This window comes from Drosophila innubila, assembly GCF_004354385.1.
Source record: "Drosophila innubila isolate TH190305 chromosome 2R unlocalized genomic scaffold, UK_Dinn_1.0 1_C_2R, whole genome shotgun sequence".
NCBI lineage: Eukaryota > Metazoa > Arthropoda > Insecta > Diptera > Drosophilidae > Drosophila > Drosophila innubila.
The window spans coordinates 10,275,450-10,394,446 of NW_022995374.1; the positions used below are offsets into that span (position 1 = coordinate 10,275,450).

The following is a 118,997-nucleotide window of genomic DNA, read 5'->3' on the forward strand; positions in this document are numbered from 1 at the left end:
AATTATATTTTGTGCTGTGGAAATATGACAACTCTCTGATTTGTTTAACAACAACAATATATATGCATACTTTTCTGCGCAACAATTAATCGTTTAGCAGATTTTTGTTGCCTACTTTTGTGCGCTGTCTCTTATTAAAATTTTGGCCGATACCAACTGGAGGATTAATGTTTTTAACATATTTATTATTTTACTAATATATTGAATTTATTTTATTATTTTGTTTTTTTACTAATATATTGAATTGCGCTGTTAATGCACATTTCAAAATCGTATATAAACGTTTTTATTTTAAATTATACGCATTTGCCTCACAGGCGAAACAACAAAAGCAAAGAAAAAACAATTTGTCGCCGACGCAAAAGCGCACACAAAAAAATTCCAATGCTAAAATAAATTAACATAAAGCTGGGCAACAGCAGCGGCGTCACAGTCTGCGTCGACGCGTCGTCGTCGTCGTCGTCGTCGCCGTAGCTGTCAAATGCCGGCAGCAAAAATATAAAAAATATATGTGCATACTTTCGGGCGGCGTGTATAAAAAATGTGCTCATACTTTTTGGCAGCTTTTTGAGTTATAGACGGTGAGAGAGGAACCTTCTGCTGTAAGTGTGTATGTGTCTGTGTGTCAGCAGTTAGTTTGATTGTATGTGTGTGTGTGCGTGTGTATGTGTGTGCCTGTAATTGACACATGTTACGCGCACAAAAGCGGCAACTTGCGTCCTAACTGCGCCTCTGTGTGACCCCCCCTCTCCCGACCAGACCAATCGTTATTATCGACAATGGCGCCGCCAAAAACACACACATTCTCTTACACACACACACACACACATACGCACACGCACACGCACATGTTCTTCACTGCTGCTGCACAGCCTTCAAATGCAGGCAACCTCAGTCAACTTTGTTTGTAGCCGGCAAAAACAAAAACACACACACATACACATAGAAGGAGAGAGAGAGAGAGGGTGAGGGGAGAACAGCTTGCTTGCTGATAACGTTAACGTCAGCTGTGTGGTACTTTTGGTGTTCGGGGCCAAGGGGGCATGGGGCACGGGGCACGGACACACGTGAGAGTCCCCAGACTTAGAGTCGTGGCTGGAGTCGTGCGCAGGCAAGCGTCAAACGTTTGTACCTTGCCCCATAACCCCCCAGGCGACAGCATCATGTTATTTCGCCCTCTCTCTCTCTCTCCCCCTCTCTCACTCTATTTCTCTCTCTCTCTGTCTCGCTTATTGCTACTGCTGCTGTGTTTGGCATTTGTTTGTGTTGTCAACAAAAGTTTCTTTGAAATCAGTAACAGATGTCGATTGAAATGGCACAATTGCTGCCCGCGTCGCTGCCAGCGTCGTTGCCTGCCTCTATAAGCAGCTGCTGATTCTGGCTCTGGCTCTGGCTATGGCTTTGGGTCTGGCTTTGGTTCTGGTGGCTGCCACTTATGATGAATATTTTTATGCCAGACACAGGCCGAGGCAGCGGAAAGCTTCGATTTGCCAGACGGCCCACATTGTGCGCTAGTTGCCAGCATTTTAATTAAAATTTTCACTCAAGTTTAACATTATAATGTTAATGCAATTTACCCAATCGAACCTAAAGACAATACAAAGGCAATCACCAGTCATTTAGTACAGTTCATTACAGGGTATACTTAACATGAGAAAGGCATGACAGCATAGCTTAAGCCGGTACCCTTAGCATCGAAATCGAATCTTGGTCGAAAATAATAAAATTTTCTAAATAAACAAAATTTGAATGCAGATTGAATTAAAATGCCAAATCATGATCAAAATGACATTCCGCTTAAAAATCGGTTCAGTTTTGATCAAGTTATGACAGTTTGAAGTTGGTCAGACTTCGGGTTAGTCACTTTACAAGTCCAAATTTTGTTCATTTCCACATGATTTTTACAAAAAATGAAAGGTCTCAGAATCAAGTTTAAAATGTTGTTTTATACTAATTACGATATAAGGAGTTCATTAAAGGTGAAAACTTGAGATTTAAAATTTTGAATTTTCGAAATTTCAAAGGGGGGACCCTTAGCATCGAAATCGAATCTTGGTCGAAAATAATAAAATTTTCTAAATAAACAAAATTTGAATGCAGATTGAATTAAAATGCCAAATCATGATCAAAATGACATTCCGCTTAAAAATCGGTTCAGTTTTGATCAAGTTATGACAGTTTGAAGTTGGTCAGACTTCGGGGTTAGTCACTTTACAAGTCCAATTTTTTGTTCATTTCCACATGATTTTTTACAAAAAAATGAAAGGCTTCAGAATCAAGTTTAAAGTGTCGTTTTATACTAATTACGATATAAAAAGTTGATTAAAATGCCAAATCATGATCAAAATGACATTCCGCTTAAAAATCGGTTCAGTTTTGATCAAGTTATGACAGTTTGAAGTTGGTCAGACTTCGGGGTTAGTCACTTTACAAGTCCAAATTTTTGTTCATTTCCACATGATTTTTTACAAAAAAATGAAAGGTCTCAGAATCAAGTTTAAAGTGTTGTTTTATACTAATTACGATATAAGGAGTTCATTAAAGGTGAAAACTTGAGATTTAAAATTTTGAATTTTCGAAATTTCAAAGGGGGGACCCTTAGCATCGAAATCGAATCTTGGTCGAAAATAATAAAATTTTCTAAATAAACAAAATTTGAATGCAGATTGAATTAAAATGCCAAATCATGATCAAAATGACATTCCGCTTAAAATCGGTTCAGTTTTGATCAAGTTATGACAGTTTGAAGTTGGTCAGACTTCGGGGTTAGTCACTTTACAAGTCCAATTTTTTGTTCATTTCCATGATTTTTTTACAAAAAAATGAAAGGCTTCAGAATCAAGTTTAAAGTGTCGTTTTATACTAATTACGATATAAAAGTTGATTAAAATGCCAAATCATGATCAAAATGACATTCCGCTTAAAAATCGGTTCAGTTTTGATCAAGTTATGACAGTTTGAAGTTGGTCAGACTTCGGGGTTAGTCACTTTACAAGTCCAATTTTTTGTTCATTTCCACATGATTTTTTACAAAAAAATGAAAGGTCTCAGAATCAAGTTTAAAGTGTTGTTTTATACTAATTACGATATAAGGAGTTCATTAAAAGTGAAAACTTGAGATTTAAAATTTTGAATTTTCGAAATTTCAAAGGGGGGACCCTTAGCATCGAAATCGAATCTTGGTCGAAAATAATAAAATTTTCTAAATAAACAAAATTTGAATGCAGATTGAATTAAAATGCCAAATCATGATCAAAATGACATTCCGCTTAAAAATCGGTTCAGTTTTGATCAAGTTATGACAGTTTGAAGTTGGTCAGACTTCGGGTTAGTCACTTTACAAGTCCAATTTTTGTTCATTTCCACATGATTTTTTACAAAAAAATGAAAGGCTTCAGAATCAAGTTTAAAGTGTTGTTTTATACTAATTACGATATAAGGAGTTCATTAAAGGTGAAAACTTGAGATTTAAAATTTTGAATTTTCGAAATTTCAAAGGGGGGACCCTTAGCATCGAAATCGAATCTTGGTCGAAAATAATAAAATTTTCTAAATAAACAAAATTTGAATGCAGATTGAATTAAAATGCCAAATCATGATCAAAATGACATTCCGCTTAAAAATCGGTTCAGTTTTGATCAAGTTATGACAGTTTGAAGTTGGTCAGACTTCGGGGTTAGTCACTTTACAAGTCCAATTTTTGTTCATTTCACATGATTTTTTACAAAAAAATGAAAGGTCTCAGAATCAAGTTTAAAGTGTTGTTTTATACTAATTACGATATAAGGAGTTCATTAAAAGTGAAAACTTGAGATTTAAAATTTTGAATTTTCGAAATTTCAAAGGGGGGACCCTTAGCATCGAAATCGAATCTTGGTCGAAAATAATAAAATTTTCTAAATAAACAAAATTTGAATGCAGATTGAATTAAAATGCCAAATCATGATCAAAATGACATTCCGCTTAAAATCGGTTCAGTTTTGATCAAGTTATGACAGTTTGAAGTTGGTCAGACTTCGGGGTTAGTCACTTTACAAGTCCAAATTTTTGTTCATTTCACATGATTTTTTACAAAAAAATGAAAGGTCTCAGAATCAAGTTTAAAGTGTTGTTTTATACTAATTACGATATAAGGAGTTCATTAAAGTGAAAACTTGAGATTTAAAATTTTGAATTTTCGAAATTTCAAAGGGGACCCTTAGCATCGAAATCGAATCTTGGTCGAAAATAATAAAATTTTCTAAATAAACAAAATTTGAATGCAGATTGAATTAAAATGCCAAATCATGATCAAAATGACATTCCGCTTAAAAATCGGTTCAGTTTTGATCAAGTTATGACAGTTTGAAGTTGGTCAGACTTCGGGGTTAGTCACTTTACAAGTCCAATTTTTTGTTCATTTCCACATGATTTTTTACAAAAAAATGAAAGGCTTCAGAATCAAGTTTAAAGTGTCGTTTTATACTAATTACGATATAAAAAGTTGATTAAAAGTGATAACTTGAGATTTAAAATTTTGAATTTTCGAAATTTCAAAGGGGGGACCCTTAGCATCGAAATCGAATCTTGGTCGAAAATAATAAAATTTTCTAAATAAACAAAATTTGAATGCAGATTGAATTAAAATGCCAAATCATGATCAAAATGACATTCCGCTTAAAAATCGGTTCAGTTTTGATCAAGTTATGACAGTTTGAAGTTGGTCAGACTTCGTTAGTCACTTTACAAGTCCAAATTTTTGTTCATTTCACATGATTTTTTACAAAAAATGAAAGGTCTCAGAATCAAGTTTAAAGTGTTGTTTTATACTAATTACGATATAAGGAGTTCATTAAAGGTGAAAACTTGAGATTTAAAATTTTGAATTTTCGAAATTTCAAAGGGGGGACCCTTAGCATTGAAATCGAATCTTGGTCGAAAATAATAAAATTTTCTAAATAAACAAAATTTGAATGCAGATTGAATTAAAATGCCAAATCATGATCAAAATGACATTCCGCTTAAAAATCGGTTCAGTTTTGATCAAGTTATGACAGTTTGAAGTTGGTCAGACTTCGGGGTTAGTCACTTTACAAGTCCAAATTTTTGTTCATTTCCACATGATTTTTTACAAAAAAATGAAAGGTCTCAGAATCAAGTTTAAAGTGTTGTTTTATACTAATTACGATATAAGGAGTTCATTAAAGGTGAAAACTTGAGATTTAAAATTTTGAATTTTCGAAATTTCAAAGGGGGGACCCTTAGCATCTAAATCGAATCTTGGTCGAAAATAATAAAATTTTCTAAATAAACAAAATTTGAATGCAGATTGAATTAAAATGCCAAATCATGATCAAAATGACATTCCGCTTGAAAATCGGTAAAGTATTGCCAAAGTTATGAGAGTTCGAAGTTGCTTAAGCAACTATTTAATATTTATTTAAATTATTGAATAACAGAAAATGTTAGAATATGTGTTTCAAATTTTATACTCTTAAGAACTTAAATATTTTTTTAAAGGGCAATAATAAATATTGTTATTAAGAACCAAAATCAAAACGACCATCTTAAGCCTGTTTACAGGGTATGCACATGCAGCGAAGCCTTTGATAAGCGTCGCTTTTCTTTAGGGTCTGCTGTTATTGAAGTTGACAACATGTCCATGTCTGTGGCTGGTTGAGCTGAGCTGTGGCTGCTGGCGATAACAAACGATAACTGCATGTTAAATAGAAGCTAACGAACGGAGCAACAATGTGGCTGGGTGGCAGGGTTTAGTGGGGAGGGGGTGTGGGTGAAGCAGTCAAGTCAGGAACAAACAAAATGGCAGCATATGCTGGCCAGAGATGAAGGAGGAAGTTGAATCAGGAAGTTGCTGGACGTGCAGCTATTTGAATATAAGCCCGCCTGTCACTCCTCACCGGCCACAGAGGTGGCTTTAGAAAATCACTCAGGTAGCAAAATGCCATCATCATCATCATCATCATCGTCATCATCATCATCTTTTCTGTGCTCCACATTGTCCAGTGTAGGGTTGAAGGGGTTGCAAAAAAGCGCACAGCAATTTCAGACAAAAGCAAAGTTAAGGCAAGCTGATCCTGAAGTGTCTGCAAACGTGTGTATAAGTGTGTGTTGTGTGTGTGTGTGGCAGCCACAAGCCATGTGCGTTTGTGTGCAACAAATGTTGTGGACGCCCCAGGCGAGGCAAGGCACTAACGAGCTTTTGCTTGCTTGCAATGCGACAGCAGCAGGTGTGCCACACACACAGACACTCACACACACATACGACCACACACACACACACACACACGCACACACAAGTGCACACTCACATGGCACAGCTGAGTGACGATAATTGAAATTTCATCACAGTAGTTTGTGGTTTTGTAGCACAGACACCCACACACACACACACACATACACACACACACTCCCACACACACTAATGCGCAAATTATAGCAGCAGAGCTGCAACAGAGGCAACGGCTGCCTCATGTTGCCAGATTTTAGGCTGCATCCCATGAAAGTTGAATCGAATTGCAATCGTTTGGTTTAAAACACTTTATTTCTTGGTTTCTTTTAGCCTTTTTTGTAGTTGTAACATTTACTTTACTTTTGCTGTTGCTTTTGGTTTTCATTTTGTTGTTTATAGTTAAAGTACATTTAAGTATTGATTTAGAGATATAATAAATACTAATTAATAAATTAAATACGTATATATATATATATATTTATTTATATATATATAAACAATAAATTAGACATAATGATAGTATAATAATAATAGTAATAATATTTTGTTTATAATTATAATAATAAAAACTACTATGTTCAGTTTGTTTTCTTCTTCATTTTTGGGTTACCTATCGACTACTTACAGCTTTTCTTTAACTTTTCTTTCTTTTAAATAGTATTCTTTTCATGTAGACTTGAAGGGGTGCAAATATTTATATATTATTTTATTTTAATTAGCTTTCAAGTGCTCACACAGTATTTAATTGAATTATTTGAAGCTTGGAAGTGTGGAAAATGTTTTGTTTTTTTAAATTAACTAAAAACCTCATGCAAAATAATAGCTGGAATAATTTAATCGATTTTCCACACAACCAACTAATTTAACAGTATTTCGATTTTGTTTTCCATAAATGCAAATGGAATTTTTGCAAAAATGTTAAGAATGCAAATTACATTTCTATATCATTTACTTGAAGTATCTTTTAGAAAACTATTTGGAAAATTGTGGTAACTTGTCTTCCTTGCTTGCTATTTTTTTTTTTTTTTTTGGTTAAGGTTTACTTTAGTTGAACTGCATAGCTATATGTAGGTTTTGATATAATCGTTATTACTTATTCATATTTATTGGCGCCCAATCGCTTCGATTAATTTGACTAGCACAAATACTTCTTCTTGGGTTTCATCATGCGAATGCGTCATTTGGAGCCCAGCCCATTGGGCACCAGCGCACTGGGCGTGCCAGCACCCACAGTGGCGCCTCCTCCGGCGACTCCAACGCCTCCAACGCCTCCAGCTCCTACGCTGCCACCTGCTGCAGCTGCAGCCGCCTCCCGAACGCCGGCAACAGCTGCTGCCTGAAGATGTGCCGTTGCAGCGGCTGCAGCAGCTGCTGCCGTGGGAGTGGGTGGGGATCGGGTGGCCATCGCACTTCGAAGGCCGCTGGCATTGGCCGAGTGCAGATGCTTGGCGCTCAGCTCGCTGGCCCGTGAGTTGCCGCACACCTGTGAAAGGTAGACAGAGACGCAGGGAGAGAGAGAGGGGAGTGCCAAAAAGAAGCATAAGTTTCAAACTTGTGGCAGCTGGAAAAGTGCTAGGTTAACCCACCTGGTGATGGCTATCCCAGTCCCTGTATTGACACGAGGCACTGCAATAACGTGCCATGTTGCAGCCGGAGCAGGTTTCCGTGGCCTTGCGACCGCAGTTCCAGCATTGCTGTTGCAAGTTGCTGCCCTGCAAGTGAAAAGATATTGTACCAATTAGTTAAGCTTCAACTTTTACTTTCACCCTTTTGAAAATTCAATAAATTAAGTTCGAATTAAAAACCTTTGCTTTCAAATGCCTACAAAATTCTTAAGAGATTTGAGAAAATTAAATATTTATTAAATTGAATTAAAATATATTTTAATTGAATAAAAATGCAAAAAACAAATATGTTTAAAAAAAATAAACCTCTAACATTTAAGGAACACCAACATTTCGAACGGCTGTTTTCAAAACCATTTCTCTTCAAATTCTCTAGAGATTTCTGGAACAGACCTGAGTAAAAATATTGTCAGAAATAAATCTATAAATTGACCTTAAACAGAAAAGATTTCTTCTATACATATTCAATTAAATTTCTTAATATAAACATACAATTTTTAAGAAAAATCCATACCCAGAAATTAAATAAATAAATTAAAACTTATATTAAAAATAATGAAAATGCTCGATTTCTATCGTACTATTATATAACTTTTTTAAAAGAAAAAATAAATATTTTACATCAATTCAACATTTTTAAAATAAGATATTGATAAGATATTAAAATAAGATTTATATTGATACAAATGCTTAACTAATACGATTTCTTTCGTCTTCTAATTGAACGTTTTTAAATGACAAAAAATATACATCAATCGAAAATAGATTTCAAATTGTGTAAATATAAAATTAAAATTACTGTGGAAGTTAGTCAAGACTTGATTCAAAATCAAACCAAATATTTCTCTTATAATTCTAACTCTTAAAAAAAATTAATTTGATTGTACTTAATTATTATACAAAATAATGGTATTAAAATGGAAATTCTAACTCTTAAGAATAATTAATTTGAATGTACCTAGTTTTTATACAAAATAATGGTTTTAAAAATGGAAATTCTAACTCTTGAAAAGAATTAATTTAATTGTGCTTAATTTATATAAAAAATATTGTAATTATAAATGGAACTGTCACCTACATTCTGTGCACTGGTTATGGATGGCGACTTGTTGTCCAGATCGCGCTCTCCACTGGAATGACGGCTCATCTCCATGAAGAACTTCTCCATGCGCAGTCGCTCCTGGGTCATGATCTCAGCGGCGCGTGTCTCGGCGGCAACGACAGCCCGCTGGATTTCGATGACAGCCTGACGCTTGACCTGAAATCGATGCATAAGAAGTTGATTAATAGTAAAAAAATTGAGATTTAAAATTTTGAATTTTCAAAATTTCAAAGGGGGTACCCTTAGCATCGAAATCGAATATTGGTCGAAAATAATTAAATTTTCTAAATGAACAAATTTTGAATGCAGATGGAATTTAGAGGCCGAATTATGATCAAAATGACATTCCGCTTGAAAATCGGTTTAGTTTTGATTAAGTTATGACAGTTTGAAGTTGGTCAGACTTCAGAGTTAGTCACTTTACAAGTCAAAATTTCTATCCAATTCTTCATGATTTTTTACAAAAAAATGAAAGGCTTCAGAATCAAGTTTAAAGTGTCGTTTTATACTAATTACGATATAAAAAGTTGATTAAAAGTGAAAACTTGAGATTTAAAATTTTGAATTTCCATAATTTCAAAGGGGGTACCCTTAGCATCGAAATCGAATATTGGTCGAAAATAATTAAATTTTCTAAATGAACAAAATTTGAATACAGAATGAATTTAGAGGCCAAATCAAGATCAAAATGACATTCCACTTGAAAATCGGTTTAGTTTTGATTAAGTTATGACAGTTTGAAGTTGGTCAGACGGCAACGACAGCCCGTTGAATTTCGATGACAGCCTGACGCTTGACCTGAAATCGATGCATTGAGGAGCTGTGTGTGGAGGGAACGGTTCACAGTGATGAACTCACCTGGGTGACGGCATCTTCGGCATTCCGCTTGAACTCGGCGACCTTCTCTTCGGTCTGGCGACGCAGCTCGGCAAGTGCAGCGGGAGTTAGCTCCTGGTTGCTGCCACCGCCATGTTGCGGCTCGATGCCACGCTGCTGCAGGATGGTGATGGCCCGTTTGGTCTTGTCCACCATCGCCGAGATGCAGTTGAGCATGGTGTGTATGTTCTTCCACTCTTCCTCGCCGCCACCGCCAACAACACCAACACCAGCAATAACGGGGGCAACTGCATTGCTGGCAGCAGCAGCATTGTTGTTGGCGCGTGCCACTTGGGGTGGTGCATGTCGCAGGTCGCGCTCATCGCGTTGCATGAAACCTGCTGCCACTGCCACATCGCCAGCGGCAGCTGCAGCGGCAGCGCTGTAGTCAAAGGCGAGCACGGGGTGGGAGGCAGCCGGATGCATGGCCATGCGTTTGCTGGGTGGGGCATAGTTGGTGGCAGTGTTGGCTGTGGCGCCACCGCTGGCCATGTACTCGCTCCACTCCTGCAGGCCGTTGTGTGCCCCATGCTCCATCATGGAGTCCGACGAGCGACGCTTGAACAGTGCCCCACCGTTGGCATTGGCTGACGCCGCCTGTGGCGCCTCCAGTTGCACGAATATGTCGGCAAACTCGGCGCTTGCCACACCGTGTGGCGTCAGCTCCATCACCGCCTGCTCGTTGCTGGTCACATATTGCAGCGTCGACTGATTTGTGGCACGTGCCAGGGCCATAATCTCGCGTTGCATCAACGCGACGCTGTTCTTCAGCAGCGGCATCACATACGGTCGCAGTGGCAGGTTGATCGCCTCCTGCAACGCCAGCCGGAACTCCTCCAGCGATATCGCACCGCTGCACAGCGACAACACCAATGCCCTCACCCTCTCACTCACCTCCGGCTGGCCCAGCTCCTGCGAGAATTGCACCAAGGCGCCGAGGAACTTGCGCAGCTTGGACAGCAGACGCGCCTGCTCCACATGTGCAGCGGCCGCAGCTGCTGCCGCGGCGGCCAAGGAGGCGGCATGTTGCGACCCCGGCGTGGGCGATGTGGCAGAGGTGGCGCCTCCGTTCACAACGGGCGAGGCGCTGGCGTTGCGCTGTGGACGCTGATGTGGATGCAACTGTTGTGGAGGTGAGTGCGGTGAGCGCGGTGCAAGGCTGCGCGAGAGATCTGGCGGTGAATCCGGCGGTGTGCGGCAAAGGCGATCCCTCTCCCGCTCACGCTCCCGCTCCCTTTCTCTCTCTCGACTGCCATTGGCTGTGCTGACTGTGTTGTTGTTGCTGTTGTTGTTGCTGGCGGAGATGGACATGTCTTTGCTGCTGCTGGAGCCAACCGAGGAGGAGGTGGAGGAGCTCTTGTCGCCGTTGCTGCTGCTGCTGTTGCTGCTGCTGCTGCCGCTGCTGTTGGCTGCAAAAGGAAGAAGGAAACAGACTTGGCTCGTTAGTTAACTCGCAATAAACAACCAAGAGAAACAAGTCTCACATAGAGACAGAGACAGAGAGAGAGAGGAAGAGGGAGATAGGAAGACAGGGAGACAGGATGTGCAGGCGAAGCGCATTACAAATGCATTAGAAGCTGTTGTAGCAGCTCAAACTCGGAAACTGCAACATCAGCCATGCCACAAATATATTTCTCTCTCTTGACCACAACAAGCTACAGCACTTGTCTCGTCCAGTCCGGTCATGTCCCATCCTGTACGGTCCTGTTCTCGGCACAGTAGGTTGCAACATTAACAAATTTGTTTGAACATGGGAAATAAATTAGCAAACATTTTTGGGTGCCATTTGCCAGGGAACAAGCACCAAAAGCCCAGCCAAGCAAGCAAATCAAGCGCCACGCACTAATAGCATGCTAAGGACACCGAATGCAGGGATGAAGAGAGTAGGGAATGAGGAGAAGGGAGGGCAACATGCCTAGCCATGATCCTGCCAAAGCAACAGCAACAACAACAGCAACGCACTCGACTGTAGCTCAAAAATGAAAAGCTTAACGGAAAAGCCGCAGTGCGCAGATGGACGAGAATCGAGTTGATGATGACAAAGGGCGGATGGGCGGGAGGAGGAGAGGGGAATGCACAGCAGTTGCCGGCCAGGCGACAAATGACAAAGGAAACGTTTACGCTAATGAAATGAAACAACTTTGCACCTTAAAACAGACATAAGCAAGGTTGCTCCGTTTCTATCGTTTCTTTGGCAGCTATATGATATAGTAGTCCGATCCAAAAATAAAAACAAACTTGTTCTGCCTATGGTATCCAGGAAGCTACATACCAAGTTTTAAGTCTCTAGCTAACAGACGGACAAACAGACGGACAGACGGACAGACAGACGGACATGGCTCAATCGACTCGGCTGTTGATCCTGATCAAGAGAATATATACTTTGGGGGTCTGCCACGCCCCCTTCTGCCAGTTACATTCATTCTGCCAAACACATTATACCATTTTCAATGGGCTCAGGGTATAAAAAGAGATACAGGCCTGTTTAGGTTATCACTGCCACTTTAAGAGGATTTCTAAAAATGTATTTTCTGACTTTGCATTTATTCGAAGTACTTTAAAAATATTTTTTTTTCACTTTATAATACTTAAATTCACCAGCTCAAGGGGAATTCAGTATGCATAACATTTCCAATGAAATAAGAACAGGTTAAAGATCGTCACTTTCGATAAAGCTTGCCAAAATTTAAAACCGGAATAGCAATGATAATTTCAATAAAAATTTAGATTTACAACAAAAATCAGTGCTTTGATCTTATGAATCTAAAACAGAAATAGTCCTGTTAAATCCTATATAAATCCTATATATACATCAAAATATCTGTCCGATAGTTATCAGAGACCTTATAAAATGGGTATAATAATATTTTAACTTAGATTCGTTTAAAAAAATACTTATAATAATAAAAAATTGTCCATAATACTAAACTATACTATCCTATTGATAAGAAAAATATTTTATGTTCATAAATTCTAAATTAATTTATTTGTATTATTCGAGCAATTATTGAAAGAATTATTTTATATCAAATAAAACAGAATAGTTTTACCATATTTATTTAAAATATACTTTATATTATATAATTTAAAATTAAATATACGTATTTTTGCTAGTCTAATGACAACCGCATCTTAATTTAATTCTGTCTCTATCACTTCCTTTTGTTCTTATGTCTTTCTCTATCATTTTGACTTGCTGTGAATTTTGCAACGGAAATTCGGTTTGCAAATGTTTTGTCGCCTGTTTTGCATTGGCGACCAAACACACACACACACACACACACACACCACACACATACAAACTTTGTTTGCACAAGCTAATGGAAATTGTTTATATGTGTGTGTGAATTTGTTGGTTGGTGTGGGGTGCAAATGTTGCCACTGCTGCTGCTGCTGCTGTTGTTGCTGTTGCTGCTGCTGCTGATGACGATGGCGTTGGCGAAGTTGATGGCAACCAGTCGATGCTGCTGTTGCCGCTGTGGCTGCTGCACAGTTTGCTTTTGTGATAATGATTGTGGATACAGCTGCAACTGGCTGTGTTTTCACAGCCATTCAGGCACGCCAATCGAAGGACGCACACACACACACACACACATACAGTTGGAGAGTGAGTGAGAGTGAGAGGGAGTTGAAGGCATCACTCAACTGAGTTGGCGGCGGCTTATCAAACGCCAAACATAGACAATGATGGATCACATGATGCCGCCTGCCCTGTAATTGGCTGCTATGCAAAAAAAAAAAAAACACAAGCAGATGAAGAAGAAGAAGAAGAGGCAGAAGCAGAAGAAGAAACAGGCTAACTAAGTACAACAGATAGTGTATCTGTCGTCCACTCTGTAAATGTATCTGTCTATGTATCTATCTATCTAACTGAGTATCTAACCGACTGTGTACAATTGTAAAATATTGCATTTGGTCTGGGGCTTAAAACTTTTGTTCGGCCCCCGCAAAAACCACAACTGACCCAAAGTTGTACCCCTGGGAGCCTGCGGACCAGCTGTGACGCTGTGACTGCGCACGAAAAATGTTTCGGCCACGAAAAACTATTTACGAAAATTTTGTGTTGACAATTCACATATTTTCTAAAACATAATGTTGGCCATTTGTGTGAGTTTCTCTGCTCTGTGCTGCTGTGTGTGTGTGTGTGTGTGTGCGTGGGAGGCTTAAGGGGGCGTGGCAATGCGGCACTGTGGGAGCCTCAACGGCTGGCGCAACATCAGCATCAGCAGCAGCAGCAACAGCAGCAACAGCCATCGATTTAAGGTTACGTATACGCAGCATGGGCCAGTGGCAGTCTATATGTGTGTGAGTGTGTTTGTATATGTGTTCGTATGTGTGTGTGTGTGTGTGCGGGCAACAGAAATTTGCACAGCTGCGTCTCATAGATTGCAGTCGAGCGCACAAAACGAAACGTTGGCAAGTTTAGTTTCTGTTGTTGCTGTTATCGTTGTTGTTGTTGTTGTTGCTGTTGTTGCTGGCATAGTCATTTGGGAAAACAATCATTTTGGCAAATATTCATCATGCGCTGTTTGTGATTATCATCATCATCATCATCATTGGCAACAGCAGCAGGCGGCCATAATGAAGTTTGAATTGTTATAGTTGTTGCTGTTGCTGTTGCTGTTGTGGGCGTCTCTGCAACACACAGCAAACATTTGTTAAACAAAACTTCTACTTCTTCTTCTTTTTTTTCAAGTGTTTCAGTTTTGAATGTTAATTAGAGACAAACATTTGATAGAATTTAAGCGCCTTAAATGCAGAAAGAGCACACACACATCAATGGCCTGGGAATTGACACAGGTACGCACAGCAGCAACACAACCACAAAAGCAGCAACAACAATCAAAGCAAAGCACACAAAACATCAGCCCCTAAAAGCAGGCAACGTTTTTTCCTAGATGCGGGTTGGCATTGTTGTTGTTTTTATTGCTGTTGCTGCTGCTGCTGCTGCTGGGAATACCAACAGCGGCTGTTGTTTTCTGGGCTAGCGTACAAAAAGAAGATGGAAGTAGAAAAACCTTGTAGCACACACACTCACACACACACACTCACACACAAAGTTTTGCTGTGGGTTCTGCGGTGCCAGCAAACAGTTGAATCAAACAATTTGTAGTTTTACTTTGAGTCTGAGGCGTTCAGGAAGCATTTAAAAAACAGAAAATTAACTGGCTATATACTCTCAATGTGAGCGGGTTTCTCTCGGGAACGATGTTAGATTAAGATGAAATCTCTAATTTTATTTCATTAATATTAAATCAATTGTTCAAGTTTTTATTAGATCTTGAAATAACATGCGATCATGGTTATTATCAGTTCGTTTTAAACTATAATAATGAGTATTGTATCCACTTCAAATGAACTATCGAACATGTAATTAAAATATTTAATACAATTTATTTAACAATTAAATTTATTGTTGAATTATTTGATTTCTGCTGTGCTATTTCAGGTATTTTTGAATTAATATAAAATTAAAAAAAATATATATATATTTATTCTATTTAGAACTCTTTTATTTAAATAATACTGGGATCATTTATAATATTTCTTTACGAATATTTCGATTATATTATATCTGATTAGGTTATCTATAACGGGTTGTCACCATAAATAAACTCATGACTAAAAATGTTTTTACTACTGCTTTCTGGTCGTCCTTAAATCTTTTTTATTTATACAATGAATTTAGAAGTTTGCTTAGTTTTTGACTTTTCGTAATAATTGAAATATATTTTAAATTAAACAAAAAATAGCAGACAAATATGAAAATGTTAGACACAGTATTTTAAAGCGACACAAGAAAAATAAAATATTTTAACAAAAGTTCTCCCTGGTAACAGGATATCTAATAAATAGCAACTCAAACCAATCTCTAACTCTCTCTTTCTCTGTCTCTCTGTATCGCAACATTTTGGTTTGTTGTTGTTTCGTGCTCTTTTTCCCCGTCACAATACAAGCAAAAGAAACACACACGCACACACACACACTCACACACACACAGAGACAGACAGGAGGAGAAAGCTACACGCACACAGCTGTTGGCATTCACACCATCAATCGTCGTGCCTGTCGCTTGGCTGCACTTGTGCTTCCAATTCCAATCCCAATCCCAATCCCAGCTCGCAAGTCCCCAATTAAACGCCTTAATGTATGCCAGGCATATCTCCATTCACACTGCCACACATACAATCACAATTCTCCCACTTGCCACTTGCCACATGCCACTTGCCACATGCCACATACCCCTTGCCCAGCTCTCATTAACAGCTCTCATTTCGAATTCCCATGTGCTGTCCATGCCACTCACCTTTAAGCCGTCGACTAATTGCAGCCGCAGTCGCTGCTGTGTTCGCTGCCGCTGCCGCTGCCACGGCTGCTGCTGATGAGGCCGCTGACGATGACGCGGATGAGGCAGCTGTTGATGTTGCCACTGCGACCGCTGCCGCTGCTGCTGCTGCTGCTGCCGCTGTGGCCGCGTCATATGCGTCCTTGTCGGTAATCTCCTCCTTAATTATCGCTTTACCATCGAGCGCCATCTGCAAATAGTCGCAAATTAGTTGAGGAATTTAAACAACAACAACAACGCCCCAACAAAATGTAATTAGAAGCAGGCGGCCAATACAGCCAGTACAACCTGTACAGGTTCCCATGCATCGATCAAAACAGAAAACATCAAGTGACAAAGTTCTCACATTATGATTTCAAATTATTTGATTTCAATTTGATTAAATTGTTGTCTGACATGCAAATTGGGCGTACAAACAACAAAGACCTTGCACTTCCCTCCATTCCTCCCCTTCCCTACCACCCTGCGGTTGGGGGCTTGGGGGTCCGTGATTGGGCCTGTGACTGCGCCACATTATGGGCAGCTGTAGCCCGGCCTTAAATGCAATACTGTTTAGTTGTCCCAACAGCAATGTGGTACCAACAATGGGAATTGTTAATGCCGAGCTTTATTTCAATTGTTTTGATTTAATCGGGAGCTAGTTGCTACACCCTTTTAGATTGTCCAAGGATATCAATAGAATATATTAATAATTGAATTGCACGCTATTAACAAAGTTAGAAACATAATAAAAAGAGTAAGCAGCTGAACAAATAAAAACATTTTACAGCGGAAATGTCTGTAATTTCTTAATAGTTTAATTTATTTTGCTTTTAGGTAATACAAAATATTACAAGTTCTTAATTGAAGATTATATTTAATAAATATTTCTAAATATCCTTAAAATATTACAAGACCTCTTTATAAATTCTGTGGATATTTAAATAATGTGTTTATGTATTTGTTTACTGAGAGTTGGTTAAAGGGTATTTCGTATATATGCAATCCATGATTTTTCAAATAAATATAATATAAATATTGTTTTTTTTAAATATCCTTAACAAAAAGTATTTAAAAATTAATGAAATGGACAGTGATGGAAAAATATTACAAGTTCTGAATTGAAGATCCCATTTAATAAATATTTCAAAATATCCTTAAAATATAATAAAATCTCTTTATAAATTCTGTGGGCTTTTAAATAATATGTTTATGTATTTGTTTACTGAGAGTTGGTTAAAGGGTTTTTCGTATATATGCAATCCATGATTTTTTAAATAAATAAAAATTTTTGTTTTTTTTTAAATATCCTTAACAAAATTATTTAAAAATTAAAGAAATGGACAGTGATATTTTTCCATCACTGTCCATTTACCAATTTAGTGGCCAAATATTGATAACTGATATGCCGTAAGGAATATTGACGGATTGAAGTTGTTGAATTAATTTAAATTTGTTGTAGTTCCTTAAATATTGCTCATTAATATCAGATAAAAAAATAAAAAAAATATTTAATAAAATTATTTTACATAAATACATTTTTTAAATTAAAGAAGTAAATATAAATATTGTATTTGTTGCTATAATTCGTGTGGAAATTGCAACACTTTAATTGAGTCAATTGACGTGCATGGGTGTGTGTGTGTGGTTGAGTGTGTTTAGGTGAGTGTGTGCATTGTCTTTCAACGCAATTGATGTACCACAATCACCCTTACTCATTTGAGGCAACTGCGTGCCTTTCAACAAGGCAACAAGGCACTCAGTGTGCACTTACCACCTATTGAATGAATCTCATGCCTCCCACCCAACCGCACAATTGTACAACCACCCAGCCACCCAGCCACCCAACCACTCAGATACAGCACCCTTTGGCACGCACCTGCTCATGTTCATGTCCGGTTCGGACCCATGTCGAGTGAGCATGGGGAAAATTTGTTGATTTTTATCACTAAAATATGTAAATACCTGGGCTGGAACTGTGGGAGTTTGTGCAGCTTGCCGACTGCATAAACAAAAGCGCAAAGGAATAAAAAGCCAAAAAAAAAGAAAGAACAAGAAGCGGAAGGGGAAAATCTGCTCATTTTCATTCATGTTTTGGATCTACAGTCACCTCAGCCCTGTTGGCCCCCTTTTGGCCACAATTCAATTGGCCGTTTGAGGTGTAAAAACAGTTTTTGGCGCAATGTTTAAAGTCAATCGTCGCACTTGGCCCGAAAGGGGGATACTACGAGTATTACAAATATGTGAGAGAGACATAGATGATGAGAGGGCGAGAGAGAGACAGAAAGAGAGAGAGTCAGATGTTGAGCAGCTGTTTCGCATCACGCAAATTACTAAAAATGCTGCGAATGAAATTCTATTAAAAATAAACACTTGACACGGCAGCTGCCGTTTGCCAAAGTGGCAAGACCAAGAGACACATGGCGGGGGCAAGGCAACTAATGACGGATCAAGCCAGCATATGGCGTCTATAACACTTGTCAACTGTTTATTGGGGCGAAGGGGATGAAGGGGAACGATGGCAAATAACTAACAAAGCGAAACATGCGTGACAGGCGGCAACAACAAGTGTTTTGTGTGTGCGCCAGGTGAGTGGGCGGCCATGTGGGCGGTTGCCCTGAATCAGTTAATAGCTTTGGCTGTCTGGCTGTCTGGCTGGCTGGCTGGTAGCAGCTGCTTGGCAAAGGCAAAGCCATAGACCGTAGACCAACGCTATGACGAATGAATCAAATGTCAGAAGCAGTCGTGTTGTCGTCGCTCAAGCAGCTGTCGTCCTGTCGGCGGCAGCAGGCAACAACAGCAGCAACAACAGCAACAGCAGAAGTAGCAGGCTTCAACTTGAGTTGTTTCCTGCCAGTGCCCTGCCCCTCTCACGCCTGTCCCCTTGCCTGCCCCTTGGGGGCAGCCACTTCAAAGCTGCCTCAGCTTGAGCTTCAGCTTCAGCTAAAATGGAAAATGTCGCCCGCAGAACTTTTGCCACAAAACTTGGGGCAGCTGCCAAGCTGGCACAACGTTGGCAACGGCTGCTGGCGAAATTGCTAAAAGAAAAAGTAATTATTTAAACGGAGTGGAGTAGAGTGGAGTGAAGGCGGTGGAGGCGGTGCGGGCGTGCCAACTATTAGGCAAGCCGTTAGCAAAGCAATGACAAATTAAAAGCAACAATAACAACAATAACAACAACAGCAACAGCAACAACAACAGCAAGACAAAGACAAAACAAGTCGCGCATAATTTTCAATAAGGCCTCTGCACAAATCATAAAAAATTCAACGACATTCATTTAATTCGTGTGTAAAAAAGGCCAAAACCCAAAAAAAGGCCAAAACCCAAAAGTCTGCACTCGCCTGCCATTGTACTATGGGCCGAGCGGCCACTTTTGTGAACCAAAATTCTTAAAAATAGACAATGTTGTTTAATTTGATAGTACACAGAAAAAAATCATTAATCAAGTATGAAATACTTAAATAAAGCCCAGTTTTTCTAAAAAATATTTTCATTTTTTGGGGCTCTGTAGTATTTGTTTTCAGTTAGATGAAATAATTTTGGTTTCTTAGTCTTTTTTAATGTCGATTTTTAAATATCTGTGACATTTTATTTACGTATTATCTTAATTTAGGAATTATATCTTGAACACACTTATACTTAAAAAATTCAAGCTAAAATCAAGCTTTTTAAACTTGATATTTAGAATGTATTTTTTTTCTTCGTACCAACACTTATTTTTAAATATTTCTTTACAAGTTGTTTTAATTAAAAAATAATTTATTTATAGCATATATACTTAATTTGAGAAACTGTTCGTCATAAAATTTGTATTCTTAAGAGAATTTATAAAATTGCATTAATATATTCATGTTCCTATAAATACAATGGGAGCGAAGATTTGAGTATACGTCTAGTACATTTATAGATAACGTATTTTCATATAGAATTTACTTTCTCTCACGATCTTCCATAATACGTGATTCTCTCTCCTAGTTTTTTCAGTCTATATCAGCAGCTTGTTTGCGGTGGTTGTTTTAAGGCGGTGAGCAGATTTATTTTGAGAACTACTGTGTACCGATAAAGTTTTTGTGTTATTTTCAGAAAATTAATTATATTTAAACAAATTCAAAATAATGCATAAAAGAAAAACTTAGACTTGGTTGACATTATGTCACGTCAAAGATACATTCCAAAAATTAACATTTTAACAGCAAGTGTTTTTTTTAGTAACAGCTGTTAATGTAACAGTTTGATGATCAAGCACATTTATAATAATAAAGCCCTAGGACCACTAATACTGCTGATCAACTCATTGTTATTAACATAGTTAAAGCTGATTAGAGCTTTGAACCTTTTTTTAGCTGGAAGCCAAGTATGGAAAAGTTTGAAATATTGCCTGGTAATAATGAAAGACCTGCGGATGGAAATTCTTTCGCCTCTTTGGAGGACATTGAAAGGCCCCCTCTCAGAAAGATCGATAAGATCTGTAAGACTTCTTGTATGCGGAAGCGTTACACAATCGCCAGCATGGCCTTTGTGGGATTCCTGATTGCCTTCGGTATGCGATGCAATATGCAGGTTGCGAAGAACACATTTACACAAGATGGGGTAAGTAAATGAGCATCCAAAATTGCTGAAGATCTTAAGCCATCTCTTCTCCAAGAATCATAGAGGAGTCCTTAAAGATCTGATTTTTCTCGACCTTTCAGACCATCTTTATGAACTGGACCGTTTCGATGGAAAGTCATGTGGACTCAGCCTTCTTCTGGGGATATCTGGCTGCTCAAATACCTGGTGGTTTTATTGCATTCAAATTTCCGGCGAATAAAGTCTTTGGTCTATCGATTGTCAGCTCCGCCTCATTGAATTTGTTGTTGCCACTTATCATGACGCTGTTGCATGGTCATGTGCTGATTTGGTTGCGTGTGTTGCAAGGACTTGTTGAGGTAAGTCAATCATAAGATCGAAATTTAGTTTAGCGTCAGACACAAATTTAATTTTGATAAGATAAGCACGTAAGTAGAAGTATATAGTACATATATACAATTTATTTATTCATCTATTAGAGTTTTTATTTTGCTTGATTTTTTTTATGTATTTCAAGGGTGTTTTGAATTCGGCTTGTCTTGGTATTTGGCGCTTCTGGGCGCCACCCATGGAACGCACTCGCCTTGCCACATTGTCCTTCTCGGGATCGTATGCAGGCGTTTTTCTGGGTCTGCCTCTATCTGGACTCCTGGCTAATGCTTTTGGTTATAGAGCGCCATTTTATGTCTATGGCTTCCTTGGAATTATTTGGTATTTCTTCTGGATCTGGCTGAGCTTTGAGAAGCCGCGGAAGCACCCAGCAATTAGCACAGCCGAGTTGAACTTTATTGAGAATTCGTTGGAGGAATCGTCGACATCTAGAATAAGAGAGAGATCGATTGATGCTACAATACCCTGGATTAAAATCTGTAGCTCAATGCCCTTTTATGCCATCATTGTGGCAAATTTCTGTCGTCAGTGGAACTTTTATTTGCTGGTTCTGTATCAGTCTTCGTTTTTGAGGCACAGATTCAGTTTCAAGCTTGATGAGACCGGTTTGGCGAATGCTCTGCCCTTTTTAATCTTGTTGGCGATTGTGCCCCTTGGCGGCATGTTGGCGGATCTTTTACGGAAGAAGAGCATCCTTTCCCCTACAAACGTAAGAAAGCTTTTCAGCTGTTGCGCTTTTGTCCTAGAGGGACTCTGCTTTCTCCGTCTGGCACATTCCTCAACTGTAGTAAGTGGAATTTACTCTTCTCTGATTATCCTACTTATGTTTTCATTCTTGCAGAATGAAGTCATGATCGCTTTGCTTTGCGGTGTGGCATTTAATGGTCTAGCCGTTTCAGGTTACTATGTGAATTATTTGGATATTGCGCCACGTTATGCGAGTTTATTGATGGGTCTCTCCAATGGCATTGGCATTCTGACTGGCTTCATTGTGCCCCTCGTGATGGACGCACTTATTCAGGAAAATGTAAGTTAAATAGTAGTTTATTTTATTAACTGGCCTTAAGTTCATGTTACTTTCAAATCAGCCCACTGGTTGCTGGACGACCATCTTTACATTGGCCGCTTGTGTTCATTTGATTGGTTGCATCTTCTACGGCGTATTTGCCTCGGGTGAACTGCAGCCCTGGGCTGAGCCAACTGCGGAGTTGAATAACGATTGCACTCGAACCAAACTCTAGGGTCGTGAAATATGAAGGATCCATTCAATATAATGGGTTGAAAATAGAATTTTTTGATGACAAAACTTTATTCTTTGTTTATTTTATTAATATCATAAATTTGAATACTAATTTTAAATTGATTGCTGTCAAAAGTTTTACTTTATCAACTTAAAAAATCAATGTTGGTTCAGAAAAACTGACTAATAGGCCCATAGTACATTGGCCATGTGGCTGGACACCAAAGCATTTTATACTTTTATCCCTTTTGCCAACAAAAACACTCACACAGACCACACACTCACAGCTGTAAAAGGAGCAAGTGGTGAAGATGGAGGAGAAGGAGGAGGAGGAGAAGAAAGAGGAACAGTTGTGGCAGAGTTAACAAAAAGGCGCGCCAACTGTAATAACAACAACAGAAACACACACACACACACACACACACTCACAGCTATGAAGGGTTGCTAACTATAAGGGAGAGGGAGAACTGGAAGTTTTGGGGATGGCTGAAATCACAGCACAGCTGCATGTGCTTTAGCTGTAAGCTGCCAGTTCACGTACTCACTGGGAACAGATGTGTGTCTGTGTGTGTGTGTGTGTAAATGACAGCCGCGTGGACGAGTCCAGTTAACACACACACACACACACACACACACACACACATGATCCCATAGTCCCATAGTCCGGCTTTGTACAATTGTAGTTGTAGTTGTGTGTGGACTGCGTCATTATGCACAAGTGGCGCTCGCAGCCAACGCCGCCTGAAAGAGATTACTGGCGACGACACCTGTGCAACAGCAACAGCAACAGCAACAGCAGCAACAGCAACATCAACAACAGCAGCAACAATAACAACAGCAACAATAACAATCCATGTTTGTACATTTCAACAAAAGGACGTACTTATTTCAATGCGAGTTGATGTGTGTGTGTGGGTGCGGTTTGTGTGCGTGTGTGTGTGTGTATTTTACAGTAAAAAGTTTATTTTTTTTTGCAACTGGCTGCGTCAGCTGCTTCATTACACATGAAGTCTTAAATGTGAGTCTGTGTGCTGCCCAAGAAGTTATTGGAACTTCAAATGTGTAACCGTTGAATATCCTAACAAAAATTTTGAAATATTGCGAAACATTTTAAAGAATTTTACACATTTTTGTCTATTTGAATATGTCTGAAAATTATGATAGAATTATCTAAGCATTGGCCTTTTTTAATTATGTTAGGAACACATTTCGTGACTTTTTTGCCGAGCACAAAAAAATGAATATTTTAATAATATAAAATAATGTCTTAAATTTTTTAAATCGTTTACAAATCTGTTTCTATTTTATGTATACTCTAGATATAACTTAGTACAGATACTACACAAAAATTTATATTAAATTTGCTTAAACGTTTTTTTTTACAGTTTAAGTAATACAATCTTGTCAATTCCATCTATTTTTCCATCATATATCATTAATTATTCTGTTATATTTAGGTAGTATTTTATTAAGATAGATTGTTTGAATAAAATGATGATAATATAATAATTCGTGAAAGGGTTTTTTTAAATATTTATAGCTCTTCAGTTCTATATGTAAGTGTGAAAGCAACCCTCGCTAGTTGCTGATGTATGTCTCCTTGCCACAAGTGTAGATGGTGTGTGTGTCTGCAACGTGCCGCAGCATCAGCGTCATTTTAAATTACACATAACACAAACACAAACACAAAAAGCAGCAGCAACAACAATTTAACACTAGTTACCGCACGTGTGTGTGTGAATGTGTGTGAGTGTGAGTGTGTGTGTGTGTGTGAGTGTGTCAGGCATAATAAGATAATGTCATGTCACATCGACCAACAGCAGCAACAACAACAATTGTAGTAACAACAAAGAGTTGCAGCAACAGAGGAAGCAGCTCAACAGCAACAATAGCAGCAACGACAGCAACAACAGCAACAACAACATCATCAGCAAACAGAGTTGAGCGAGTGTCGCTTTTAATCGGCTTTATGGTCTGTTTTATTTTCGATATGAACTGTTTTATGCCTCGCCTGGACATTAAGCGGCCATTCAGCGAGTCAACGTTGGCGTTGCAGCTGCAACAGCAATTGTTGTTGTTGTTGTTGTCGTTGTTGCTGTTGCAACGTCGCGACGGCTAGAACATTTTACCGACTGTTGCTGCATGTTGCCAGAATTTCAATTATGCAGCTGATGCCTTGCAGCTGCAGCTGTTGCTGCTGTGTCTGTGTCGGTGTCTGTTGTTGCAACACCAAATGCAATTTTCAAACGAAACGAGGCCGGATTCTTGCCAATTGAAGATAATCCAGCTGCTTTGGCTCTTGTACTTATTGTTGTTGTTGTTGTTGTGTCTGATTGGAAAATGATTTTCAGTTAGTGCAGCACGTGCCGTTGTCCATTGTTGTTGCTGTTGCTGTTGTTGATTACTTGCGCAGCCAAGTTGTCTGCAACAGTCGTGTCGGCAAGCAGGCAGCTAAGCAGAAAGGACGTGGGGTGGCAACACATGTTGCCACGTGCCATTGACGGTGACGGTGACGTTGATGTTGTGGCCAGGGCTGCACTCGACAGTTGCTGCGGTGTCGTGTTGCTGTCGTTTTCAATTAAAAATTGCGACTGACAGCAGCTGCTGCTGATGGCAATGCTAGCACCTGTGCAATTGTTGTGCATCCAAAAGTGGCAACAACACTTGACTCTCTTCGTTTTGGGGCAGCCATTAGTGACACATGCTCGAATCGATGGTTGATGTTGCTGCGACGTCAGCAACACATGCCGGCAGCAGCAGCAGCAACATTCTTTACTCTTTTTTTTTTTTTTGTCGGACAACTAACAGCAAAAATCTGTTGCCGGCACTTGAGTTGCAGCTCAAACAACTGTGCCACATGACAACTTACAAGACGCAAGCGGAGAAAGAGATGCAAGATATGCGCGTTGTACTTCAAGCTGGCAGCTGTTGCCACTTGGCGGGCGCAGTTTTTCAGTTGCTGCTGCTGCTGTTGCTGCTGCTGTTTCCCTTGCCACTTGCAACTTGCCACTTGCCCCTTGTCCGTTCGTTGTTCAATGTTCAATGTTCGTTGTTGCCTGGCATCATCTGCGTTTCATCTGGCGCAAGAAATATTGCGGCAGCTGCGTCGATGTCGCTGTCGTTGTCGACGCCCCTTTTGCCCAAAGTATCTCTCTGTGTTTGTGTGTGTGTGTATCTGTGTGTCTATATGTGTGACAAGGTCAGCGCTGTGTCTGGAGATTGAGGCAGTGGCTGCTGCAAATTCAATTCAAATGTTTTTGGCCCAAAGCAGCAGCAGGAAATCCAACCAGACAATTTGGGCGCTTGCCAGCAAACCGGCAAGGCAAAGACAAAGGTTAGGGAATGTGAGGGGGCTGTGAGGTCTGAGAGCTTGTGGGGGTAGAAGAGGGCGCTCTGTATCTGCGCTGGACATGCCGTTAGTCGTGGCGTATGTCTTTCTTTATTTTCGCTCTTCTTTTTTTCAACTTGTGCGCACTATTTAGAAAATGTTTAAAACATAAGAGGCGACAGTTGGGGCTAAAGGATTGCCAGATAGACTGAAGGCGGAGGGGAGGCAGAGGCGAAAGGGGAGGAAAAAGTAAGGGACTATAAAGTAACACAATGAAGAGTCTGTTGAAAATGGCAGCAACACTTTGAAGAAGATGAATGAAATGTACAGCACTTAGTGCTCCTCGTACTTTACTCAATAGAATGACAGCAAATAGACAACATGACGCATGCCAGAACTGCACAACTTCTTTGCTGGTTAGCAAGTGTTAACTTAACTAGCCTGCATACGTTTTAACCCATTTCATTTGTCTCGAAACATGCTTATAATCTAAGACAGCTAAAAACAACTACCAACTACTTATTATTAATCAAAACACCAATCTCAAGAACATAACAATAATAATAACCATAAATCATTGGCTAAGCAACTCGTAAATATACAAAAAATTATAACTTTAATCCATACCAAACTTGCTTTAGACCATATCTTCTATAGCTATAGTTACGCGAAACTTACAATATTGTTGCAATTTGTTGATAATAATAGCCATAGTATGAAAAAAAAAAAACAATAAATTATTGCGATTACACTAGAGCAAACAGATTTTTAAAATAAAGAATCTTTGTCTGAAATGTTTTTTTTGTTTTAAACATTCAAAACGATTTTATTTTTTATGCATTTTAATTTATAAATTATTTTAAAGCAGTCTGTAAATCGTTTCAAAATTTAACCCAAAAAATTCCATTCATTTGGGTCTAATATTATTTTTTTCGAATCCAAGCCGTACGAAAATCTTTATCAAAGTTTTAGTTTACCTACAGAATTTAGTTTGATTTCTATTTATTTTTATATATGAGGACTTTTATATACAATATGTATTTTTAATATTCTCAAAAAACATACAAATACATGCTAAAGTATTTACGCTTAGACTGTGAATTGTTTTCAACACAATGCGAAATAATTTCAACTTTTTCTATGACATTTTTGTGTTAGCCCGAAAACATTTTCTGGCTTCTTTCTGTGCGCTGTGGCCACGTCTTTTTAATAAGCTGCCACTTGCAGCGACAACAATTTTGCAGTGCCACAACAGCAACACACACACACACACACACACACACACGAAAGAAGCTTGAAACAGGTTCAGGATGAGAATGAAAATAAAAAGTAGAAACCAAAAAAATTGTTTTTGACTTTTCGATTAAGCGTATATAAAAATACTAACATTGCGTGTGTATGTATGTGTGTGTGTGTGTTAGTTGTTGTGCTGTGCGTGACACTTTTGGCGTTTTGTTTGGCTTTGTGCTTTGAGCTTAGTTACAAATTGTTTTGTTCCTGTTGCTGTTGTTGTTGTTGTTGTTGTTAATAAGCAAATTGACTTATTTCCGGTCGCCATTGTCATTGGTTGCTGTTGTTGTTGTTGTTATTGTGCTGTGGCTCAGCTGTTTGGTGGCCAAACAAAATGGCGTCTCATTATTCAATGTCATCTAGGCGTCGTGTCGCCAGGGGGCGTGTCTCTTAATTGCCAAGGTGTGAAAATGTTGCCTCAACTTTATTTCGTCTGCTGGGGAGTTGCTGAGGGGGCAGGGGTATGGAGTTTACAGCGCTAATGATTGATTGAGCGCTTGATGGATGGCTGGGCAGGGATTTTTGGGGTTGCCACATGCCACTTGCCACTTGCCACATGCGGCATGGCACCCACTAAGCAGCAAACAACAGCTGCAATTGTCATGTGCATTTCACCTGTGCCTCTCAATGCACTTATAACGGTAATAACTTTGCCCTTTTCACAGCTATGTCTGTCAATTCCAAATGCATTCAGTGATTTTTGCTTTCAGCTAATGGTCAATATGTCAATCCAACAAACTGACAATACGCCAATCAGGAAATGTCCATCTAATGCAATATTCAATGTGCTTATTAGCCGATACCCTCAGCTCTTATTTATTAATAGCCAATTGTTAGTGGTAACAAAGTTCGCAGACTGCTAATTACTGAGTCCTTATTTAGGTAAAGCAAATTGTTGTTACTTCATTAGCCTATTGGCTTAATTTATTAGCCCTGCTCTTGCTTACAGCGCATTTTATTGTTTATTCAACTGCAAGCTGATCAAATAGATCATTTGCTATGCTGAGCCGAAACTTAAATACCCTTACAGATCGAATAGTTTGTGCATATTTCATTTAATTGCTTAATGATTGATAAAACAGTTTCGTAGTCTGAGCTTAATATTATGTAAATAAAGTACACAAAAATTATGATAATTAATATTATTTCAAAAAGGGAAATAATAATAAAAGTGATAATATTGATAATGATAATTTAACTAATTTAATATCAACTATGTACGGACCGTTAAGTAAAATAAAAGTAATAATAACTAGATAGGTCAGCGAATAACAAAAATATAAATAATTGATAATTAAATGTAATATTTAAAATTAAGAATAAAGTGTACAGTTTTAATGGACAAACCAAGTCTAAATTAGTAAAAATAAGTTGCCAGCACAAAAAAAAATAAAATAAAATATGTTTAAAGCAATTTATTATACTTAGGGCCGGTTTTTCAATGTCTCCTTAAATTTTATAAAATAGATAAGTTCAAATTTGACATTGATTTCTATACATTTTACGTCAAAATATCTGTTGTATAGTCATCAAACCCCTTAAATAGATATTGAAAAAACGGCCCTAAGTAACACTATTATAGTAAATAGTAAAACTACAACAAATAGGATATATTGACTAGCTTAAACTGTTCTTTAGATCGAATTAAATTGCACAAACTTTCTTAAAAGACATACACTTTTCAGTTTTCATTCGCATATACTAATATTTAAAAGTTAGGGTATATAGTTGTAGCTAAAAGAGCTCGCGTTGAGCCCACAAGATGTTATAATGTTTATGCAGGTGTTTTGCCACAGACGGCAGCAAAAAGGTGAAACAGCAGCTGGCTGAGGCACTTGCCACTTCCCACTTGCCACTTGCCCCTTACCGCTCTCTTCCGCTCTGCGGCAAGAGCAGATCATTCAGCAGGCGCTTCACAACAGCTGCCAGTTAGTCAAGGTTAGGCTGGTTAGGCACGCAGGGCCAATCCAGGCCAGGTAACTCACCTGGGCTCTGACTCATGCAGCTGGCGGCAGGCAGCAGCTGTTAATGCAGATGGCCCGAAGAGTGGTTAACTGCCAGCTGCAGATATTTGGCACGTGTGAGCTTAAATTGTGCTCCATTCAGGCCAAGTAGCAAACTATCTATAATTGTTGCAATTAACTGATATAATTTAAATTCTATAAGATTGCAGGATTCGTTATACATTTACATTTGTCAATTGTTTGGTTAGTAGAAGTTTTGCTTTTTGGCTGTTTGAGATACAGATACTGAGAGCAGCGGCAATTGAAATGGCAGCTAGCTGCAATTATTTGCAGTTGGGATGGCCATCAGAAACAGACGGCGGCTAAAGGCTAAAGGCATTGCTTGGCAGCAACTTCCGCATACACCACACACACAAACACACACTCAAACACACACATTCCACGGTGAATTCACTGGGGAAATACTCGTAATTTATAATTTCACACGTGAAACTGACAAAATGAATTCGCTGCAAAATATTTCGACTGGCAATGCAAAACATCCAGTTACTAGCCAAGTTTGTAGCGCTGTGTTTGGGCAAATAAAAAACAGATGCGTCGCATTTGAGATATATTTATATATATTTATCGATAGAGCAAACGTCGCAGCTGCCCAGATTCCAGATATACTATATATATATTTTTTTTTTGAGAGTGTCTGTTCTGTTTTGTTGGCTGGGACAGCTGTCGTTATCGCGGCATGAACAATCAACATGTGTTGCACACACAGCTAGCTGGAGGACAGACACACGCACACACACATACAGCCGTAACATTTGTGCATCTTTGAGATACTTTGACTTACCATTTTGAATGTTGTTACTGTAGTAGTACTTATTGTTTATCTGCAATGCTTCAATGTAGTTTGTAGTAATTGTTACTTTGGCTTAATTTACTGCATTGTTTGCGTATCTTTGAGATACATTTGCTGCGTTGACACCCACTAAAATCGCGCGCGCGCTCACTAAATGCAATGGGCGTAATTGACTAACAACCAATTGTGAATTGTGAATGAATCCAATTTACTTGCACATGATTTGTTGTTGTTGATCTATTTATTTGCTATTTATTTGTTGCTGTGAAAGCGACGCGACGCGAACAACAACAAACATTGACGGCAAGCGAAACAGAGACGCGACAAATGTACCGGCATGTCGGGCCACTGCCAAACGACTGAATGATGACTATGGAATTCCGAATCCCAAATATTTCACGCGGCACGAACTGAGAGAGCGAGAGACTGTGAGCAAAAGAGAGAGATGTTGCTGCTATTGAAATTGCTGCGGCTGTTGCTGCTGCTGCGGCGAGACGTCCGCTTAGCTGAAAGTTGAATTTGTTTGTGAGCGCCGTTTCGGTTTCAAATTGCTCAGGTAGTCGCACATGTTTCGTTTTCCTCATTCGTCTGCTGCGCTGCGGCTTCGGCTCTGGCTTCGGCTTTGGCTTCGGCTTGCTGTTTCGACTCGTGTGTTGATTCGATTGCGTTCGCCTGCATTTTGCAAGGCGCATGCGCAGTTGTTTGGTCGCGTCACAAACAGCTGTTCAGCTGCTCACACACACACAGAGACACACACACAGCCACAGCAAAGGAACTGAGGCAGGGGAAACAACAACTGCCTGCCCAGACATCGTCGTCGTCGTCGCAGTCTGCACTTCTTTTTCTTCTTCTACTTCTTCCACAGCTTCTTGTTGTTCTTCTCTTTTATTTCGCCTGGCAGCAGCCGGCATTTGGCCCCGCTGGGCTATTAACATCAGCTGCTGTCGCTGTCGTTGTCGCTGTAGCAATCGCAGCCTCCCTCTCTCCCCTCTCTCCCTCTCTGCCTCTCTCCATGCATTGCTTCGGCTCGACGGCAGCTGAAAAAATTCCTTTTTGGCAGCCGAAATTTCTCAGTTGTTGTTGTTGTTATTGTTGCTGCTGTTTCGTTTTATTTGCGCTGAAATGTGTTTCACTTGGCATAAAATTCCAGTTGGCATTGCGTTTCCAACTGCGTGCCGATATTTAAATAAATTGCCAACCAATTGTATACACACACACACACACACACACACACACACACACACACACATGAGACATGAGATGGAGTACACACCCCCGCCCTGGGGCAAGCCAGTACAACAACCCCCAGCCCAAACCAGTTGTTGTACATTTGAAAACCATTGAATTGGCCTTATGCGCGTGTTCACACCATGTCAAATGCTTAGACCCACACATAATACATATAAACCTAGGAACAACCCCCTACCCACATTCATTTCCACACTCCCACCCCCCTTTCTTTGGCTGTGTTAGCGTGTTGAAATGAGCGAGCAAATTAAAGGCGATTTTGTTTCTCGGATTGGGGATTTGGGATTCTTCTACAGCTGCGTGGGATTATGTGCGACATGGGAATGCGCTTACAATCAAGAATGGACCAACAAATGGAGGAGGTGGAGTTGGTGGTGAAGAAAGGGGGTGGATATGATGGAGTGCTTCTTGATACCCCAGAGAACAGTTGAACAAACGATAAGGATTACTTTTGAGCACAGTTTGCTGTAAATATAAAATAATATTTATATCACTATAAAAACTAACCAATTTCTATACAAACTTGTTCTGAAATTCTCTAGAGTTGACAATTTATTTTTATAATTTTAATTGTAAATTTAGATTGTATAAATAATTTTATTTTATTTAGCTGTTTATAACTAAATTTGCTAATTTAATTTTAAATTCTAAATTAATAGGAAAACTTTTACATTAGTCTATTAAAATTAAATGAAGTGTCAGTTAATACCAGTTAATAACAATGACACTAATAACACTATTCAATCAATAAACACTTAACTCTGCATCAATCCAAATTATGGCATAGTTGCAGTTACATTTCAATATCTCAACAATGGCCATCAGAGTTGACCATCTGAACTTGAGCACAAACAGCTTTGGCAATAAGTGGCCATTCATCTTTCGGCTGCTTGGCCACAATTTAGACCACCCCACAGTCCACAGTGCCACAATCCAGAGTTTCACAGTACTTGCCGCAAAGTAAAACCAATGCACCCTAACCACAAACTTTGGCGTAGCGCATTGCGAACTGAATAAGGGGCAAGAAGATGGGAAGCTGGCAAGTAGAGGAGTTGGAAAAGAGGCAGAAATCTATGTAGCCGGCAACTTCTGTTACAACAGTCTATGGCTCTTGTCCTGGTCTACGTCTCAGTCTCAGTATCGGTCTCGGTCTTGGTCTTCATCTCCATCTGCAGCTTCTTTCTCTCTCTCTACCTCTCTCTCTCTGTCTTTCTCTTGCTGTGGTAACAGTTGGTTCTGGCATCAGGCGGCAAATAATGTAAAACGCCATTAGGCGAGATTTTCTCATACAAACAACAATTGTGCATTGGCACACAGCAGGCAGATGACGTAGTCGATGGGCGTATGAGGGGGGATGAGGGATGAAGCGGGGCACAAAAGGTGTGCCACTTCGTATTGACGGAACAGCCGCTGTGGGCATTGGACACAGCAGCAGCAGCAGCATTTTTTTATGCGCATTTTGCACAAGCTGCGGAGAGCGGGGGTTTCAATCACCCCAACGAAAACAATTTGGGCAGCAAGTGGCAACATTTGTTGCTGCCTCTGCTGCTGCTGCTGCCGCTGCGACAAATTGAATGAAATCACGGCAATTTGGCTGCCATACAAACATACACACAGCTGTGACCAGGCCGAGACTCGGCATTCGGCAACTGAGAACCGAGCATGGAGACAAGAGAACTGGGAACTGGCAACTGAGAACTGTGAGACGAGTACTGAGCACTGAGTGAGACCGTTACCAAATGGCCAATTGCAAATGTTTGCCTTATTCTTGACGCATAATTGAATTATTAATTTTTATTTTAAATAAAAATTTATAGATGACAGTTGTAGCACATGCGAAATCTCTTTTAGCAGCTCCTGCCTCTTGCTACCTGCCACTTCAGCTTCCACCGTCCGCTGCTCGTATTTATCTGACTGCGGCGTGTATCGTGGCGATAAAGAAGTTGTTTACTCAGCGCCAATTTAGCAACTCAACTCCAGCCAAACCAACCCACCTCCAGCCTCACACACACACACACACACACACACCACCCCCTCTCGCAAGCCAACTCCCCTTTAGGGCAGCAGGTCAAAATGAAGCTGTTTGTATAGTATGTGTGTGTGTGTGTGTGTGCGAGTGTGTGTGACGCGGCATTGACTGACTTTTGATAATAAGCCCGCACTGTGGGTGGTGCTCGGGTGGTGTTCAGTTAGCCCAACAGACAACTGGCAACTGAGTGCGAGCAGATAACACATCCTCCAAATGCTTGGAAACGCCTCTTTGAATGTAGAGTGTTGAGCTTGGGTGTAAATTTGTTTATGTGCCTCACTGCCACAACCTAAACATTAGCCATGTTCTCCCCACACTCATCAATTGCCAAATGCGAAGTCATCTTATGTTGGCTTCCACCTGTGGCGTCCTTAAAATGGTTGGTCATCTATTTTAGAGTATCGAATTTTAGGAAGAATGAGAAAAGCATACCGAAAAGTCACTAAAGTTTGTATAAAAAAATACTCATATGAGTTGGATGTTCAGGCATGTCTAAAAAACCCAAAAGCAACAACAAACTTATTGTCAGCATTCTCAAAATTTGATATATTTATTGAACCACCGAAAATTAATTTTTATATTGAGTAAAAACACAAATTATACCTATATATATTTCAGATGCATTTATTTATTGCAATAAGTAAACAACATTTAAAAGTTTTCTTTAAATTTAAAATAGAATTATGCTAGCTCATTTTTTAAACTCCAAAAATATATACGACAAATTAAATCTTTTATAGGAAAACCGATAATATTTCGATAGATTTTTACGTAGTTGTCAAAAATCCGTAGAGACTTGTTTAACACACCTAAATAATAATTCTTTATTTCTTTTGAAAGATTAGATAAAGGCATGCGCCAGAACTTTACAACTAGTTGGACCGATAACAGTTATTTCCATTTATGAGCACGGAAACGATATTTGCTATATTGAAAGCAGATAAGCACATAAAAATATTATATTATTATATCGATTTTTTTTCTAATTAAATCATTTTTTTTTAAATTAAACTCAAACTTCATATTAAAAGTGGTTACTTTATACAAAAATATACTCTCCTCTCTCAGAAGTTTCTTTGGCGGATAAGTAGAACTAAAGCTAGAGCCACAATAAATCCACCAGCTGATCGCATTGCAGAGTTGCATTTTTCATCAGACTGCTCAATCCAGATCAATTGTTTATCAACAAAAGTGTTGAATTTCTGCTGCACCTTATTTTTCTCCTCCGTAATCAGCTCTCGCTTGCGTGTCAGAACCTTGAAAAGGGGCACGGGTGCGATGCCAATGTAGCCACAGAATAGTGCATATGATGTGGCATCGGTGTCGAGCAATTTGTAGGTGACAGACATCTGAACGGACTCGCCAATATTCCAATTGAAAATGCCATGCTGAGAGTTGGAATCCCAGGTAACAGACCTGACTCTTTCATGGGTTCCCGTTTATTGTCGTCGGTGCTTACGTACTCCGTCTGTATTTCGAGCTTATTATCCGCATTGGGGCTGGCCGGAAAGGTATAATTCTGGCATACACTCTCATCCAAATCGGGGGAACGTGCAACCTCGTACCAATAGCCCGAAAGCTAAATATTACAAATGGACTAGTAAGAATTCTGCTGTGGAATAGAACTCTCTTTTATTATACTCACAGCTTTCAGATCGACAGGCATTCCGCCGTATGTGGTACATGTTGAAAATGGAGCTTTCGTTGTCGGAGCTGTGCTAACTGTTGTCGGAGTTGCACTTGTCGGAGTCGGATCCTGTGAGGTAACTCTCTGGAGAGCAACCGACCAGCAGAAGCAACACAATTGACATTTTTTTGTTCATACTTAAATATTGAGTACTATACTTTCCGGAATCCGTTGAACAACTGACTCAGAACAGGAAATAAATCGACCTCAATAGTGCGATTATAGCTTATTGCTTATCTCTTATCGTTTTCACTTTTATTGCTCATTTTTTTTAGTAAGCAATAAAGATACACTTCTAGAAATTGTCAACGGATAGTCGTAATGTTCACTAATAATTCAAATTTCCTGTTATACTAATTTAGTACTTCAAAAATTATTAATTTTTGTTATATCTTTATTAATTCAAAATAAATAAAAATAACTAAAAGTTTATTTTAATTAAAAATTTAAACATTATACATATGTACAATTCTGAACTACGTATTATCCAATTCTCAAAGGCATCTAAAATTTTAGTTCTTTATTGTATTGGCGAAACACTGGAAATAGCTGATAAAATCAACTCAAAAATAAGTAGATTTGTGACACACAAAACTTAAATCCTTAAATGAAAATCGAAGACAAGTTTGAATTTTTCAATCTAAGGCAATCAGTTGCAACAGACAAAAGGAGTCAAATATCGATATTAGATTTTAAGCAATATAAACACTATTTGTTTAATTTCTTTAAGTTTTATTGAATTATGTATTACACAAACATCGTCTTATTTATAAATTTGTTACATTTCTTATATTGAAAACACAATATATTTTATAATTGACACTTAATATCTTGCTTCTTGAACTAATTTAATAATTTATTTATAATTTCATTTAAACTCAAAACTCCTTTATTAAAAAACATCCATTCCTATTTTAGTGGTTTCTTTGGCGGATAAGCAGAACCAAAGCTAGAGCCACAATGAATCCACCAGCTGATCGCATTGCAGAGTTGCATTTTTCATCAGACTGCTCAATCCAGATCAATTGTTTATCAACAAAAGTGTTGAATTTCTGCTGCACCTTATTTTTCTCCTCCGTAATCAGCTCTCGCTTGCGTGTCAGAACCTTGAAAAGGGGCACGGGTGCGATGCCAATGTAGCCACAGAATAGTGCATATGATGTGGCATCGGTGTCGAGCAATTTGTAGGTGACAGACATCTGAACGGACTCGCCAATATTCCAATTGAAAATGCCATGCTGAGAGTTGGAATCCCAGGGTAACAGACCTGACTCTTTCATGGGTTCCCGTTTATTGTCGTCGGTGCTTACGTACTCCGTCTGTATTTCGAGCTTATTATCCGCATTGGGGCTGGCCGGAAAGGTATAATTCTGGCATACACTCTCATCCAAATCGGGGGAACGTGCAACCTCGTACCAATAGCCCGAAAGCTAAATATTACAAATGGACTAGTAAGAATTCTGCTGTGGGAATAGAACTCTCTTTTTATTATACTCACAGCTTTCAGATCGACAGGCATTCCGCCGTATGTGGTACATGTTGAAAATGGAGCTTTCGTTGTCGGAGCTGTGCTAACTGTTGTCGGAGTTGCACTTGTCGGAGTCGGATCCTGTGAGGTAACTCTCTGGAGAGAGCAACCGACCAGCAGAAGCAACACAATTGACATTTTTTTGTTCATACTTAAATATTGAGTACTATACTTTCCGGAATCCGTTGAACAACTGACTCAGAACAGGAAATAAATCGACCTCAATAGTGCGATTATAGCTTATTGCTTATCTCTTATCGTTTTCACTTTTATTGCTCATTTTTTTTAGTAAGCAATAAAGATACACTTCTAGAAATTGTCAACGGATAGTCGTAATGTTCACTAATAATTCAAATTTCCTGTTATACTAATTTAGTACTTCAAAAATTATTAATTTTTGTTATATCTTTATTAATTCAAAATAAATAAAAATAACTAAAAGTTTATTTTAATTAAAAATTTAAACATTATACATATGTACAATTCTGAACTACGTATTATCCAATTCTCAAAGGCATCTAAAATTTTAGTTCTTTATTGTATTGGCGAAACACTGGAAATAGCTGATAAAATCAACTCAAAAATAAGTAGATTTGTGACACACAAAACTTAAATCCTTAAATGAAAAATCGAAGACAAGTTTGAATTTTTTCAATCTAAGGCAATCAGTTGCAACAGACAAAAGGAGTCAAATATCGATATTAGATTTTTAAGCAATATAAACACTATTTGTTTAATTTCTTTAAGTTTTATTGAATTATGTATTACACAAACATCGTCTTATTTATAAATTTGTTACATTTCTTATATTGAAAACACAATATATTTTATAATTGACACTTAATATCTTGCTTCTTGAACTAATTTAATAATTTATTTATAATTTCATTTAAACTCAAAACTCCTTTATTAAAAAACATCCATTCCTATTTTAGTGGTTTCTTTGGCGGATAAGCAGAACCAAAGCTAGAGCCACAATGAATCCACCAGCTGATCGCATTGCAGAGTTGCATTTTGCCTCTGACTGCTCAACCCAGATCAATTTTGTAACTGGTACAAAAGTATTGAATTGCTCCTGGACTTTATTCTTGTCCTCCGTGCTGAGTTCACGCTTGCGAGTCAGAACCTTGAAGATTGGCGTGGGCGCGACTCCTGTGTAGCCACAGACAAAGGCATATGATTTGGCATCGGTGTCCACCAATTTCAAAGTGACAGGTATCTGAACGGTCTCGCCAGCGTTCCAATTGAAGATGCCATTCTGGGCGTTGGCATCCCAAGGCAGCAGACCAGTCTCTTTCATGTGATCCCATTTATTGTCGGCGGTGTTCACGAACTCCAGCTGCACTTCGAGTTTACTGTTAGCATTGGGGGTGGAGGGAAGAGTATATTTCAGGCACTGGCTGACATCCACATCGGGGGCACGTCCAGCTTCATACCAATCACCAGAGATCTGAGCGTTGAAATGTGAAATGATTATGTGAATTCCGTGGTGAGGATTTAATTCGCTTTATACTTACAGCTTTCAGATCGACAGGTTTTCCGGCGAATGCGGGACATGTGGAAAATGGCGGAGTAACCGTTGTCGGAGCATCCGAAACCGTGGTATCTCCTGTCGGTTTCGTAGTCGGAGTCGGAGCCGGAGTCGTATCCTCTGAGTAAACCCGCTGAAGAGAGCAACCGACCAGCAGAAGCAACACAACTGATATTTTAGTGTTCATATTTTGTTTTTTGAGAACTTTACTTTTCGGAATCCGTTGAGCAACTGATTCAGAAGAGCAAATAAATCGACTTAAATACTGAAGATATCTGCGCTTATCTCTTATCGATTTTACCTTTATTATTTTTTTTGTAGTATACAATAAAAATACACTCGAAGAAAAAAATCAAAGAGAACTAATAGGAAGCCTTAAGTGCAATTATATTGATAATTTGAAGACTTCGTTTTGATTTGCTTTTATTAATTAAATTTATTTTTAAACTATTTTATAAACGTTCATTTAATGCACTATTCAAAAAGTTAAGCGAATTATTTGAAAAATCTTTCAGTGTACATGTGCCGTTAAATAAGTTTCAATAATGATTATCATATCTCACTGTAACTAGGGAGTGCACGGTGAACTGTATTGTTGAGTTATGAGTAACGAGCCTGTAAATCAATAAGCGGTTATCTAATTTAAGTATTTGTTCATACGAAATTCGATAAGAGGTTAATGCCAGATAGAATATGCGATTGGGTACTGGAAAAGGTAAAGTACAGTATAATGTTGATAATTTGTTGATTTGCGAACAGTTTAGACAGTCGTGAAAGTAGACATCCTACTCGAGCTTTATCAATCTTAATCAGCCAACAAATTTAGAAATGATTCATTATAAGATGGAATTTCCTGGGAATTGCCATTCAAATTTCAATTGTTAAATACAATAACGTTTTATCAAACCAAATGATAACAAATTATATGGTTATGATCATATCCGGTTATTCAATGAATTTGATTTGAAAAAGAATTATATAATATTCAACAATTATTTCAGTGAGAAATCCGACTTACAATTAATGTCCTGCTGGTCGTTCTGCTCAGCGGTCGTCCTGTCCAAGAAGACGCGTAAAAATTGTCACCGTCAGTGACAGGCGACCTGAGGATGCTTTAGTCCTTTAGTCAGGAGAGGAAAGGGGATCCTGCGTCGCTGCCACTGACGGCAATTGAAGTGTGGACAATGCAAAAGGATTTGACAAGGACAGTGGCAGGCAGATGTACCAAGAAGTTATTGTATTCCGCAAACTACTGAGTGAATCTATATTTATTTGTTTAATGAGCAAAACTGTTTTCAAATACATTTTAACATATTTTGTATACCCCAGACTTTTGAACATTTGTCCTCCCAGTTTTTAGTTTTAATTTATTTATAATTTATTTAAACAATTAATGAAATTATCAATGCCCAATTTTATTTTATCAACTTAAAATAAATGTATAAATTTTAAAAGAAAAATTCTTTATTGACTGATATAGATTTAGTAAGTTTCACTAAGTAATTAGTTAAAAATTGAGCATAGCTTAAATTAAAGGGTTGGCTACGTGGTGTTAAAGAAATGTCTTTTTGAAACTGTAAAATCATAGAAATAACCAAAGTTGCGAAAAGCTGTCACATAATTGCAATACTCAAAGGAAATTTGCCAGCTGATGTTGCTGCTGCCACTTGCAACATCTACTGCCGTTCTCTATAGACAGACAGACATTTGCTTAACCTACAGACAGTCACAGCAGCATGTTGGCCAAAACCCATCAGGCAAACTCTAAATGTGTGTGTATATGTGTGTGTGTGTGTGTGTTGCTGCGAGTTATGCCCCACAGACACAAAAACTTGTGGCAACATTAGCAACAACAACGAGCGCAGAAAAACCAAACTAAAATACAAGGACAACAAAAAAGCGTTTAAGAAAAACGCGTGTGTCTGTGTCTGAGCAACAGCTCGAGCTACAACAGCAACAACAGCAGCGACAGCAACGACAGCAGCAATGGCAACTGGCAGCAACAGAAGCAGCAGCAGCAGCAGCAAGAGTAACCGTTATTAAAGATTTTGAATACCTAATTATGAAAATGTCAGACGCAAACGTTTTTTTGGGGGGAAGTATACAGAGAAAGAGAGCGAGATAGAGAGAGTGAAAAGAGAGGGGGGAAGAGAGTAGAATCTGATGTTGCTGCTGTGTTCGCTGCGATTGTGTGTGAGTCGCCTGCTGCTGTGGCTGGTTCGCTAGCTGATTGTTGTTGTTTTTACTATTATTGCGGCTAACAGCAACGACAACAACAACAGCAACAGCAACAACAACAACAATAGAAGCAGCAGCAATTTGTGTTTGTGATGTGCCTGGCAGCCAAAACGTTTCGCTTCTCTTTGCCTCAACTCAGCAGCAGTTGCTGGCAACAACAACAACAACAGCAACGGGAACAACAACAGCAACAGGAACAACAACAACCGCAGTAGCAGCAAAATATGAAAAATTCCATTTTCATGTCACTCAATTGAATTTCCATTCAAGTTTTCTTTTATTTTTCGCCGCTTTTTTTTTGTGTTTTTTTTTTTTGCAAGTGACTGACGACGTTGGCAGCGACTGTGCCGCCATTTTATATTTCAGCCACGTGTGTGCATGACTATGTGTGTGTGTTTGGGTGTGTGTGTGTGTGAATATGTTTTGTATTTTTGGTTTTTCCAGCTAAATTAATTGCCTACGGAATTGTAGTTAGTTGCCATTGTCCATTGTGATTGTTGTTGTTGCTGCTGCTGTTGCTGCTGTTGGTGTTGAAAGCTCAAATACAAATACAACTACATATACAAAATGCCAGCAACACACACACACACACACACTCACACAGAGACTCACATGCGACTAGCCAACAATGGCAAAGCCAAAAGTCCTTTACGAGTTTATGGTAAAAATAAATAATTTTGGGTTTATCTCAATGGCATACAAGTCATTTGCAGCTGAGATTTTTTCTATCCTCTCTTTCTTTTTCTCAGTCTCTATCTCTATCTACTTCTTCTATGATTTCCTATTTTTTTTTTCTATTCTACTCTCTGTTCTATTGCCTTGCGGTTTTATACAAGTGACAGGCGGTGGGACAGGTGAGGTGTGTTGGAGAAGAGGGAGAAGAGGGGGAATAGTATGTGCCATGTGAACAATTGAAGTATGTCGATGAGATCTGAGAAACTGGACAACAACAGCAGAGAACTCAGCTGAGATTAGCATTGTATTCCTGCAAACTTATTTTGATGGATTCTCTAAAAAGGACCTTTGAATATGACAAAGCAATCAACTTCGAGTACATGTGTTTGATTGGAAAACATATGAAAACGAAGAAAAGAGTTGTAAGGTAATTAATAAATAACAAGCGTATAAAAATATTTAAAATAATTATCTGATTATAAGTGCTTACAAAATGATGACTTAAGAACAAATGTAATTGCTGTCAATAACACAACATTATCCAATTTTTCGACTTATCTTATCGCACAGTATGATCTCATTTTTCGACAATTAACAACAATAAATTGATAAGAATTGATTGACAACACAAGGCAACGCCAGCAAATATCAAACTATGGATACAGATATGATGTTATCTTATCCAGTGTAAGCACAAGCATACACTATAATTCAGTGCCAAAAAAATTCTACGATTCTCTCAGTCTTTCTCATTCTGCCCCCAAACAAATTGTACTTGTTTTTGTGGCTTTTGTTTAGTCGCTGACAGCGCTGCCAACTGCAGCGCCTGCTTGCAACGCCTATGAACTTTATACTCCAGCTCTCCTCCAGCTCTCCTCTCGCTCTTAAGCATATATATATTTATTTCAACAATTTAAATATATATTTTAAAGAATGCTGACCAGCTTGGCATTGGCGCCTGCTGCTGACAAGTTGACAGTACCCCGGGCAGACTGCATCCCTGCGAGCCACTGCTCCAGTCCCTGCCACGTCTCGATCCAATGTCCTGTTGTCTGACTGTCGACGTTTGCAGTTGTCATGCTTTTGCTTGAGTAATTAAATATAATTTTCTTTTGCGTTTTACACGGCAACAACAACAGCAGCAACAGCAGCAACAGCAGCGTGTCTCATTGTTGTTGCTGCTGCTCAGTCAGCTATCAAATGCAGCACGAGGTTCTCGAGTGCTTCTCTGCTGGGGCAGGGATTGGGGATTGATTGTTGCTGTTGCTGTTGCTGTTACTATTACTGTTGCTGTTGCTGCTGTGGCATTGACAACAACAAACGACTCTAAACGGCAGCGCTAGGGACATTGCGCATACGCCGTGTTAAACGAGTCGTCAATAAATTTTGGCAAATATTTGACAAGGTTTTTTACCAGCAATAAATAGTGTTGCTGTGTTGCTGTGTGCTGTGTTGCTGTGTGTGCAGCTGCAACGACAACAACAGTCGCATCAATTTTTTGTAACATGTTGCCAAACATGGTTAAGCTACATCGGCAACCAGCCACACCCACTGTCCACTGTCCACAGCTGTGGTGGCTACTTAAATGTCGTTATGTTGTCGGGTCACGCGCGGCACAATGTTCATGTCCGTGTCCGTGTCCGTGTCCATGTGCCAAGTTCGGAGCAACGACAACAACAGCAGCAACAGCAACGACAGCAACTTTATTGACGCAGCAATTATGCGTAGCTAATAAAAGCGTTTGGGCGTGTGTGTGTGTGTGTGTGTGTGTGTGTGTGTGGCAAGTGGGCGTGGCCATAAGAAGACAAAAAAAAAAAAAAATACATTGCAATCGACATCGACAGCTTAGCGATTTATGCGTGCTAAAATAATGAATGCGTTCATTTATTTAAAAACGTGTTACGGCATTCAAATGAGATCCTAAAATCAGTTTTATATCTGCGCTTTAACCCATTAACAACAAGATAATTAATTCAAGCACTCACAATTTTCATATCAATATCAATATTAATTTTATTATTAATATTCATTTAAGTGCGCGCTGGCCTTATAAGCATTTTTACAGTTTTGAGAGTGCGACCTTCGTTAAATTTCTTCCACCAAATTCCATGAGTATTGCTAATCTCAAAGTCAGAATAGCGTCCATTCAGATTGCTTGAATAAAAATAAATACAATTAATGTGATTTATGCAAATTTGGGCATTACTTACCAATTATTAGATTCCCACCAGCCTCCCCGGTTGCTGTCATAGGGAGTTATAAATCGTTTATCTAGTATATCTGACATTGCATTTCCCGCATTTCCAGTATATATCCCGAGACTCTGTATGCGACATTGATCCCTGGAGCTGCCTAAAACGAAGTAGCTATAGCGGGCAAATCCTGTCTGACCCTTAAAGCTTTCCAAGTGCACATATAGCTCGTAAGGCTGTGTTTTTGTCAGATAATAGATCTTTTCCAAACCCATAAAGTAATTGTCATTGACATCGCCAAAGCCGTTAGCGTAATCTTGCCAATTTCTATTGAAGTCGAGGTCTCTACTAACTCGTTTTTGAATGACTATCCAGGGGAAATCCATTGTTATATTATCGCATAGCACTTCGAATGGTTCGGAAATGCCCGAAACTTGAATCATTTGAATACCCGAAGAGTTTCCACAATTATCTAAATATTGTGCATTTTTCTCTGTGGATTCAAGTATTTTATAGTCTGGTTTATTCTGAACAGATCCTTGTTTGGTTTGCAAACCATTAATTTTCTGGTTTTGTGCTTTATTGATCGCATCGCCGGACTTCAGGGAGTTTTGAATATTGTTTATACTGAGATAAGCATTTATTTGGTCGGTTACTTGCTTTAAATTGTTGCTATCAACTTGTCTGTTTGATTGAAGATTGGCAACATTTGCCTTGATTTCTGCCATATCTGAAACCAGCTTCATCTGGTTTTCAAACTGCGATGCCTTCTCTTCCCAAACTGCATTCTGTTTCGCTAGCTTTGTCAACTGATCCTTGAGCTTAATTATCTCGGCATCCTTGCTATAACATTTGGGTGCCATTTGAAATAGAGGTTTACTGACCCTATAGCAATAGGAAGCACACACGGAATCCAGTTTCCTAGATTCATGACAAAACTGCATAAAAGAAATAATTTGAATGAATAAAATATTAGATTTGCATTTATTAAATTTCAAAAAAACAGTTAGATAAAAATTAGTTGTATAATATTCGAATTGGTATTAGTTTTCATAGAAATGAATGAATAAGCATATGATTTATTATACGAATTTAATGTGCTGGCCTTATAAGCATTTTCACAGATTTCAGAGTGTGACCCTCGCTAAAGTCTTTCCACCAAATGCCTTGAGCGTTATCAATTTCAAAGTCAGAATAACGTCCGTTCAGATTGCTAAGAGTTAAAGAATTACAGTTATTCATTTGTTCAACTGTTATCGTATGATAAAGAACCTACCTAGACGATGGACACGTGTTGAACCACCACGCACTCTCCTGCATTTTAGCGCAATGAAACCTATAATGCGTATCAAAATCCTTTTCATAATTGGAAAACCTAGCATTCAAATTCTCCGACATTGCATTAAATACAGTTCCCGAAAATGTTCCCAATTCCATTAATCGATAGTTGTTCTGTAAGCTGGCTATTTTGAAGTAACTATATCGGCCATAGCCAATAAAACCCTGAAAACTTTCCAAGTGTATATACAACTCATAGGGCTGCGTGCTTGTAAGTCTGTGGATTTTCTCCAAGCCGATAAAATAGTTGCCTTCGATATCCCCGAAGCCATTGGTAAAACTTATAAAGTTCTTATTGAAATCAACAGATCGGCTAACTCGTCTTTGCATGACAATCCAGGGGAAATCCGATGTTATATTTTCACAGAATACTTGGAAAGGTTCAGCTATGCCCTTGACTTGAATTCTTCGAATGCCCACTGAGTTTTCACAATTATCCGAATAAGAATATTCACCGTCTTGTTGTTCTTGTGTTTTCTCTACTACGTTGATTTTTGGATATTCTGTTTGTTTGCTTTGTATAGCAATTGGAGTTGCTTGAGTTATCTTCCCATCTATTTTTTTTAAATGAGTTGTTAGGCTTTCGATATTTGCCTTCATTTCTGTCATATCTGAAATCAGTTTAAGCTGGTCTTTACATTGTGATTGCTTTTCTAGCCAAACTGCCTTCTCTTTGTTTAGCTCTGCCAACTGATCCTTGAGTTTGATTATCTCTGCATCCTTGCCATAACACTCGGGTGCCATTTGGATCAGTGGCTTACTGACCCTATAGCAATAGGATGCACACTCCGAGTCCAGTTCTTTTGATTTTTGACAAAACTGTGTTGGAATTTATTAAAATTAGTAACAGTTCAATACGGAGCTCAAATTTAATAAAACCTGAATTTAATTCTCCTTTTAGAATTACAACGACTATATTATTCTTTTATTACCTTATAACGGTATCAAACATACATTTTATTATTGCGGAAATTAGCATAATATTTATGTTTATTATTTTTAAGTGAATCTCATTATTCAGTTGGAAAAAGTGTTTGTTAGTTATGGGTTAAGCTAAGAATAAACTCTTGCGCTTTGTCGATTGCAAATATATTTTTCAACGTGGCAGCAGCAACAGAACAAACAATGCTGACAACAATGACAACAAAAAGCAACAACAACAACAACAATTTATATATGTTTAGCACCATTTAAGCGGCATCGTCCTGTGCCTGCTGCATGAGATAATGCCCGATTCTCGACTCTCTGATGTGTTTGTATATTTTTCTAAAAATTTGCACGCATTTCATTGCTGTTATTGTTTGTTGTTGTTGCTGTTGTTGCTGTTGTTTGTTTGTTGTTTGTTTGTCGCACATGTGTGCGGTTCCCAGCAGCGACGCCCCCAAAAAGTATGCAAAGCAAAAAAGCGGCGCACGCCACACAAATGCGTGTATGTGTGTGTGTGTGTGTGTGGGTGTGAGGAATGTGGGAAATGTAAACGGAATTGTTTTGCTTGCTCAGCTTGTATATGTATGCGTGTGTGTGTGCCAAAGGGATAATGACAAGCTGCCGGGGCAGCACAGGGCATGCCGGTATTCACACACATCCTCACACACACACACACACATGTGCGTGATACGCCCACTCATGCATTGGCAGTCACAAGGTGATGACGTCGACGCCGACGTCGAATCTGATTGTGACGCTGACGCTGTCACTGACGTCGACGTCGACTTCGACGTTGACTGCGCTGCTTTGCGTGTCTTATCTACAATGCGGGAAAACACGCACGCAACTCAAGCAAAACCAAGCAGCGGGTTGACACAACAACTTGTGAATGTGCATGTGAATGTGAGTGTGAGTGTGAGTGTAAATGTGAATCCTGTCGGTCCTCTTTGCACTCTGCGCTTCCTGCCTGCCTAAATACATTGTTGGAGCAATCAAATTGGGTTTGCATTGTGGTTTAATAGTGTTGGCCCATTTGCCATTGTCCTTGCTCACAACAAAGGGGGCATCCTCCTAACGCAATCGCAAATTAACTAAAAGCCGAAAGTGTGTTTACCAAATGAGTCACATGAATGCCAGATAGTCTGCCTGATTATGGCCAGCTATGTCTGCGCTTATCAGCCTTCGATAATCACTAGGCAAATTATTGTAGAAACCCACAATCGAGTAAGTAATATTCGCAATGGTTTTTGTCAATGAAACACCTATGAAGTGCATTTTTTAATTAATTTTTGAACTTACCGTATCAGAAAAAGCTCCTTTAGTTGCAAAAACAACAATCATTATCGTCAAATATGATTTTAACAAAACGACTTGCATCTTTTTGGAATTTCCACTTCTAAATAATAGAACGACACGTCTTTGCAAATGCTGAAAGTGAACTAAATATAAGTAGCTGAATTGAGCTGAGCTGAAGTAAGATTAAAAAATATATTGTATAAATTCAAACTGATAAGACGTATTGAGATTTGTCTTAGCACTAAACCTACAAAAAAAATTTGTACATTTATATTATTTATTTTAATAGATAAGAAAAGTTGACGATATACAGATGTTATTTAATAAATATTATGTATATATATTAAATATTTTAAATTGATAGTCAATTTAAGATTACAGTATATAGCACAGTTAAGCATAACCGTAATTTTGCTAGATTAAAAGTTCCATAACTTTCTCAAAACTAAATCTTAATATTCAAAAATTTTTAAATTATAATCATCTCAATCTTTAGCCTTTAATCAACTTCTTATATCCGTGGCTCAATCATCTTTGATACAATCACCTATAAAATAATATAAATCAATGAAACTAACAGAATAATTAGCTCTTTTCCGTTAAAAGAAACTCACCACATCATTCAAATTTTGAAATCATACGTGTACTTACCGTATGGAATTCACCGCACCGCTCAATCGCTACAGCGAACTGCTGGTAACATAAACAGTTGCTGTTAATGTTAAAACTGCTGACGCTGTTAAATCTCTGTAACGCATGCGCTGCTAATAGCTTAAAGGCATTTCACAACACTATTTTGCCACAAAGCGAACGTTACGTTTGATTTGAAACTAACAAAGCTCAATTATAAATTTCGTTTACATAGAACGAGTAACAAAACAATACATATCTAATTTCATAAATTTAATTGCACTTTATTTACGAATTAATTTAACTTAAAATTAATAAAGTTGAATATAACATTTTGAATCGAAACAATATACATATAATCTCATTAAGTTAATTGCACTTTATTTATGAATAAAACTAACTTAAATCTAATTAATTATTTGTTTAAAGGACTACCAAATAATTTGTTCCATGGTTTCCATTGAGTTGCATGCAACAGGCGTCAGAGATGAGTACTTTTCAAGCAGCCTAATGGGCTGGCTACTGTCACACCTGCCTCGCCCACACCTATGATGATGACGATGACGCGACTAATTTAATGACTATTGTTCATTGACTCAGTGATTATGGAGGGCTGAAGAGTCTGGAGGCAGTCGGTTGCTGAGCCAGGGAGGTGGAATATGGGACACACATTTATATAAGTGTAGAGCGTAAATATAAACATAAACATAAACATAGAGTACATATACGTGTAGTTAACTTAGTTTAAGTACTAATTATCACATAGTAAACTTATTATGTAGGCGTTGAAATTTGCACTGATTCGATACGCTTTGACTTGCAGTTGACTCATTGACTTGGTCCAAATGGAGATGGATTTCAGCCATAGCCCAGCAGATACTTGGGCAGATAAGTTATAGATGAGAGCAGGCTATAGCTGTGAAAGAGAGTTGCAATATTTGGCGAGAGAAGTGTAAATGAATAATCATTTATTGTCAGATGCTTACAAAATTAAACAGAATTTATGGATAACACCTTGAACCAAGTATATCTTATATCTAAATATTTACAAAGTGCCACCTTAACCCAATGTACCAAACACCACATCCAATCCACCCCAGTTACTGTTGTCCTCCGTTGTGACCTCCTCCCCGCTGTTGCAAGTGTAAACCCAAATCAGGTAAAATAAAAGGTAATTGCATTATTTAAAAGGTATACAAAATAGTTATTTAAAGCCACAACAAAAACCAAAAACAGTTAGACAAGAACAATACAAATACAATGAACAAGGACCAAGCACATAGATGTCATTAGCTCAACGATACATACGAGTTGGTGAGTCCACGATAGAACCACGACTTCCACGACTTTGAAGATCCCTCATCGATCTTGGACTCGACATCTGCACAGAAATGCCGACGATCATGTGATCTTCCGCTCTTGCAATCGCACAGCATTCTCTTCTTGCACTCCGCATCGCAGGTGGGCCGAGCCGGTGAGTTCTTCCAGTAATTTCTAATCAATAAAGACTCTCGATTAAAAAACAAATATAAACAACTGATTAGAGTAACTCTCTCATACTTGTAGTAGGCCTCAAACAATTCCTGATTGTCGGTCAGCTCATTGAGCAATTTATCCCAATCGCTGGGACGCAACGCCTTCATATTGTAGGCAGCTCTGGCAGTGTATAGCTTATACCAGATCGGGTAACCATACAGATTCGCCTCCTTGAGATTCATGATCCAGGACTCGTGATCAATAACCAAACGCGTCGTCATATCATGATCACCATCCACCTAATACAATAAAAGAGCTTGTTATAAGAAAAAAAACTCATAGATCGTTAGTTAATATACTTACGTAGTAAATGCGATAGCCTGGATTCAGATCATAGTAGGGAGACACAGAGGGTCCAATGTAGGCTATGCTATTGGCATGTGCTGTCAAGAAACATAAGAAAACATTTATAATTAATCAAATGTCATTTAATGAGATTGTAGTTTCCCACATACTTAGATCATGCGGATCGTAGAACATTTCAAACTCATCAAAGTGCGTGTGGCCATAGAACTGGGCAGTGATAGTGCTCTCATATCGAGAGATGATCTTGTAAAAGTTACGCGACCAGACCTTCAAGCAATCCGAATGTCCTGGAGGTATGTGGCCAATGACATGGACCTTCTCATTTGAGAACTCCGCGCTTTGCAGCTCATAAATGAACCTAGAAAAATATAAGTAATATAGTTGTTAGTATATAGATTCTGTTGGGTCGGAATAATTTAAATAATTTTAAATCAGCGATGGACAGTGAGCGTTAAAACAACTTTATAGCAATTTTCACAAATGTGTTCAGCGCCTTGACTCGAAGCAGAGAATTTGCTGGACGAAAAAACCCGAATTTGATTTGTTTTCCCGTCGACAATGAAATTTTCTTTACTTATATGTGAAATTATAGACAAATTATCAAATATTAGATAGTATAATTTGTTTTTACCATTGCAGCTCCGTGGCGGGATCCGTGGAGTTGAGAAGTAGCCACCAGTTCTTGTTGTTGCAGTAGTTCATGTTGAGGGAAATGATGCGGAAGCCAGGACGCACCAGGACCGAGTAGAAGGCGCCACGTCGCACTGTGTGGGACACACTCTGTGGCAGCCAGCGACGCCACTGGACATCGAGCTCATCATAGAGCCAATTGATGGATATATCTACCTGGTTGACATAGGGCGGAGGATAGCTGTTCACCGGAGCACTCTCATGATTGCCCAGGGCCGGAAAGATGGGTATGCCGGGGAATTTCTCAGTCATTTGCTTGACCGTCTCCTTGATGATCTCCAGATTCTCCTGTTTCGTCTGATTCCAGACATCGTGCGGCGGCAGATCGCCCGTCCAGAGTATATAGTCAATGTCCTTGTGGGTCTCGGCAATGTGGGCGAGCATGTTATCCACCGTTCGCTTGGGTGTATCGCATTTACGGTAATCCCCCCACTTGCCAGCCGCTGCATTGGGATTGGCGGGACGACCGCTGCTCAGGCGGCAGCAGAGGGGCTCATTGCAGTCCGCATTGGAGCCCTCCACGTAGTGGGGATCGTAGTGAGTGTCGGAGATGTGGAGAACCTTGAAGAAGGGCGCCGCATCCAAGGGCATGGGCAGATCAGAGAGACGCGGAGGCTTCGGCACCGGCGGGAATATCACCTCCCATTCGTGATAGGGATTGTAGACATCGCCGCAGCCATCGCCAATGATGAAGCTGCAGAGTTCGTCCGGTCCCAGATTGACACGCTGCAGCACATAGATGACCTCGCTGCCAAAGAGCTGGGCGACGCCCTCACAGACCCGAGGACTCTGTATGCTTAAATTGGTGCAGTACTGGGCAATCATCTTCATGAGTTCCGCCTCCGTTTTGCCGGACTTGATGTAGTGCTGCAGCAGACCAGCTCCTGCCTTGCACGCCGTGCAGGACACCTTCGACAGGACACTGTTCTCAATCTCAAAGGCCACCTGCTTCAGATTAAACAACTTGAGCGCCTTGTCCACAAATGGAGGATACGTTAATCCATCGCCAGCTGCCGCATCATACCACAACATTCGTGCCGAGGTTCGATTTCTTTTCAGTGCCCGCAATCGCTCCAGGAACTCGGCATCGCTCTCGGAGGGCTCACTGTTGGTCCGATTCGGATGATACTTAAGCTCCACATGCGGCGTTATGCTGCGTGGCAGCTCCTCAATCGGCCAGTCGTCCAGCTCCGGCTGAGTCCAATTGATGGGCGCCCTGGCATTCGTATAGAGAAAGGGCAGAGCTGTTGGACAGACGCTTGAGATTAGAGCTGTTCTTGGTGCTGTTGAATCATTTGCTTCACTTACCATCGGTAACTGTTAGGCCCGCAATGACAACAAGTGCCGCAATGAGCCAGCAGATTTGCCGACTCTGGCTGTGCCACAGATGTTGTGGCATTGTCAGTGTCATAACTCCGACACTGCCCCCTACTCTTGTCCCGTCTCCGCCACAGGTTCACACAGGTAGCCCCACTTGACCTACATTTGGTTACACCAAAAAACGTAAAACGATATAAAAAAAAAGGAGCGATAAAATATGAACGATCATTATTATGATAAACTTGTTTATATACTATATAAATTAGTGTGTTTGTGTGTGTGTGTGTGTCCTCATTTACGATCGAATCACCAATCTTTCAACAACATTTAATGATATTCCAATCTGAAACTCCTTAAGACAAAAATACACAAAAACGCCCGAAAATTTATGCGAATTGTTGCCTTAAATGGAACGAGAGTAAAAGGTGGGATAAAACAAAAGATAAATATATAAAAATATACATAAAAACAGTATTAAACTCAAATTACTACAGTAATTCTCTAAATACCCACAAGGAATAATTTCATGATAAAAATGTCCATAAAATTGTCATTAAAATGTATTTAAATTAATTATCAAAGATATACATTTATATACATTTAACAGAGGTGAATCTATACGAATTTGAATGAAAATAATTGGCCAGAATGAATGACAATTTAAATTATGTGCAATTTCTATTAACATAATTTTCAAACCTTTAAATTTATATTTAATCTTTATTTTTACACGTTTCGGAATCGATTTATTAGCCAAAAAGTAAAGCATGATTTAATATATAGCAAACAAGGGCAATGAACTCGGAACAATATTTCAATTTTAGCTGAATTCACTTTGCATCTTTCCCTTATCATTTGGTCCATAAATTTACTTAACATTTCATTAAAAAATACTTATATTTCAATAATATGGTAGCCCAATCACATGTATTTTGCTGATAAGTACTTGAGTGTAAGCAAAACAAAAATTGTGAAAAAAGTTGAAATAAACAAGATTCAACAACTAGAAATAAACAACACAACACAGCATCAATATGTCAATTCAACATCAACTGAAAACAAGAGAACGAAGTAAAAGAACTGGCAATAGTTGGAATTTAAATTAAAACTCAACCTCAGTGATGCTGATAAAGCAGAAATTTTTATCTAAAAGCTGTAAATAAGGCGGGCAGTTTACTATCGTTTCGGGAAATTTGTTGACTCGTTTAAGTAAACAAATAAACAGGGTATAAGAACAACAACAACAACAACGCGAGAGAGAAATGCAAACGAATAGCGCATAAATCATTCGAGTTAAACAAAAGTGTTGCAGTTGCCCTATAACGGTCATTAACGGTTGATTGCAACCGCACACACACACATCTTCTGACATACCATACTGTGTGTGTGAATGGGTGTGTGTTGTGGGTGGCTTAAACACGCCTGACAGTTGCAGTTAACGAGTTTTTAAGTGCTGTCAAACTATGAATGCACGTACGCACTAAACAGAAATTGACAAATTGATTTTGCACCCCAAAAAGTGTAGAACAAAGACTCACAGAATAGCCAGGACAACGCGGCGTATGAGTAAAATATCAATACTACCAGCATAATTCAAATGTCAAAGAGTCGTCTTTTAGTCACATTTATTTGTAACAAAGAAAAGGGAATAATTGTTTATTAATAAATTGTTACTTAACACTCGCACTGTGTTTCATTTTACTATAATTATAAGCTCCCCCTTTGATTGCTGTAATTTCCCATATGTGCCAGTCAGTGTAAAGCTATTTTTATTGAAAATGAAACAATAATACAACATGCACATACGTGATATTCTTTTAAAATTATACATTAGAAATTTTCTAATAAGAATACAATTCAGAGCTGTCACTTTTGGACAAAAGAAATTAATATTTACATGATCCGTTTGCTTATTTATGTATTAATGTGTTGAATTATCTTTTCATAAAATTCGGATTAATTTAAATTTTTCCATAATCACAGAATTTAAATTTTTATTTATATTTCATTGATTTTTTCAAATTTTTAATTTAGTATATTATGTGATTCCTCCTTTGAATTTAAATAATTATTTAATTTTTTATTAATCAATTTTGTGTCGCATTTAAAGCTTGATCAGTAAATTAATTGCTTGAGTCTACTGCCTGAATTAAATAAGTGAACAAATAAAATAATAATGCTTTAACTAGATTTGATAGACACCCTTTTATCAATTGGAGGAAAAAACGAATTAATAAGTTGATTAACACACGCTTGACATACTAATATAGTCAAGTAGTTAATTCTGATTACTTTGAATTGAGAAAATATATAGATTGCTTAAAATCCAACTTTAACCGCTTGTAAACAACAACTTGTTGCTTTGATAATGCCATCTGGGAGAGTCACATGATAGTTCCGATCTTGGATCGGTATACAAATTGATTTGTTTGTGGCATCTGTCAGATAACCTTAAGACCATTTGTGTCTTTTTATTGTGCTCGTCCATTATGCATAATTTCAATGAACGCACGAGTCCAAGCACGAGCAGAGGCAGGGGCAGGGGCAGGGGCAGGGACAGGTGTTGGGGGCAGGGGCAGAGACGGGTGTCGCGGTGACTCGGTCGGGTCGGTTTGTCTCAATGCCGCGCAGCATTTGCTCACTCGCATGGTAATTGGTAATTGGCATTCCGTCCCGGTCAGACAGAAGACCCGTCGTGCTGTAAGGGGTAGGCGAATCGAGTGGAGGGGTGGGGAGATGGGGAGTGTGAGGAGCATGGGATGGTAGTACATTGGCCCCTCGGACATGGAGTGAAATCGTCAACGAGATGGTGTGTAATAAGAAATAAGTGTATAGTAGGGTCTGCAAAAAAATAAAAATAAAACCCGCGACTTTTTATTGTACATTTTTGTTTTGTGTTTCTGCAATTTGTGATTTCATTTTGTGCGAAAATCGAAAGTGTCTACGGCAAACAAATACTACAAAATCGAGTTCATTGGGCGCTGGGAAAACGTCAATTTTCCCAACAACACAAAAGAAACGAGTTTCGAATTTCAGTCAAGATGTTTGGCCAAGGTTAGCACGTAAATCTGAGAGCAAAAGGCAACTTTAACCTATGACAAAACCCAAACACATTTGACATACTCGTCATCTTATGCTCTGGGGTTCTCAAACTGGAGACCTTTTATTGTTTATTCAATCCACGCTCCCTGGGGGCGTAGCCAATTACTCAAAAGCCATATCCATTTGCCCAAAAAAGAGCCCAGCAACAACAACGGCAACAACAACAACAACAACAACAACAAACACGCACTAAAAGGCCGCACCGCAATCGCACCCAAAAAAAACTTTCACTTTCTTTAGAAAATATATTATTATTTTTTTTTCCAGTTGAAAATGTTTTTTTTTTTTGGAGAAATGTGCTAAATACCGAAAAGAGGCCCAGTTCCACAGTTACACTCGGTGACTCGATTATGCAGCTCTTGTTTTAGTTTTTTTGTCTGTTTTGTTGTTGCTTTTTTTATTGGTATTAAATAACGGTGCAGTCGTCACGCTGCATGTAATGTTTAAATGAACTTTTCTTGTTTTATAATAATTAAGAGTGAAAGAAAATGAAAGTGATTTTCTTTTCTTGATGATGCAAACGACAGACGCATAATTTTCCACTGATGACAAAAAATATGGACTCTACTACTATTAACTAATATTATGGAAATACATACATTATGAATAAATAAAGTAAATAAATCGAATAATTTTTCAAAGTATATTTCACACTGCTTCATCTTCTTGTTTATAGAAACGTGTTAAATTCTTTAAATAATTGTGAGACACACCCACACATGCAAATTAAATGCATAACCTGATTAAACGACTAAAGTTTCTTTTTTTTCAGAGAGAATTACTCAAATAGAATCACAATAATTCAAATGTCAGGCCAAATGTTTATAAGAAATTTCAGTCACGTGCCATTATAACAAGATTGCTTGCATTTTTAGATTGTAATTCTCTGAAATGTGGTCAAAATGTGTGAAACTGTCAACTGGAAGCTATGATAGTTGATGGCCATGACTGGAGACGGCCTATATTTATATAGTTAGCATTAGCTAATTAAGTATGCAGATAAGTAACTCACGATTGGTATAGAAGCAAAAACGGAAAACTAAAAACACAAGAAGACTGAAAACAACAGACCAAATGCCAAAGGCGGCTAAAACTAATGAAAGCGCTGCGTAACCAGGCCCAAAGAAGTCTTGCGCATGCCACACTGAATGACAAGCGTCAATCGAGTGAGAGAGTGAAAAATATAACGAAACACACTGAGCGAAAGAGAGAGAGAGAGAGAGGGAAATAGATAGCTTTAGAATGTCGTGTCGAAACTAAAAACAAACGGTTTCAGGAAAAGTGAAACAGCCGCAAGTTGACCAATTGACAACATGACCGGTTGATCAGTTGATCGGTTGAGCAACTGACAACTTGACGACATACCATAACTCAGATTTTGCAAGCTGCCTGTAAAAGCTAACTGAAAAGCTTTAGCCAGACTAACGACAGTTGCGCATGCGTAAATCTACAGCGACATCGACTTGGTCAAGTGAAAAGTATAAGGTATAAAGTTTTTTCCTGCACTGGCGAAATGTGTAACAAACGCAACTGGTTTAAATTTTGACTTGGTTATGGTTTTGGTTTACTTTTAAAGGTTTTTACCTGTCGTAAGTTCACAGATCTTAACACAATTAACACCGAAATACAGCGAGAACAATGAGAACAACGAAAATACTGTTAACTTGTGTTGTTCTTTTTATTTTGATTTTGGTTTGTCACTTTTTCTTTCCTTTGTGGCCGCTGCTATATTTATATACCATGTGCCATAATTCGCGACTCTCTTTTGTGGATTGGCCTCATTTATTTACATTTCGCTTTGTATGATTTACATTATTTATTTTACAATTTTCTCACTATATATTTTTCGTACACTTTTGGCGTGCGCTGAATTACCGTAACGACGAGCACTGATTAAAGAAGAGACCCGTTGTTGATGTTGCTGTTATTATTGCTGTAGTTGTTATTGCTGCTCTCGTCGTAGATTTCACCCGATTGGCTGTCTTTGTCGGTTCACACAAGCGCGCGTCGTCTCCTCCCACCGAAGCTACAATCCAACTGCTCAGCACGAAACGCAATCAACAACTGACTGAGCGACTGCAACGAAACCGACGCAGCTTTTGAGTCAAGCTTGCAAGCCCGCAAACAGCTGTTCAGAGAGCGCAAGAGTGTGAGCGCAAGAGAGTGAGCGCAAGAGAGTGAGCGCAAAAGAGCGTGAGCTTTCGATACGCTCATTTAATTAAATTCACAATAGGAGCGTGATGAATTGTTTGGCCTGTCTGTTCGCTTCAGCGATTCTTGACATTAATTAGGTTGATGCTTATCTTGGAACAAGTCCAGAACTATTGTTCGAAAACGGAAATTGTTTTAAATGATAGACATGCATTTTCAATGTGTCACTATTAGTCAACCTTAAATATATTTGTGCGAATTTAGCATTAAAATTAAATAATTCACTTGAATGATATAAAATTTAAAGTAATACGAAAATATTTATAAGTATATTCTTTATTTCATGATTTCATTTTTTGTATTAAAACGTTTGTTACAGTTACAATTCCCGATTTGAGCCTATCAGTTAATGTCTGAACTTTGCACCTTCCCATTAAAATAATCAACATATAATTACCACCAGGCCATGCATGATTAATGACGCACCTAATCAGCTGGAGGATTTGATTGACGCACTTGACAAAGTCGACAACGAGTTCTCATTGTAGATGGTGAAGATCTCGCTCGTTAGATCCCCAAAATGTGGCAGGTTGTTGTTGTCATTGGCAACTGTAAATGTGGATGTTGGCAGAGGTTGATCCGGCACAGCTGATTGACTTGAAGGTGTCATCTTTGCAGTCTTGGCATAGCATTGCCAGGTGACCTGCACACCACAGCAGAGACAACATTTTCCTAGGCTAGATGATTCCTTGGGCATCGCTGCATCCGTCTGCGATTCCGACTCCGACTTGTGAAGACAGCAAAGCAAACGATGTAATTTCAGCTTGATCCGCGAGAGACATCGAATGGTTTGGGTGAGAAAGGTGTAGAACAGGGGATTGAGAGCACTGCTGGTCAGATTAAGCAGTCCAAAGCTAAAGTAGAGCAGCCAATCAACTGGAGAGGAGAAGGTGCCATACAGTCGCAGGATGAGGAAGATCCAGGCGGGAAGACGCAAGCATATGAATGCGGCCATCATTAGAATCACCACATGCACCATGCGGCGATGACGTGCCACACGTGCCGCTGCCGCCGGACTCAGAAACTCTGTCTGTGGTTGTGGTGGTGATGGTGGTGGTGACGGTGTCAACTTGTTAATGCTCAAGTCCAACGAGGCAGCCACACTGAAGGCGGTCATCAAGGCGTGTGTTGTCTCCGGCTTGCTGAGAAGATACACAAAGCGTGGCTCCCCCCTGCGAGGCGCCCCCTTGTGCTGCCCCTCCTGCTGCCGCTGTTGCTGATGATGGTGATGACGACGTTGCCACAAGCGACGCGCAATTGTCGCATTGAGGAAGACGAAGCCAACAATGCAGGGCAGGAAGATGAGGCTAAGCAATATCACATTGTAGACCCCAATAACTCCCTGTATGTGTATAAATAGAAATGCAAATTGTTTAGCTGATAAGATATGAAACACATGTCAACAGCATGTAAAGGCTAGTACGCAACTCGTCACAACAAAACAAGTAAGAACGCTTTGGTCGAGTAGTCGACTCTTAGATGCTCATTACTTAGTACAAAATATGTGATTTTTATATATAAATATTATATTTCAACGGAAATTCGTTGTATAAAAAATTTACTGCATACATTTAGGCGCTCACATTGCTAAGAACTTAAAACAGCCATAACTACCGTTATATTGATCCGAACTTTATGCGCTTAAGTCGAAAGATTGATAATAAGAATAGGGATGTTTCACAAGAAATTTGAGAATTCTATCCTGAAGACTATACCTTGAGAATATGAATAAACTGTCTGGTTATCCTAGTGATAATACGAGATATATTATTGCTGATCACGATTTTATATTTTTTTGAATGGGGAGTCGTTTTTCGTGTTACAAACATTGCAACAAAAACAATATACCCTAGTACTCTACGACTAACGGGTATAAAATCCATTGATAAATACAGAAAGTAAGCAAGCTATGATCAGAATCTAATCGCTTTGTAAACAAAACGTTGTAATTTGCGTCTTATTGTCGCTTCTCTCGAGCTGCATACTAACCTCACAGTCTTAACTCACACTCATGCCCAGACACATGCTGGCCAATTGCAGTTCGCTGACCACCAGCTCGTCCGTTGGCTGCAGATAGACCTTTGTGAACTCTGAGATGATAAAGAGGGGCGCGGCGCAGATAACGGATGTGAGCCAAATACCAGCAATACACATGCCACAGTAGAGCCAACTTGGATTCCAAATGGTTAAGGCAGCACGTCTTATGGCCATATAGCGATCCAAGGCAATGGCCACCAGGATGAGACTGCTGAACATAATTGTCGCCGTATTGACAAAGGGCACAAAACTGCACATAAATCGTCCCAAGACCTAAATTAAAAGTACTTTTAACCACTTTTGCCCCACTGTCACTTACACATTTAGCTTACCCACAATTCCAGATATTTGGCATTAAAGTGCGCCACATAGGCTGTGGTGAAGCTCATGGAATAGAGTAGATCGCTGCAGGCTAAAGCAATGAGGCAGATGCGAAAAAAGGGTCTCAATTTGCGTCTGCTATTCACATACAGGGTGCCAATGTTGCCTATAAAGGCAATCACAAATAGCACGCACACCAATACTATGAAAACACTTCGCTGCTTCGCATGAATCTGACACAGATTCGCAATTGGGAAAATCGGATATGGAAGTACCCCCAATGTGACGTTTAAAGTCTGCAGCAGCGACACTGGCAGCGACTGAGGCAGCGACGCCATTTATAGCTCAGCCCTAAAAGTATGCAACGTTTTTAATGCGCGTCCGCCAAATTCAGCGTTTTGTTTTCAACTAAACAATGAATGCGAGCGACACCTGCAACCGTCGAACGTTTAGTGAATAATTATCAACAGGTATCGTAGGCTCTTATCAATCGTCGTTAGACCATTTTTTAACTGTTTGCTACCTGGCTTGATTGCTATCGGTTGTCCTAACTGTTTACGAAGCACGCGATGAGCGATTGACGATGTTGACACTTGCGGTAAGCTCTACAAATTCTCTAACAGATACCCTTTAATAAAACAGTAGTTGTTTTATCTTTGCTTTAAATTTATTACATAGATTTATTTATGTGTTTGTATATTTAGTTTGGCAAAGATTTTCAATATGCATTGGCCATTTTATTTCTTGCATAGCACATTTTATTGTCCACATTATTTAGTTAATTATTATATTGTGTAATTTTCCGCCTCAAAAAATACAACGCATGCATATACATATTTGTATGCACATATATATATGTATAGTATACATTTATAGCTATTATGTATATATAATTAGGCTTAGCTAAATTAAATGTAATATGTATGTAAAAAATTACAAAAATTTCATTGTGATAAACTTAACAGCAAAAGCCTAGCGCTAAATAAAACTTATCTTTAACTATTATTAATGTAAAAACCAATGCGAGATTTTAAACAATGAACACACACAAAGCACAATCGTAAACAATTATACAAAAACATTTAAAGCTAGGCTAAATTTAAGAAAGAATAAAAAAGAAATCAAAATACTTGGAATTTGTTGGCAAACACAAGCACACACAAACACACACACACACACAGACAAACACACACACATACACTCAAACATTCATATAGCTACGTTTGCCATATTGATTTAAATATATAGTCTTTTATGCTTAGCGCAAAAACCCGCATAGTTATAAATATATATGTATATATATATAAATATATATAATATAATATGGTACTGCATATAGTTTAGTTTAAATTTAGTTGAGTGGATAAGGTAGCTTTACAACGACGGATAGTTTTGCTTTGACAAATGCAGACTGCAGCGCAGCATTGCGCATACGTCTAGTAGTACTCGAGCATTGCGCATACGTCTAGTAGTACTCGGGCTGCTCCTGCGACTCCAGGTCCACGCACTGGCTACCCATATGTACCGTTAGCGTCTGATATGGCAGCGGCTTTCCCATGCTTAGATTGGCGGTCACATAGATCAAATAGCTGTCTCCAGGCGTTAGACTCAATATGGTCTCCATTTCCAGTTTATCGCTGGCACTGCAATTAAATTGAAGCTTATCCAGGGTATGACAAAGTCGAGAGCACTTACCTAGGCTGCTTTTCGCGACAGCGTATATACTTGAAATTCTGATGCTGCGTTATTCGCAGTGCTCCAAAGTCCATGCAATAGTTTGTATAATCCATGCCGCTGCGTTGCGGCAGATTGAAGACGATGACACAGTAGCTGAATGAAGTAGAAAGAACCATTTTAATAATTAATTATCAATTAATTCGTTTTGTATAATTTCGGCAGCTGTATTCACCTGAGAGCGCGCTGATCTGGGGAACTGTTCCAGGCAATGGTTGTGCTGGTGCAACGCGTGCGCACATCGAATACGGTTATATTTTCAGGAAGCTCCGGCAGATCACGGAATAACGGCTCACTGCTCAGCGCCAGCTGTAAGTGTACAATTAATTTTGAGATTATAATTAAAATTAAAAAGAAATAAAAATTATAAATCTAAATATATAATATATGTAATTTAATGTTAATGACAGTAACAATTTTATATTATAAATATTTTATAATATATAATTCTATAATATTTTTTTAAATAATATTTTATTTTATATTAGCAAACTTTGTATTTTTATTTATTTTTATATTTTTTTTTGTGATTAATGTATCAATTTTTAAGGATATGCTTGTAACCCTAGCAAATAAGATACAAAAATTAATAAATCAAAAAATAAATGAATTAATAATCGAAATAAATATATTAATAAATGAATAAGTTAAAATATAAATTAATTACAAATTATGTAAATAATAAAATAATAAATTAAACTTGATGCTAAACTTACTCGCACTTTTTGAGCCCGCAAGGCTTCATCTTCATTGTTAGGCTCAAAACGCATGAGATATCGCTGGCCCGGCTTTATGCCCTCCTGCTTAATGTAGGTGGGCAAATAGATGTTGCCCACTTTGGCCACCACATCGTGATGGCGCAGCAGCTTCACACGTATCTCGCTGCCGGCGCAAGGCAACAACAGGTATCGCATAAAGCGAGGCGGGGGCGTGGTCGCCGGCACCTTGAAGCTATACACCTGCACACCATGTAGTCCACCGATCTTGAGCAGAGATAACGCCTGCTCCCTTAGTGCTGTTGGATGCGTGCGATTGAAATGCACCTGTGTGCTGGCCAAGGGCAACGTCAGATTCTGGAGTCGCTGATGTACCCCAAAGAGCTGCAATCTGTAGCTGCTGTTGGGCTGCAGACCACGCAACTGTTGCTGTGTCCTCGCTCCCGTGCACACAATGTGCAGATTATGACGCGGATTCAGATGACGCGCCCGTTTCGGCGCCCGTGACCAGACCAAGTCGAAGAGACTATTGGCGCCCGAACAGGGACCGGCAGCAGCCCGAGAGTGCGTCTGTTGTTGCCGCGTGTAGGCATAGATTGCCTCACAGAAGCTGGCAAAGTCATTGCTGGAGCTGCTGGTGGTGGAACCTACGCGTTGTACCACCAAACAATAGTGCATGGCATGGTAGTCAAATTTACTGTAAGAATTTACAAAAAAAATAAAAAATCCAATTTAAAGTTTTACAAAATTCTAATTTTTCGATAAAAAGATTTGATTTTTGAACTTCATCAGTCAGTTAAACAGACAGCCTATTAATCAATCTGCCTGTTAATAAATCAGTCAGTCAATCAATCATTTAGTCATCCAGTCGGTCAATTAGTCGGAAATTCAATGGGTTAGTCAATCAGTCAATGAGTTAATTAGTCAATCACTTGTTTTATTAATCATTAAGTCAGCCCCTTAGTCACTCAATCATTTAATCAGATTGTCAATCGGTGAGCTAGTCATCAAATAATGTAATCAGTCAGTCAATAGGTCAGTCAGTCAATAACTTAATCAATCAGTGAATTAGTTAAACAATCAATTGTTAACTGCAATTTGTCAATCAGTCGTTCAATCTGTAAATATATTTATAAATCCCTTACTCAGTCATTCATTTAGGCACTCTGTCATTTAATTCATCAATCAGTCAATTATCCAACCAATTAGACAGACCCTAAGAGATTTAATTAGGCAGTTAGTAAGACAGTCAGTCTTTCAGTCAATCAGTCATGCAGTAGAGCAACTTGTCAACCAAACAATCTGTGAATCACTCAATCAATCTGTCAGTCAATCAGTTAAACGAACAATACGTATTTTTGTGCAATATTCAGTCAGTCAATCACACCATCAGTCAATCAATCAATCATTTTTTCAGTACAAATATAAATTAGCATATCAAATAATTCATATTTAAGTCAATCATTCAGTCAATCACTCAGAAAGTGTGTCAATCATTTAGTAGCTGATTGAACTCACCTCCGCTCCCATTTGACAATCAGCTGACGCTTGCGCACTCGATTCTGGGTACGGATCGCGATGCGGTGTGTGTGATTGAGCAGGGGCCACGTGTGATGAGGATGCTTGGCCTGGGCCTCCACTTTCAGAGCGCCGCCTTGTCGTGCCTGCACAAAGAGATCGTATTGGCCGCGGAGGGCGCAGGGGAGGATCAATCTGCCCATGGCGATGCCAGGTCCAGATCCAGTTCCCTTAACCGGCGATGCCAGACGCAAGACGTTCGCTGTGAATGCAAATGAAGATATTGAGGTTGAGGTTGAGGCTGAGGCTGTTGTGGGCGTGGCAAGGGGGCAGCGTACCTGTCTGATTGTAGTAGAGCTGACGTGCCACGGGCAATGAGAACAGAATCGTCAGCGGCGTTGAGTTGTTTAATTTCAACACAAATCTGCAAAAAGAGACAAAACAAGGAGATGAGTAAAGCGTGCAACGATGTGAAAGAAGGATGTGGGGCGGAGTAAGTGAGCTGTTGACGCCCTTTGTCAAAAATCATGACACTAAATTATCACACGCAATTTGTTTCAACGCTGTCCGAGGGAATCCAACTCCAATTCCTTCTCCATCTCCAACTCCGACTCCGACTTCAAGTCCGAGCTTCAGTTCACGGTGAGTCAGCGCCTTTGGCAGCAGGCCTTGCAACAATGTTGCACTTAAAGATTGTGGCCAAGTGTGGAGCTGACTGCCCCAACTCTTCTGTCTCCTCTCGCAGCCAAGAGATGCTCAATAGTTTTGTTTTGTAATTAAAGGCGAAATTTACGATCAATTTTTCTAATGACAAAAGCCAAGACAAATGTGCTACAGCTTAGACACACACACCCACACACAGTCTGTCATATGTGTGTGTGTGTGTGACGGAAACTCCGGCAGCGCCATTGCAGTAAAGTGACTCATTGACTTGGCTTATGGCCGGCCATCTCAAGTTTTATGACCGGCTACTTCCGGCCAACGCCATTTGCCAGGCGAGCAGCCCTTCCCCTTCCTCTCCTCAATCCCTTGTTGTGGCATGCAACACCCCCGCAGCAGCCAGTCGATTTTGGCCGCAACGCCAAAAGGTTACCAACTGTTTGATGGAGTGTTTTAATGCATTGCCATTGTTGGCGGCCATTTTCAGTTGGCGCCACAGCGACTGCACAAATATTTGCTTTAATTTAAGCCTCGCATGTTGCAGTTGCAAGTTGCAAGCTTTTTGTTGTCATTGCTCCCGTTGTGTTGTTATTATTGCCTGCCTGATGACAGCACTCAATTATATAAGGCAAACATCATGTGGCAACAACTAATTGCATCAGCCATGGTCGACTCTTAAATCAGCTACACTGTTAAAAAAAATGTTCTAAAATCATGATTTTGAACTCAAAACTAAGAATTTTGATTTAAAATATAAGTTAAGAACATAAAATTCTTAAATTGAGAAAAGACATATTGCTTTTAAAAACATTTCAAATAAGACCAAGTTCTCATTTTAAGAATAAAAATTCTTGAAATTTAAATCAAATAATACAAAAATTATAAATTATTTTTTAATTTATAATTTTCTATATTTTAAAACTTTTTTAGCTACTCATATTAAGAGACTAACATATTATAAGAAACTTGAACAATACTATTCTTTGAAAACAGTAAAGATGTTTGATAGTCAGATAAAGTGAAAAGCTTATAAAATTATTGTTATTAAAATTATTTTATAACTGAGTTCAATTACTAATTAAACTACCCTCGTATGAGTTTTCTATGTACTAAAATGTGCGGTCTTTGTAGAGTGCAGACATAAAGATACCAAAAAAAGGGTGTTATAGTATTTTAATCTGATATTTATATAAATGAAAATAATTATTAAATTAAAAATTGTAAAATTAATTAAAGTGAACACATTAACTCATATGCCACATGATTGTAGGGTGCAGTCATGCATAAACAGCCGCCGGACACAACAAACAAACCGCCATGCGAGGAGTTTCCTCAGTTGTTCGACCATCGTTCAAAAAGCCGTACAGAAAATGTGGCCAAAATCCGTGAAAATGGAGCTACTGATGTGGCTGCTGATGTGGTTGCCAATTGGCGGTGATGCGATTGTAAATCCATCGAATGAGACGGCCAATATGGTTATCTATATGCTGCCCGCCAAGGATGTGGGACAGCATACATGGCAGGTGGGCGTCGATTGTCTGGACAGCTTTGCCCAAATCTTCTTCTATCGCAATCCCTTGGAGCGCTACACACGTGCCTACAATCTGATGACAACCCACGTGTTCAACATGTCCCTGCCCGCGGCTCAAATTCAGCTCGGTTTCAGCCGGCGCATCAATGAGGCCATCAGCGATCCGGAAATGCCACCGGAAAGAGAGTTCTATCAACTTCGCGTCATCTCGGATCATGTGAAGATTCCGAAGATTTTTGGCGAACTGCTTCTGGCGGATAACTACATCATTGTTGTGGACAGCGTGGAACGTTTGCACAAACTGATGAGGGATTATGTTAGCAAGAGTCGCTCCTGGAATCCAGGTGCCCGTTTCCTGGTGCTCTTTCACAATGCCCTGTTACGGGACAAGCCCTGGACGATTGCCTCAAAGATCTTCAACGATCTGATGACCAATTTCTATGTGCATCGTGTGGCACTGCTCTATGCCAACTCCTCCACGGATTACAATATCCTGGTCAATGATTACTACAGCAATGTCGACTGTCGCATTCTCAGCGTGCAAAGTGTGGGTCAATGCCAGAATGGTGAACTCCATCCAACTCCCCATGCCGTCCATCTCGCCATGTTGGATTACATTAGTGGTTTCAGTCCCAGGAACTGCACTTTCTACGTCTGCGCCTCCATTGCGGCTCCTTTTGTGGAGGAGGATTGCGTCTTGGGACTCGAGATGAGAATATTGGGATTCATGCGCAATCGATTGCAATTTATGGTGGGTTACTATTCAAATCTATCCTATATCTATATCTTCTTTTATTTTATTTCCTATATTTAATTTTCATTTTTTTTTTTTTTTTTTTTTTTTTTTTTGGTAGATGAACTAAAATATTAATTTTTTATTCATTTTTTAGCTTTAAAATAATCAGATTTTATTTATAATTTCAAAGTTTCTGCACTTAAAAAATGGTTAACGTGACAAACCCTTTGCAAGATTAAATATATTAAAATATATTCCCCTGTTCTTTCCACAGACCAATCAAACATGCTCCAGAGATACTCGTGGAGAGGACCAAGGGGATGGCAATTGGAATGGTCTGCTGGGCAAGCTATCGGACGGAGAGTGCGACTTTATTATGGGCGGCTTCTATCCGGATAATGAGGTTACCGATTACTTCTGGGGATCGGATTGTTATCTCCAGGATGCTCACACCTGGTTCGCACAGCTCGCGGATCGTCGTCCCGCCTGGCAGGCCATGGTTGGCATCTTTGCGCTAAGCACTTGGATCAGCTTTTTGCTGGTGCTCGTGCTGAGCTGGCTCTTTTGGTATGCACTGGTCAGGATCTTGCCGGAGCCGCAATACTTTCAACAGCTCAGTTTGACTGGGATTAATGCCCTGGGGGTGACCATTTGTGTCGCTATCCAGGAGCGTCCCATTTGTGATGCGACTCGATTGTTTTTTCTGGCACTGACGCTCTACGGCATCAATCTGGTGGCCACATACACCTCCAAGATGATAGAGACCTTCCAGTTTCCTGGCTATTTACATCAGCTGGACGAGCTGCAGGAAGTGGTTGCAGCGGGAATTCCCTTTGGCGGTGAGGAGGAGAGTCGAGATTGGTTCGAAAACGATGATGATATGTGGATATTCAAGGCATACAACAGCTCCTTGGCCTTCAGGCCTCGAACCGACAATCTACAAGATGTGGAGCGGGGATTGCGCTGCATTCTGAGTAGTCGCATGTACGTAATGCAGAATAAATATGCGGATGACATATTCGCATTTCCCCAGAACGTTTTCAGCAGTCCCATGCAGCTGATTATGAAGGCGGGTTTCCCCTTCATGTACGAGATGAACACGATCATCAGATATATGCGAGACGTGGGCATCATTCAGAAGATCGACTCGGACTTTCGATTCAACAACACGTATCTCAATCGCATTGCCAAAATGCGACCCAATTTTGCACCCACTGCCATTGTGCTGACCACGGAGCATATGAAGGGTCCATTTGGCATCCTTATTCTAGGTATTTTCAGCGCTTCTCTGGCATTTCTCGCCGAGCTTTTCTCCGCCCATCGGAGCTGCCGCAGGCGACAAAAACGCAGGTCGCATCGACGTGGCAAGTGGCGCAGGGAGCGGAGGCAAGTTCACAAGACAATGGCTCCTGTTGTGCGCTTTACACCCGTCAAGAGACGCAAAGTCCTGTAAGCAAGCACCGAAGGCAGACCAACAGACAGACGGACAGACAGACGGACAGACGGACGGACAGACGGACAAACAAACAAACCAACTAACCAAGTAGTTCAAACCATAAAAATTGACTCAATTCACATAAATTTGCAATTGAGGGAAGGCAGCGACAGCGACAGCATCAATGTATATGTTAGGGTTGTTGTTGTTGTTGTTGTTGTTGTTGCTGTTGTTGTTGCTGTTGTCTTCCTCGTTTGTTGGCTGTTGGTTCGCTTGAATGTCTGGTCGCGTCTGGTAGTTGTAGTTTTCACGCGAAATACTTAAAATCAGCGACAAAATTCTATTTTTGCAACTATTCAAAAGCGACGGCATAAAAACAAGCAGACAGTCAGGCAGTCAGTTGGTCTGGTCTCCATCTCCATCTCCATCTACATTTCCATCTCCTCCGCTTGGTGGCAAACTCCCATTCTCCCATTCGCGAGCTCGTCGTTTTTCTTTGCACAAATTGACAATCAGCTTTTGAATGAACAGTTTTCCTGCATTGCTACACAAAATGCAAAGAGCAAGTTCGAAAAATACTGATATGGAGAATGGCCACGAAACTAACTGGCTCACATAATATGCTTATAAGTAGCATATTTACCAACTCTTTGCAAAGCGAAACTAACTATCTGTATAAACTTTTGATATTTGTAGCCAAAAACACAAAAAAAAAAAGGAAATTCTTTGCTTAAAACTTTGCTCCTTCAACAATTTAAATATCAACTCAAAGAGATTAGAAAAAAACACAGAAACAAATCGGAATAACAAAACAATTGTAAACGTAAACGATTTTCCATTACATCAAGAACTTATCAACGTAAAAGTTTTACCCAGAAAGTGAATATGAAAACCATTTTGTTAAACGAATATAATATATGTTTAAGCTTTAGTGGTAATGTAATCTTTAACTATCTACGCTTAAGAAATCCAATTTGAAAATTTTTCAAAAATTCAGAAGTAATTCAAAATTTTTTAATGGAGGTTGGAAATAGCAGCTTACTTAAAAATATTATTAAAAATATTTATAAATATTTCGAATTGTAAACATATTTTTATTTTGTTTACAGAAAAATTCAACTTTTTTGAAAGGTATAATTACTCATATAAATTATATATTATTATATTATATGATATAATAATACAAAGCTTGACTAAATATTTAGCAGTATTACGGCATATTAAAAATCATTAAGTTAGTTAAGAAAAAATGAACCGAAAATGAAATGAAAAATGAAAAAAAATATTAAAGCTTCTATACTTAAGTAATAGTTAAAAAGCTTCCTTTAAGGTTCCAAAATATTTAATGAATTAATAAAAGTACAACATTCTTGCTAATATTTCTTAAATTAAATTAAAATTAAATTAAAATGTAGCCTTGTATGTTATTAAAAATAAAACTGTGAAATTGTTGATAAAACGCACAAGAATGCATTTCCCATTATGATAATTATTTTGTATAATGTTCAAAAATAATTACTCATCGATCTCAAAGGCTATCAGCGAAAGTTGTGTATAATTGAATTTGATTCTAATGTAATTGATTCTAATATTTTTGTGCGCGCAAACTTTGAATGATACATTTACATTCACATTCACTTGATTACTCACGAAGCACTCACAAAATGGGCACAGTGCGCACTTAGTGACTGCACTTTAATGTGTGTGTGTGCGAGTGTATGTGTGTGTGTGTGTGTTTGTTGATTTGCTTTTTGGTGAAATTTTAGACTATTGAACTATGGCGTTTGAGCAACGTCTGATGGGTGACTAAGCGACACTGGGAAGTCTGTCTGTTTGTCCGTCTGTCCGTCTGTCTGTCTGTCCGTCTGTTTGTCTGCTTGTCTCGCCGGACGTGTGACGCCCAAGTGTCTGTCTGGTGCGCATTCTATACACACTCAGTCGCATGTGGCAGTTGCTGTTGCTGTTGCTGTTGCAGATGCATGTGGCAGTTGCTGTTGCAGATGCAGTGACAAGTCTGTGAATCTAAAAATATAAACTACGAGTATAAGTATATTTAAGTCGTCAACGCTTGCCGAAGGTCTGCGCACTTTCAGGCGAAAAATTATGCTGCTCATTTTATGGCCAAAAATGTTTATTACTCTCTTGTTATTGTTGTTGATGTTGTTGTTGTTGTTAGTTGTTGTTGTTTTTATTTTGTGGCTTCTTTGATACGCTTACAAATAAATAGTTTCACGCCATAAAGCAGATAAAGGGGGCACTCATTGTGAGGGAGTAGCTCTCGCTATCTCCCTCTCTCATGCTGTCGCTGTCTCGCTCTACCGCTTGAGTGCAATAAAAGTTGTTTACAACATTTCAGCCTGCGGCGCACATAAAAATGCAGCATCAACAACCACAACCACAGCCACAGCCACAACCATAATAACAACAACACATTAACAAGATTTTGTAGTTTGTTTTGATTTTCGGGCCATTGGCCAAATGCGTGTATGCTACAGGTGGTGCAGTGGTGCGAAGCGTCTGAATGGCCCAGTCCCACTTCCAATACCAATACCAATACCACTACCAATTTCAATTCCAGTTTCAGCTTGAAGACTGATCAGCAAGTAGAATGGGCAGCAAAGGGGAAAGGGAGCAGAAAACACATATTGCGCCGTCGAATTAAGTCATTAAATTAATATTTATGATTTGTTTGCGCAAAAGAATATTAAAAGCCGAGTGCGAAAACAGCCAACAAAATCGAGTCGAGTCGAGTCGAGTCGAGTTGTTCCTTGATTGGTTGCAACACAGGAGCCATGTACATACTATATATCCTGTTTCTGTCTCTGTCTCTGTCTCTGCCTTATAGAGGCAACATTTACAGTGCGTGCAACGATCTGCAGATCGCTTAATTCTAGCAAAACTCTTAATGACTGAACGCCCCATAAATTTATGCTCACAATTCGCTCCTTTTCACACGCTCCACAAGCGGCGGCAGCAACTCGAGACGTGCATCACGTACCAGCTCGGAGGCGACACCAAAGCACCGAAGCAGCGGAGGTGCAACCGTGCAATTGGAGCATTCGCTTGCCCACTGGTCGCGCGACAATAAAACCAACAACAACAACAACAACAACAAATGAATATACCCATCATATGCATATAGAAGAGCAAGAACGAGAATAACATCATTCATTTGAATGCTTGACATTCTATGCCAAAATGATCAAAGTTATATGAGCAGCAAAAAAGCCGTGCTGTAAGAACAACAACAACAACAACGAAGAGGTTCGCACGTTCTTTGACGAAATAAAAGACAGAAATAAATTTCGAAAAAAAATAAAAGCAATTTTAAGCAGGATATTCAAAACTAAGCCATATCGAATTCTATATGCACTTAAACTCATCAAAAAAAAATTTTTTAAATCAAGGCTTTTTATTTTATTTTATTATTTTATAAATGTTATTTTAATTTGTTGCGAGTGGGATTCGAACCGGCGCCTACTGCTTCACAATTTTATTTGTTTTAAATGAAAAAGTACATATTTATTATTTCCTAACAATTTAAAATTTTTATTCTTGCATTATGAACTTTAACTTTTTAAATAAATATTTTTAGTATTGGTAAAATGGTCTTAAAATGTGCTTATTTTAAGAACAAAATATTTAAGATGAATGTTCTTGATTTTAGAAGTTGGTCTATTTTTTCAGTGTACCAAAGTTTTATCAGCACTTTTATGCTGTGAAGCACAAGACAGAAAATTGTTTGGTTTCAGATGAAAATACACCTATAATAATTAAATCACAAATAGTTTCATTATTTCTACCACGTTCGTTACCAAGTTGCTGCCTCAGCGAACTAACCCCAAACTACTTATAGAGCATATTAAATTGGGAAAACAAAATGCCTGCCAGGCGCGCGCGCTAAGCGAAAACGTGACGGCATTTCTTGACCCAGGCCCAAAGAGGGCAAAGAAAAAACAACTCAAGAACAGCAATAACAACAAGTAGAGAGAGAATGAAAAAAAAGTTGCTCATACGCCACGTGCAACGCGGCCGCAGCTGTCGGCCTAGCAAAAACACAAACACTAACAAAACACACATACAACTTAGACAAATACGGACGAAGATGAAGATGAGGAGAGAGATGAAGAGAGCGTAGGAGATGTAGAAGAAGAACCACACACACACACACACACACACACAGACACATACGTATTTGCTAATATTTATGGGAACTGTAAAAATCTGGCGCTGGTTTTTGTGTTTGGCCAGCCACACGTCGTGGTTATAAATTATTTTTGTTGGTTTCCCTTCTCATACGATTAGAGAATGGCGCCCAAGCTGATGCCCTCCACCTTCCCCCCCCCCTCCCAGTGGCATCTTCGTCCTGTTACCGTTAGCTTTGCTCTACTCGTATTTGTTATTGCTTGTGGCTCTCTAATTTGATTTGTGTGACAAGCGGCGTCGCCATCGCACTTAGGCGCATTACTCAAATTAGTAGCAGAAGAATTCAAGAGCCAGGATATGAAAATGGATTTGACTTACCGTTTCTTCTGCCGCTGCTCGAGTGCAATGTGAACGGGCACATCCACATACAGATCCTCGACATCATCAATGCTGCTCAGCATTTTCTCGTATGCCACACGTTGCGGGCAGCTGGACGGCAGGACATGCGACTCCTGTGATGACTCCAATGGCTCCTGGCCTAAACGATTGATGGCCAACGATGTGTGGGCAATCTCTGCCTGCAACTGCGTTGAGCAGAGCAGCAGCAGCAGAATTGCAAGACGTTGCCGTCGCATTTTAATTATTTATTTTTGTTTATATTTCGTAAAATTTTTTTGAATATTTCACTATTAAGTTTAGTAGCTGTTAACTGTTTTAACAATTGCCTGCAGAGTTTGGTATCGATTAATTTTGAGTTCAGGTATGTGTGAAAATGGTTGTTTGTGTGTGAGTACTTTTAAGAAATGTGCTCTTTTAAACGCCGCCTAATTAAATACCGAAATCCCAAGTAATTTCAAATTTAAATTGTTTTTATACGTGATATAAATTGCATGTCTCTCGTCAGATAATATCATATTGCCAGCACACCTGTTTCACACCTGTGTCAGGTAACCAGCTAGCTCTGAATTGAAATCTGAATATATATTTCATAATTTGCAAATTTGAGTAATTTTTTAATGAGCATTGTTTTTGGCATATTTTAAGATCAACATTAAGAATATAATATTTCTGTAAAGATTGCTTTCCATATCTAAATTAAGTTATAATCCTAACTGTCAGTTGCATTTCATAAGCTAATCTATCAAATTTGTCCACTTAATCATTATCCGAATATTCGAATTTATTGTTTAGACCTCAGCAATTGTTATATATTTTTCCATTAATCCTCTTTCGGCAGCTTTAAGTCTTCTGCAGTGCCGGGCTTTCATCATCCCTCAGCCCCAACCCCTTGGTTACTCCTACTCCTTTTGAACTCTTCTCCCTCTTCCCCTACTTCGATTTTTTTGTGCAATTAAGGCCTGTCAAACCTTTGACACACGTCGTTGCTGTGGTTGTTGCTGTTGTTGTTGTTGTTGCTGCCTGTGACAACTTCTTTAGCTGTCCGAATATCGGCAAAAAGAAATTATTTTTGGCAGCGCACTGCGGCGGCTTTTAAAGTGTATTTTTTTTTTGCTTTTTGCTTGGGATTCCGTATTCTTTTTTTGTTTCTTGTTATTATTTTTTGTGGCTTTTGTTTTGTTTGCTGAGGGGCAGCCAATTAATTTTGGCTGCAGTGAATCGATTCTTGGAACTGTTAGATTTACTAATTGCGGGTCACACGCCCCCTACACACACACACACACAAAAACACACGCAAGCACACTCAAACACACGCAAACACAACGGCAATTAAAGTTCTGCGAATTTGCGTGCGTTGCAACAATTGGGCAACGCTGTCAACAGGGAGCTTAGTCCTAGGCAGTGGGTTGCCACCTGTTGTTGCCATGCTGAGCAATTAACGACGCACGCCTACCACAAACACCCACACACCCACACACACACACACACTCACTTGTTAGACTTTGATGTTGTGAATTTTTTTAACCGCGCATATTTTGCACTGTGTTTGTTTTATTTCTTGTCCTGCACCGTTAGCTAGCGGTATTCGCACTCGCAAAAACTTTGCTTTTGATTACAACACTCGTACATAGATTGTCAGATTGAAAACACAGAGAAACACGCGCGTAGTTCGGAAGCTGAAGCTGCTGCTTCCGTCTGCCTTGACGAGCAAACACAAAATGAGAGTCGTGCGCAAAGCAAAGCAAACGAAATCCCGAGGGCAGCTAGCGCCGACTGCGCTGCCGGCAGCACAGTCAGCAGAGAACAAGCAGCAGGCAGCGAGCAGCGAGCAGCGAGCAGCGACTGCGACTGCGACGAAATTCACGAAGATGTCGCCCCAAAAATGCACGAAGACGTTTGCCGAAGTTCCAACTGCGCTGCCAGCAGACACACATGTGCATATGTTTGTGTGCGTGTGTGTGAGCATAAATACGTATGTGTGTTTATATATAGAGAGCTTCTTGTACATTTTTTTGTTTGTTTCTTTGGCTTAATTAATGTGCCTGCCTGCTTCGGGGGCTGCTCCATTGATGAGGCTGCCAGCTCCGACTCATTCTGCTACCCTCTCCCTCTCCCTCTTCCCTCACCCACACACTCTCTTGCCTCCCATCACATTTGGTTTGTGCCTTATTGCCAGTTCTTGTTTGGTCGCAGCAACAATTTTCGATTTTTGAATTTCATTTTCATTGAATACAAAACAGAAGCAACACCAAGTACAAGTATAACATAAAATGCGTTTGTTTTATGTGCGGCACGTGACTTTCAATGCAAAAAACCGAGCGCCACTGAGCCGCAACAGCTACTCGCATCCCGCTCCTCACATGTAATCCGATATTGCCCCCACAAACACACGGTAGATAAACATATGATTCTGATCCAGATTCAGATTCAGATACTTTGCATATGCGCTGAGCCGCTGCCTTTTTCACGTCTCTGGCTGTAACTTGCATCTGGGATTCAGTATCATTGCAGTCACAGATCGTGTCGCAGTCCGTGTCCAAGTCATAATTTCGTTTTGCACTCCATCTCCCCAAACAAAAATGCTGGATTCGGAGTTTCATTTAATTATTTACATCAACAAAATTAAAAAATTAATAGACCCCTGTACTTTTTTTAAGTACAAGGTCAACAAAAAAAAATAAAAATTATCAAGTATTTAAAATAAAATTGAAAATATATACATATCTACAAGTGGAAATTATTTACAAAATTCTTCTACATCAAAAAAATTTAAGCTTAAGACTGAAAATCAGCCCTAAAAATGTGAATAGCAATTTACAAATTTTCAGAAGGATTCAAAGAAATTTTTCAGAAAATTTAATTTGTTCATGCTAATAATAAAAAAATATAAAGATTATTAAGGCTATAATCAGTTTACTGCAGTGTTGTCTAAAAGTAGAATTAAGTAGGCTATAAAATACTTTTTACTATCATATGTGATTACATACAATGCAACGAGAATCGGAATTGTAACTCCTCTGTAAACAAATGAAATTAGCGTAAAGAAAAATTACATTTTCAATGTGTTCAAGATGTAAAAACATTTTGATATTTTTACTTTTGCTGACAGCTACAGTATTGTTTTTTTTGACAAAACTAAATAAATTTACTGATTATGTGTATTTGCTAGTCGTATAATTGATATTTTTGCGAATATATAATTTTATTGTGTGTATTTTATTCTGATTTGTATTATTCTGTATTTATTTTATTAAGCTGACGTTGCTCTGTCCGTCTGGCCGTGCAATTACCTGTGTTCGCTGTGGGGTTTTCCCGGAATTCTGACAATGCAGAAGGCAATGTTGTTGCGTATCGCTGACAGGAAATGAATTTTTTTTTGGGGGGGCTGGTTGCATGTTGGTCGTAGCAACAAATTAACAGCAAATTAGTTAGAAAAGCAGCGAAAAATGCAAGTGACTTAATCAGCGGCACAGGCAACCAGACACGGATCGGAGCACAGTTGATGCGAGTGAAGTGTGCAGGGAATGAATGGAACAGGGGGAGAGGGGGACAACCTTGAAGGCGCCACTTAAGCGCATAACTCAAGGGCCAAGCAGGATGGAAGCCGCTGGACCCAGTTTAGGGTCCCTGCCAGGCCAAGCTCATGCATAATGCAAGACACTGTCCCGACTTGGGCTTTGGTGGTGGCCCAAGCGGCGTTGCGTTGCATTTTTCAACAAATTAATTATTGACAAAAAGGTGGAACGAGTCTCTGACTGACAGACTGACTGACAAACTAAGTGAGTGTATGAGTGAGTGAGTGTATGAGCGAATGAGTAGCTTTTGTTTTTTGCAATGGGAACAATATAAGAATTGATGGCTATTCAATTGGGAAACTTAATAAGTAATAGAATAAGTGAATAATTGAATCATTTGTTAAATATACATTCAAGTTGAAAACTTAACATCGTGTTGCCAAATCAATCAACAATTTGCAACTGACAAACTCATGAAATTGTAATTCTCATTCCTCCTGTTGCTCTCCCTCTCTCTCTCTCTATCTCTTTCTTGTGACTGCATCCAAGTTATTGGTACAACATTTTTGCCTCACACTCGCACTTCATCAACGCGAAATGATTGGCATGCCAACGTCAACGACGGTAGAAGCCACCAACAGCAGCAGCAGCAGGAGCAACAACAACAGCAGCAGCATCAGCAGCGACTGCTCAACTGGTGGACTGGTGATTGGTGGCTGCAGCGGCGACAGCCTCCGACATGTGTAAAGGAATCGTTTAAAATAAATGACAGCCGCGCCCCCCACTCCGCTTCAGCGTGGCCTGCATAATTACCCAACAGGGTCCAAGCACACGGCAGATCACAATAATCAATACGGCAATGGATGGAGGATGCCACAACAGCCCAGTTTTCATTCTTCTTTCTTTTTTTTTTGTGATATACCCTGTAGCCAAAATTCGCAGTAAAGTCTGCATGATCTGCACAAATTCGGTGTGTCATTAGTATCAAAAAGCTAAGGTAGCAAATTACAATTGCTTAATAATTACTTGTCACACGAATTTAATTAAATGATAAGGAATATGATATTTAGAAACTATTTTATTTTTTCAAAATATTTTAATGCTAACTTATAGTCAAACTACAAATAAATAATATAATTAAAAGCTGCATTTTTACTTCACTTTATTTTGTATAACTAAATTTAATCTGACTTTTACCATTTTACTATTGTATTATTATTTAATTGCTAAATCAAAATAATCAAAATAAATAGCTAGACCTAGAGCAAAAACATTTTTTTTACGAATTTCAATATATTTGAATGCAGAATAAAGTTGGAATTTAAAATTTCATCAAAATCGAATCTTGGTCGAAAATAATTTAATTTTCTAAATGAACAAAATTTGAATACAGAATGAATTAAAATGCCAAATCATGATCAAAATGACATTCCGCTTAAAAATCGGTTCAGTTTTGATCAAGTTATGACAGTTTGAAGTTGGTCAGACTTCGGGGTTAGTCACTTTACAAGTCCAAATTTTTGTTCATTTCCACATGATTTTTTACAAAAAAATGAAAGGTCTCAGAATCAAGTTTAAAGTGTTGTTTTATACTAATTACGATATAAGGAGTTCATTAAAAGTGAAAACTTGAGATGTAAAATTTTTAATTTTCGAAATTTCAAAGGGGGGACCCTTAGCATCGAAATCGAATCTTGGTCGAAAATAATAAAATTTTCTAAATCAACAAAATTTGAATGCAGATTGAATTAAAATGCCAAATCATGATCAAAATGACATTCCGCTTAAAAATCGGTTCAGTTTTGATCAAGTTATGACAGTTTGAAGTTGGTCAGACTTCGGGGTTAGTCACTTTACAAGTCCAAATTTTTGTTCATTTCCCCATGATTTTTTACAAAAAAATGAAAGGGGTCAGAATCAAGTTTAAAGTGTTGTTTTATACCAATTACGATATAAGGAGTTCATTAAAAGTGAAAACTTGAGATTTAAAATTTTGAATTTTCGAAATTTCAAAGGGGGGACCCTTAGCATCGAAATCGAATCTTAGTCGAAAATAATAAAATTTTTTAAATAAACAAAATTTTAATGCAGATTGAATTAAATTGCCAAATCATGATCAAAATGACATTCCGCTTAAAAATCGGTTCAGTTTTGATCAAGTTATGACAGTTTGAAGTTGGTCAGACTTCGGGGTTAGTCACTTTACAAGTCCAAATTTTTGTTCATTTCCACATGATTTTTTACAAAAAAATGAAAGGTCTCAGAATCAAGTTTAAAGTGTTGTTTTATACTAATTACGATATAAGGAGTTCATTAAAAGTGAAAACTTGAGATTTAAAATTTTGAATTTTCGAAATTTCAAAGGGGGGACCCTTAGCATCGAAATCGAATCTTGGTCGAAAATAATAAAATTTTCTAAATAAACAAAATTTGAATGCAGATTGAATTAAAATGCCAAATCATGATCAAAATGACATTCCGCTTGAAAATCGGTTCAGTTTTGATGAAGTTATGACAGTTTGAAGTTGGTCAACTCTTTAACCACAACCGGTACAAACGTTTCGGTATTCGGTTCTTGACAGAGAATTTATTTCGGTAAAGGTATCAGTTCCGCTACTAAAAATGAAACGGTTAGTTTCGGCTTAGGTGTTATTCCCTGATTTAAAATAATGTTTTAAATTGGCATAGAATATCTAATAGTCGAGCATGACAGGCAAAATGGCTAGGCTACAATCAGAAGTTAAGTTTTCTCACAAAGTGATTAGCATAGGGTATCTCATAGTGGAGCATATTATGTACTTTTAAATGCTTGCTTGTTCCGTTTTTAGCCACTCAGTAAGTGTGTGTGGTCCAATGCATCACATGTTTTCGGTGGCTTCGTTTGAACTGGGTCCTGGTACCAACATCCCAGTGCTTCGGAGCTTCTTGGCTTGGCCAACTCACAACTTGTGGCTGCCAGGCATGCCTAGATTATTTGTTTACACGCATCCATCGGGCGATGCAAATCCATCATTCATCATTCGAATGCATCTCGTCGACCTATAGACGGAGTTTTAAGCACATTACAACACCTTCTGCTTGGTTGAAGTAGCGCCTGGGGCAGCAAATAAATGTTGCACACACGCCAAGGCTGGCTGAGGCAGCTGCCACCAACACCTGGTGGCATCTACGAGTACTAGAAAGACAACTGTTGCTGATGCCCAGCCGATAGGGAGAGACTGGACTGGAGAATGACTGACAGCTGGGCGTGGCAGTGTGGCAAGAAATGGCAAAGCAAATGGCAAATTGAAGGAAAAACTTTTGCTTGATCTTGCCTTATCCTTGGCCCATGTCCTGTGTGCTGTGTCCCGTGTCCCGTGTCCTTTGGCAGAGGCATGTCAGAACCGGGGAAAATTGTCAACTTGGCACGCATTTTATTAAATGAAAGAATGAAAGAATGTTTTTTACCAAGGGGGCAAGTGGAAAGTCACCCAGAGCTCAGCTGCTGTCAAACTTATGCCAAGTAAATCGAAAGAGCCCAACGCACACACACACACACACACACACATTCACTCTCTCCTTGAAGGGGAGAGAAGGAACACAAAGTCGACAAAGTGAAAATTTTTTAATTGCATTTTTGCCAACTGTCGCTGCGGATTATTGGCAATGGCGATTCATTCCGTTGGAAATTGCAGCGGAAAATCTTTTGCGCTTTTCGCACAACACAAAAGTTGCATTAGGCGGGAACTGTCCACGGGGGAAGTAGGGCGGGTTTAGGAGTCATGCAACACAGACAATGGCAGCTTGTATTCAAAATGTGCAACGAGACACTGTTCACTTTGCGCAGCAAGCAAAAAGGATATTGAATAAGGATAAGCTCAAGGATACTTATGCTAATGAGCAACTGTTCCGGAAAGCACAGGCGGAAGGCAAACAAAAGACACTGTCCTAATTGTAGGTAGCTTTTGTTTAAAAAAAAAGAAATAAAAGAAACCCACAAGAAAATACACGTAAATAAAAACGCCAATACAAATACCATGAAATACTTGGAATTCCATTTGAAATATTTCTCTTCTATCGTTAACTTTGCCGAGCATTGATAAAAGTCGAAACTTGAGCAACTAATTATACTCAGGAATTTGTGAATTAAACTAAGCTATGCTGAGTTTCTAACTGTCTAAAACAAAAAGTTGGTAAAGTTGAGCACTTTCTATCAATTATAGGCGAATGTATGAAAAAAAATGACAGTAATGAAAAAAAATCGAAAATCAAGTTTTGATGCAGAATCAAATTAGAGTTTAAAAAATAATTAATTTGATATTCCGCAATAAAATCGGTCAAGATTTGGCAAAGTTATGACAGTTTCAAGTTTTTGAAAAAGTGTCAAGGTAAGAGTATAAAGAAAATGAGCAGTTATCGAAAGTAAGGAAAAAATGGACAGTGAAGGAAGAAAATCTGAGTTTTTAAATTTGGATGCAGAATGAATAGAGGCCAAATATTGATAAAATTGATATTCCGGAAGAAAATCGGTTAAGATTTGACAAAGTTATGATATTTTGAAAATTTGGAAAAAGTGTCAAGGGAAGAATATGGAGAAAATGAACAGTGGTCGAGGTAAGGAAAAAATGGACAGTGAAGAAAATAAAAGTGAGTTTTTCAATACTGACACAGAATGAAAATAGAAGCCAAATAATGATAAAATTGATATTCCGGAAGGCAATCGGTTAAGATTTGACAAAGTTATGATACTTTAAAGTTTTGGAAAAATTGTAAAGGGAAGAATATGGAGAAAATGAAAGTATGGAAAGAATGGACAGTGTTGAAAAAAACTGAATTTTCCAATTTTATGCAGAGTTAAATTAAAGTTGAGTTATCGATAATTCATAAAAAGTACTCTGTACAGAGTCTGTTGAGTCTTTTTTATGTACACACTGTTTGTATTTTAGTTGTTCGGATTGTGAAATCAAATTATGTGTAACTATTTCAAAAATTGGCTTCTCTAGTGCAAATTCTGGAACACTGGAACACCATATATGTTAAGTAAGTATCTCTAAGGTGAAATAATACGTGTATTGCTAGTACCTAACCCTGAAGCTCAACTTTCCCTTTTATTGTAATTAATTAATTCGTAGTTTTTCCTATGCATGCATAAATAAATCCCGCACTCATACCAACAACAATTTTAGCTGTATATACATATAACATTTATTGGTAATTCTTCTTGTTTTTTGTTGCTGCCATCGATGTTGCCTTCGCTTCTTCTCAGCGCATTTTTTTTCTGTTTAAATGTTTCGGCTGCTTGTCATGCGATGAAAGAGCTTTTGCATCTGTGTGTGTGTGTTTCTGTGTGTGTGTGTGTGTATGTTGTGAGCTGTTGCGCATCGCCACCCAGAAGCTCAAGTTTATAAGAGCCTACATATTCCATCATCATCATGATCATCCTCAACGTTGATGCTGCTGTTCATGTTGCTGTTGTTGTTGTTGTTGTTATCGTTGTTTTCGATAAGTTGTTGCTGCCACGCAACCGACACGACAACAACAACAACTATAAAAAGGGACAACGATCAACATGATGATGCGGATGATGATGATGATAATGATGATGATCGATGCCGTTGCCAAAACCAATGCCAACTGGCAATAGTCAACGCCAACGGCAACAGCAGCAGCAGAAACAACAACAACAGAAACAACAACAACGAGGATGACGACGACGGCAGCGTTTGATTTGCTTCGCCTGCAACGCAGCCCATTAAAAGTACAATGACCAGAAAATAACGTTATTAAGCAAGCGCCTTGGACAGCCACAAAAAACCCAAAAACCTCGGAATCAAAACAAAGTAAGCAAGAATTGCTCCAAAACACGCACACAACGACACACAAACACACACACACACACACAGACCCAGACACAGTTCCAGACGCGGACACACACCAGGTTCATATCCAGGTTCCGGTATGAGTGAGACAGAGCAAGAGAGAAAGAGAGAGAGAGAGAGGAGGAATGAGATCCCAGTTTCTGTTTGGAGTCCCAGTTCTTGCAGCAGGCACGATCGAAAGCGAAAACGTTGGAGGTCCAATGCATAAACAAAGCAAAAACATCAATAGCAGGCAACAAGCAAATTCCACTCATTCTACAAGGTGATCAATAAATACCCTGTAAATAAATAGATTCATAATTTAAAAGGTCCTAACAGATATTCATCTTAAAAACTCATTTCTTTTATAGGTCAAGAATTATTTCGCAAAATTTAATATACCCCCTTGATGATAATTGGCATAGGGTATATGATAAAAACAGGCCGAAAGATTTAAAATTGTATTCTTTTTGAATGCTCGTCTAACTGTTTATCCCAACTAATTGGTTGACTCTTTTGAGTTGGGTTAGTTTTGATTAGAAGGCAACAAAAGCAGTTCATCAGCAAACAGGGGAAATTACATAGTGCAACAAAGAAGACACCCACACTCACACACACCCACATACAGTACACAGTGAATAGCCAATGCAATGTTGCCCCAAATTGCAGTTTAAAAGGCGCCCAACTGCAAAATGGCTCTCTGTGACTGTGGCTTAAAATTGATTGAAATTATCAGCTTTAGGTTTTGGCATGTCACTGTAAATGTATGTCCATATGTGTGTGTGTGTGTGTGTGTGTGTGTGCGAGAGACATTTAATGGGTTAAACGAGCCAATGTGTCGTCGCTGTCGCTTGCCAAGTGGCTTACGCTTGTTACTTAATTGGATTTGGGTTAAGCTACAAAATTACGGCCAACATCGTGTACAATAACAATAAACTTGTAGTTAAAGTCCATCAGTATATGTGTGAGTGTATGTGTGTGTGTGTGTGTGCTGTATGCTGATGTGAGCATTTAATGAAATGATTGCTCAAATGTCCTTATCACAAAACGAAAGAGATAGATAGAGAGAGAGAGAGAGAGGAAGGGATTTGTAGAGAAGAGAATCATACAGGACTGCTGTCCAGGCAAGCGTGTCAAAAATCAGGCTGAGGTCACATTCCATGTAATTAGCAATGGCAGCAACTCAACATGCCAAATGCCAAATGCCAAATGAAATGCTTGCCAAAAAACAACCAAGAACAACAACGACAACGACAACAACTGTCAACATTAAAATGGCAACAATGCGCCATTTTGACATGCTGCAAAAATACGACAGAAACCCGAAAACACAAATAGAAGTCAAATACAAAAAAAAAAAACAGTTCTACAAGACTTCAATAGACTCTATGTTTAAAAATATAAGCAATAATAACAAGTAAACAATATAAAAATAGAAATAATACTATGAAAAATTATTCAAAGTTGAAAATATTTAATTTTGACATCTAGTTCAAATTCAATTTGATTCTTTTCCAGAACTCAGTAGAATGCTATTTTAAACAAAAACAATTTATTTTGATCAAATTTATTGATCCAATTACTAAATAGTATAGACACATATTATGTTATAATTTGTATAACATAATATGTGACTATATGTAAAAATATTCAATATTAACTGTCAACATTCCAGGGATAATCATTTCCAAAAGACAATTATTGGGGCACACGTGTTGCCAAAAAGAATCTGGTAAATAAGTATTCGATCTCTTAGACTATAAACACTAAGTAGTAGTAATAAGTATTCAAAATATTTGGCAATTAGCCATTAAATAGTCTTTTGTATAATGAGTTTCTGTATATAAGAACAGCTGATTCATTGTTTTGTTTACATTTCCAATATTAAGTGGTTTTTTCCTCTATTTATTATGTTATTTCTGGATCGCACTGTTTTTTCTGTATCAGTAAAAAGTAAACAAAACGAAAGTATTTCGAAAACTATTTATAAGTTAATTTTGAGTATTGAAACAACTGTTAATATGACAGTTGACTGTCAGATCGTGTTTTTGGAAGAGTCTTGTATGCTTCTTTTTTTTTGTATTTTAACCAATACCTAGTGCAAATCTAATGGCATGACCGAAATGCTTTTCTATTTGGCTTTTGTCATTCACAACGTTTCTAACGCTTCTAGCAGCTTGAAATTTTGACATGCTTTTTACATTTCTAACATTGCTCAACTCAACTGGGGTCGCAATACTGAAGTTTCAACTGCATTGTAATGTTGTTGCTGTTGTCTTCAATGTTGTTGCTGTGTATGTTGTTGTTGTTGCTTGTTGGGTGGCTGGTAACATGTTGGCATTGCCGTCACCATCGGTTGACGTCGCTGCCTGTCTATCTGTCATTTTTCCTTGTATAACAACTGTTATTTCATATACATACACACTGATGCTTAAAAGTATACACACTTACATGCTACCAAAAACAGTTGTATAACCTCAAAGCACATCCTTTAAATATTTTTTTTGTCTTTAAGATAATTCTTGGTAAACCGAAAAGCCAGTAATCCGGATATGAGCTCTTTGGCAGCCATTTAGAAAACTAAATGTCGTATTTAAGAATTCATAAAAATATTTCACACATTCTGCAACTACTTTTCAATACATTTACACATCAGCTTAATTACTGTGTGAGTTCATAGAAATTTTTGAAACCATTTACAAATTTATTTCCTGCCTTATAATGGGTTTTAATAATACAGCTATCAAAGAAAAATATATTTAAATTAATGCTGAAACCAAAAAGAGCATTAAAGTTTCAGGGTACCCAAAATGTCTGTGCTTCCCTTCATTTTCCTATTTACTCTTTTTTGCTGGGGCAACATATTTCACTGCATAATTTCATAGCTGTTCTCGTAACGCATGCAAAAGACAACAGCAACAGCAACAACAATAATAACAACAACAACACCCACTATGGGAGCAGCGAACTAAAAACTTGACATGGGACAGCCGCAGCCGTCTAACTGACAGTTGTCGTTGTCTCTTGACGTGTTTTTGCCTGTGCTGCCGCTGTTGTTCTTGCTCGAGTTGTTGTTGTTGTTGTTGGTGTTGGGCACTGGCTTGTTATCATATTTTAATAACATTGTTGCGCAGAGCAACGAATTTGCATAAAACACAACGCAACCGGGCGACGTCAAAGTCAGCAACCAGGCAAACAACAAGGAGAAAGCTGGCCAACACGTGGTATGAGTAATTTCAGCTTAAGCACAAGACAATGACACGCGCGTGCACTAAGTGAGTGTGTGTGAATGTGTGTGTGTGTGTGAGAGAGTATGAGTGATTGTGTACTATATGAAATAAAACAATTTTCATACAAATTCCGTGCATTTGCATAAATTTCATTGGGATATGTCGTCATCGTCATCGTCCTCGTATTCGCCGCGGGAAAAGAGGGGAAGTGCATGCAAAGTGCCAACACGCATCCTGATTCAGGACTTGTCAGGACAGGGCTAAACTGACAGCTTCCTTTAGCAGCCTTTAACCAAGGCATCAAAGCGCGACATTTAGCCAAGTGCATGAGGCGTGCTTGGCAAAAAACTTTGTGTGAGCAACTTTTTGTCAGTTTGCAATAATCATAAAATTTCACTGCATATGAAACAAAAACCCATTCAAAAAATAAGTACAGCACAGAAAGAAAGAAAGCAGAGAAAGCAGCACGTGATTGCAACATAAAATAGTCATTTACATGAACTTGTTGTCGTTGTTGTCGTTGTCGTTGTTGTTGTCGTTGTTGTTGTCGTTGTCGCTTCCATTGCCGTTGGCAGCTTGAATTTGTCCTGATGCTGCGCCTGCGCCACAAACTTTTCCGTTTGCCATTTGCCGCCTCAATAGTTTTCAACGACCTCTGGTGGGCAACATCCCCCACCCCTCCGCTCTCTCCTTCCCCTTACTGAGCACTGCCCAACGGCTTTATTGAGGTTTTGTTTAAGCTTTTAGCGTACTTTTCTTTTTCAGAGTGCTTGGGCTACAACAAAGTTCTGTATATATATGTGTGTGTGTGTGTGTTCGTATGTTTGCCCGACAGCATTTTTGCAATTAGGCAACAGTTTCAATTTTTGTGTGTGCGTTTTTTTTTATTTTTTGGTAAAATGCAATGGAACTTTTCAGTTTCGGCTACAGTTGCACAGTTTTCATTGCTAACAGCGTTCGACACATACAAAAATGCTGCGTAATTGAGACTGATTGTGGACAGAGGAAGGGGCAGAGAAGTGGAGCCAACGGAGCCCGATAAAGTTGAGTCCTCTGCAACGTGTTTGAAGCGAGTTTCAAAATTGTATTTGCACTCATACGAGCATTCGAGTGTGTATAGTATGCATACATACGTATACGTAATACGTATGTGCTTGATTGCCTCATGAGATAAAATCATAGCGTACATAAAAGTTAGTTAACAAATTGAGTGTTTTTTAAGGATTACTTGTGTGCACAGGATGCTATAGAAACGCTATAATATTAACAAATATTAACACAGCTATAAAAAGCAATTCTCATTCCTGTTCAATTCCTTAAAAAAATGTAGATTTTGAATTAATTATCGAAAAGTTAAACTTGTCAAGCATTAATATGTTGAATATATTCAATGAGCTAACTCGAAATTGGTAAATTTATTCAACATATAAAAGTTTATAATACGCTTTTGAGATTTAAGAACAATAAATCATTTTTAGGTGTTATTAATAAATTTATTCATAAACTTAAATTTAACCTTTAAATTTTACAAGCATTTAAATATGAAATCCTTGCTTGATAATTTAATAATAATTCAAAGCAATTGATTAACAAGCAGTTAATTCAATTTAACAATATTAATATACATAAATCTATTATTATTTGTGAGTATAATATTTTGATAAGAACATTCACAGTATATACTTGAAATTATTGAAATATTTCCATAAATTTCCGGATAACAATAATTGGCTTACAAATATTTTGCCCACATTTGAATTAATTTGAAAATGTTGCCTAATAAATTTCAACTGACACATTCCCAAATCATTACTTAACAAAATGTAGTCGAAATAATTTGAGATATTTGATGTAATCCTCTTGTCTGCTTGTCTTTGTTTTGGATTGCAGCAATCTCAAATGCTCTGCACTTCATTCAACTTAACACCAAGAACTGCTGCTTCTGTTGTGGCAAGTGTGGCTTGGTTTAAGGTGCCAACGACATAGGCCATCAATATAATGTGCGTGCCACATTATCAAACGTATTTATTTGCCAAACAGCTACAGCCACAGCAACAACAACAGCAACAAGGGGCAATACTTAAGTAAAGCCTAAATATAAAGATAAACTAAGACGCACTTATCGAAGATGCTGTTGCTGTTGCTGGGCCCGAGATGAAAGCAAGAATAATGGCCAAGATATTTTGGCCAAAGCAATCGACGGACATAGAAAACGTGCGTGAAAAGCAAAAAAAAAAAAGGTCGCTTCATGCTGGACAAACGAATAAGATACAAAAATGTTGTCCACGCTGACAGCTTAACGTACAAAATTAATGTGACAATCTAGCTGAATGTGCGTGTGTGTGTGTTTGTGTGGGTTGAACATAAATATGCGAGTGTGTATATGCACACATATGTATATGTGCATTGAGGCAGATAAACATGTTGCCAAAATGACCAACTAACCACACACACACACACACACACACAAACAAATAAGGAAAGGGACAAACAGCTGCCGAAGCTGCCAAACTGTCTGACATTAATTACGTACAAAAATGTTGGCGAGACGTATGGAGAGACGGCAGGACGGACGGATAACTAACGGAACCGCCAAACTCCAGCTCGAACTCATTAAATGGGCCGGGCAAGTTAGAGGGCACAACAGTGCGTATGCGTGATGTGATCTAATGTGATATGATATGCCCCGAAAACAAACATTAAAAGTTTTTATTGCCAATGCTCCGCACATGCAGTGGGAACTCGCACTTGGCGACTATCTTGTCGGGCAGACAACAAAAAGCATTAAATTACTTTATAATCCGTTTATAGCTCCAGCCGGAAGTGGCCGAGACACACACAGTCACCCCAGAGAGAGACAGAGTGAGACAGAGTAAGAGAGAGGAATATAGATAGAACAGAGAACCCAGCACGTTTTGTGCACCCCTAGGAGGCAGCTCAACAACATAATCAAATCAAAGATTACGTTGAAACATTGAAATTACGTACAGAACAGACAGACAGACAACACACACACACACACACACACACACCATTACAAACATACACTCTATACTGATGAAATGTGTGCCTTCTCATCACTTTAGTTGGTAATCTGCCACGAGAGCACTGCAACAAAATTAGACAAAATAAGCGGGCGACTAAAAAATATCCTACTTTAAAAATAAAACGCAATAATAATGCCAATTTATAAGATTTACAAAATAAGCTTAACAAAAAATATTATCAGACATTGACTTTATTTATTGCAACGCCTTTGTGGTCCCCCTAAAATACTAAACCAGTCGTCTATTTATTAAACCAGGAAAGAGAAAATCCAAAAGATGCTATTCATTAAATCTTTCTACCAGATTCATCCAATAATATATTCATATAATTTTTTTTAAATATCTATTCATGTAATTAATATTAATTCTAAAAAATAAGCCAAATAAAATAGTAATTAATATGTTATTGTATAAAAAACCTCCCCTTATATAGTCGTCGATACAGGGTGTTTCAAAAAAGTGCTGCATAGCAAGAGGCGCCGCTCGACTGCCGCCAAACAATTACACACATAAAGCAAAATGCGCTACAACTTTGACCTGCCGCCCGCTCATCACAGCAATTTCCCTTCCCCTGCCCCTCCCCTCCCCTGCCCTCCACAAAGCAAGCAGCAGTGTAACAACTAACGTAAACAGGCTAAAATCTTTGCTTCATTCACAAGGAATCGTCTATAAGCATGCTTTTGGCACTCACTGTTTGGGCCAGGCATGCGCAGTACATCACCGCGGGATCTGGCAACGCCGTGGCAGTCGCTGTGGCAGAGGCAGGCGAACACAAACAGGCACTGCTATCAGTTGGCTTGCTGCCCTCGACTTGAAAGCGTCGCGGCTGCACAGTGTGTGCATTTTGTTGTTGTGTGTTGCGTATTGCGAGTGCGAGTGTATTCCACTATATATGTGTGTGTGTGTGAGGGCGCCAAGTTGTTGTGTCTTTAACAACCAGCAGCAATAAACAGCGACATTGAACCACCTGCCACAGCGTGTTGCTATTTTCAGTGGCAATAAAAAAGGTAAAAAAATAAATATTAAAAAAATAAATACACCAAATATACACACAAAGAGGGAAGCTGACAGCAACTTCCGGCTAACAATTTACATAAAAAACAAAAACAAAACAGCAAGCGGAATTGTAAACAGCAGCAACAACAGCAACAAAAAGAAACAATAAGTGAAAGAAGACTACAACAACAAAAAATTGCAGAAATCAAATCGGCGCGCACAAAAGTAGGCAACAGTTTTTTGTTGCGCACCATGGAAATGGATGTCAATCGCCAGACACGCCACAATGCCAACCTAATGACCATATCCGCCCGTTGTTGTGCCAACAACAATGCAACAACAGACACAACATCAGCGACAACAGCAACAACCACCACAACAGACTCTGCAGCGATAGCAGCAACAACAACAACAGCAAATTCGCCTTCGGCAAGCGGCTGTTGTGGCATCTTGAGTCGCCTGTTTTGCGTGAGTCGCCACAAGGCGACACAATCGGTGGCAGTCACTGAATGCAGCCATAGCGAACCGCTATTCATGCAACGTAAAACACTAACGACAGAACCGGCAGCGCAGCGACGTCGACGCACGCCACAGGAAATCTATTTTGAGAGTCGCGGTAAATCTTGCAAGAAGCTATTGAAATTCAATGGTAATTCCAATAAGGTGAGTGCCACAGACTCTAGCAACTGAGCTGTAAGACCAACAGTACATAACTAAGTATATAAAGTGGGTACGTATGTATGTATAAATGTATGTACTGAATGACAAGCGAATTGCGAAATGCGAAATACGCTTCAGCAAATATTGATACAAATTTAAAAGCCCTAAGCTCATCTACATAACCGGGATTAGCCGAATTTTAGCAGCAGAAAAACAGCAGGGCGAAAATGCTGAAATTATATTTGCGAGAATATTTCAAGGATTATTTGTATAATTCAATAATTTGACGATATTCATTCAACAAATATTCATAGAATATTTTATTTTTTTTTCTCAAATGAAAGCATCCATTTATTTAAAATTTTACAAATTCATATTCTATTTCCAATTAAAAAGTGCTAAAATCTATTCAGTTATTATTTAACTTTAATCAGTCAATAAAATGATGAAAAATTCATGAAATTCTATACCATATTAAAATTTAATTGAAATTCATTTAACAAAAGATTTTTAATTTCCAATTTATTAATTGAAATATACCATTTAATTCCCATTTTCTTTGTAATGTCTTGATATACAAACTAGTAAATATAAAATGTGGAGGAGTTCATTTATAAAATCAGATTTATTAAAATAATACATAACAATTAATCCTGTTAAAACAGACAAAATAATTTATGGATGATAGAAATAAATGCATATCCAATTCGAAATCTTATTTCTAACTTAATACACTTTCAATTTTATTTGATTTTACTTTTATTAAAGCGCTTAGTTAAATTTATAGTTTTTAATTAAATCCATAAAGAGAACTTTGAAAAGTGGTTCAGTTGTTGAACCACTGTTTTGCAGCAGCGCGAATAGCACAACACAATACACAAGTGAATTCACTTTACATATTTTGTATGTATATGTATATGTGTATACGGTGTATGTGTGTGTGTGTGTGTGTGTGCGCGCGCTATTGTTAGAAAATTTGGAAAATTTGTTGCTGTAGCCGTAACGAGTCGTGTGGAATTGAGTCGATTGTTGGCCTTTTGTTTGCGGCGCCTGCCAAGGTGCTCACAAGCTCACACTCACACACACACACACACATACACACACATGTGGCGCCACACATACTCAAACTCGTACTAATACTCATATTCAAGCTCATACTCATAGTCATAGTACTTTGCATATAAATCATTTAGTATTGTGGCCGGGTCGCAGTGCGCATATGAAATATTTCGTTTTGTTTAATGCGCTAGCAACTTAAAGGCAACGTTGCCACATGCTACATGCTGCAGTCTGTATACCGCAGTCTACTTTCTTTCGAGCCGACTACTAATTAAAAACGTGCAAAAAGCAAACCAATCAAACAGGTCGATGCACAACAATGGCCTGCCCAAATATCGCTTATGTAAACACGTATGTGAGTGTGTGAGTGTGCCTGTGTGTGTATGTCCATACAATAGGGTGCTGCAGGATACAATGCAATGTGCTGGCTGTCCGGCAGGCACTAGACACGCACTGAAGCGCAAGCAACAGGATGAATTTGTTAAACAACATGAACGTGGAACATGGAGCAGGCACTCCAAGCTGACTCTCGACTCTACCACTGGCCACACTGACTCCACACTGGGTTCATATCTGTCTCTGGACTTGCCATGTGAAATGTGAAAAGTGAAAAATGAAAAACTCATTCGCCCTATCAAGTGACATCATCAATTTCAGTCTATTTTGCACTGACCAACCGAATGCTGCAGCATCTGCTGCAAGAGTGTTGCACAAAAAAAAAAAGACAACAACAGAAAAAATTGAATGCTGGGCCACGTCGGAGAACATTAACTGGCAATCCAGGCAGAGTTAGTTGCACTTTGCATGTGCCAAGGGGCTAGAGAATCAAGATATTCTGGAAAATCAACAGAAAAAAAAAAGAAAATTTCAATTGATGTTTCAAATTGTCTGGCAGTTAGATCAAAGTATTACAAAACATCGCTCTTAGTCTAAGCGATTATTCAGGTTAAAGAGAGTTAGCTGAGCTTTAAGTCGGACTATACGAGCTTAAGAGCTGTCATATGCTTTCAAAGCTAATTAGAAATAGTAAATAGAAACTTACATTTTAAGTCAGTCTATAAGAGCTAAAGCTCTCGTATTCTTAATTAATACTATAATCAAGGAATCAAAACGAAACAAATATAGGTTACGGCTTTGTAAAAGGTAAAAGGTTTTGCGTAAAATTTTTTATATCAGTTTTACTCTTTCGGTTTCGGTTTCAGTACAACAACAATTTTTTCTTAATTTCAAGATTTTTTACAAGAAAATGAAAGGTCTCAAAATCAAATTTAAAGTGTTGTTTTATACTAATTGCGGGATAAAGAGTTGATTTAAATTGAAAACTTGAGATTTAAAATTTTGAATTTTCGAAATTTCAAAGGGGGGACCCTTAGCATCGAAATCGAATCTTGGTCGAAAATAATAAAATTTTCTAAATAAACAAAATTTGAATGCAGATTGAATTAAAATGCCAAATCATGATCAAAATGACATTCCGCTTAAAAATCGGTTCAGTTTTGATCAAGTTATGACAGTTTGAAGTTGGTCAGACTTCGGGGTTAGTCACTTTACAAGTCCAACTTTTTGTTCATTTCCACATGATTTTTTACAAAAAAAATGAAAGGTCTCAGAATCAAGTTTAAAGTGTTGTTTTATACTAATTACGATATAAGGAGTTCATTAAAAGTGAAAACTTGAGATTTAAAATTTTGAATTTTCGAATTTTCAAAGGGGGGACCCTTAGCATCGAAATCGAATCTTGGTCGAAAATAATAAAATTTTCTAAATAAACAAAATTTGAATGCAGATTGAATTAAATGCCAAATCATGATCAAAATGACATTCCGCTTAAAAATCGGTTCAGTTTTGATCAAGTTATGACAGTTTGAAGTTGGTCAGACTTCAAGTTAGTCACTTTACAAGTCCAAATTTTTGTTCATTTCCACATGATTTTTACAAAAAAATGAAAGGTCTCAGAATCAAGTTTAAAGTGTTGTTTTATACTAATTACGATATAAGGAGTTCATTAAAAGTGAAAACTTGAGATTTAAAATTTTGAATTTTCGAAATTTCAAAGGGGGGACCCTTAGCATCGAAATCGAATCTTGGTCGAAAATAATAAAATTTCCTAAATAAACAAAATTTGAATGCAGATTGATTTAAAATGCCAAATCATGATCAAAATGACATTCCGCTTAAAAATCGGTTCAGTTTTGATCAAGTTATGACAGTTTGAAGTTGGTCAGACTTCGGGGTTAGTCACTTTACAAGTCCAAATTTTTGTTCATTTCCACATGATTTTTTACAAAAAAATGAAAGGTCTCAGAATCAAGTTTAAAGTGTTGTTTTATACTAATTACGATATAAGGAGTTCATTAAAAGTGAAAACTTGAGATTTAAAATTTTGAATTTTCGAAATTTCAAAGGGGGGACCCTTAGCATCGAAATCGAATCTTGGTCGAAAATAATAAAATTTCCTAAATAAACAAAATTTGAATGCAGATTGAATTAAATGCCAAATCATGATCAAAATGACATTCCGCTTAAAAAATCGGTTCAGTTTTGATCAAGTTATGACAGTTTGAAGTTGGTCAGACTTCGGGTTAGTCACTTTACAAGTCCAAATTTTGTTCATTTCCACATGATTTTTACAAAAAAAATGAAAGGTCTCAGAATCAAGTTTAAAGTGTTGTTTTATACTAATTACGATATAAGGAGTTCATTAAAAGTGAAAACTTGAGAATTAAAATTTTGAATTTTCGAAATTTCAAAGGGGGGACCCTTAGCATCGAAATCGAATCTTGGTCGAAAATAATAAAATTTCCTAAATAAACAAATTTTGAATGCAGATGGAATTAAAATGCCAAATCATGATCAAAATGACATTCCGCTTAAAAATCGGTTCAGTTTTGATCAAGTTATGACAGTTGAAAGTTGGTCAACTCTTTGACCTATCCACTTTACCACAACCGTACCGGTACGAGCGTTTCGGCTTTCGGTTCTTGTTAGACCATTTAGACAATTTTCGGTAATAAAATATAAACGGTTTGTTTCGGGTAACGCTTCCGATATCGTTTAAGGAGTTATTCCCTGATTATAATTAAAGACTTCATGCGCTGTCGAAACTATTTCAAGATAATAAAGAATTGAGGTTTTGATCACAGATTGATCCAGTTCAAAGCTTTAATATTTTTTTAAAGCTACTAAGTAATAGTTAAAAGAACCTTGAGCTGCACTCACATAAAGATTTCATATTCTTCAAGCTCTGTTAATAAGTTTCATTCTCTTTAGTAACCAAACCCTTTAACTGCTGAAACAACATGCGAGGGTATCTTTGTTGAAAAACCCCCAGAGTCAGAGTTTAATTTACACCTCGCACCACTCATCGATTTTATAATGAAGCTATAGAGCTGAGCCAAGCAAAATGTTTGTTTTAACTCAAAAGGGGATAACCAAACGGTTTGCAACCACCAAAAAAAAGACCTACCCCCTAACGAAATGCTTGGGATAATATTGCATTACGGAAATTGAGGGCGGTTATGTGTTACCTTCAAAAGGCTCTCTAATGTCATTACCTTTATGTCATCCACTGAGCTCATTGGAAGGCAGCCGTGAAATGCAGTTAGTGCAAAAGATGGAAATCCAAAACAAGCAGCAGAATGTTGAGAGGAATACTGTGTGCCTGCACAGACTTGATTGCAAATGAATTCAATTTGCTGAGAAAAAGAAAATCATGTTGAATCAAACAAAAGTAGCAAATTTGGTTAAATAGCTTAAATATGCTTATTAAAATCTAGATAATTTCGGTTAACTGACTTTTAAATCAATATATGCTTTATTTCTTGTTTTCATAAAGTCATATAATCAAAATTTAATAGACAATAAATTTGTCAGTTTCTGCTCTGTGCGGAATTATTAAGTTAAAGTTTTTTTTATAAAATTTTCTATTGATAAGAAAACTTTGCTTCTTTGCTATATGTTAGTATTTGCTTCATAAAGCGCACTTGTGTTTAATTGTTTGCACTTTGTGCACAAAGTGCCCATTACCAAGTAAACAAGCCAAACTATCGTAAAGTTTGGACAAAGCAGCTTAAAGGCTTCATTTCTTTCAGTTTATCAGTGTCAGAGGCACTTCCTGCTTGCTATTGCTCTCGCTCTCACTCTCTTCCTTTTTCTCTGTCTCCGTCTACATTTCTGTCTCTGATTGCTAAACATTCACTCTGCCAAGTTTGCGCTTCAAAGAAATCATCATGTGCCAACATTAGTGACCCAGCACATGCATAACAGACTAGAGCTGGCCCAAAGTCCTTTTTTCCTTTTCATCGCCCATAATTATGCTATAGCTGGTTGATGTTGATGTTGTTGTTGTTCTTGTTGCTGGATGTTTGGATGTTGAATGTTGGCTGCCTGCTGCTGGCTGCCAGTTCCCGGACACAAGCTCAAATGCAAATGCAAATCAAGCAACTGCCCCGGCAACAAAAGCCGTGAGAGCTCAAACAAAAAAGGGTATTATAAAATGGACAGCCTTGCTTGCAAGCGGAAGTGACTGGGGCATCTGTCCGTCTGCCTGCGTCTCGTCTCTGTCAGCCACAGTATATACATATGTGTATGTATATGTCGCTGGGTATCGCTGGATGCAAGCATTGTTACCCCCGTCCTAGTAGTATGTCATGGGATCCGCCAGACTTTTACAGAGTTTCCATATTTACTTTACACCAAAGAATAAAATTTGAAATAATAAAAAACAAATATTAAAAGCAAAAAGGGACTTTTTAGTCGACCTTTTTTTCTTTTTTTATATAATTTACCATTTGTTTTACATAAGAAATCGGAATTTCAAATAATAACGGAGCAATAACTATTTATTCTTTATTTCAAAAATATTTAAAATTATTTAATCTTTTTCCAAGTCTTTCAATGATTTTCCTTTATTTTATATAAAATACTATATAATTTAAGAAAAATAATGATTTAAATACGAATAGCAGAATATAAAAATTATAATTTGTTTATGAATTTAAAATAATATAATAGTCCAAGTTGTAAGTTCTAAGATCTTAATATACAACTCTATATTATTGAAAATTTAAATAAATTGTATATTTTTTTTGATCTTGTGTCAAGTGCCTAAAAAAACTATTAAATAGTTGTATAGAATTTTCATAATTATATCCCAAAATTCTTTTGACCGAGTTCGGGTATATTCAAAGCGAACAGCTCAGTGAATTATTCATTTTAGTCACACATACATATGCAAAAATGGGGAGCAAAAAATGGCGACAACATTGCAACGTTGTAATTGCCAACAGGCAATGAAGAGACAGTCGACACAGGCAGAAGGGGCAGGAGTTGAAATAGGAAAAGCGGCAAACTGTTGGCTGTCACATGTCCTGTAGCTCGCTTAAAATCCCTCAGCGTGATCTCTATGCACGTGCTTGTCTCTGTGTGTGTGTGGTAGTGTGCTTGTGTGTGGCCATTGCACGCCGCGTGAATCCTGCTACATTTTGAGGACACGACTAATGTGCTTGTGCCGCCGCAGTCCTGGACACCAAACAGGACATACTACTGGTACAGAGTGAAGAGATTTAAGGCGTTTAGGATCCGTATCCAGTGTTTGCGGTCTGATGAGCTGCTTTCTTGCTGATTGGCCCAACTGTTTCCATGCATTACAATCAGACCTGATTATGTCCGGCAAAAGTTAAACAGGCGCCGACGACAAAAATAAAACTCAATTCAAGAGCCAAATTTATTTGAATGCCTCGTTGGGGGGCAAACAAAAGAGGACGACGACTCCTCTGACAACAGCATATAAAATAAAAAGTCATAAAAATGAACCGTTAATCCAAGTAGTTGAAGCAATGGACTGCGATTCAGTCAGCCCTTTTTGGCCAGCCAGATGAAGCGTTTGCCTTTTCTTTTTTTTCTTTTTATACCCTGAGCCCATTGAAAATGGGCAAAAAAGGGTATAATGTGTTTGGCAGAATGTATGTAACAGGCAGAAGGAGGGGTGGCAGACCCCATAAAGTATATATATTCTTGATCAGGATCAACAGCCGAGTCGATCTAGCCCTGTCCGTCTGTCTGTCCGTCTGTCCGTCTGTCCGTCTGTCCGTCTGTCCGTCTGTTTGAACGCGTCGATCTCAGAGACTGTAAGTGCTAGAGACTTCAAATTTGGAATGCAGGTTTGTGAATACCATACGCAGGTCAAGTTTGTTTCCAATTTTTGATGCCACGCCCCCTTCGCCCACAAATTGAAAAAAAACGATTTACAGGCGCAATTTTTGACATAGCACTCCCTAACTGAACAATCAGTTGAGAAGTATGCGTATTAAACGACCCTGAAAATTTCAAAGCGATTGACCCATAAATAAAGAAGTTATTTCGGAATTTAGATTTAGTTGAATAATTACATTTGGATGGCAAATCAAACGTGCGAGCGAGACAGCATGTTCACGTTTGTATGCAAGGCGCGCACAAAGACAGAACGAATTAGTACCAATTTTTTTTTGGTACCAAATAAGAATTAAGCGATAAGCAAAAATATTATCGATATCATGTAATGAAAATGTTAATGTATAATTTATGTATATACAAATATACAATTTGATTAAAATATAATTGTGTTAATATATAAATATGTATTTTTGCATGGCAAAAATCAGCAGAAGCTGATAGCTATGTATGAAATTGCATGAGAGAAATAGCGATCATTTTGCAGCACTACTCTTGCATCTTTGCCGAGCACTGAAAGCTGCAAAATAATAATTTTAATTATTAATATTTTCGATTCCTTACACATATATATAATAAGTATCTGCTTATTATCGTTGTAAAAAAAGCTTAGCATTTTCCGCTTTAAGAATCTCATAAAATTAGACATTGCCTTTTATTTCAAATTTCGCGCGCACTGCAGCAGCCTTTGGCAGGCTTGAATTTGTTGCGTAAGAGGGAGAGAGTGAGAGAGGAAAATGGGTGCTGCCAGATTGCAGGCTGAGCAAAGTTGTAGTTTGTGGCTACTCTTGACACACGCTACATCGATTACGACTTGCGATTTACCAATTTATCAAATTTGGATCAGATCGGTCTTTTATATCATAAAGCTGCCATAGGAACAATTGGTCGAAAATCAATCTCAGTATAGTATTTGGGCTCAGGGTATCCTACTGTCGAGCGTGCTAGACTGTAAACGCCTACTTGTTTTTTTTGGCCGCCTCCCCGACGATGACCCCTCGCAGATACCAAGCGTTGACGATGACAAGGGTGCTTTGCCGCCTCACTGACTAAATAAAATTGGAATTTATTATCATGATTTGTAGCAAGAAGCAGCAGCATCAGTAGAAGAAAACGGCGGCGGCAGTCAAAATGGCAGCTACTACCCAAGTATTTTTCTCCGCTTACCAACACTGACTCATCGTCTTTCTGCCTGTACCTCAGCCCGTCTATCTGCGGGCCAGGCTAAAAGCCAAGAGACGCCGATAAGTAAGCAGCACTTTTAGATTTATACACCATGGCACTGATTTAAATGCCAGACAAAGTTTAAGTCACGCCTACAGCTGACAGCTGGTGGGCGTGGCTCTTCGCCATCGCCATCGTCTGCAGTCGGCTGCACAGCGGCTTAACTATGCATTTCAGCTAGTTTATTAGGGCTTAAAACCCAGCAAAGCAGCTAAGGCGATTTACTTGGGCCCCAAAAACCCGCCGCAGCCCACAAGGCGTATGCGTAATTTTAGTTGTGGCGTTGGCAAAATCTTAAATAGATTGCGACCACTAAACTGCTGAGTGGCAAGTTCCATGATTGTGGCAACGATAATGCCCCAGCATCTTATGAATTGAGATAAATTTAATATTTCAAAGTGAAATTCGAAATGTGCAACGGACTATGAAATTGGCGAATTGCATACAAAATAACCGAGCAAATTTAGCAAATTAAGATCTATAGTATCGAATGTAGATATTTAAAAACTCCCAGTATCGTTTTGTTAGTTGATTCAGCAACAATTCCAATTCGAATGAATATTTAAACGTTCCCTAAGCCATAACATTACTTATCATCACAAAATGACTGTGTGGTTTAGTGGCAAATGTATTACTGGAAAAGAACTTTTCCATCAGTGCTACGACTCCTACTAGGTACGCTTTGCAACCAAAGGGATTACGAGTAGCTGGCCAAAAGCACCTTTCACTTACACCTGCAGCTGCTGTTAAAACGACAGAACGCACTCGCCCGATCAAAGCCAAAAAAAAGAAAAAAAAAAAGACTTTTTTAAACCGAGTTTTTGGTGCAAAGTGCAAGCGCCGTTAAGCCACCAAGTGGAGTAACCACAACACCTTCTATCCTCCTCCTCCTCCTGTTGCTCCCATTCCCTTTACTTGTGTAAGTTTTTATGCCTTGTTTAAGCTGAAATTTTTGTTGTACCTGTAGTTCTCTGGTAAGGCAAAACTAAAATGTTGTTAGCTGTCAATGTTGTGGAATTTTTTAATTTTCATGCTGTTCGCATTCAAAATAAATGTTGTGCTTGCATTGTGTGTATGTGTGAGAGTGTGTATAGGGGGTGTGAGAGAGTGTGTGTGTGTGAGTGTGCCAACACAATTTCTCTTCACCTGTCGGCTCAATGTGCCATGGTTGCTGCTGTTGTTTTTAGACAATGTACTGCTTTATATATAAAACATGTCTTCTTTTTGAAAAAGGATGTTTCTGCCTCTTTCCCTATCTCTGTCTCTATCTCTGTCTCTGTCTCTGTTTCTGCCTGCGTCGTCGGCTGCTGTGACAAATTGCGTTAATGCCAAGTTAAGCTGCCGGCAAAAGGACAAGAATAAGCCCAAGGCTCGGCACAAGGACTCGACTCGTCGACTCGTCGACTGTCGCATCAACTGCCTGCAACTGTCTGCTGCTGGCACTGTCCTAATAATGCAGTTAATTATTGCAGCATCTATTTAGCATTTGGCCAACTTGAATTGCTCGATGCCAAAATTGTAAGTGACTGACGCCATAGTTTTTGCTGTTTTTTTGATGTTGCAACTGCTGTGGCATAGACAACAATTTGATGGCGAACAGCTGCCACTTGATTAGCTCTGTGTGTGTGTGTGTGTGTGTGGCAATTTCGATGGCACATGTGCTGTCAAGGAACGTTTGGCTCGAGACCGAAGAGTTGAGCTTGTCTGGCCTGGATTTTGATGGCAAACAAGCATTGTCTGGACCAAAGTTGCGATCCCATTTTGTCTTTTGCCAACAGAAAAGTAAAATTAAAAAGAGATTTGTGCCAAAATTAAAAGCAATTTCCTTTTCAGTTGCTGCCAAACAAGCAGAGCACAAGAAAAGCTCCTCAATTTCCTAGCGCATCAATTTAATTCAATTTATTTTGTATATGTATTTGTACGTGCTTGTGTGGGTGTGGGTGTGTGTGTATGTGTGCTGGGCTAATTCAATGAACTAGACAACAAAATAACTTAAATTTTATGTAGCACATAAAAGTGGCAGCTTTAAAATGTCTTGATACACTTGAACAAACTTGAGCCAGGCCACAATATACTAAATATATATACATACGTATTCGTTTGCCAAAGGGAAATGGCAGGCTTTGCAAATTTGACGGCTTGACAGGAGGCACTCGGAGTCATCCGACCAGCATACTCGTACACAGAGCACGTCAGCCCCATCCCCATGCCATCCCCATGCCATCCCCATCTCTATCACCAGCAAGAACGCTTGATATTTGATGGATGGTATCGCAGATATGTTAACGTGATGGCAGCCAACGGATTCGCGGAATGGCGACATTATGCAGGGACCTTCAATGCCAAGAGCCTGTATAGCATGCCTTTGATATGGGAGACACAATGGGGCACGAAGTTGAATACAATTGAAAATCTTTAGCGGACAAAGACTGAATAGATGCAAGTTGGGGTAGCTACATTATCAAAGGAACTCTACAGTCTCTCATGAAAAAGCAAACTAAATAAGCCTATTAAAATACAATTCAAGCTGCAAAATATTCCAATATCATATATTTTGATATTCAATTAATTTGCTTTTGTATTTATTATAATTTACACAACAAGGGAAATTTCATGGTTAATTAAAAAGGTTGTTTGAGTATCAACTTATAATTAGAACTTTTTAATTAACTTAAAAAATTGAACTAAACTTTGCGAATATACAAATTATAAACCAGGTTACTTTATTTTATCTCAGCTAACATTTCTTATATTAAAATTATGTATTATATTATATAGACATTGAAATTAAATAAACCAGTCTTCATATTAGCTAAACATCTTTATTAAATTCCAATAAATATAAAACTACAATTTAAATAACAAAAAAATACTTCAAAAATTAATACTGATTCTTTAAAATTATTATTTTACAAAAATGAAAGCAAGTATGATATTGAAATAATTTGTCCAGTAGAACATTGTAATTGAATTCTAAAGAATATATTGCATTGTTAATAATTTTATTTACATGCAACAAAAGTCCCGTCAATATTAAACATGTTCAATATTGTATTCTTTGGAAAATTCAATTAAACTGTCAGTGTCGAGTGTCGAGAGTGTCAGTCGAGAGAGTTTCCACAGTGCAATTGGGTTATATTAAACAATCTGCTGCCTTTAAAGCAGCAGTCTCGAATAAAATGATTTTATGTTAGGCACTCTTTGGCAATGAAATACGGGAGCGGGACGATGCAGGGGGGGGGAGGATTCAGGATTTTATGTGGCGCCATATAAATTCGGGGAGCCCGTACTTCAGGCGCCGCATTACGTTTATGGCTGGCTAAATTAAACACAAGAAGGCAACGCCGCCAAAGTGGCAAGGCAGTCAGCCGGATGAAAGGAAGGCAGCATACAGTGAGAGAGAGACAGAGCAGAGGGAAAGGCAGAGAGAGAGAGAGAGGGGCACGGTTGCAAAGAGGGGAAATTGCTACAAGTTGCTTTATTTTATGCGCATATTTGCGCATATTACTCATACGCCCGGCTGGCATACATCTTCATTTAAGCAAACGTCTTCGACTTTGCCTCTGCCTTCCTCTCCCCTCTTTCCTTTCCCTGCTCTGCTCGACATATTTGCGCTTGGTTTGCTTTGGACTTGGGCGTACGTATAGTCGTATATTTTTATTTTATTAAATTTTCATTTCATTTGGGCTGCTTAACATGTTGCATGCTCTGACGTTGTTAAACTCGACGCCTTAAATGGAAGCGCAGGAAATCAGTCTCTCAGCAGGCGGGCGGCATTGAGCTGTCATTAACAATAATTGAAACAAGGAGCTGGGAAAGAGCTTGCCGCCGATTCGCTGATTGGTTGCGAAAATTTATAAGCAGACGCTTGGCATTTCATTTCCGCGACTGATTAATGCGAAACTCCTTCAATTCCCAGCACTATTAAAGTATGAATGAATGTGAATCCACGCATAGCACTCAGCCGGATGTAGGTATCCTTTTCGGCATCCTTATTCACATTCACAATCGCATTCGTATTCGTATTCGTACTTGTATTTGTATTTGTAATGGTGTGCCGTAAGCTAAGCTATCCAACTCCATCCGGTTTGGCGGCTGCTCCCAACGGAGGTCAGGTCAGATCTGCCCCCCACCGAGCCGTCCTTATGCTCAGCCTTTTCATGGGCCTAGCGTATCGCCAAATGGGTTATTGATGAGCTATTTTGCAATACGCTGGGGTAACTTGGCATTGACTTGGCATAAGTTACAAAGCGCCAACTTTTAAGTTGGTTGCCGGATGGGGATTTCGCCTTTGTCTGAATGTGTGAATCGAAGCGTGACTGGGACTATTCAATACACTGAACACTATTGTGCATAGCAATAGCAACAACTTGTGGCTGCTAATGAGAATTTAAGCTTCAACTTGAGCAGCTTGAAGCTTTAGCTAAGTATATTCAAGTCAACTCTTAGTAGTTGTATCTCAATTTCCATGACGTTGGGCATAACTCTTACTTTTTAGCATTTTAACGAGTCCTGCTTACTAAAACTATAACTTTCAACTTGTCTAAACAGATCTGCCCTATAAAGTTTAGTTGCTCCCAGCTTATGCTGTCAGGCATTTTAGTGCCGCTCCCAAGCAACGTGGCTCCATTCTCAACTTTCGGCTACACACACAACTGTACTCGTTTATGTGTATGTGTGTCTGCAACTCAAATTTCATTAACGCTACTTTAAAATTGTGGCACATGCGTGGCACATCGTCTCAACGTCCTCATCTTCAGCTCTGTCACATAAATGTGCTTAATCTTTTACACACGGCAACCCAACAAGGAAAGATACTTGTTCTACTCACAGTACGAGTATATATATATATGCATGTATGTCTCCATGGGAACACGGATATGTGTATATGTGTTACACTGGATAAGCTTTGTGTGGAATTTAATATGAGATAACAGTGTGAAATGTGTTGATACTCGACTGAAGACAAGCGAGAAGATCAATTTACTAGTACACCGCAATTTCGCAGGGAAACCTATAATAGTCTTAGCCTAAACGGATTTATTTTTAAATATTAAAGCACTACAAAGAGATTTCTTTTTTAACTTTAAGAAGCAAAAATTCTTAAAAACTGAGAAAATGTATATAAAATATGTAAGTTGTCTTAGCTTTAAAATAAAATATTCTCTATTTTTATAAACCTGTTTTTTAATCAGTATAGATAATTCAACATTTTATAATTATATCAGATAATATTTGGAATCATCTATTGAATGCTTTCTCAATGCTTGTTGCATTTTGTACAATTTATGAACTATTGTGTTACATAATGCCCACTGTGCCGCTGCTGTCGCCGCAGCGCTTGTCTAACATATCAAATTTGTAGCTACGCATATCCTGTGCCTCAGCTTGTCAACTGCGAGTAGTACGAAAACTTTTGACGTCGCTTGTACTTTGGCAAAGAACTTTAATTTCTGCATTACAGGCAGAGGAGGGGGGAGGGGGGCAGCATCCGAGACACATGAAAAGTTTGCCATATAAAGTTGAGCTTAACAACACGCCCAAGTTGCGGCGCCTCTAAGCTGCACGATGGGTGCGGCAGAAACGAGGGGAATATGCTGTGGGTGCAAGGAAATAGTTTGCCGTAATACAACTCATTAAATTTAGAAAATACTCGCGGCAAACTTTGAGGCCGAAGCATCTTTTGCCGGCGCTTTCTTAACATCCGTTGACATCTACATTTACAGTACGCCGTAAAGTTGGCCTGCCGCCGGAATGGTCCCCAGCTGGTCTAGGCCAAACAAAAAAAAAAAAAAAAAAAAAGAAAGGATAGTAGTAGAATCTTCTGCACTTTCTAAGCCTGCAAATTTCAGTTGCCTTCGAGTTTAATTGCAACGGATGTTGGCCGTGTAAATTATTTTGTTTCGGCTGCCTCATTTTCTCTGCTAATGAGCAACTTATTAAAACTTTTCCACCCTGCCAGCTGCAGGCCAATTTGAATGCTGCTCCACGGTCCAGGGTTCAGAGTCCGCAGTCCAGAATACGGGATACAGCATCCAGAATGGACCTGACTCCTTCAGTCCTTCATTCATAGAGAGTGCAGCGCGTGAGGCGCATAAATAAATACGAATGGCAATGCCAATTGAGAACAAAGCTAAAGATAAGTTTACAGCCAGCTGAAACTCATTTACGAGTACAGTTTACGAGAGGAAAATAGAAAATAGAAAATGGAAAACTTCAATTCCTTTAGCACTTGAATGAAATACTCGAAACACGTAAGAACAAAGAGAAAAACTCAAAGTCAAGTTACAAAAGACTCCAATCAAATAAAAAGCCGCAACAAAAGGCTGTGGAAAAGCGACTGCTCTAATGCCAGATACCCTTTAAGACACGAAGAATGTGAATTTACACAGCAGAGAATATTATTCTAAAATTAAAATATTAAATTAAAAATTGCAGACTTTAGCCGGAGATTTAAAAATATAATCTGTTAAATTAAGGATATATGCAGATCAAATGGCAATGACTTAATATAAAATTAGGTCAAAAATCTTACAATATTTGATTGTGAATTTACACAGCAGAAAATATGATTCTAAAATTAAAATAAATATTAAATTAAAAATTCCAGACTTTAGTAGGATATTTAAAAATAAAATCTGTTAAATTAAGGATATATGCAGATCAAATGGCAATGACTTAAAATTAAATTAGGTTAATAATCTTTTACTATTTGATTCCAGTGCAAAATTTTAAATATATATGTTGGGAGTGAAATGAAAATCGTTACTTGAATAAATTATTTCGAATTCGGCAACTTTGACACCGATTGGAATTGATTCCAAAATATTCTTTCTGTGTAGAAGGTCGATTACATTTTAGGACTCTGATTCAATAACATTATACAGCTGTCCAGCTTTTTGTTTAATTAGAATGCAGACGGCATTGCAGGGTATAATAAGCCAAACGAATGAAATTAATGCTGAAGGGAGGAAAGAAGCAGAAGAGAGGAGTAGACTGATGGATACTGCGAATGCGGGATGCCTGTTAGCAAGTGTTTTTTCTGTGGGCGACAGCAGACTGTGCCTCAAGTGCTTAGACAATCGTGTTGAAGCTTTGATTTTCGAGCTTACGCTGGATTTAGCTGCGCAGTGTAGCATACTTATGAGGGCAAGTAATTAACTTGAAGTGCCCCAAAAAGACACACACAGATACACACACCCTACACACTCACACAGACAGCAGAAATTTGCCTAAGTAATAGCCAACTGACAAACTGAGTGACTGTTAAAGTGTTGAAATATCTGCGGCAGCACTTAATTAATTAATGTCAGCGCCCGTCGAAACGAAAATGGGAAAAGTTTTCGTCGTTTGCCTGGTTGCGAAAAAGTTGGTCGAGTTACTCGTACTTATTTGTTGTTAATTCAGTCGACAGTCGAAGGCAATGTAACCGTTCAATATTTGTCAATGAACTCATTAAGCAAATTAATAGACAAAGTTGCCAGCTGAGCTCTGACAATGCAATTGGCTAAGAGAAAAGCTGAATGTGGGTTATTTACTCACGGTGCTATGGCAATAAAATGCCACGCAATAAAAAGCCAAAGTCAACAAACAATTGCGTGATAGCAGAAATCGATTATGGACGCCTCAAGGCAGCCAATACTTCAGCGATTCACATGCCCTTTACCTCGTTTGCCCCCTCCCCTGCACAATTGCAGGCAATGTGAACCACATTCGCAACCACGTTTTCGATTTTGCCATCGACAATGCCACCTGATGCCAGCGTCTATGAAATTGCCAACGCTGCAGTTTGCAGCCCAAAGCGGAAGTGATTTTCCAGCGCGCACGTGTCTGTGTGAGTCTCTCTCTCTCTCTCTCTCTGTATGTGTGGGTGTGTGTGTGGGATTTTATGACCCTTGATAGTGGCAAGCGATTTGTTGCGTTGCATTTTCAATTTCGCAGCATGCACTTTGGCAACTTTGAATAATGCAATGGCTGGGCGCCAACTGCAGCGCGGACATGACCCGGTCCAAAAGCCCTTAACCAGCTGCAGCATTCGTTGCGCATTTTGGCAGCTTATTAAGGTGCTGCCCTGCTGCTCCTGACCCTGCCCCCCGAGCCAGCTTGTGTCCAACCTTCGTTGGCACTTTTCTTTTTTGATAATTTTCAAACACGAGCGCACAATTCTAGCGCAGCAATTGCCATGTGGGGCAAGTTGACATATATGCAGCACGTGTCCTGCCACAGCTACCCACATGTATATGTGTGTGTGTGTGTGTGCGCCAATCTGACTGGGCGATTGATGTCCCAAACACAGCCAGCTGCAATCACACATAGCTAGTTATTGGCCAGCAACTGTGGTTCTGCTTTTCGGCTTTAATTCAACAAACGAAGGCAACAACAACAACAATGCTGTATTTCGCTAATTATGTGACTAACTGCTACATTTTGCGGTCACTAATTAGTTGGCAGTTAATTGTGCAGCTTTGGAAAAGGCTAACAAATATGCAAAAGCTGATAATGGACACATATCGAAAGCTGTTTCAAATATGCCCTTAAAACCATTTGAACTGCATTTTTCATAGAAAAAATATGGAAAATAGGAACAGAATAATTTAATTTGATTTGGACCAGTAAACTACTAAACTAAACTAAAGCTCAACTACTTAAATTCTAGCAAATAAAAGTTGGCTAAACCAATGTAAACTCAACATACTTAAAGGATGCTAATTTTGTTATCTTTTAATAATATAAATATTAAAATATGCCAAAAATTTAACTATGATAAGAAAAGAAAACTCAAAATCAATAACTTAAAACGTGGTTATTAATAAATGACGCAAAAATCAAGGGAATATCATTCTAAGTTGAAGCAAAGACAATTCAGAATTAAAATAACCTAAAAAGCAAGACACGAAATATATTTTTTTATACCGATAAATCTAAATCTTGTAATCGCAGAAAACAGTTAAAAATACAAATTTAATAAAATTCAAAATAAAATCCCATCTGTCACTTTTACAACTGATTATTTTCATTTTATTAGCGTACAAACTCTTTGACCTTACAGTGTAACCACGTTTTACAAATAATGATTATCTATTAATGACCACTGAGACCAATCTAGGCCCCCAGATACATCCTACTAGCCTCAACGCGTAAGTTTTTGTAGCCTCTCAATTGCGGCCACTCGAAAATCGTTTAATTTTCATTAATAGTCAAGTGGGTTTTCATTCGAGATTAATGTGCCGTGGCTGTGGCAGCTGCAATCGCATTGTTGTTGCCGTTGAATGCGTTAAGAGCAAATAAAAAACGAAATAATGTATGCATTTTTAAGCGTTGTCTGCGGCGCATTAATTTTAAACAATTTACCTGCACGACTGCGTTTTATGCCGCACTGCAAAGAAGAGAAGAACAAAAAAAAAAAAAAAACAAAAAAATAAAGCCACATAAGCATTTTATTTTAAAGCCAGCAACTCAACAGAATGCCTGAAGCCAAAGGCAGCTAACGTTATCTGTTAGCCAGTAGCGAATAGCCAGTGGCCAACATTGAGTTGCCACTTTGCAGCTGCAACTGCAACTGCAACAGCAACAGCAACTGCAGCCACTTCAATTTCAAAAGCATCTGCTTCGGCCCCCAATGGCCAACGTTCAACTGGCAACTGGCAACTGGCAACTGGCAACTGGCAACTGGCAACTGGCAACTGGCAACTGCCAGTGGCCACCGCAGCTTTAGCCTGCAGCTCAAGTTTTCATTTCTCTTTCACGATGTGCTGCTTTATTTCAATTTCGTTGAAATATTTTCTTTTGAATTCCAGAGATTTTCTCTTTTCCACTGTTTCTTTGTTTCTCTGTTCGTGTGCTCGCGTTTAAAATCATCATTGTGCCTTTAATTCAGTGCTTGATTAGCGTTGTCTATGCAGCTGCAATAGCTTATTAAGCATACGCCCGGTTGTGCGTAGAGTAAAAACAAAATAATCATAATATATAAATTAATAATAAAATTCTGGGCGAGGTCACTGCAACCGCATCGACAATCGCAGGGACTTTATGATAAACTAACTAACACATATAATTTATGGGCTGCTGTTGATAAAGCCGGCATATGCCACATGCCACATGCCAGTGCAACCACAGCAACAATAACAAGCAACATTTGCGGTGCAAACAAACAGCGCAATATTAACAAAAACATACCAATCGATAAAATTTAATTTAAGCTCGAGATTCGTTAATTCATTAATTATGAAGTCAAGCAAGATTTAAGTAAAAATTTATGTTAAATTGAAGAGGAATATTAGAAAATGCAGAATGTAATAATACAACTTTATTACCAACTGAATTGCGAATCGAGAGCAATTAGTTGCAGCATCAATTGAGCTTTGTCTGCTCATAAAAGTGCCAGCAGCAATTTTATTATTTTTTTTTTCATTTTTTAATAACATTTAATTAATGGGAGAGTCGCAAGTATCTCCATTGAAGCTGTTTTGTTCAGGGGGAAGAAGCTTTAGCACAATGAATGCTTTATCACAGTGTGTGAATGCAAATCTCGAGCAGTTTGCAGTTTTTAATTACGATTTTCAATTAAAGTGCGACAGCAGCGACACACAAAACCAATTTGCAATTGGCCCTGGCTAAAATCTCAACCTCTCTTTCTCTCTTCTTCTCTCTCTCTCTCTTTCTCTCTTTGCTTTGCTTTGATTCACACAGATATTGCTGTATCCAGAGGAGGGCTGGGCGCGCACTGCCTCCTCCAGCTACTGGACCATCACGCCCTGCTGGTGGCAGCCAAATCGATGTCGCATTGTCGAATGTGCTGGCACGCAACGGCTGGCGACCAAGGCCAGGATGTTGCCCATGGAGCAGCAGGGCTCGTTGCTGATTGCCGGACACTTTCGCAGGCCGCCATTAACAGCGACAGGCGGTGCAGCAACACCAGCAACAGCAACGCCCCAAGGAGTCCGAGGTGGAGAGACATCAGGAGATGGCTGTAGCAACAGAGCACAGTCAAAGTCAAAATCACAGCTGGCTTACAATGATGAGTTCAAGCTGTATCTGACATCGAACATCTCGATGGAGGACTACAACATGGGCTACTGCCTCACCGGATTCGTTGAGCGTCGCTGCCAGCAGACAAACACCTTTCAAATGACTCACTTTGCTGTCATCAAGCGGCAATGGCCGCCGCCGTCCAATATCAGCAACTCATAGGCAGCTGCTCTGTGATCCCTGGATACTAACATATGCCACAACATACCACTTAGTACGTACTTACATGCTATCGAATGTCAGCTGAGTTTTTGTATTAACTAAGCATAGTCCTTAAGTAGTGCAATTTGCAACAATTTGCTGCAGCGATCTGGCCACGTGATAGCGAAACTGCAAAACGCAAGAGGTTACAAGTTAATTAAATTATAGCATACTTTTCAGCGCCTCAATTAAATCAAAATTGTTCGAATCAAACTGTGTGTAATGCTGAAAGTTTCCACTTCTACTTTACATTTTGTTAAACATTTCTATGTGTGTATTAGTGCGTAATTTGTAATTTTAACTAAATGCTCTAGACGTGCTTAATTCGTGTGCTTTCAATGTTGTATAAACTACGAAACAGAAACAAAACTAAATAGCAAACAAACAAAAACAAAAAAGAGTGAAAAACACAAAATCAAAATATAACAAGACTCAAAAAAAAAGAGCTTCGGGGTGCCGAAGATTCAATACCCTTGCAGGCAGAGCGGTTTAAATTGAACGAGGGGTGACTGTAAAGAAATTTATATATCTACTTTAAGTCACTTGATTCTAAGTAAACAGTCTTTTGTCTTGAATTAAATTTATATCTGTCATTTATAAAATTTTGATATGTTTTTAATGCTATTTTTATTTACTCGTATATACGGAATTCGAGGTCCATTTATAATGCCCAACTGCAAGGGTATCAAAATTCCAAAACAAATAAGTGCAACAAACAAAAACAAGTAGCTGTTAAAAGCTAAAATGCAACTAAACCGCTTTGCTGGCCAATGCACATACACAAATACATACGTACACATATACACGCACACTCATACACATATTGCATTTAAGTCCTGATGCTTGGGCAGCTACTTAATGCTTAAAAAGTGCAACAAATTGAAACTTGTGCTTGTCGAAGCATGTGATTGTGTGCCAAGTGGCGTGTATATGTACGTGCGTATATGTGTGTGTGTGTGTGTGTATGGCTGTTTCTCTACCACTTAAACGGCCATGTTTGCAAACGTATTGCCTTTAAGCTTAAAATATGCGCAGCACAACAAACAAATGTTGGAGCTGTTGTTTTCATTAACTGGCATCAATGCGCATCAGCATCAATTAATAATGCCATCACATCGCATTATGGGCAAATATTTTACATATTTCTTTAAGCTTTTATAATTATAATTTAATTTTTTTCTCATACCGTTTTGTTCAATTGCATAAAAATTAATTAATTAATGTTTGCTTTACCTTAAATTGTGTTTATTAAATTCTGAAAATTGTACAATTTTATGTTTTTTGATGCTGATGCAGTTGCTCTTTATTCTACGCTACGCTCTAATCTACAACTAGAAAACTCACTTAAACTCTCTCAACTCACACACTCTCTCTCACTTTTGAGCATAAACCGCAAAGTATATCAACAATTCGTCCAATAATTGGAGTTGTTCGGCGCAACAAATGGCGCCCATGCCACAACAAGGCCGAAACTCCAATTGCCAAAACCCTAAGTGTTAAAAAGAAAAAACGTAAAGTAATAAAAAAAAAAAAACAAAAGAAAAGAAAACTTAAACCAAAGCTAATTAAGTAAAAAAAAAAAAAAAAACTACAGCTAGTCTAAGTTCTAGATGTTAATGTGCAAATCAAAGCAAAACATATTTACAAGCTAGAGCTAAAATATAAATTAACTAAAGCTAAACTATATTATAATATATATACTATTTATGTGTGTGTAGGCTTCAAGTGAACTTAAAGTTTTTGCCATACTTGTATCGATGTATTTATAAATATATACATATTTATATATATATATACATAAATTACTATGTATACAAAACTAGAAATCAATCACTAACATTTTTGCAGTAGTGCATAGCTCGCTTTTAGGCGCTTTTACACGCAGGCGAAAGCATAGAAGAAGACGACAAAAAAACAGAGGAAAAAAGGAATGAAACGAAAATAAAACATATTTTTATTCGTATCTTTTACAAGGCCGTATATCTCATTTGCTTTCTCATCCATTTCCCGAAATTGATATCTAAGTATCAGGTACCTGTCACATTATTATTAAAATGAAATCAAAGAAATATAAATATTAACAACTGTATTTAAAAATGCCAAACACAAAAATTTGTGCAGTTCCAAAGTCCAAATTGAAAGTCCAAAGGCATTTTTAATTATAAAACTAACTTTTTTTTGAAATAAATATTCATTAAATGTTCTATGTATACAAAGTCCCATTCACACACAAATTCTCTCCCACACACAGATATGCATATTGATATTGTTGTTGTTTTTCTATGTGTTTAGATGAATGTGTCTCTGTATTTAGCATATTTATCAGCGCTTAGCTTAGGGGAAAACTAAAAAAACACTATAGAAATTAATGTCATCGGAATGCCGACGAATAAATATCCTTGCAGAATAAAGTGCTACATATTTCACAAGAGGATCAATATACCCACTGTAAGGGTATTTCAATGAAAAAACAAATGCAAGCCGAACACGCAATGAGCTTTTTTTGTAGCAAACGGTAAATGGTAAACGGTAATAATAAATTAATTACTAATTAAATTTATAAGCAGTGCCAAAAAAAAAAAATAACAAACAACAACAAAAACAAATGTGAGCCAGGTAAAGGGCTTAAAATTAAAATTAATTCATTAAATTAAGCTTGTATTAAAATAATTACACAGATGAAAATTTGATGCAATTAAATGAAATTGTGTCACGCAATTGGCTGAAATCAAAAATTAATGCAAATACAAATTAAAATTCGAATGCAAGAGATTCCATTAAAACGATGGCTATATAAAAACGCATAAATCAAATAAACGTGAGCAAATATTTAATTAAAACTTGTCCTCTAAAAGCGAGTGATTAAGCAAATGAAAAGTTAGGTAAAGAACTTGTTGTTTTGGCTTGCGGCAAAGTAACAAATGCAGAATAGAAGAATGTAAGAAACCGAAGAAATTGAGAAACATAAAAAATAAAGCAAAGGAAAAAAACTAAAGAATTAATAGTCATGATGTAAATTGCATTTTCCTATCAATTTCACAGGAATAATTTCAGGTAAGTTATATATTTTTATGGATGCAATTAACTGGGGCAAGTGTTTATTTTTTATTAAAGCTTAAAGATTTTTTAGTTTAATTCCTTAACCAAGTACAATACTTTTCCCAATTAAAACATTAATAATTAACTAAATTTTTTTTCGCCTGAAACTAAGTAAAATTTGATGGAATTAACTATTAGATAATATACTCGGTTAATTTATATAAAACAAAAATTTTTCATTACTTTATATTTATGTTTCATATCCTTAACCCTGCAACTATTTGCGCATAATTAAATGTAAAACTAAATAAATATTTGTTTTAGGTTTAAAATCATGATATTAAATTTTTATATACTTGTTTTCATTCAATTTTTAGCAATTACTCAATGCTTTCTTAATAATTAAAGCAAGCCTACTCCACCTATTCATTATTACAAAAAAAATAATGAATTGAATTGATATCATATTACAGTAGTTTGACACTTTTTCATTGTTCAAGTTGAAAAGGCAAACCGAACCCTCTGGAAACTTTTACAATTCAATTTACATTTTCAATGGGGAGCTCCGCTTTTAATAATTATATCTCCAATCGCGAAAACTTGCAACTGCAATTGCAAACAGAAAATATTTATTTATTTATATTTTTGCCGCTGTTGTAATTTTTTGTTTGATTTATTTGTTTCATTTTTTTTTGCGCAATTAAATTTATATTTACAGCAATACTTCATGCGATATACGAGCACGATATGTCCGACTAGATATATGGCACAATTTGGATGTCACATACATATATAATATATACATATACAATCCCCTTCCATTTATATATTTACAATTGCCTCTCCTGACTCTCTGGCTGGCTTTTCACAGTTTCAGCGCAAATTAAAGGGCTGTGCCAGGGGACACTGCAATTTTTTTCACAGAATTTGAAAACTTGATTTGATTTTTATTCATTTTCTGTGATGAGCTTTTCACATGCAAAACGTTTTACGCGTCAATTTTTTATATAACATGTGAAATGGATAAAACATAAATGTCTTTCCCATTGATTTAATTTTTTGTTTTACACAGCGAAAATGGCAATAATAACTACTATACATTCCCATACGACGCATATCAACAAAAAATTTGTACTAATAAAATAATTGTAGTTATTTATTTATGAAAAGAGACTATCTACATGTCAGCACACTTAATACATTAAACGACTGGCAAATAGCGGAGCTGCTGAAATATTTACATATATCTGATTGAATATTTAATCAATCGCTGAAGTTGCACTGATTTTAAGTATAGGAACTGTTTTTAAAAACTTTTCTATTGAAGAGGAAAAGCGCTGAAATACTTTTAAAAGAATACTTATAGCAAATAATTAGACATAATAAATGTTTTCTTTATTTAAGGGTAATTCAAGTAATTTGTTAGGTAAAAGAAGTCTTAGCCATAAAAATCGACCCTATTAGAGGAATCGCAGTCACGTAGGACTTAAACCTGAGCTGAATAATAATTATTTATAATTATTGTTAATTTTCAAAGCCGGCATCCGACCAAAAATAACAACCAGCAACAACAATAATGAAAAATGCTGAAAAGCATTTAAAAAAAACCACAAAGAGACCTCAATTAAAATTCAAATTAGAGCGCTTGGGAAATTTTCACGCTGACGATGAAGCTGGCTGTGAAACTGGAGCTGGAGGCCAAAGTGCGAAAACTTAAAACCGCAAAAAGCGCCGCAATGGCAGTTCGCAAACTAACTGCCTAAAATGAAATATGAAGCCTGGGAACCGAGTCCCAACGTCAGTGGCCCCACCACGGACACAACTAATAAGAAATTTGTGAACTTTGCAAATTTGCCATCATTAATTCTGGGGACTCCCCTTGCCCCATTTTCTCTGCACGAAATATAAATTGTCGAATTCGCATTCACGAGACGGCGATGATGTCGCCAATGTTCCGATGTCCCGTTGTTGTTGTCCTCGTCATTGTGTAATAATTGTCGAGCAGTTTAAATCCAAGCTGGAAGCATAATAAATTGTCATATGAAGGCGTGCTCCGTGCCTTCACACACACACGCCCCCAAATGGCCAGCTCCCAAGTTGGCTGAGAGAAGTACTATATAAGAGTGCCACAAAAGAATGACTGCTAGGCTCCCGAATACCCTAAAGTCTCGAGCGACCTATAAAGAGATTGTTAACCTTTATCAGATAATTTTATAGTTGTTGCTATTGAATATATTATAACAACTTCATCTTCTTTTGGCTAACATAAATTGTAGTTCTACACAATGGATTTTTCAAATCTTGATAAAAACAATTTATAAGCACTTTGCAGGGTATAAAAAAGGTAATGAGGAAACGGAAATTGCTGCCGGAAGTGTATGCGAAGGCGGAAGCTCATTTTGCAATATTCACAGTTGACTGATTTCTAGCGACTTTTTGCTTGAGCGCCAGGCGAAAGAAGGCGGGGCAGGGAGGCGACGCTATGGGACAAGGGAGCAATGGGCGCCATGAATTGTAAATTGATTGAAGCCAAAGTCGTCGCCCGTTGCCGATTTTAATCATTAATAATGGGGAAGTGGGCGTGGTGCTGTTATTCTTGGACAGCAGCCAAGATGCTGACACTGAAACAGAATACTTAGACTGTAGCTAAACAGACAGAGGAACGAAGAATGAGATAGAAAGAGATAGAAAGAGAGAGCAGCAGCAGACGCTGACTGAGCTCTTGGACTGCGCCTAAGGTTAGGCAATGACTTTTCAAGAGCTTCTCAAGCGCTGGCAACAAAATGGCTGCGCACACTTCCCCCAGCTAAACGCTTTTACCGTTGCTGTTGCCAAGTTGTTCTTTGTGAAGAGCTGCTCAAATAGCAGCAACCGGCACGGCAACAACAACAACAACAACAACAGCAACAACAACAGCGGCAACAATAAGCGAAGAAGAGCAACGGCAGCCGTTAGTTTCATTGTTGACATTGCAGCGAAAAAAGGTAGCAAGGCAACAAAAAGCAATTAACTTGGCTTACATCTTTGTTGAAAGTTGAAACTCATGGCGCGATTTATGCCGCCGGTGTTGCCGCTCACGTTCGTGTTGACTCCGTGTGGATGCGGGTGCAACCAGGTGGGCAATCCTCGCTGGGCTGTCAGGATGCGTGTCTCTGCTGAGCAAACGAAGGTGGAGCTGCAGCACGAATCTCGCACAAAGATAAAACTTAATGGTTTGCCCCACTTGAAAGGTTAGATCTTACTCTGATTTTGTGGCAAATTGTGTAAGCAGCTGCATGCGCCTTAAGCACTGACACAGGATGCCAACTTGGATAAAAGATTAAGAGCAATCAGCAGCGCACAACTTGTCGATTGCACCACAGATTAAATTGCTGAGAAAAATGTAACAATTATAGAATTACTTACATATAAAATAGTTCTATTTATAAGTAAAGGTAGTGAAGGTAAGCTAAAGATTTGCCATATTAATTATAATAAATATTTTACATTTCCTACAAAACTTTTATTTTATTTGGCATTTTAAGTAACGAAATGAATCATAGAAAAAATTTCAAGTTATACGTAAATGATTTTTTGGCCATTTTATGAATTATTTACGTTACTATTATCTTGATTTTATGCTTAATTTAATGCTTAAACAGAAATGGTCAGATTCAGCTTATATCTTAAACAAAAAGCTAACAAATAACATATTGTAGCTAACGCACTAAATTTGATAATCTATTAGATTTTTTTCTATGTTTATAGATTAGATTAATTTCAATAACTATTTAACATTTTCTACAAATTATTTATTTAATTTTTCATTTTGAGGAGCGAAAAAAAACATAGAAAAAAGTAGCTAGTTTAATGATCTTGTGGTAAGTTTAAGAATAATTTTACTATTATCTTGATTTTTTTTGTTTTGATACATTTATTATTATAATAAGCAGGCTACATGCTACTTAAGCATTTTCAGTGCATTTCAAGAACTAACAGAACAGGTAAGTTACAGATTTTTTTTAACATGAGCAGGGTTCGAACCCATTTATTTTTCAAGCTGTAGCCTTAGTTAGGTGGAAGGTTGGCGCCTCTAACAACTGAGCCACTTTCCATATTAAACAAAAGGCTAGCAAATATCATAGCTGACACTCGGTTCAGCTATAAATTTGATAATCTATTCGATACTAGATATCCTCAATGAACTCTTGGCTCAATAGCAGCCACTTGTGACTGACCGAACCATTTTGTAACATTCGAAATGCTAAAAGAATTTGGTTTACTCATCTCAAGGGTTTGCAAGAACTGGTGAAAATTCATGTTTCCAGCTGGAAATCAAAAATCTTGCGTAAATTGTGAACACAAAAACAAACTGGAGGGGGAAAGAAGAAGGGGGGCTTGGTCGGATGTTGGCAGGCCCTCGAGCCAAAGTTAAGTAAATATGACTCAAGGACACTTGGCGCATGGAATCCTTTGGCCACTTACTTTTGTGCACGCAGCGGGCCAGAGTGGCAGTGTGGGTGGTTCGAGGTGGTTCGAGGTGGTTCGAGGTGGTTCGAGGTGGTTCGTGGTGGTTTGGGGTGGTTTGGGGTGGTGCTCGTGTCTCACTCAGTGCCATTCGAGAAACGATTTTAATACTTTCTCTCACACAAAAGCTACTTAAAGTTTTGCTTTCTGGCTTAATTCGTTTTTTGTCAAACAACAACAAACAACAAACAGCAAACAGACAATAAGGCGAAAAACAAAAAACTTTTTCAAATTGAGTTAAGTTAATTTTTTTGTTATGTCTTCTTTTTGGTTTCTTTCATTCTCTTATTGTTTTTGGCCAAGTTGGTTTTCTTTTTGGCAGGGCGGCACTTTCGGTATTGCGCTTTGGTTTGCCTAATAAATGTGCGTGCAAACAAAAGGCCAGATAAACAGCCGGTCAGAGCGATAGATAGTTAAAAGAGAATGCGAAAATGGGAAAGAGAAAAGTGAAAGAGAGAGGCACTAACTGACAGTTGTAGCGACAGCCAAAGGATAAAGGATAATGACAGCCATTAGTATTAAGTGCGCGTTGGCTACTTTGGGTGCTCGGCAGTTTTTTGCCCGCCGCTCATTAAAGTTGTTAAGTACTTGGCGTAAACGTTGCCAGAATGAGACAGAGGCAGAGACGGGGACGAAGACGAAGACGGAAATAGAGCCACTGTCAGAGGGAGTGACTAATGGTCAGGCGAAGGGAATCTGCGGGTTACACGATTTAAGTCAATTCAAATGAGCCTGAAGCGCGCTAGCTTAATTCGTTAACCAAAATAAAAGAATGTTACAGAAAAGATACTGAACTGAAGCACAATTGACACCACTGCACCACACACAAAGTGACTAGAAAAATATTAAAAAATATATATATGTATCACAATATTGATTATGCATAAAATCTATAAACTCATAATTAGGTAATATCAAAAAAGTTGAATAAATTACAACTTAAATTAGATTTTATTTTATTTCAAAGATTAAATACTCACTTAATTTTGTAGAAGATCATTATGTTGATATTTTTTTTATTATTATGAATTTTTTAAAAAAATTTTAAACTATAAAGCAAATATAAAATAACAACTCAAATTATATGGATATTTTTATTTTAAAAATTAAATATTCACTAATTTTTATAGAAGATCATTATTATAAATATTTTTTTGCAAAATATTCTCTATTTTTTAAATACCTTCTCAATACTTCCGTTTGTTTTCAGTTTCATTGTTAATTTATATTTCTTATATTTTCCATTTTCATATTTTCTTTAGTTTTACTTTTGTTGTTCTCCAAATTTTTACAAAGAAGCTCCGATTTAACAAGCAATTGTTGATATTGTGGTTGTTGTTGTTCATCGTACAAATAGAACATAAAAAGAAGGCGAAGTCTTGTCTCAGACTCCGTGGAAAATGAATGTCTGAAGAAAAAGTACTCATAAAAAAATTTGGTTTTGTTTTATTCTTCACTTCTGTTTTAGTTTTTGATGTTGCACCCTTCTTCTGGTATTTCTTGTTCACTTCTTTGCTACTTCTTCATCGTTTATGGTGTGCGACAAAACGCCACATTTGCGTTCAATGAGCATGAGATAATGTCATCATCAACGTTCTCCTTTCCCTTTCTCCCCGCCCTTTTCACATCAAGTGCAACATCATCCTATCGACCGTGTCTTTGTCTATGTCTATGTCTCGGGGGCAGGTGCAACGCTCTCATTGTCTGTCTGGCATTTTGCTTCAGAAACTGCATTCAATTTAATGAGCACTCCGTTTTTAATTAAGTCGTTCTATATGCACAGGCCAGATAAATAAATGGATGGATCGTAATGCATAGATAAGCTAAACAGCAGTGGATGCCATAGATAATTATGCCAATTACCAACAATAAAGTGCAGCAAAGAACAACAGAAATTTATGAAATTATAATAATAATAGTACTGATAACAATATGTCTTAATTATCTTCAACTGTTCGAAACTTTTTTATTACTTAGTCTGACAGCTTTTAGATATATGTAGGTAGATATGCATAAAAGTGTCTAAAATTATGGAAAATTCATTCACATCACAATTTAATTGCATAGTCAGCGTTTTAGAAAGTCCAAATCGATGTCCGACCTCAACTATTTGATGACGTCAGTTGGTCTATTGGCAATTTCCAATCTCATAGCACTACCAATGGTATAGTTAGCTAACCACACTATCACTGCTGATAGCTGACCATACATAACCCATCGAAAATTCAGCTGAAACTGACGTCACATTGAGGCGCTGTGTAATAATTTCACACGCACTATCGCGGTCATTTTAATTAGCACGATTGCATGTTCAACACGTAGACGCAATTCAAATTGTAAATCACATAGGTAGTTAAGTATGTGCAGTCACATACAATAATAACAACTGCTGCATATGTATATATGCATATATAACTATCCTATATGTCATGTGTGACATTTATAATGCAGTCAAAGTTGAAAGTACACTTTAGTTGCACCACAAAACAACTGTGGCACACAAATTTTACAGTAAATTAATATTGCTAATTAGGGCAACAAGGACACACCACCCACCACCCACTTTGTTGTCCATAAAACCAAACGATCCACCAAGTAGAGCATTATTTATGTTAAACCGTTCGATTTGACTCAACAATTAACACGTCAACACAGCTTGGCATAAATCTAACAACTTGAGCATGACAAAAGTAAGACAAACACGCTAGATTATTCAATAACAGCGAGAAGGCGACTGACAGATACCCTAACAGCAAAATAAGTAACAGCTGATTATTAGAAAAATTGAATATTATTGTTTGAATATTACATAGAATTTTGTTGACTCAATGTCTAATTATTATTATTATTATTAATTATTAGCTGGCTTTAAAGTACGTAACTATTCTTATACTCAATGTACCCTCCATTACATCTATGTATCTACGTGCTGTA

The 118,997-nt window shown here is 38.2% G+C and overlaps 12 protein-coding genes across 13 annotated transcripts; 3 read left to right on the forward strand and 9 right to left on the reverse strand.

Annotated features, from left to right (window-relative positions):
- Positions 1-6,827: 6,827 nt before the first annotated feature.
- On the reverse strand, positions 6,828-29,856 carry LOC117785307 (protein CBFA2T3). Its single transcript, XM_034623250.1, has 6 exons — positions 29,786-29,856; positions 16,136-16,368; positions 9,815-11,207; positions 8,933-9,112; positions 7,816-7,941; positions 6,828-7,712 (listed from the first exon to the last, which is right to left on the reverse strand). The coding sequence occupies exons 1-6, from the start codon at positions 29,786-29,788 to the stop codon at positions 7,407-7,409; spliced, it is 2,241 nt and encodes a 746-aa protein (XP_034479141.1). The 5' UTR covers positions 29,789-29,856; the 3' UTR covers positions 6,828-7,406.
- LOC117785306 (vesicular glutamate transporter 1-like) lies at positions 20,168-22,430 on the forward strand. Its single transcript, XM_034623249.1, has 6 exons — positions 20,168-20,184; positions 20,504-20,750; positions 20,852-21,088; positions 21,247-21,906; positions 21,961-22,146; positions 22,208-22,430. The coding sequence occupies exons 2-6, from the start codon at positions 20,517-20,519 to the stop codon at positions 22,358-22,360; spliced, it is 1,470 nt and encodes a 489-aa protein (XP_034479140.1). The 5' UTR covers positions 20,168-20,184; positions 20,504-20,516; the 3' UTR covers positions 22,361-22,430.
- Positions 29,857-34,135: 4,279 nt separating the features above from the next.
- Positions 34,136-34,737, reverse strand: LOC117782891. The gene is made up of 3 exons (XM_034619988.1): positions 34,717-34,737; positions 34,531-34,650; positions 34,136-34,459 (listed from the first exon to the last, which is right to left on the reverse strand). Exons 1-3 carry the CDS (start codon positions 34,735-34,737, stop codon positions 34,136-34,138), a joined length of 465 nt encoding a protein of 154 aa, XP_034475879.1.
- An 852-nt stretch (positions 34,738-35,589) lies between these two features.
- LOC117783845 lies at positions 35,590-36,482 on the reverse strand. The gene is made up of 2 exons (XM_034621395.1): positions 36,257-36,482; positions 35,590-36,188 (listed from the first exon to the last, which is right to left on the reverse strand). The coding sequence occupies exons 1-2, from the start codon at positions 36,434-36,436 to the stop codon at positions 35,673-35,675; spliced, it is 696 nt and encodes a 231-aa protein (XP_034477286.1). The 5' UTR covers positions 36,437-36,482; the 3' UTR covers positions 35,590-35,672.
- Positions 36,483-37,134: 652 nt separating this feature from the next.
- Positions 37,135-38,058, reverse strand: LOC117783844. The gene is made up of 2 exons (XM_034621394.1): positions 37,804-38,058; positions 37,135-37,736 (listed from the first exon to the last, which is right to left on the reverse strand). The coding sequence occupies exons 1-2, from the start codon at positions 38,002-38,004 to the stop codon at positions 37,218-37,220; spliced, it is 720 nt and encodes a 239-aa protein (XP_034477285.1). The 5' UTR covers positions 38,005-38,058; the 3' UTR covers positions 37,135-37,217.
- Positions 38,059-42,725: 4,667 nt separating this feature from the next.
- LOC117784030 (angiopoietin-related protein 7-like) lies at positions 42,726-46,596 on the reverse strand. Its single transcript, XM_034621626.1, has 3 exons — positions 46,487-46,596; positions 42,941-43,860; positions 42,726-42,884 (listed from the first exon to the last, which is right to left on the reverse strand). The coding sequence occupies exons 1-3, from the start codon at positions 46,562-46,564 to the stop codon at positions 42,761-42,763; spliced, it is 1,122 nt and encodes a 373-aa protein (XP_034477517.1). The 5' UTR covers positions 46,565-46,596; the 3' UTR covers positions 42,726-42,760.
- Positions 43,888-45,056, reverse strand: LOC117784031 (angiopoietin-related protein 7-like). Its single transcript, XM_034621628.1, has 2 exons — positions 44,199-45,056; positions 43,888-44,135 (listed from the first exon to the last, which is right to left on the reverse strand). The coding sequence occupies exons 1-2, from the start codon at positions 45,002-45,004 to the stop codon at positions 44,015-44,017; spliced, it is 927 nt and encodes a 308-aa protein (XP_034477519.1). The 5' UTR covers positions 45,005-45,056; the 3' UTR covers positions 43,888-44,014.
- Positions 46,597-47,469: 873 nt separating the features above from the next.
- LOC117784283 (sphingomyelin phosphodiesterase) lies at positions 47,470-56,128 on the reverse strand. Of its 2 annotated transcripts, none has more exons than XM_034621979.1 (8): positions 55,652-56,128; positions 50,954-51,124; positions 49,587-50,889; positions 49,105-49,313; positions 48,953-49,032; positions 48,674-48,888; positions 48,422-48,607; positions 47,470-48,029 (listed from the first exon to the last, which is right to left on the reverse strand). In XM_034621979.1, exons 2-8 carry the CDS (start codon positions 51,054-51,056, stop codon positions 47,972-47,974), a joined length of 2,154 nt encoding a protein of 717 aa, XP_034477870.1. In that variant the 5' UTR covers positions 51,057-51,124; positions 55,652-56,128; the 3' UTR covers positions 47,470-47,971. The 2 variants fall into 2 exon arrangements, with proteins under 2 accessions (XP_034477870.1, XP_034477869.1); XM_034621978.1 differs by lacking the exon at positions 47,470-48,029 and adding an exon at positions 48,068-48,246.
- Positions 56,129-56,570: 442 nt separating this feature from the next.
- LOC117782892 (orexin receptor type 2) lies at positions 56,571-58,974 on the reverse strand. The gene is made up of 3 exons (XM_034619989.1): positions 58,648-58,974; positions 58,286-58,588; positions 56,571-57,620 (listed from the first exon to the last, which is right to left on the reverse strand). The coding sequence occupies exons 1-3, from the start codon at positions 58,972-58,974 to the stop codon at positions 56,709-56,711; spliced, it is 1,542 nt and encodes a 513-aa protein (XP_034475880.1). The 3' UTR covers positions 56,571-56,708.
- A 397-nt stretch (positions 58,975-59,371) lies between these two features.
- Positions 59,372-86,561, reverse strand: LOC117783814. The gene is made up of 9 exons (XM_034621360.1): positions 86,539-86,561; positions 72,480-72,960; positions 71,491-71,821; positions 62,943-63,028; positions 62,605-62,866; positions 61,087-61,783; positions 60,546-60,679; positions 60,332-60,466; positions 59,372-60,279 (listed from the first exon to the last, which is right to left on the reverse strand). Exons 3-9 carry the CDS (start codon positions 71,745-71,747, stop codon positions 60,102-60,104), a joined length of 1,749 nt encoding a protein of 582 aa, XP_034477251.1. The 5' UTR covers positions 71,748-71,821; positions 72,480-72,960; positions 86,539-86,561; the 3' UTR covers positions 59,372-60,101.
- Positions 64,656-66,984, forward strand: LOC117785754. Its single transcript, XM_034623970.1, has 2 exons — positions 64,656-65,546; positions 65,806-66,984. Exons 1-2 carry the CDS (start codon positions 64,656-64,658, stop codon positions 66,982-66,984), a joined length of 2,070 nt encoding a protein of 689 aa, XP_034479861.1.
- Positions 86,562-88,273: 1,712 nt separating the features above from the next.
- LOC117784464 lies at positions 88,274-108,479 on the forward strand. The gene is made up of 2 exons (XM_034622210.1): positions 88,274-88,799; positions 107,979-108,479. The coding sequence occupies exons 1-2, from the start codon at positions 88,389-88,391 to the stop codon at positions 108,477-108,479; spliced, it is 912 nt and encodes a 303-aa protein (XP_034478101.1). The 5' UTR covers positions 88,274-88,388.
- Positions 108,480-118,997: the final 10,518 nt, after the last annotated feature.

What these genes read in the sequence shown, in the direction of transcription:
- LOC117783845 (XM_034621395.1), bottom strand. Translation starts at nt 36,436, where the DNA reads ATGAACAAAAAAATGTCAATTGTGTTGCTTCTGCTGGTCGGTTGCTCT. An exon ending in TGCCTGTCGATCTGAAAGCT is followed by an intron (nt 36,189 to 36,256) that starts GTGAGTATAATA and finishes TGTAATATTTAG; the next exon opens with CTTTCGGGCTATTGGTACGA.
- LOC117782892 (XM_034619989.1), bottom strand. Translation starts at nt 58,974, where the DNA reads ATGGCGTCGCTGCCTCAGTCGCTGCCAGTGTCGCTGCTGCAGACTTTA. An exon ending in CCAAATATCTGGAATTGTGG is followed by an intron (nt 58,589 to 58,647) that starts GTAAGCTAAATG and finishes CTTTTAATTTAG; the next exon opens with GTCTTGGGACGATTTATGTG. An exon ending in GCATGTGTCTGGGCATGAGT is followed by an intron (nt 57,621 to 58,285) that starts GTGAGTTAAGAC and finishes ATACACATACAG; the next exon opens with GGAGTTATTGGGGTCTACAA.
- LOC117784283 (XM_034621978.1), bottom strand. Translation starts at nt 51,056, where the DNA reads ATGACACTGACAATGCCACAACATCTGTGGCACAGCCAGAGTCGGCAA. An exon ending in GGGCCTAACAGTTACCGATG is followed by an intron (nt 50,890 to 50,953) that starts GTAAGTGAAGCA and finishes TCTGTCCAACAG; the next exon opens with CTCTGCCCTTTCTCTATACG. An exon ending in TATCGTGGACTCACCAACTC is followed by an intron (nt 48,247 to 48,421) that starts GTATGTATCGTT and finishes CACTTGCAACAG; the next exon opens with CGGGGAGGAGGTCACAACGG.
- LOC117782891 (XM_034619988.1), bottom strand. Translation starts at nt 34,737, where the DNA reads ATGCCTGTCGATCTGAAAGCT. An exon ending in TGCCTGTCGATCTGAAAGCT is followed by an intron (nt 34,651 to 34,716) that starts GTGAGTATAATA and finishes TGTAATATTTAG; the next exon opens with CTTTCGGGCTATTGGTACGA. An exon ending in TCGAAATACAGACGGAGTAC is followed by an intron (nt 34,460 to 34,530) that starts GTAAGCACCGAC and finishes TCCAACTCTCAG; the next exon opens with CATGGCATTTTCAATTGGAA.
- LOC117785306 (XM_034623249.1), top strand. Translation starts at nt 20,517, where the DNA reads ATGGAAAAGTTTGAAATATTGCCTGGTAATAATGAAAGACCTGCGGAT. An exon ending in ACACATTTACACAAGATGGG is followed by an intron (nt 20,751 to 20,851) that starts GTAAGTAAATGA and finishes TCGACCTTTCAG; the next exon opens with ACCATCTTTATGAACTGGAC. An exon ending in ACGCACTTATTCAGGAAAAT is followed by an intron (nt 22,147 to 22,207) that starts GTAAGTTAAATA and finishes CTTTCAAATCAG; the next exon opens with CCCACTGGTTGCTGGACGAC.
- LOC117784464 (XM_034622210.1), top strand. Translation starts at nt 88,389, where the DNA reads ATGGAAATGGATGTCAATCGCCAGACACGCCACAATGCCAACCTAATG. An exon ending in TCAATGGTAATTCCAATAAG is followed by an intron (nt 88,800 to 107,978) that starts GTGAGTGCCACA and finishes TGATTCACACAG; the next exon opens with ATATTGCTGTATCCAGAGGA.
- LOC117784030 (XM_034621626.1), bottom strand. Translation starts at nt 46,564, where the DNA reads ATGCAAGTCGTTTTGTTAAAATCATATTTGACGATAATGATTGTTGTT. An exon ending in AAGGAGCTTTTTCTGATACG is followed by an intron (nt 43,861 to 46,486) that starts GTAAGTTCAAAA and finishes TCTTTTATGCAG; the next exon opens with TTTTGTCATGAATCTAGGAA. An exon ending in TGGTGGGAATCTAATAATTG is followed by an intron (nt 42,885 to 42,940) that starts GTAAGTAATGCC and finishes TTTTTATTCAAG; the next exon opens with CAATCTGAATGGACGCTATT.
- LOC117783844 (XM_034621394.1), bottom strand. Translation starts at nt 38,004, where the DNA reads ATGAACACTAAAATATCAGTTGTGTTGCTTCTGCTGGTCGGTTGCTCT. An exon ending in AACCTGTCGATCTGAAAGCT is followed by an intron (nt 37,737 to 37,803) that starts GTAAGTATAAAG and finishes TTCAACGCTCAG; the next exon opens with ATCTCTGGTGATTGGTATGA.
- LOC117785754 (XM_034623970.1), top strand. Translation starts at nt 64,656, where the DNA reads ATGGAGCTACTGATGTGGCTGCTGATGTGGTTGCCAATTGGCGGTGAT. An exon ending in GCAATCGATTGCAATTTATG is followed by an intron (nt 65,547 to 65,805) that starts GTGGGTTACTAT and finishes TTCTTTCCACAG; the next exon opens with ACCAATCAAACATGCTCCAG.
- LOC117785307 (XM_034623250.1), bottom strand. An exon ending in CCGAAGATGCCGTCACCCAG is followed by an intron (nt 9,113 to 9,814) that starts GTGAGTTCATCA and finishes CATCGATTTCAG; the next exon opens with GTCAAGCGTCAGGCTGTCAT. An exon ending in CCATAACCAGTGCACAGAAT is followed by an intron (nt 7,942 to 8,932) that starts GTAGGTGACAGT and finishes TTTCACTTGCAG; the next exon opens with GGCAGCAACTTGCAACAGCA.
- LOC117783814 (XM_034621360.1), bottom strand. Translation starts at nt 71,747, where the DNA reads ATGCGACGGCAACGTCTTGCAATTCTGCTGCTGCTGCTCTGCTCAACG. An exon ending in GAGCAGCGGCAGAAGAAACG is followed by an intron (nt 63,029 to 71,490) that starts GTAAGTCAAATC and finishes CTCTTTTTGCAG; the next exon opens with ATTTGTGTTGAAATTAAACA. An exon ending in TGTCGCGAAAAGCAGCCTAG is followed by an intron (nt 60,280 to 60,331) that starts GTAAGTGCTCTC and finishes ATTTAATTGCAG; the next exon opens with TGCCAGCGATAAACTGGAAA.
- LOC117784031 (XM_034621628.1), bottom strand. Translation starts at nt 45,004, where the DNA reads ATGGCACCCGAGTGTTATGGCAAGGATGCAGAGATAATCAAACTCAAG. An exon ending in AACACGTGTCCATCGTCTAG is followed by an intron (nt 44,136 to 44,198) that starts GTAGGTTCTTTA and finishes TTTAACTCTTAG; the next exon opens with CAATCTGAACGGACGTTATT.